General features: G+C 37.2%; 1 protein-coding gene and 1 long non-coding RNA gene across 3 annotated transcripts; one reads left to right on the forward strand and one right to left on the reverse strand.

The window, feature by feature from the left end:
• The first annotated feature begins 16,410 nt into the window (after window positions 1–16,410).
• On the forward strand, window positions 16,411–38,483 carry LOC131698951 (uncharacterized). Of its 2 annotated transcripts, none has more exons than XR_009307957.1 (3): window positions 16,411–16,473; window positions 37,503–37,650; window positions 38,290–38,483. It is a non-coding gene; the product is annotated as an uncharacterized LOC131698951 (long non-coding RNA). The 2 variants fall into 2 exon arrangements; XR_009307958.1 differs by lacking the exon at window positions 16,411–16,473 and adding an exon at window positions 30,051–30,143.
• A 1,526-nt stretch (window positions 38,484–40,009) lies between these two features.
• Window positions 40,010–106,381, reverse strand: LOC117973650 (metalloprotease TIKI1-like). Its single transcript, XM_034926636.2, has 7 exons — window positions 105,289–106,381; window positions 102,767–103,327; window positions 76,994–77,140; window positions 76,612–76,786; window positions 46,861–46,951; window positions 43,310–43,564; window positions 40,010–40,931 (listed from the first exon to the last, which is right to left on the reverse strand). Exons 1-7 carry the CDS (start codon window positions 105,391–105,393, stop codon window positions 40,739–40,741), a joined length of 1,527 nt encoding a protein of 508 aa, XP_034782527.1. The 5' UTR covers window positions 105,394–106,381; the 3' UTR covers window positions 40,010–40,738.
• Window positions 106,382–144,179: the final 37,798 nt, after the last annotated feature.

The following is a 144,179-nucleotide window of genomic DNA, read 5'->3' on the forward strand; positions in this document are numbered from 1 at the left end:
ACACAGGGGTAATGTTATAGAATGAGCTCTTAAATATATTTGAGATTTATAACATTACCTTTTGAAAGTTTTATTGATAGTGTTTAGAACTTAATTTGCCCAGGGTTTCAATGTGTTGTGGCAATGAAATTAGGCTATTGCTGAAAATAAAAACTGCTGTACACAGACTAAATGAGCATCAACACATACATAACGTAGAACAACATATCATCCTACACACTTGCTGTTACGTACATTGTTAAATTAACAAACAGATAATATTCAACTCTAGTAAACTGATATTTTAAAGTGTGTAAATGGAAGCTTATGTTTTAAGTATATGGCTCATTCTACAGAAACGGGACAAATTGAGTCCCCACCTCAAAGTAAAGTGTATTTAAATATTTAAAAAAGGTAATAATTCGGCAGATGCAGTAAACATATATTTTGTTAGCTGTTTTTATTAAAATGTAAGAAATATGCATAATTATTTGTATGCAATATTAAACTTTAAGAGTGATTTTCTATGAAAGTTCAGTGTCCCCACTTCCAGCTCTTATACTTTCTTATCAAAAGTATCTCATGGAATCCTTTTAAAACATGATAATATGTTTTTTGTGCCTGAAAATCATGGATTAGGTTTATTATGCGTCATTACCATTGCATGTTATTCTGCTATGATTAAATGTTTTACTAAACAAATTATTATAGTTTAGAATTAAACTATAGGCAAGGTCAGAGTGTGTAGGCTTCAGATTTTTATAAATTCATAAAATGCTTAAAATTGTCATTACTGTAACAACTTATTTTGTACCAGTAATGACGGAACTGTTATGGTAATGACACTTTTTAGAAATGCTTTATACTAAATTATTGTTAAATATAAATTAATTCATCAGTATTTCACAAAAGTATTTTCTACGAATGCAGAACGACTAGGTGAGGGGCATTAATACCCTTTAACACTAGAACTACCGGAGTGGTCTTTTTGACCGATCACGATTTTTAAATGCTTTCTCTCCACTGATTTGGCAGCTAGGCGTCTGCTTTTTTGACAGAGAAGACCCTGCATATTCAAACCCAGGGTCACTTTGCTTGGGATTCCAGATGCGGTGGTAAGGCGTTATCGTCTCACCCTGCAGGTCATCCTAGACCTAACAGCTGAATTTCACCTTTTCATCACCTGGTTGACTGTCCTCCTGGTAACACCAACAGCACTGACTGGACGATCCCCAGGCTTCAGCACTACCTCCGTAGTAACAACATCCCCTCATATCCGCAGCATGTAAGGAGAATTTGTTCAATATCTTCCTCTCCTCTCTACAGCATTCTTCCCGTCGCAGGCATTATGACGAAAGCACAGATCGTCGCCTTCTAGCTTGCTCCGCACCCACTGGCCCATCTCTGCAAAGCTCAGCACCTATATCCGGGAAACGCAGAAGGCGGGACCTTCATGACACCTGCCAATCAAAGGCTCATTCAGCAGTTCCCGAGCATCCAGAACCAGAGACTTTCACAGTCAGGAGTGGCCGCTCCCGCGATCCATCTCGGGGTTTCAGCACCCCTGATAATCAACCGTCCCACTCCACATAACTTCACCACCCCCAGCTTTCCCCACGCTCCCCCTGCCCAGAACAAAAAATATTATCAAATCATTATTTTCAAATCTCGGCACCCCCCTAGCACCAGAAAAGACGCTGGGTCCTCTCACTTCCATCGAGTTTCTGGGCATCACCCTGGATTCTCAATCTTTTTTAGCTTCGCTCCCCTGGGGAAAAAAAACAATGTATCGTATCTATTATTTATACTTTTCTGTCCGGTCCCCCTCCTACCAAACATAATCTTCTGTCCCTCCTAGGCCATTTAAACTACTCCTGCTCCATGGCCCAAAGATTCAGCACCATTCCTATACCCGATCAGTCCTCGTCATTGTACGAGATGTATCCGGTCGCTGTAGCCACGTTCCTTTGGGGGTCCACCTGGGCCCAAAATTCCATTCTTATCCACTCAGATAATTCAGCTACAGTCCAAATCATAACAAAGGTTGTTCATCCACCCACATATAAGGCCCAAGAAACTGCTCTTCTCAGTATCACTCCTCACTCACTGCAAACGTATTGGTCATCCTGGAATTGCTTTAAAAATGTTCACATTGCATTCAACATTCCCTTCCCTTCATTTTTAATGCCTGTAGTATCATCCTTTATTTTGTCCCTTAATACCAAGTTTTCATTAAAACAAATATTACAGATCTTAAAAATGCTTTTACTAAAATGTGCTCTTAAGTGTTAGTAGCCTGTCCGGAGGAAGGGCAATCGGATCAGCCATGGATTCCCAGAGGTTTAGTTCCCAACTGGAGTCTTGTTTTCCTCTCCTGCGCGCTGACGATTATTTGTTAAAGGTTGGCTAAACCTTCAAGGGGGCTACATCCAGTACTACTCACAGCATTGAGACCTGCATGTTCTTTTTGGGGGTCTCCGCCTTGTCCAGTCGGCCACGCAGCAAGCTCTCAAACCAAGTTAGGTATGATGCCAAATGAATGCGCATATATAACTGTGGCAGAGCAGGGCTCTGCCCTTGGAAATACTGGCAGGGAAGGAGTTAAATTCTCCTCCCTGCCCAGGTTGATTGCGTCAGGTGGGAGCAATCAATCAATCAATTATCCAATTAAACACTCAGCCACCTGGCATAAAAGGAGGCCTCAGCCTCCCATGGGGGGAGAGTTCTAGAAAGAAAGAAAGAAAGAAAGAAAGAAAGAAAGAAAGAAAGAAAGAAAGAAAGAAAGAAAGAAAGAAAGAAAGAAAGAAAGAAAGAGAGAGAAAGAAAGAAAGAAAGAAAGAAAGAAAGAAAGAAAGAAAGAAAGAAAGAGAAAGAAAGAAAGAAAGAAAGAAAGAAAGAAAGAAAGAAAGAAAGAAAGAAAGAAAGGTTTTTTGTGTGTGCTGTTTTTTGTTCATTTTTGAAACCAGTGAAGGCAACGCCCAGCCTGGAAGACTTATTTTTGTAAGTTTTGTTTTGTGTTTATTGTCTGTGTTTTGAAACCTTTTTTTTTTGGCCCTCGTGCCGGTTTATTTTGTATTTTTGGTATATTAAAAGCTTTATTTTTTAACTTTCCACAGTGTCTCTGAGTCTCAATCTCTGTCATCCTGTCACAATAACATACTACTGTGTAATTTTGCATACTCCGCATTATTCCCAATAAATATTTGTACTAAAACATGTTGTGATTGGTGTTTGTCCCGAACGACTGAAAAAGTATTTTGGAACCTGGGTATTGTCATTATAAATGGTTTATTTCTTTACATATTTATTTTAAATCACTGTTTAAATCCTTGTGTCATTACCGTAACAAGCTGTCATTACAGTAACAATAGTTATTTTAGTGAATAAAACTGCAGCAGCATTGGCAGGAGTGGAAGTGATATTAATGAGGGGGTGAGGGATATTTAAAAACAGTAAGAGAGTTTGGTATGCTTTTAATCATTGGTAACATACCTTTTCATTAAAAATATCAGTACAATACCTGATGTAAGTGCCAAAACTAAGTTTAACTTTAATTGTATTAGTCAATAAATATGAAAATAAAAGTTTAACTTTTGAAAATTGAAAGAAATATTTTCCCTTATGTGTAATGTTATAATGCCTAGTCAATGTGATGTGTATTTCTCTTATACAACAGTTTTTAGTTGTGTTACGGTAATGACAGATTTATGTGCTAAAAGAAATTTGAACAAAACTATAAAAAAAAATACATGAAAATTTCAGCTCGGCTGAGTTATGTTATATGCAGATAAGCTGTTTTCTTATTTAATTATGGTTGTTTCACTAAAAATATCCCCTCAATTTCTCAATTTTGTGGAAGCCCAATTGCCTGCTTTCAGTGAATGACCCATATAAGTACTGTCAGGGGTTTAGCTGGCTTTCCTTTAACTGGATTGGAATTCAACCTCTGCTATGCTGCAGATTGTCATTTTCTCATCAAAGTCCCACCCCCTGACATTGAAGGTCGTCATAACAAAACGAGAGGACTTTCTTGTTACTTCTGCTGTTTTAACTATAAAATACTGAATTGAAGAATCCCATTAATCAAGAGGTTGATAAATGCAGAACTGAAATTTATTTAAATTTTATCTGAACCATGCAGTGTGTATATATATATATATATATATATATATATATATATATATAACTAGCTTTTTTAAGGAAAAAAGAAGAAATGTATTATATATCCTTCCACTGAGAAAAAATAGTCCCTAAGGACAGTTTCATTGTGACATATATATTTTAACTTTTTTTTTTTTATTTGCCATAAAAACATTAAATTGAACATTGCCATTTATAGTAACATTTCGAGATTAAATAGCATTTGGAATTGAAAGCAGACTGATTTTCCACACCTGAGTGAGGATTCACAGAACAGCCAGCCACTGCACTGGTACTTGGGGTCGACTTCGAGGGAGGGGCTTCTGAGTGTGAGGCTGTGGATGGAGACGTCTTTGTAAATCCTACTACAGGTTTTGCGGTCTTCAAGAGAAGCTGACTAATAATTTTGGAAGCTGTTTTCACACCGATGGCCGGAAACCGAAATAATTTCCCTGGACTACAAACCGGCATTAGATAATATGTGGACAGCAATGCTTTGAGTAACGTACTGAAAGGCCACCTTGCTCTGAGATGCGATGCATCATGTTTCTGAGGTAATTAACACCAATATGTACACTTAATTTATCCAAGCCATTTTATAAATATATATAATTCATAAAAGTTGCATGTTCGACAAAGGTGTGATATTCTGAAATTCCTTTATAATTTGTACATTGCAGACTAATGGCAACTTTCCAATCTAGTGAAATGCCTGCTAGTTACAGTGTGCTTACATTATACGTAAATTCTTTATGGAAACACATAGTATAATTATGAATTGAACATCTTTAATTGTTAAATATGCCCTCAATTGCATTAGATTGTGTCAAAATCAGTGTATCGCTCCTTGTTGAAACGGATATTAAAATATGCAGTATACAAGAAAACAGATGAAGCAAAAGAAAAAGAAACATTTACTTACTAGCACTCCAGACAAATGTCTGACCAAGGTTTTATGCAAAGTCTGAGAGAAGTGAGGGAATTTCATGACCATGCCCATTATAGAACTATAACTCCTACATCCTAATTAATATTGCTATTAGTAAACTTAAAGGCTATTCTGTTAGTCCCAAATAAATATGTATTGTAATTGCAACCAGAAGTTTGTCCATTAACTTAACAGTACCCAATTATAATGGGCATCTTACTGGGTTGCTAGAATACAATGAATGAGAGAGAGATGGTTTGAATGAGTTTGACAGCCCATGTAAGTAGGTGTGATTAGGAAATTGTAAGCACCCATCCCTAAATGTTGCTAAACAGTAACATTAAATAAACATTTAGAATATATCGAGCATATGGTATTTGGGTTGTAAATATGTTTTTATTCTCAATTTGTTTATGTTTACTTTGTGCTTGTCTGGAGAATCCTAAATGTTAGGTCTAAACACACTTATTCAAACCATGTGACCTTTCAGCTCCATATACTCTTTGTTTATATTAATGTAGAGTAGGTGAAAGAGCTGAAAGAACATGTTGTCACATGATTTGCACAGAACAAGGAAGCCTGCTCAGTCTCGGTACTGAAACAACAATAGCAGAGCAACAAAACCATGTACCACTGAATAATTTCATTCAGAAATGAAAAAAAAAAAACAATTAAAAGGACATCTGAAATTACTTACTCGTTAAACAAAATTCTCAATTCTATACATAAAAAATGGAAAACACAATTGTATGTTTCTAATAGAAAAAAAAACACAAAGACCCTCCACATTGGTGATCACCACTCATTAATGACAGCTTTGCCCCAGGCGTCATTACTCACCCTAAATGACTTGCAATGACTGTTAATCACCTCTCTGTCGGCACTTTATGTTTAAATGGGAACACTAAAGATATTCCTCAGGAGACCTTGGTCTGAATCCAGCCCTTTCATTTCACTCTGGTGGTTATTTGGGTTTGTATTGAAATTAGTTCTCATAGTCAGAAACTGGCAACAGACTGGTACCAAAACTAGCAAAGTAAACCTACAAACAATTGCACTCCAATGTGACTGGCACTACTTCAATTCATAATGAACATGATGTATTTTCTTGTTATAATAAAGTTATTCATTGACTGGTTTCCAAATCAGATTGGTAGATATGTACAGCTATAGCCAAATGTTTTGCATCACCCTATAGAATTAACACATTGAATGAAACCTGCTGAATAATGTTACGTTAACATATTGAATTACATACCGCTTTGTAGTTTTCCATATACTTAACGAAAAACTGACAAAAAATAAAAAATGTGACATTTTGAAATCTAACATGAAATAGTCTACTGCTATTATGACTTCCAGTAGACTTTTGCTAACTAAAGAAACATTTCAATACATCTTTTTTCGGTTTCAGACATTCAAAAAGGACATTCTTGTCATATAATTAAAAAAGAGAACAACATTAGTTACTGTAAGTTCTCAGTATATTATAAAATAATATGCAATGTTTGGTATCACAATAACAGAATTATAATGTGTGTCTTTGTTGAAGGTTTTAAACAACCCTACAGACAAGTGGATCCCTGGACTTCGTATCTCTTTAAACGATATACGCAGCACTCATGGTTGGAAATGTCATTCTAACCAAAATTAGACTTTAACTGAAGTGTTTTTCTTCATAGTTTTACACCGCCATTTGTTTTTGCTTAGTTGTGGCCCAATAGTAATGCTCTTAGCAGCAGCCATTGCACTGTGCCAAACCCTTCACTAGAGAGCCACAACTGGCACAGAACCACCAACTTGGACCTCATTACTGCTGCTAGAGTTATACATCATACATGGTAGATTTTGTAAAACAATTATTCTGTAATCGCCCCCCAACACTCCCCCCAAGTATTGTGAATTCAAACAGACCATGTAGTGTCGTGAAAGGAAGGCGGTCAGTGGATTTGCTGTTGACTTCTAGAACCTTCATTAACAAAGCTACAAAGATGGAGGCAGTAGGGGGAGGTACAGTCTGGTTCTCAGAGGTTTCAGGTTACTGTTATCTTGACTCATTTAAAAGTGCCTGTCCACCTCATTAACCTCTGGAACCTGAACTAAACAAGTGAGTGGTGAGAACTTTTGTGCCATCTTCATTAATTCATGGAAAACGTAAAATTGTATTGTACAACGTGTAATGGGGGGCACAGTGGAAATATGCCCTTGATCAAGAGGCCTTCAACTCTGGAGTTGGCTGGTTCAATGTCAACCATGTACCTGTTTCTAACGTAAATTACACAGTGTGATGTTGGTGCTCCAATAATCCATATTAAAACCCATTTTAACCTTGTGTGGCCATATGGCCACATGTAGCACTCTCTCATATGAGGGCTATTAGGTCTGCCAATATTGCCAACAATTGTCCAATTTTGTATTCAGCACTTAGTATTGACATTGTTTGAGTCCAGTTGCCTGACCACATAGGCATTCTCAGTTGCTGCTTGGTCACCAAACATGGCAGTACAATTTTGGTAAGTCTGAAAATATTTTGTCAAGATAATCTTTTCATGTAACGTTTTTTTATTTGCTTATTAACTTGTTTAGAAATATAACTTCACAAATTTACAGTTGTTCTTTTCCTGATGACGTAAACATGTGTGTCACCATATGGTCACACTAGGTTTAGGTGGGATCAGAACAGTACATGTGCTTTTTTAGTGCAGGCTTTTTTCACCTATGGCTCTCTCTGGGAAGTTGACGGTGCAGGAGCCCCTTGATATACTTCAGGCTGAAGAGGAGGAAGGATACACAATGTCTAAGTTGTTTTATTTCTGGATTACTAACTTTATTATCTGTGCACAAGAAGTCAATGCTACACGTCTAGAACTGTCCATACAAGTCTGACTATTTTGTACACTGGTTAAAATTCAGGTTGGGAAGCAAAGCACCAAGTTTGTGCCCAGTCTCTGCCACTGCATTAAGTTGCCTTGCCCTGTCGATCATAGCTTGCACGGTATGTACACTACTGACCACTACAGTATTACTGTACCTTTTATTATTCATCCCTGGTAACAGATGAATCAGAAATAATTGAAGTTTGTTTAACAAAATGATCAACTTCAGTGCTCCCCCTTTGTAAGGAGGCCTTTTATATCACAGAACTAGTTATAAGATGATGTGGTCGTGGCTCCCATTTTGCCCTGTAATGCCATTCCACTAGTACTTTCTTTCTTGTTATAAGGCGGAACACAAATAGCATGGCCTCGTAACTATGGCCCCTGACTATAGCATTATAAAGAGGGAGCACACTTTGCCTACAATGAGAATGTTTTCTTTTAGAAGTGCCTGTGTCATTGCAACTGGAAATAATAAAAGTGCTGAGAATGTGGGGCAAGAGGTTTACAATAGTTCTATGTGCAGATCTGAATGCGCAATGTGGACTGTAAAAAACGGAGCAGGGGTGAGTATAGAGAGAGATACATATGGACTGTGAGAAAAGCCGTAATGGGAATGAGTAATTCTGCCTGCACCCAGCAGTCAGCCTGGAAGTCAGATACACTGCATTTAAAGGGGAACTCTTTTAGATTATTAACTGTTTACAACATGTTTACTAACATGTTAACAAATGTTAAATTTGTGTTAATAGTTAGTAAATATATAATACCCTGTTGATAAAATAATAATAGAAAGCTATAATAAGATAAAACCTGATCTCACTTGCTCAACATTACTACAGTAACATCTTTAAAATAGCTTTTCAAAAAACGTAACCCCATTACAATGTTTTGATATCCCAAAGTAGGTATCTAATGTTTGCTGAAAGTTATTTTTTTATTATTTTTTTATTACAAATAATTAACTGTAAAATGAACAACATGTGTTAATACATCAGTAAGCTAGTTGTTAACAGTCATCAAAGGACCCCCTAAAATAATGCTTGAGTATAAGTGTGCTCCAGAGCGCAGCATTAAGCCTACAGAAAAGTGTCCTGGAGAGGCGATGTGTGTCTGAGGCCTCTTCTATTCGAATTAAACAAAAATAAATAAAGCAGGCCATGTGAAACCAAGCCATGTATAACTCTGAAGAAGGACATCCATCAAATTTCTTGACTGCATTTTGGGTCAGTATGGTTTGAGGGTTTTTTTCTTTATATAAACATTTCAAGCATAAGGTTTTAGTTAGTTACTTCTTTGTGTTGTATCTTGCACCTGTATATTATTAAATCCTTGCCACAAATTATACTGTAAAATGAGAGGTAAAGCAAAGTTGGCTTCAAGAAGTGTGGATTCAGAGTCACCATGTAGCTGCTTGGGGCCCCATAACAGCATGTGTCACATAGGTATAATTTGAAAGTTGACAGTTGTTCAATACACAACTGTATAGACTGTGATCCCTATACTCTAAAGCTCAGGGTTCAGACTACTTAAGTCTGGCCAAAATTAGACCTGGCTAATCATTTAAAACATGCACAAGCTGTCTTTGTAAATGTTGACTTAAACTTCGCAGATATTTGCATGTTTTCAGCCTCAAAGTAATGTCTGTAAGGGTGAGTAAAGTTTAAAGCACAGTAAAGCCCCTTTCACACTGGCACTCCTACTCGGGTCCGGACCCGGGTTCTGGCTACCGGGTCATAATCACGCGTAGTGTAAAACCACGTACCTGGGTCGTACCCGTTTTAACCCAGGTCTCAGCGACCCACCTCAGGATGTGGGTCAAAATGCTTTGACCCGGGTTGAGCAAGACAAAATGCATGACGGCGGACAAAATAACAAACAGCCATGCCTGCGTGAAGGTTTCTGTTTTACCATATTTGTGCTGTTGAGACACACCATGAGCCAGACTGCAGCAGGGATGAAGAAATGTTTGCTGTAATCAACATTTGGGACGACAGTTCAATCCAGAGAAGCTTGGATGAAAGCATCTGTAACAAGCTGCTTCCGGGGCATTGATACAGGGATTGTTTACTCGCGTCTGTCACCCAGGTCAACCCTGCTTTATGAAATCCTGTAGCCAACCCGCATGATACCAGGACCTGACCCGTGTAGATTCTGACTCGGGTAAAGCATGCCAGTGTGAAAGGGCCTTAATATTAGATGTTTGTCTGCCTACAGAGTCATCTACAAGAGTATATTCTCAAGTGCCTTGCCTTTGTACATTTGATGGGGTTAGAAACAAAATATTAGATATTTTAGATGGGAGGGAAGCTTGCACCTGTGGGATACAATATATTGTAGAAAACAAAGAAGCTATTTAAGTTTAATTATAACTATCTGATTTGTTATCAATTGAAAAGGAGTATAATTCAGAGTATCTCAATGCATGCTTTATAACTTCCACTTTACAATTTGGAGACATGTATGGGGGGTTATCAGAAAGTTTAGGCTTACTGTGTTTTTTTAATATGGTGAGTTCTATTGTACCAGGGTAATACATTTGTAATGCTTTTAATTTTGTACAGCATGCTGCTGTTTTGACAAGAGTTGTGAACAAGATACTGCATTTCATTTAATTTTCAGTTTAAATAAAATAAATACAAGACACACAGACAAAAAAACATTAATGTCACTAATAGTCGGATGGCTGGTTGACCCAAAATTGGCAAACATTGACAAATTGTCTTGCATATTAAATCATCCACTTTAAAGTAGAAGTCACGTTTACATTTCTGAACACATTTATTTAACGCATTTAATAACAAAATGATTGCCTTTTTAGTTGGTAGTGTGAAAGGCTACTGCCAATTACAAAGACTTCCTCTTGGGGGAAAGCTCTTCCCTTTTAGTTGAAAATAGTCAATGTACGGCTATATTAGTCAGTTCAATTTGTGTTCCTATTGCAGTAAAGTTACAAACAAATTGGAAACTACTTCCTGCTGTGTTTCTTTCCACATCTACCCAGGTCTATTGTTACTCAAACACCAGCAACTTAACATTGCACATGATGTGCTCACTTGTGCAGTCTATTAAATATTAAACTATATTCAATCTATGGTGATACAGGTAAGTAGTTGAATATGAGGGACTAATCATGGATTCAGTTTTAATTATGTTGCTAATACTATATACTAAAATGCCAAATAACAAATACTGTGTGCCAGGATTTATTGCTATCATACGGCACAAATCATCAGATATCTGCAGTTGTGTTTGTTTTGTTATCTGGTACATTATAAGACAATAATTAGATTAATAAATGCTGCTTTTAGTGTTGAACTTAGAACTGATCTCAGAAAGTTTGGGATCAAAATGCACAGGAAGACCAATAGTATCAGTGAATTTTTTATTTTATTTTTTTTACCTCAGAAAAGCAATTCAGGGGGGCTCCGTTTTCAAGTGTAAATTTAGAAGATTCCTGTATGTTACAGTGAAGACAACAAAAATCATTAAATCTATAATGTTCTAATATTGTTGAAGTTAGAAAGTATGGTTTACCACGTTTACTTGACCAATGTAATTAACAAAAAATAACACAGTACATAAAACTTAGTGTTTACTCTTGAATGGGTAATTTACCAATTACATTTGAAAATATGTTTCTTAAATGTGAATTTTCTGTGCTGACAGAGTATAGTTTGTGAAAGTGCACTGGAACATTCTACACCCTGTGATGGAGTCCATTAAAGTTAATGATTCAGTGATGAGTATAGCTTTGGACAAGTTAAAAAGCATTCTGGTTTTCCATCTTGTAAAATATGCACAAAATCCACCATAAAGTGACATTCTGTGTATTGTTTGCCTCTTAGAAAAGTGTTTTTATAGATGTGTTGATGAAGTGTCCCTTTGAGAATATACAGTTCCGTACATAACACCATGTTCAATAAACTCAAGATTTTATTTAAAATTCTGTAGGCCTTTTCAGAATCATGCAAGACAATAGCAAGCTGAACTCACAAAATTATTTTCAAAGAAGGAACTTAAACCACCTTATGACCAAAAATGCAATGCCTGACTTGCTTTGCTTTGGTTACTGGAAATGTTTGTACTTACTTCATAGGCAGGCCCACAACAGTCGTATACATCGTGTGCAGTGACCCACAATGATGTTCAATTTTACTCACCAGTAAAAATACTTCCTTGGTAAAAGTTTGCTGTGTTCTCCTAAAGTTAGGGATTTGCTCTACTTTATCAGTAATGCTTGTTTGTTTACATTTCCCAAAGGTAGTTTAAAAAAGTTGTCTCCAAGCTTATTAAAAATTCTCTGTAAAACCTATTTCAGGTCAATTTTAATGACTAAATAGGGTCAGTTCGTTTCTAAAAACAATACAGTGGAATGGGGTAATATACAACCCCCTTACACTATTTACCAGGGAATAACATCAGTGAACTAATATGGAGGTAAATTCTGGCAGAATGTAGATGTGTATCTGTTAAGATCATTAAAATATTGTTACAGGACTGAGACATAAAAATAATAGGATCTCTTTAAAAGAGACCAATTGTCACACTTCGGGACTGAACAGCAATTTTGCAATCTCATTTCAGTGATTTTAAGGTAAGGATTAAATTGTGATTTAAGGGTAGGATTAAGTTTATGTGTAGGTGGTCCTGGAAGCACAGATATTCCTGAAGCATTTGGCAGCATGTGAATTGTATGGTAAAGCACAGACAAGCATTGCAAAGTATTATGGTAGACAACCCATACCAACTGTTATATATATGTGTGTGTGTGTGTGTGTGTGTGTGTGTGTGTGTGTGTGTGTGTGTGATTTCCATACCCCATACAGTTTAAATTCCAGCAGTCAACATATGTGAATCCCCTAACAAATCAAATGGCACATCTGCCATACATTTACTTGTAAGAATGTTGCAGTCTCACTTTATAAAGCTGCCATTAACAGTTTGACAGCAAAAAAAAGGGCACTAGATTCCATCTTTGATGACTGTTTGAAGAAGGGATAATTATAATTATTCACTGCTTAGGTGGCTGTCAAAGATCATAACCAGGGGACTCTACCTGGTTTCATCCAAGCAATTAGCACAGGTTGATGGGTTAATAACTATGTACAAGGTACTTACAAGTTACATTTGAAAGTTATTCATTCTTAATATTGTAGTTTCTTTGATTACATGATGTTAAATAAAAAATATATGTTTATATATTTTTTTAGTTTTGTTTTATGTCTCAATCTTATAATTCTAGGTGATGCAAAACTTTTGACCATAGCTGAAGAAAGTTGCATGCAATTCATGAATGGTTAAGTTATAGTATATATTGATATTTGTTGGAATTGGATTGTATTACATATTTGAATAATCAAGATTATATCTACTTATTAAAGATCACACAGTGCATGTTGAACAGGAGCAGCGATCGACCCAGCCAGCTGCCCCCATCTGGGATGAGGAGGGTTTAACCTCTTTGGAACTGAGCATGCATTCTAAAAGGCCTACCATAATTAAAAATATTTCAAATAAATCAAATTCCCAAGGTAGTCAAACAATTTGTCCACATCTGTTTTGGAGCAGTGGTTCTAATTGTACCTAGTTTTGCAGCTGGTTGGTAAAGGTCACAAGTAAATATCTATACCTGATATTTAAAAAAAAAAAAAAAAAAAAACGTTTTGAAGTGACTAGGCCGCAGTGAAGCCACCAAGTAGATTATTTTTGATAACCAACGTACTGTCAAAACTCTTTGAATCTACAGATATATGAGAAAGACCACAAAGATGGCTTTGGTGTCTCTTTGCTGTTTTTCTTCTATTAACGTCTGTTATTCTTAGGGGGAAGGGAGCTTTCTGATTGGTTTCTAGTGATGCTGTTTAAATCCCCCTGCTAAATTATTTCTGTAAAGATCATTTCCTAAGGTTAATTACATTTCATCGTCCTACTTAAGGAGTAATTTCCCAGGCGTAACAAAGCAAACGTGCTCTGCATTTTGTAGGGAGAATGTGGCACAATTTCCTTATGAGTCAGGGCTTCGTAGGGGATGTGGGTCACAGCACTTCCTCAGGCTCCTGGCTTGACTGAGCTCCAACCTGCCACAACCCTGAAATAATATTTTTGGAAATTAGTAGAAAACCACAAATACAAAGTTCTTCTGTTTTTCTGTACTTTTCACATTGCAATCTAAGATCATTTTTGTTTTGTGCTAATGCACTGTGGAAATTCCCTGGCAGATTCAGATGAGCTTTAAACTAAGAGAGTGTAGGTGGTGCACGGAAAAACAATCTGTTGTTCCACTGTAATGATTTCTGTTTCTACCATCACAGCACCAGTTGTTGTAGTTAGCATGCACAAGAAATGCCACAAGCAAACATACAAAACTATTCCATGATATACTAGGGAGTTATTATGCCTTGTTTCCATTTGTTCTATTTGTTTCCATCAGCAGCAGAACAAGATTAAACCAGTTTCAACAAGGGGTGTGCTGATTCTAATATGTCCCAAGTATTTCCCAAGAAGTATGTGTTGGCACATATTAAATAATTTAAAACACACCTATTTATTAATGTGTTGATTTGAAAAGCTGTCATTCTCTCACTTTTACAGTTGAGTACCAATTAATGGTAATTAAATTCTGCACAGAGTGTTTAAAAGCCGGTTGCAAGTGAATTTTCCTCTCATCTGGGGTGCTGACATTTTTACTGCCGTACTGAGGCCTTAAACTGACTAGTAATTTCAACGGATTCATCACATAAACATGACCTTTTGTAAACCTAACTCTGGGATAAGAATTTCTTTGTCAAGTTTAATCAGATCTTGCCCAGGACTACAATCCAATCCAAAATTCACCAGAGAGAAGATGCATTGCTTAGGTAAGGCAAATAATCGCTCCTAAAATATAAACAAGTTTTAGTTTGCTCACGACAGGTTCTAGGCCTATATTAAACAACACTGCCAGATTGTTATTGATTCACACAAGGGAAGCCGAGGGACATTTTAATAATTAACATTGTATTCCATTTAATTAATACCTAATAGCTTAACATTTTTTAAAGGTAATTACTTGGAAAATACGAATTTTAGAGCACCCTTGTTTCTACAGTGACTCAGTTCCAGTTATGATTGTGGGCTGGTTAAACCTTGAACAGTATAGGCAGCATATGACTGTTAGATGTCCTAAGAACAAACTAAAAAACAGCAAGACAGTTGTTTTTTTTTCATCTCCCGTTTGTTTAATCATTTAATCCCCCTGGTACTGTATATACAAGCCATTATGACTAGCTTTTTGGATCACTTTTTTATGAATTTGCAGGTGGATTTCAGTCAGCTTGGGAGCTGGCAAGTTCTTATGGCTAAGATAAATATGATGAAAAAAGGTTGTAATAAAAATAGGGCTTTCATTTAATCATGAGATTAACATGCTTATTTTTTTCAACACGATTTTTTTAATGCAAAATAATGACACTTTTATTCCGAGGTGCAGAATCACAGAAGTATGTCTAGTGCCACTTGTCTGCTAAACATGCCTTTATTTCTCATAATGAACCTTCTAGTTCTAGCAGCAGTGCCAGCGTCAAGTGGTGTACAGAACCATTTCAAAATAATATACTTAAAAATATATATATTGGTGCTGTCACTGCAGACACTAACTACCCACTGTATATCAACATGGCAAATTCCACAAATCAGATGCCCTGTTTACAGTGGTGTAACTTTGGTTTCAAATGTGGTGGTGGGGGGGGGGGGGGGGTTGGGACAGTTTCTGTAGCTGGGAATGCATGAAGATTATTCTATCTGAAATAATAAACAAGCATAACAAACAAGCATAACAAAACGTTGCATCCCTTGTATGTCTAATTAAAAGATCCAAAGACATTCCTGCAGTAATCATTCAAAGCAATACATTGTTGGCACAATGTTGTCATGAGTGATGAGTGCTATATTATTCAGTCGCTTCTCAGTCATGGAATTACGAAGCCATGACTTCAGTCTTTGAAGAGCACTGAAGCTTCGCTCAGATCGGAGCCTGGATCCAGGATCAGAACCCTTTCGTACAACCAGCCCCTGAGGCAGTGCTAAGCGCTAGAGCGAGTGTGGCATCATGCAGATTTAATGAGAGGGATAAGATGTGGCCTTGAAATATATTTCTAGAAACATTGAGGTTTAAACACAATTGAAATACCTTAGATAAATACAGTTTTGCTATTAAAATGATGCTAGTACTGTACTGGAATAGGAAAAGGGTGTTTTTAAAAAGTATTTTCAGCTTCCATCCTCTTAACACTTTAGGGACCTGGATCGTGTTAACATGATCATACTGAAGTGGGCTTATAAATCCGTGCTTGTGTAAACACGATAACGTTTTGATGACTTGCAGGGCCACCGTACTTTGCAGTACAGGCTAAACACATATCATTGGATAGAGGGAGTGATGTTCACTTTCTGTTTTTTTTTCATGTAACATCACTGAAAGGGGCATTTAGTGTCTAAAGGGTGGAGAAAGCTTTGGCAGTGCGGAGAGAAAAGACATCACAGCCTGCTTCAGAGAAACTTGTCAGAAAGGTAAGAAAGACATGGAAAAACTCTGTAAATCCGATGTATTTGACATAGTTATATTAGAACATTTATTACTCATGTGTTTTATATATAAATGTATACTGTATATACCGTATTACTTCAATTTGGCGCCATGGCATTCATTTTAAATTGATCAAAATGACTGCAGCCCTTAAACGAGGGCGGCCTTTATTAATAATACTATGCTTTACAAACGCTGCAATATATTATTAAATGATTTAAGGCATTTTAGAAATGGCGCCATGAGAGGCTCCGATCTGCAGCACTATACTCTTGTGTGTTTTTGGGGCTTGAATATAGTACATTTACTGACAGTTAACAAGAGCCTATTAGGTGGGAGTTGGGGAGTACTGTACCAGCGAATCAGGAGTGTGTATTGGTTGCTATGGGGCGGGACAAGAAGAGGAGAGAGAACGGTAAATGAGTGTGATGCAGTTGTTTTTCTTAACGAAAAATATTACCTCTGAATATCGGTTTGATTTCTGTTAAAACTAAAATAAAACCTACTCGGTTCCTTTTTTCACTGTAATTTACCTGCTTGTTTGTAATTTCTCTAAGAGAAACTGAAACTAAATCTTCTCATAGATAGTAAGCAAGTTTTTTTATTTATTTATTTTTTATAATTGTACAGGACTGAGTAAAATTCCAATTGAAAAAAAAAAAAAAAAAACTAAACCCCCTAGCTGACGACGAGGTAAACAGACAGCCCTTGTTTTATCCCCTGCTGTGTTGGCACTGAACTCTGCTGGAAAAAAAGGGACGTGAAGGACTGCTGTGCTGTAAGTAGTTCATCTTGGGTTGTCTGTCGGGACTGTACTATAAAATAACATTTGCTTACTAAGGTGGGTGTACATTAGTTTGTGTTACATGCTGGATTGAGGTTGCGGTCTCTTCGGGGGGGTCGTGTACATAGGCAGAGTTGCGCGTTTATTTCTTTATTTTTTGAGCAGGGGTAGAAAAAATACCTTTACATTTCTTTCTTGAGAGCGGGGTTTATTCGAGGGCGGCGTCTATTAAAAAGCTGATATCTGAGTGAGGCATTAATTCAAAGTAATACGTTATATATATGTTATATATATATATATATATATATATATATATGTGTGTGTTTTTACAACATTTATAAATATCAACAAACAAGTGTATCGGGTACATTTTTTTCTTATTACTGATAATAATGGAATGAATAACAAATATTTTATTTATAAATATTTATTTTGAGAAAATAATCGAGAGTAGTGTCCATTATTGCTTATAAAGACCCTGAGAATAAACGTGTATTATATCATTGCAATCACTCAGGTGAAATAATGTCTTGTAATTTGCCCAAAAATCAATATTTTTCAACAAAACTTTCAGGAAGTATTGTAAGGCCCCTCGGGTCATAGAATGACACATTTTTATACATGTATCTCTAAGCAGAATACATAATAACAAATACTTAAAACAAAAAATAGAAATAAAAAAACAAGAAATATTGTGTTGAAGAAAAAGCGAAAAGTTTGTATGATTTCTGATGCTTTATAATGTTTCCCAGAGTGTTCTAAAAAAAAAGGACACCATTTCCAAGATGCTACTGTAAAAAATAGACTTGTAGTGAATTTTTATAGCAAGAGCGTCAAATACAGCCAAAAAGTGCCTGGTCCTGGGGGAGCATCCCACTGAAAAATGCTTGGTCCTGAAAGGGTTATAATATGCAGATGTAGCTTGAACCTCAAACTGCAGTGTATCGATGATAATGTAAATAACACCAAGCTCCAGACAATGAATTTAAAACTTTCAACGTGTTCCTGTTTACAGATAAGAACTCAACTTTGTTATGAGCAAACCGATATTGTTCGCTATGATAATTGTTTATCTATTAGTTCACGGGGCCAGGGCTGTGAGAGGAATGGAGTGTTTTTTGCAACTTAGGATTGGAGGCTCGGCCTCTAGACAAGGGAGAGAGAAAAGGACAGGCCGGACACCAATCGAGAGTGCCTCCCCTATGGAGTCGAGCCTAGCCCTAATTGCCTCCGGGCCCCTGAAAAGACAGAGTCCTCTGACTTCTCGGAGAGTCGTTATAGGCTCGGCCTCGCAGCTGGGTCCCAGTTAGCGACCGGGTTTGACCCTCAGAGGACGGAACAGCTCATACGAAGCCTTGACGTAAGGAAGAAAAGAGAATCTGAAAGAACACAAATAATTGTTAGTTATGGGACTCGAGCACTAAGAGTAAGAGAACCATGTCCCAGGAGGGTAAAGAAGGAAGTAAGACAGAGTCTTCTTTCTTGAGGCAAGATATAGCGCATGAATAGCGTGGCTGGTGGTCCCCTCTGACCACACGAAGAACCTGCAGAGTTACTGGAACTCCAGGTTGGGAAAGTGGAACTCCAGGTTGGGGAAGTGAGACTCACTATCCCCCCAGATGGACCGACACAGAGGCATGTGGCATATTGTTGTCGTGTAGGGTTTTTAAGAGTTTGGCGATTGGACAATCTTTATAAAATAGCTGCTTCAGTGGCTGAGCCTGCTGGAGGGGGCGTTTTCATCTCCGTAGTGCCGGGGGCAGTAGGTCTGGTTGCTGGGTAGAGGTCTGCATTAGAAGTAGACGGTACTGAGCTTCCATCGGAAAAATGATGATAGAAAAATGAATGGAATATTTGGGGGAGATCCGGCAGAGAGGGAGAATGGGTCGCAGCATATGCAAAAAAGAAAAACGCAAGAGAAAGAGCTGAACTGTGACTGGGTTTAAATAGGGAGTCAATGATGATAGACAGGTGAAATTAGTCAATAATGATAGGCAGGTGAAATTAGGAAGGGGCGAAGCCCTGGCTCACGCCCCCTGAACTCCACTAAAGTTAACATTTAAAAAATGTTTAGTAAAATGTGACCAAGAGTGAGTTTTTGGAACATTGATAAATAGAGATGCGAGAGTCTGTGCGATGTATTTAAACATGCAAAATAATTTTGAATCAGTAATATATCATGATTAATTTGTATAATTATGTAAAAAGTTATTGGTAATCTATTTAGTTTTTATTGATGTCTATATTTATTTGCACAAGGCACAAAGGTTGTTTTGCTGGTTTTGAGTTTACTGTTTCAATTTAAAATGAAAAGTTAAACTCTAAGTAGACAGAAACCTCTGTGTGATAAGATTAGTAAATAACGCCATCTATGGTAAATTACAAACTTAAACCATTTTCCTGTGTTTTGGATACAGCAATGTAATGCATCCTCCTATCTTTATCCATTCGTTTGCCATTTTTTCCCAACATACTGTGTACAAATATGTCAGCCGCGGTCTTAAACTAAGCGCCACGCATGTTCACTTCTCATTGGTCAGTTTCCCTAGTTAAGGTGTGTGCATCTCCAGAATCGGATCAACATTATGGATCACTGGAGACTGATCCAGATCCTCATAGTAAAACGCCATCTCATGATCCGGCTCCAGTGATCCTGGATCCAATCCCATTTTTCTTCCCATTGACTTCTAACTGACTAGTGAGTATATCAATAAATTACCGTGAAATAAAAGTTTTAGCACTCCTGTGAGGGAGATATGTGCCCCGCATCCCCCATGTAAATCACGCCTATGCTTGTGTAAAGCTATAAATTACATAGACCTTTGGCTGTGGGTGGAAGGTAGTGCAACTGGCTCTGGTAATAATCATCTAGGCTTACTTAAACCAATGGTTGCCAATACGGTATTATTTTAAGAAAAGAATTCTTAACTTTTAACACTAAATCATAAATTATGTGGTAAAACTAAAAGAAACGAACAACAACACTGTTGAAGGTGTTTGTAAAACATTAGCTTTTTTTATTTTTAGCTAAGAATACTACCCCATGTAAGCCTGGGAACTAGGACCCGAGTTATGGGGACCAGGGTGACCAATCACTCCTAAAATTAGTCACATAGTTCTGTGTGGGCTACCCCTGCCACCTCAATTTTCACCAACTAGTTTTTTTTCTTGCTTTCAAAAGATGTCATCTATAGTTGCTCCAAGATCAACGCATTTGGGAAAAGTCAAGCAGCAGATAAAGGTGTTTATGACAATTTTCTTTGAGAGGCAAAGACTAGAAAGCTACCTTAGAGGATTATAATGGGTTTTTACATAGAAAATCATTTTTTGATCAAATCCACATTCTGAGGATATTTAACTGGGCTCAGTAGAAAGTTCCTGGAATTTTGTGCATAGAAACCTTATTATACCTCACAGATTTTCACACACTACAACACTTCCACATAATCTCAAATGCTAGCCACAGATGTTTACTTCTGGTATACTCATTGTTCAAAGGAGTCAACTGACCACTTTTTCAGTAGGTGCTGCATCATCTTTTTAAGAGCGTCCTGGGGCATCATAAAAGCAGAACAGCTGTTTATACAGATGAAAAAAAAATGAACCAATAAATTTGATTTGAAACCCAGAGACTGGATGACTGCTTTTAAACTCAGGTAAACTTTTTAAATTTAAAACAGATCTGCCAGCAAAGGTCGGTTTTTCCAGTTGTAGTTTTGCACGAGATGATTCATAAATCTCAAAGTAGAAACAGAAGCAAAGGAAATATTTTATTTTTTCTTATCTGATTGGAATTGTATATCTAAAACTTTTAAAGATGAATTCCCTTAATAAATGGCTTAAAATTATATATATATATATATATATATATATATATATATATATATATATATATATATATATATATATATATACTGGTGCCACACTTTTACATTCTAGTTAATGTTTCTTTTTTCCCTCAAGGTTTTTAGGTAGATTTCAAAGCCTTTTAAATTAAATTACTATTTTTTTCACAATGAGAATAACATCGGGTTAAGTTACAAACACAGCAGTTGATTTATTTAATGCAGTTTAAGTAAGTCTGCTTATTTCTCATTTAGTATCTTGAATTGTAATTTGAATTTTGGAATAAAAAGCTCCTCAATGTCTTCAATTGACATGACAACTGCGACACTAAAGTTTTAATATTTTCCACCCATACCAGAGGCTGACACATGTCCTTTGCAGCATCTGGTGTGTATGACTCCTTAGAATGGTATAGCATTTTTTTTATTTTAATACAAACCTTTTAGTAAGGGTAGCTGGGAAATTCTTAACTTGGGATAATGTGGTTTGGAAATTGAGCATTAGTGATTACTAGCCTTGTCAATCTAATTAAAACATTAGTCTACTTTGAAAGAGAGCAAATTCAAATCAAACAAACAAACATACCGTATTAAGTTTGAGCAGCAGCAAGTTTTTTTTATGAATATGTCATTGTCTTTTTCAAAATAAACAACATTTACAGTGACTGAAGTGGTGTTTCAAAAAAAAAAACTTGTGAATGTCACTGTTGGCAAGAAGCAGTTTAATAGCATTCATCAGTCAGTGACTGTTCACTGTACTCCATCCATGAGTGATATGATAACTTGTTTACAGTCTCAGAGGTAGATAGACAACTAAAGCTGAAGCCAATAAGTTAATGGCTCCAATACACACTATCACATGGAGAAAATTACATTTATGGATGTAATCCAAAGTCTAGCTGTTCAGATTTTGGAACCAAACCTGGCACACCTCTTTACAGTGTAACAATGTAAAAACAGTTGCACACATAATCCTTTTAAAATTCCATTTGTAAAATCATCTGTATTATTAAGCTATATAAAGCTGTATTAAACCAATATGAATGCAGGAATGACACAAATTAAACATTCATTACATGCTTAGCAATATTTAATAAACTAATACAAATCAATAAAGATACAATGAGTGGTAAGTTTTCATAATATCTCATCTACAATTAAATGTCCTGTCCACATTAGAGCTTTTAAACTATGTTGAGGTTTCAAAATCCTTAACATGTTCACATAAAACATGGTTTGTAATTGTGCTCAAAAACCCAAACAGGGTATAGTTTCGAACATGGTTACAGGGAAAAGCCGGTTAGAAAATCTGGCTTACCTGAAATATGGATGTAAAGGGTGTTCAAGCTTGGTTGAATCCTCCATAACGCTATTATGATTACTGGTGTTTGCCCATAGTAGTGCCTTGGGATGTATCTGAGATAATATAGATGGGTCAGGAAGTAAGCAACTTTCTGACTTGTCTTGGAAATTACTACTAGTAATCCAGTTAATCTGGTTTACAACTCAGTTTTCAAATTAAAACGTGCTAATGTGGACAAGTTTTTAAATTCAGTTTGGGCCTGCCTTTGTATTATTTTGTAATCCAAATAAACCACAAAACAAATGATGATTTAATTGCCAAGGGTTTAACTTATTGGACTGTATATTTAATGGACGAATATGCACAGGGTAGAAAAATTACATTTATTCAGTAGAAAAAGTATCTATTGTGTTTTATTGTTGATTGAAAGTTGAAAACCATACTGCGGTGTTATCTCCCACAGGGGATTCATATGCCCAGTGACAGGGATATAGTGGATGCTCCCATTTGTCATACTTTAGAGTTTAATATAGAAAGAGAACTGACTCAATTGTGATAAAACTTGGCTACAACATTGTTTACCACATGTTTTTTGGGTATCAAAATCTATGGATATATGGAACAACCTGCCTGTTATTCAGTATGTCACAATTACACTATACAGTTGATGTAGTTCACGGTGATTTTCTTTTTCATGATACTGATCTCAATTTTTGTCTAAGACCCACAAATCTTGCATGCAGTTTGATGGGGGTGAACTTTAAAATTTGCATAAGAATATTTGACAACTCTGGCCAAGTCCTTCCTGGCCAAGTCAAATTCCTGTGACTGACACCCTTATAGTGTTATCTAATACTGCTTGACAATACTCGCAACAAATACGTGTTTATATGCGTTACTCGGCACACCCCTACTAAATACTGTCAGGACTATTGTTACTGTTTTATAAAAATAGGAAAACATTTCTGTACCACAAGAGCAGGATTCATATATTATTCTGGGCATCTAAACCTTCTTAAAATATGCATAAACTTCAAGCCAAACCACAGTATGAGCACTGGCGATCATGCTTACCTACTGGAAATCCTGATTCAGACTGTTCAGTTGGGATCTGTGAGTAAATGTTCGTACAATTTGTGTTTAATAAATTAAATAAAAGTTTGGAGATTTGTGAAAGTTTGGGATATTAGATGCAATCTTGAATAATGGGGCCAGATTTTCACTGACGACTCCAAAAACAAACTGGTAAGTGCTGCAACTATTAAGGGACCAATCCAATATTTTAAAATAATAAATCATAGACAAATAAAAAAAAACATAACTATAAGTACATGAAGTTACAATGTAATACTATTTATTTCACGGGGCGCATATGAGCGCTGAGTGTTAGACAGGACAGACATAACTCTCACTACTCGGAGGACCTAGAGGAGCTTCCTCGCTCGGTCTGGGAAACAGATACCCAAGAGAGTGCAGAGGTTTCCATGTGATTGGAACCAAAAACATATAGGACGGGAAGAGCCCCTACTGCTCGGAGGAGCATGTTCTAGTGGCCTGGGTAGACTTGGCTTCCCAAGGGGCGGAAAGGTCTCGGACCTGGAAACAGAAAGAGTTAGACAGGTCTGGCACCAGGTAGCGTCCTGGAGGCTGAGGTCATGCCAGATGTCTGGTCGTGAGCCCCGAAGGGACCTGTGAATAAGAAGACAGTTAGAGGCCAGAGCTGCGAGAGTTGAGCTTGGCTGGTAGAGACAGGATTAGGATAGCCTATGTAGAGACAAAGCACATGAGCTGCGAAGGTACAGGCATGGCTGGGGGTCCCTCTGGCTTCCCGTAAGAGCCTCTGCCATATTAGCATATGGGCGGCGTGGACAGAACCCGAGGCAGGGGGAGTGATCTTCACTGCCCCCCCAAAGATAGGACCCCCGGCTTCTGCAAACCTCACTGTGAAGAAAGACTGCTTGCTGCACACATAGAATAAAAGTTAGAATGACAACATAAAAGGTTAGTAACACGACTATGGATTGGAGGCCGTCTGCACTGTGGAGAGAAAAAAAACATTCTTTAAGTTTTAAAATGGGGAAAACCTCTGGTGGACCTGGCAGAGAGGGCACCCCCACTCTGGGCATGTTAACAATTAATTGCTGGGCTACTGCAATGTCTGAGAGAGATGTTCTGATGTAAGTCTTTACAGCTGCTGAAGACCAGTGCCCCATGTTCTTGATAAGGTGCTGGTTTACTCCTGCGCTTGCTGCTGAGTTAGCTGCTCCTATCCAGAAGGAGTGTGGTGTATAGAATTGAGGGGGCAAGCCTGCCCTTGAGGTGAGTACAGATAGATGAGAGGAGAACCAGTGGCTCGTGATAATTGTCCTGGATATATCTGTGAACAGCGGGTCTGATGGGAGAGCATAGTTCCTTGTGGCTAGATATTTAGATAGGGATAAAAACAGGCATAACAGAGTGTCAATTTTCAAAAATTGAATAAGCTGCCCTTGCTGAAGTTGATCAGTCTTGGATATTCTGAGCTATAGAAAGACGTGGCTGTCAGGGACCAATGACAAGTCAGAGTGACGAATGCCTAAGGATGGGAACTGTTCACTTATGGAACTGTGAACGGCGCATCGCATGAAGCCAAAAAATGCTGTTAAGTGTAGTGTTTCCATCGTGAGGTCGTCAGCTGGGTTGAAGCAGCCGCTTCGCAATGTATTGATCAGTTTGGAGAGAATTTCCAATGTTATCGTCTGTCTAGTTGGAGAGGATGCAGGCAGGCTCTTTACCATCCTTCTGAGCATTAGGTGTACTGCTGGAATTGAAAGCAAGGGAGGAGATGAAATGGACTTGAGGCGGTACTGGTACTGGATGCCGGAGATGTATGACCGGATTGATGGTGGAGCCAGTTTGAGAATGTCTCTGAGATAGACTATATGCTAGCAGGATTTCTTGACTGAATGCATTAAGCGGGATCCGATTCTGAGCACAGAAGTTGGAGAAGGCTGCCCATGCTATCGCGTAGGTATCTCTGGTGGATGAAGCCAGAGCTGCACCCATGTATTGGTGCGCCGACTGAAGCAGGTTGAATAAAGTTGAATTTATCGGAATGTCAGACAGATGAACGGGGGGTCCTGGAGTGGTGAGGGATCTGCTTCTGGAACCAGGCTGCGGAATTTCCGAATCTGAAAACGGGACAAAGCATCGGCAGTGTTATTGAGGATGCCCGGTATGTGGCGAGCTTGAATAATAAAGTTATTTGCTACTGATATCCAAACTTGGCGTCTGAGTAGTTGCATGATCATAGGGGAAGAGGAGCGGCCTTTATTGATTATGTGCACCGTGGATGTGTTGTCACTGAAAAACAATATTGATTTCCGGGGCCATAGATGACCCCATAGAGAGGCAGCCATGACTATGGGGTATAGTTCCAGCAAGGGTGATGATGATTGAATCTCCTGTGGCCATGAGCTGAAGAACCATTGGGACCCGAAGAGACTGCCGAATCTTGTGTGTGAAGCGTCTGTAACCAGGCTGAGGTCGGAGCTGCTATGAGGTTGTCGTAAAATAGTGATAGACCGTTCCAGTTTTCAAGCAGTGTTATCCACATCTCTATGTCCTTCCTGGCTTCTGTAGGGATATGGATGGAGGCGTTGAGATTTTCCGTGGTTGTAGAGAGGGTTAGAACATGTGATATGAAGGTCCTGCCTTGGGGGGTGATGAATGTCTGAGGAGAGAGAGGAGTTCTCTCTTTTTGATTGTTTTTGCTTTTTGGAAAGTTTTGATGAGCTGGCGCAGATGCTCCAATTTGTCAGGGGGGAGGCGAGCCATGAACTTGATTGTGTCGAGGGCAGTTGGTGGGTCCAATGGTTTTTTCCTCTGAGAGTGGAACATCCAGGGTGGAGAACAGCATTTTCAGCTGTGAGATAGCTTGATACTGGAGATATGAGGAGGAAATCATCCAGGAGGTGCAAGCGAAATGGTAAGTGGTATTCGTTTAACAGGATCCAGCAGAGTGCTTCTGAAAGTGAATCGAATATTTCGGGGCTGCTGCGGCAGCAGAAGGTTAATTGCGTTGAAAAGTAATATGCGCCTTGCCAGGAAATTCCGAATAGGTGTCTTAGAGAGGGATGGATGGGCATCACTTTAAATGTGTCTGTGATGTTGGCTTTTGCCAGTAATGTTCCATGCCCTGCTATTTTTATGTATTTAATGCTGTCTGATAGAGTGATGTATTGTAGCGAAAACTGTTAGTGTAGCTATGCCAATTGGGTTGATTCTATATTCCGAGAATGGTGGGGAGGGGGAGAGCCATAAAGCCGTTTTTGATTTCTTTTTGAATGAAGGTGGAGATGGCTTGTGGTTCCGAAGTGGCGGATCTGAGGTTTTTGCAAATGAAGGAGGAAGCTGGGAGGCTGGAGATACCTGTGAGGAAGCCGTGTTGTATCCCGTTTATTAGGTGCTGTGTGAACTGCAGGTGCGGTCGGGGTGCGAGTGGAGAGCTTCAGTGAGAGCGTCTGTGTTGATGGGTGTTGGAACTGTCAGAGCAGATTGTCATTTTTTTCTTTGCAGAGGGCAGATTATCCTGGAATAAACTAATGCACATAATGGAGGCTTCTGTCTTTCTGCTGCACTGCTCTCTGTTAATGCTGTTTATTTTTTTACATTGAAAAGCAAGACATGAGAAACAAATCTATAACGGGTTTGGGGCTTATAAATATGGCTGAGAACTTGTTGCATATTTTGCAAAATGAGCTTTGTAAAAATCATATTTTATTATTATTATTATTATTATTATTATTATTATTATTATTATTATTATTATTATTATTATTATTATTTATTTCTTAGCAGACGCCCTTATCCAGGGCGACTTACAGTTGTATACAAACAATACATATCAAGAATTACAGTACAATTAAGAGCAAGATACAAAATATAATGACTTCAGTCCTAATTTTAGATCTGTCCTGCATCCTGACAGTAATATATAGCAATACCCAGCAGGGTGACCCTATTATGTGATAAATGGACCCCTGTCAGTGACAGGTAATTAACTTTAGATTAGTTATTTTGTGCTCCATTACTTGTGTTTCTATACTTATTGTCCATCACTGGGAGCCAACATAGGTTAACAAGTCACATAAATATTTACTTCTCAAATAGAAGAGTATCATTTTTCTATAATGCTGGTTAATAAATGCATTATATGTATATTACATATCTTATTGCTTGTGTAAGTTTTCTTTAGTTGAAATAAATCCATCTGGCACTAATCACGACTGGGCAATGTGACAATGATAATACCTTAACAAAACAAGAAGCACCTCTAAAAACAAGAGAATCCATTTATTTTAAGGCCCTTAATAGAACAATGAATATGAGTTTCTGTGAAGAAAAAAAAAATCATGATCAGGGGTATGGTGAACAAGGGATCCAGACGTAGAGTTTACAGAGACATGCTGTGACCTGCAGTTTGTGATAGGGTTGGTTCTGTGGTCCTGGTGTCAATTCTGTAAACATAACTGCACAAAATAGTGTTCTGCATTGCATCTAAATCATTTTCACATATAATTTAATTCAAATGCTACCAGTGTAAATGTGACTAATGTAAAGATATGCCTTTAATATTAGTTATTATGAGTAACGGAGACCAGAGAATGTTGCAGCTTCTTTACTGAACCCACTTTATGAAGTGAACACTCCAATAACAGCACTGCTTAGGGAGGAGATACACTAAAATAACTTCTATAATTAAAGTTATAACATTTAAAGCTCTTGTTTCATTACATTACAATGCCTCTATCTTATTTGTACTGCTTTACTGTTAAATAATTGAACATTCAATTGATTTGATCTACTTGATGATGCCAATGCTTAATGTTTAAACTTATAAACAAATAAATCTATATAGGGATTGCATTTCCCTGTGGTTGGGTGAAATTAGTCACTGTGACTTTATGGGAAAGAAGTCACGTGACAGTATTATTATCAATGCTGAGTATGTGAATGTTTGTTTTTAACACGCTCTCCAGAAAAATGCACCCAATGCATGTTGGTGTTTTTAGGCTTCTAAAAGTTGTTAAATAAACACTTTTTGTTATTATTATTATTTATTTCTTAGCAGACACCCTTATTCAGGGCGACTTACAATTGTTACACGATATCACATTATTTTTTACACATTATTTTACATACAATTTCCCATTTGTACAGTTGGGTTTTTACTGGAGAAATCTAGGTAAAGTACCTTGCTCAAGGGTACAGCAGCAGTGTCCCCCACCTGGGATTGAACCCACGACCCTCTGGTCAAGAGTCCAGAGCCCTAACCACTACTCCAGGAGAGGAGGAGAGTTTAAAACAGATTGCCCAATTGGCAAATGCAAAACAAGTTGTGGGCACACAAAACAAAATTATTACACAAAACAAAATTATGTCAACTCCACAATCACTAGCTCTTTTACCAACAGAGCTTATGTGGGATAATCCTGACCAGAAATGGCACACTGATGCAGCCAAAAAGCACTAAGCCGTTTTGGCAGAACACTCAAGCCGCCTTGGAATGATCTGAGTTATTTTCAAAAAACCTAAAAAAAAACACTGTATTTAGGGCTGTCACCAAGGGGGCTATTTTGATGACTGCATCCAAGAAACAGAGCAAAAGATGACAAAAAAAATGGCTTGGTATGTTTTGTGCATTACAGACCAGATCTGCTGTCCTTTTATAGACTACTGGAAGTAAAACTTTTGTGCAAAGTGATAGCACAATATATCACTTGATGGGACAGTAAAACTATAGCTGCCTGAATGTTTCAATGTTTCTGCTCTTCCAGCCCTTTTTTAATATCTAAAACATTCACTTGTACTTCTGGGAACCATCCGGTAACATTGGCAGAGTTTCCATGACGTTTAGAAATTCCAGATTCTCTCTCTGTTGTGGGTAGAATGTGATGTAGCACACGCACATGCCACGCACATTCCTCACACTGCAGGAAGTGCATGGCCAAACCGTGGTACGGCTTTAAAAGGCGGGTAAATCTTCTCACGCTAAAAAAGCAGCGCAAATTGACCAAAAACTACTTTTCAAATTACTGCCATTTGACTCACAAAATGCTTTATAGTTTAGTTGTTTTATAAGCAAGGTTATGAAAAAAATACTGAAGCTACTGCAAATTTAAAAAAATGCAGCCCTTTGCAATAAATAAATAACAAAGCCCTTTGCAAAGCACAAAAATAAATATTTTTTCATCCTTTACAGTTTTGTTATCTTCATGTTTGGTTGATTGCTTAAGTCTAGACTTTAGCAACATGATACAATTAATTGTACACTCGCCTTAAGTAGCAGCTATCATGGGTACATACTAAATTTGTATCCCAAAATGTACTGAATTAACATAACTGGGAATTGGTTCCTGTGGTCTTCTTTATTATTGCTGTGGGCTAACGACTGCACCAGGCTTGAGCCACCACCTAGAGTTGACGTAACATTTCTTAAACCCTATTCAGTGAGCAAGAATTGTTTTAGAATAACGAAAACATGTAATTAAATTTTTTTTTTTTTTTTTTTCAAAAATACAAATACAGGGCTTAACATCAGCTTGCTGCAAGACAACGCAGTAGCAGAAAGTCCCAGGTGGATCAGCATCTAGTGAGAAATGTGTTGCACTCGTATAGACTAACGGTATACTTGATCCCCAATAACAACACTTGCACGGTCCCTACAGAATTCAGATTCAGGTATTTATTATTATTATTATTATTATTATTATTATTATTATTATTATTATTATTATTATTATTATTATTATTATTTGGGGAATGTGGGTGAGCAGGGTAGCCTATTGTAAATTTACTACCAGTATTTAAAAAAAGATACTGTACTAAACATTTTTAATGAACCATTTTTATATCATTAACCTAAAGTGGTAATAGGTGAGACTTATTTTTTTTTTTCCATGGAAACCCTGCCACTGTGGATATCAAACCTGCCAATATTTCTTTATGAAAAAAAAAATGATTTTGAAGTACAGCCTGTTTAGGTTCTTTAACATTTTTATACAACTATAAGACATTTATTGTAATTTCCAAGCAAATTGTTTTTATTAATAATAATAATAATAATAATAATAATAATAATAATAATAATAATAATAATAAATAAAGAAATAAAGAAATAAATAACCCACAGCATGAGAGGTCAGAGCTTTTTGGCTGTCCAGGGGACTGTCAGACACCATATCCCCTTGCGGACAATAGTTTTCCACTATATGTGTGTCTGGCAGAAAAAGGGTTAATGTGGTAAGGCTGAATAATTGAATAATTCATCGGCAATTTGGGCCAGCCACCTGAGTATATAAATCATGTCAGATACACACTCAAATGCTTGGTGCTCAGCAGAATTCTGACAGAGATTGGTGTACGGATGGAGTCTCCCTGCAAAGTATTATTGGGAAGGCTGTTAGGGATCATCATTACACGCACTTCGGTGAAGCATACTTTTCATTGTTTTCTGTAATTTAATGTTCCAGACCAAGCTCAACCTGTTACAGTCCCCTTATTGTGGGATTAGTGGTATTAGCTCTGACATTGAAATTGAAAGTACTGGAATATTACTACTATTGTGAGTCACTCAAATTAAGATTCGTTCCCCTGCCTAGAGCAGAAAATATTTTTCTCCACTCTCTAATTCACTTTAACAAAAAGGATTGTCTTCTTTTTATTCCTCTGTGTTGTTCCCAAATGCAGCCCAATCAGAGCCTCTGAATTGAAGCTCTAATATTCAACATTCACTATGCTAAAAAATGTTGCTTCAGGGGCTTCCAAGTGGCGCATCCAGTAAAGGCGCTCCGCATGGAGTGCAGGATGAGCCCTATAGTCTAGACGTCGCCGGTTCGGGTCCAGGCTATTCCTTTGCCAGCTGAGGACGGGAGCTCCATCTAATAAATCATTTTGAAAAGTCACTTTTCGGAATGGATATGAAAGAAAATTTCAGTAAATTTAAAGTTTGACGACATGTTTTGGTTTAATGAATAATGAGGAAAAGGTTAACTTAGCATTATAGTGGTGAGCCAAGAACACTAGTGGCTGTAGATAGACATATTCATAATTTCTGCAATAAGCAAATACATTTAAAAAGTGGAGAAAGCCAAACAACACAGAAGGGAAATATCCCTATTCCAGTGTAAACAGTAATTTATTTGGTTAATTTGTCAAATTCTGTGTGAAGTTCCTGAAATGTATCTTTGAAAGGGCTAAGCATAAAATAGGTTTATCCACATTTTGATCCACCGTAGTATTTTACGCACAATGGTAAAAATTTACAGAAAATGAGCAGACAAAAATGACATCTATTATGGAACCACACAGCCTCACACTTTGGCACACCAATCACAGTGCTGCGTCTTATGCTGGCAGGAGGAAATATGAAAATATAATTAAATTAAACAAAGAAACAGGGTTCAGTAGGCAGGACTGGCTTACCATGGGAGGAGTCGATTTGGGAGTATTTAAAAAGATGCCGTGTAGAAGTGTCTCATTAAGAAAATCAACCCCAGTCTCCCCAAGAAATACCACGTGTATATCAAATTCAGGGTTCCAAAATGACATTCCAACATTTGAAGCCATGCTAAAATTGCTAAGGCACATGTGAGATCAAATCGTGAGTTTTGGCCGCTTGTAAATTGTGAACTAAGAAATGCCTAAGTGTAGCTGAGGAGTTGGGGGAGGACAACAAAGAGTCTTTCCATTGATCCAGAGGGGCCAGGGGCTTGTTTAGAACACAGTGGGGACTTCATACCCTTCCTGTGGCCTGCTCAATTGCAAGACTCATTCTAATTGTGGTATTGTGGAATTAGTTAGATTGACACCTCTGGCAATCTGGAAACTCTACACTTGGTCTGGGAGTGTACAGCATCTTGACTCCATGCCCAGCCATGTCCAAGCTATCATAGCTCCAGGAGGTTGTCCGACTCATGATGACCACATACAGGGGTGCTGATTTCTTTGGCAGCAATGTGTATATATAAAAATACAAGGCACGGTAACACTCAAGCAATTGTCTAGAGATTAATTCACTTGTCATTGCATTTTTTTTTGCACATTTTTTATTTAGATTGAGGTCTTATAATAATCTTGCTACTTGAGAGATTGTATAAGGAAAAACATGCCAAAACAGGAATACCTAACGGAATTATATAAAGAAAACAATTTCAAAACATAAATACCTGAAGGAATAGAATTGTGGTTAATTTTAGTTTCTATGTAGAGGTACAACAACTACCCAGTTGTCAGTCAAATTAAATTGCTGTAGTACCGGTATATAATACACGTTCTGTATTTAGTACAACAATACTCATTAGTGTGTTAATCAGGTAATGGAACTGCACTTTCTTCATTCTATTAGAGGACATTTTTCCTTTAAACACATAACATGTTAAGCACATGTAATAAACACTATTAAAAATTTAAACACAGAATACATTTTTAACATAAAGCATTGGTCATTCGTTCAGTACAGGGCTGCAACATACCAAGTCTAGTGTGCCAATAGTGTAAGGATTATTGCCCACATTGTCAAACCAGTAACACAGCAATAACGATCCGTGATGTGGTATGGAACAGAAAAGCCAGAGCACTTGTTATGTTTTTTTATTTTTTTTATTTTATCACTCTTCCTGCAGTGATTTAGAGGACAGATCTCAAATCCCAGTGCACTAGACTGGCCATTTTAAAAAGAGCTTTGAAACAGACATTAAAGTTATATGTGTAAAAAGTTGTCAGGATATTAACAATGAAAAGAAAAATTACAGGTACATTATTTAAACAGTTGTAGCAACAAATGGGGAGATATGTTAGGTATTTGGACTGGAGACACAGACGTCCTGGCACGATTCATCAATAAACTCACTGTAAAATGGCTGTGCCTGGTGACGTGTCTTTTGTAACTATAATATTATACGTCCCACCCATTCTAGCCCTAAACCAATTATATGGAGGCATGGCCAGTAGTCATGGTTGTGACCTACGCAAAAAAAAAAAAAAAAAAAAAAAAAAAAAAGATTGATGACTGGACAGCCGAGATATGACATGAAAGGTCATGGATACTATATATCTATTTTAGAGCGCTCTGGCAGCTAAGGGATTAAAAAAATTCAAAATATGCGCTGGTAGACGTGTTTCCTGTGCATCACTTTGTTGACATGTATCATCAAAATTTGCATGTACAGATACATTTTTTTTTCCTAGTACCTAGCCTTATTCAATGACAAGGCTCAGAAATAATTATTTGTTTCCCCTGCATCTCATTTTTGCCGTGAGACATCTCGGAGGAGAGAGTGCGTCATCGGTGCTAAAGCGCTGAAATTAGAATGGCTCGGCACCAAAGGGTTAAGAAGAAAATATAGGGACAGTGGCCATCTTGTTTAACAAAACAGCACCATTTTGTGAATTCTATTGTCGCCGGGATGATATCTACCAAGTTGGAAGTAAGTTGGTTAAATGGTTTTCGAGCAGAAGCAGTTTGTTTTTTGGTGCACATTTCATCAAATTTGGTGGCAGTATTTTGATATTAAATTTTATCACAAAACTTGAAGCAGGTTTGGATGTTGATGATATATGCCAAGTGTCAGATCAATCACTTCACTAGTTCCCAAGAAGAAGAAGATTTCGAAAAGTTTCTAAAAAAATGCATCAGACGGCCATTTTGGTTCCGGTCAACACTATTTTTTAAAATTGGGACAGGGATGATGCTTGTGTAATTTGGAGTTAGTCAAGTAAACCATTTGTCAACTGAGACAGTTTTAAATTTAAGATGTAAATGTACATCTGGTGGCCATATTGTTTTACAAAACATCACCATTTTGACATATTTGTATTCCATTGTCACTGGGATGATGCCTACCAAGTTTGGAGTTTTGCTTTCAAATAAACGCAGTTTGCTGTAAGGGGCGCATTTTGGTAAAATTTGTGGCAGCCATTTTGATATTAAAATTTATCGCAGCAACTTCTGCTTCACAAAACTTGAAGCAGGTTTGGATGTTGATGATATATGCTAAATGTCAGATCATTCACTACACCAGTTCCAAAAGGAAGAAGATTTCGAAAGGTTTCTAAAAAATGCGTCAGACGGCCATTTTAGTTCCGGTCAATGCCATTTTTTTAAGTGTCAGTTGTATTGAAACAGCGACAGGGATGATGCTTGTGAAGTTTGGAGTTAATCAAGTAAACCGTTTGTCAACTGAGGCAGTTTTAAATTTAAGACATAAATGTACGTCTGGCGGTTTTACAAAACATCACCATTTTGACATGTGTATTCCATTGTCACCGGGACGATGCCTACCAAGTTTGGAGTTTGTTGGTCAAACAGCTTTCAAATAAACGCAGTTTACTGTTAGGGGCGTGTTTCTGTAAAATTTGTGGCAGCAACTTCTGTTTCGCAAACTTGAAGCGGGTTTGGTTGCTGATGACATATGCAAAGTTTCAGATCAGATGAACTTCGACCTAAAAATACTCTGAAGTGTCTTGCATCCCGACTAGAGCTAGTAACTCTAGTATCTAATACACCTTGCCCAAACTGTCTTTATCAAAGGTAGAAACTCCTCTGATAATACCAGACGGTTATTTAATATGATTCATGTATCAAAAGAATCATTAACACCTTCTATTGTCGTCTCCTCGGATGCAGAGAAAGCATTCGATAGAGTGAACTGGCCCTTCTTATTCGAAGTCCTACATCAATTTGGTATTGGCAATAAGTTTATTAATTGGATTTCAATTCTATATTATTATTATTATTATTATTATTTGTTTATTTAGAAGACGCCTTTATCCAAGGCGACTTACAGAGACTAGGGTGTGTGAACTATGCATCAGCTGCAGAGTCACTTACAATTACGTCTCACCCGAAAGACGGAGCACAAGGAGGTTAAGTGAGTTGCTCAGCGTCACACAATGAGTCAGTGGCTGAGGTGGGATTTGAACTGGGGATCTCCTGATTACAAGCCACAAGCCACCACACAGCCTCCTATAGACCACACAGCCTCCTATATTCCTCCCCAGCAGCATCTATCATCACAAACAGCCTGCTATCCATGTTTTACTCTACTTAGAGGCACTTGACAGGGGTGTCCATTATCCCCTCTTCTTTTCTCTCTCTTTATCGAACCATTAGCAGCTGTTATTCGTCAGGATACAAGTATTGAGGGTATCCAGACATGGGCCACAAATCATAAAATTAGCCTTACCCTACCAACACTTCTCAAACTTATAAATCACTTCGGTAAAATATCTGGTTATAACATCAACTGGACCAAGTCTGAAGTTCTGCCTCTCAATAAGTTTATCTGGGGCTCTCTCGTCCAAAATCAACCCTTCAGATGGTCCGTAAAAGGTTTTAACTAGCTTGGAATACAGATATCACCAAATTTGAAAAAAAACTGCTTGACCTCAATCATGTGCAAGTTCTAAAAAACATTGCTGAAGATCTTGCAAGATGGAACGGGTTCCCTCTGTCTCTAGTGGGACGAATGGTAGCGGTTAGAATGAACATCCTGCCAAGACTCAGCTATTTATTCTCCATGACCCCAGTCCTTCCCAAGAATAGCTGGTTTACTAAACTTGATAAATTAGTTAATTAGTTAAGTTCTATTGGAAAAATAAAGTACCTCAAATTAAATTAAGAACTCTCCAAAGGAATAAAATATATGGTGGCCTGTCAGCACCCGATTTTTTGCAATATTTTAATGCATTCCAGCTTCGATATCTTTGGCAATGGTTTAATTGTAACAATGACAACAATCCAGCATGGATCAAGATTGAACAACATTGCACACCAATCCTTTTAGAAGATCTGGGACAGATAGGATACAGTTTTAAAAAACGACCCTGTTTTCAGAATTATTGCATATCTACCACCTTAGAAACATGGTAAAAAACTACCATATAAACTTTCCCTATCTCTCCTTTCCCCTATTTGGCGTAACCCGGACTTGGTAATTACAGATAAACCATTCTTATTTCATGCATGGAAAGAGAGGGGCATTACCCATCTTAAGCAGCTCTATGAAAACGATAGCCTCCTTTCATTCAGTCAGCTGAGAGAGAGGTTTTCCCTTCCAGAGAGCTGCTTTCTTCAATACTCTCAAATAAGACATGCATTACAATTTAAATTTAATACTCACCCGGTTAGCTTACTACCTTCCCCTCTCACTGCTGGTATACTACAATTAACAGAAAAAAATGATATAGTTTCCAAGATTTATAAACTGTTAAGTGCAATAGATGGTGATATCTGTATTCCAACAGAGCTCTCAATATAAATGGCAGTGAAGATTTCTGGAAAGGAATTTTCATCCAGACCTTCTCACTCTCATACAACCCCAAAATTCAACTCATTCAATACAAGGTACTTCAGAGGACTCATTACACTGGCAAGAGATTGTTCCTGATGGGACTCTCTAATACTGAGGCATGTCTACATTGTGAAGAAGGGGTTCCAGACAATTATCTACATGCACTTTGGTCATGTCCACCCATTCAACAATTTTTTCTGAAGACTATATCAGACATTATGGGCTTGAGTGTTCCTTATTCTCGGGCTGTGTGTTTAATTGGAGACCTCTCTGTCACTGAGCTTCCCACCCATAAGTCAAAGTTTCTGCTTCTTTCCCTTACGATAGCAAAGAAGGTTATATTACAAAACTGGAAAAATAGGACCAACTTGTCATTTACACACTGGCTTAATTTAATCTGCCTCATCATACTCATTTTCAACCACTGTCTGTTGTAATGATCAGTACCCAATATAACAGCTCAGCTATGATCTGTTAAGACACCTTCAACAACCTTCTCTTATTTAATTATTTTCTCTTCTACCTCTTCTCTTTTTATCGTTTCCTTTCTTTTCTATAACGAATGTGAGTTATTTTGTATTTTATTCTACTTTTTTTTATGTGCTTGTTTGATTTTGTATTGCGTTGTTGTTGTTTTTTTAAATAAAGGGAAAAAAGAAACCTTTATTGTGTATACATCCGCAGTGTAATATAGTCTCAAATTTAATTTAATTTAATTTATTGCTTGTTTATTAAAAATAAATTGCAGATGTCCGCTTATTGTGAATTTCTGCATCGAAAGTGGCATCTCACTAGAAACTAGAGGACTGAACACACGCTGTTGATGGGCGGAGTTTCAAATGACACCAAGGAAGTAAGGGGAAAAGCTGCCATGGATGCTGAATCTGTATCTTCAGGTGAGTTTGTGTACTCATTATATGCAAGGCACACATATTCAAATCCATTTTCATCCTTTCGGATCTCAAAAGATGTTTCTATTAGTTGTCGGACACCCTCGCGTCCAAATTGTACCAGATTAAGTTGAAGATCAAACCAGACTTTACGCACCAATCCGGGACAGTGCCTCAGTTTCCCGCAGATGCTTCAAATCCAGGCCGGTAATTCGGGGGGTGGTGTCTGGCCTTGTCTTTACCTGCTTTTCTAAATGTTTTCATGACTGACAGGAATACATTTTTGTTGGTTTTAAACTCGCTGTCAGCAGAGATGTTAAAACTTCTACTGTTAAAACTTCTGTTTAGTCCAGCTCACTTTACAGAACTGGAGACCGATACTGGTCCCCAGTTGAACTTCTTGACTGGCATAAAATTCCCTTATGTTGTTGAGAATTTTTTTTTTCTTATTTCCTTAAAATGAATGTCCATATTTTTTTTCTTTAAACCAGTCTTTAAGTACATTAACAGCCCATGCTGTAGTCTATTTTAGTGATTTTTTAATCTTTGTTTTCTTCTGTTTCATTTAGCTGTTCCTCATCTACTGTTATGTGTCTATGCTTGACAGTTGCTGGTGCACTTATTTTATTTGCTTTGTTTTTTCAGGTGGACTGCTGTCTTCACTTAGAAAGTTGGTGTTGTACCCGTATCTGGAGTTCCATCCTCACATATATTAAAGGAAATAGGTGGAATGTCACTCATTTTTGGCACTGGTTTTGTAACTAATAACAAGTGGTGCGTAGCGATTTATTCAGTGTGATGCAGCTCATTAGTATGCAAGCCATGGTATACGCTATATATACACACGGTCATGTGATGCTGTTTAACCAATCAGAGGTTGTTATTTTTCCAAGCTGTGTTATAAAACGCTATATTTGTGTTGTGTTAACCTAAACTTCGTTGTGTAGTTATGTTGTTGATGTTGTAATTGATGTCTTTCCCCCAACTTCAATGAGCTCCATTGGACAAATACATTAAATACCTCTTGATAACTTTCCTTAAGGTAAGTGTGCAATGTCTATTTCGAAAGTGGTTCTTGGGACACAGTCATGGCAAATCAAAATGGGTTTACCACCAGGGGGTGCCAGTGAGCTCAGTTTCAGTTTGATTTTAATAAATGGTTAATTAAATTGTAGTAGTCTAGGGGCATGATTATAATAAACAGTCGAGGGTTAGTTTGATAGTAAAGAAGTGAAACTAATGCACTAATAGTTTAAAAATAATTTACATTTTGGTTAAAGAAAGCAGCAAGTGTTTTGTTCTCGATATGTTTTGCACAAAATGTATTTTTCATATACAATAATTCAAGTACAACTCACAAAAACTGTTTTTTAAAAATGTCCAAATGCAGCTATTTTTAAAACACACACACTATGACTACAATATGTTATTTTTTAAATTAGTTTGGTCTTTGCTTCTGAGGATAATAATGGGTATATTTGGTCAATTTTGATCACTGAGGCTGTACTATTATTATTATTATTATTATTATTATTATTATTATTATCATTATTATTATTATTATTATTATTATTATTATTATTATTATTATTATTATTATTATTATTATTTATTTCTTAGCAGACACCCTTACCTGGGGCCAGTCATGGAAACAGTGCATTTCTGTGTGTCTATCACACAGGCTGCTATACGAGGCTGTTTGGAGTCAATTCCCATAAAAGTTACAGACGTGCATTTTTAAATATTGCCTGTGAAAACAGCTACTTTTATATTTGAAAACAGAGTATGGACTTAGTAATACGAATTCCAAATAATTAGTTGGATTTAAAAAAAAAAAAACATTTAAACTACTGCTCCACAAAATGTGCTTTCTGATAAAACCTTACCACTTACTGGGTCATGCTGTTATCATTTGAATTTATTTTCAAATATACTGTAGGAGCTATACTTCAAAGGAGTCATATTGTGGAGCACGATGAGCCATATATGACTCAAGAGCCATCTGTTGAACAACCCTGCCCTATCTGAATTAGGGCAGTTACAATATAGCAATATGCACATAATGCCTGTGATGTGGGTAACGTGAAACTTATCACATGACCTATTTCCATGCAGTGGTTCAGTAAGATTTTTTTTCGCAGTTGATATTTGGGGTGGATATTTGTGGTTTCACTTATTACAGTGTGGTTGACTATTATACTTCTGTCATGCTGGAGCCTGCGAGTTTTGAGTTCTTTCGCATGTTGCTGTAGTTCATCTCAAATATAAAAATATACATGAGTCACTTATTATTGAGATTGCAGATACGCTACATAAAGCACATCTCCCTCTGTGAGGGCGATGAAGAATTTTACACATAACAATGAGCTGTCAAAAACATTTAATGTTACCTATTACTATATACTTTAATAAATTAGCTGAATAACCTCTAAATCAAAACATTTCAGCAAAAAAAAAAAACCTCTGTGAGACAATTCATGTTAAGATACTTTGAACACCCACAAGGTATTACAAATTATAAAATATCTTCCATAACTATTAAAGACTCAATAGTTCTACATTTAGAAATACTAAAAGAAACTTAATAAATTACTGAGTCAAAATTGAAGACTTTGAGAAAGACTTTGAAACGCTTGTCATCGACTTCCCTAAATTTCTTTTAGTATTTAGAATATTATAAAATATGCAGTTATCAGTTCTATGATACTCAAATTTAGTGGTGTTTAGTGCCTGTAATATCCAGAAAAATATAATGCTTTTTTACAAAAACAAAAAACAAATTTATCAATTTTTTTTTATAATTCTAAATTACACCTATGTTACAGAAGCAATATACAACTCCCATAGCATTATGGGATATATAAATTCTTCTTCTCGAAGAGAAGAATAAAATAATGGCTAAAGGAATCATTTTCCTTAATTAGTCTAAGCTGCTGATAGCAATTTAATTTCATCAGGTAAAGTATTTGTTTTCCTTGCCATTTGCACAGTTCAGTCATGTTCCGATGGTCTTGTGTCAAAAGTCTTTCCATCCATTTTTTAAGAGGCAGCTTTGTACAAGGTGGGCCTGAGCATTCAGAGCACAGCTTACAGTTTAGTACAGATGCAACGTCAATATCTGAGCCACCAAAGTCAATATAAAAAGAAGCAGAGACGTTGAAGGTAGTGAGGCCGAGTCTGCATACGTCCTGATGTGGTCGGATCTTCCATGCCCATGGACAAGGGGCTCCACTGTTATATATCCATTTATGATGCGTACCAGTGGAGGAGGTGGTGTAACTGTGGTGCTGAAAGACAAGAAAGCAAAGACTGATAAATATCTATCTGAGTTCATACAAGTGCTTAACAACAGAACTGGGTTGTGGCCAGGTCTACACAAGTAATTTGCCAAGGAGGAAAACTTGGGCATCGCAAAAATGATTTGTGAAACTGGGGACTGTTCATGTGTTTTGAAAAAATGCTGAAACCGTTGAGAAAGTTTCAAATTCAATAAATAATAAAAAAAAAAAAATCAGTTAACTATAAGTTAAAGAGGTAGTCACAAAGGTTTAATTTATCAAGTTTTATAGCCTCAGAATTCTTCTTCTTCTAAACCACTACTGTTGTCTGAAAAAACAGGGGAATATATATTTTTGGATTAAAATAAGAAATCTAGAAGTCAGTCTGTGCCTCCAGCATACCTTTAAGGGATCCAGGACCAATTAAATTATATTTACTGAGACAAGCAGCAGTGTAGCAGGAGATAGGTGCTGGAGAGCAGCCAGCAGTCAGTGGTGCAGAGAACAGGGAAAGAGTTGGGAGGCGAATACAGGAGTATAGTCTTTAGTCAGTGAGTCAAACCTGCTGAGAATTCACATTAAATAGTTTGAACTTTGTTTTTCATGTCTATACTTTGAAACCAGCACAGTTATGATTGGGACAGAGCCATTTATAACAAGCTGACTAGTTTGGGTGTGACTGGCCGATGACAATGGTGTACAAAGGCCCGTTTCAGATAAGGTGATATTAATGTCAAATGGAAATGGCACTAAGTGTGGTTCAAGGAATTTGATGTGGAGGTCAGCTTTTTAAGGACAACTAGGAAGGCAGTCAGGTAGGCTGACCCAAATTTGAAATTTAACTTGCGCATTTAAGCAGCATGAAATTGAAATACTCATTTCAGAATCCATGGCTTTATTTATGAGTCACTTTTAGCACTGGCATATGTTTTTCATTAATGATATTTATTCATACCTGATTGGTCTTGGTTTTGTTATTTGGATAGATTTCTAAGGTTAAATTCAAAGTAGTAATTCTTTTTAGGCTTTGATGATATCATTTTCCAAAACAGCAGCCATGTTCCTTTTTTTTTTTTTAACCTGCATCAGGAGGCCCTGCTGTACTGGAGCCAAATCAAGCAGATAGCCTGTAATGGACCCCAAAGAAAACAGCATGCAGCACCAAATTAAAAAAAGGTGAAAGGTACTATATATTTGCTGGAAAGGAAAATGTGTCTTGGCTGTACATTTATATTCTTCTCTTCTAGAATTGTTGTACCTTTTGTATGTGCATGCGTTTGTATTCATTTGTAGTACGCACTTGAACAGGAAGATATAGAAATGCTCCCACTTTCCATCAAGCCCATGGTTAATTGTATAGTTATCATTTTATGTGGTCTCATAAAAAAGGGGAAAATCTGTACTCACTTCCAAATAGGGCCAGGTGCATTTGTGTGTAAAAATAAACAAATAAAACCAGAACATTAGATTTACATGTTTTCAATGGCTTCTGAAGGCCGTCATAAGTAAGACATTCTTTACTCTCACCATTATATACAGTACAATAAAAAAGGTATAGCTAGATTTGCTTTCTGTTATCAGTAGCGTTCTCATTCTAGAGACAGCCTAGTTTTGTTTATTTTCTGTACAGGCCTGAAGGTCTTATAGGACATTTTTAGAAAAGAGCACAAGCTGAAACGTAGGTGTCCATGAATTCTAACATGAATCACTCACTGCAGGTCACATCTGTGTAAAAAGGAAATACACATTACACTGTGCAGCTATGCAAGCTACTTAATGGAAAACGAAAACCAGCCTTTTCTCTGTTTAAATGTTTTCTTCAAGCCGTATAAATGGTTTATTTTTTTGTGGACCATTTACTCCCCTTTAGAGGTGACACAGATGACAACTCAGCTGCTGACTGGCACAGTCGTAAAAATTCTTATTCACTTGCATAGGGACGGCTGAGATTTATGGCTAGAAAAGCGCACCAAGCTTTCCTAGTAAACTCAAACAGAACAGTTTTTTGCAAAACCTCCCTCCAGGAGGCCTACAAAACATTCTGGAACTGGCTTGTTAGACTTGACATCTGTTTTACCTTTTACCTTTACCTCTCAGATTGGACAGCTCAAGCTTTGCTAACACAAACAGTGGGTGTTTGTTTTGAGTCTGTATGTGTAGAGGAAGGCAGGTAAAAGAGTAAACATCAGATTAGTTTTGACTGAAAAAGAAACAACAGTGCAATGCATGTGTTTGGTGGCACAGCACTCACATTACCAGCATGTGCTTCATTGTGTTAGTGTACCCAATGACCAGACCTACATACCTTATTCTATTTTAAACCATGCTAAAAGGCAGAAATTTAAGCCTTCATTTTCATATCACATAAGCAGCTATCTGATGATTACCTTTCTTCGATCCGGACCCACAAGTCATTGAACTGGCGAAGCCTCTTCTTATTTTGCTTCCTGCGTTTCTTCTTGTACTTGCGGTCCACCTTCTCGAGCAGGTCTAGGCTGTCCGGGAGCAGCATGTGGGGCAGCAGCTCTTCCTCCTGGTCCTGCTCGTGACGGAAGGGCTCCAAGTGAGGCTCCTGCTCCAGCTCCTGGGCGGTGGAGTAGGGGGTAAAGAGCGGAGAGGAGGGCGACTTCTGACTCTTCCCACTGAGTAAAACAAACAGATAAGGCTGTGAGGTCCTATGTGGTAAAGACTCTTGATTTCATACCTCACTGATGAATATATACTACCTGTATGTATTATGTATTAGGAAATCTTTTTATACAAAAGTCTTCCGTGGCTGAGTGAACAGCTACATATTTAAGTCTTCTATTCCATGTGTGCTTTGTTTCTGCATTTGCCCAAATTGACTTTTTCATTAAAAAGTATATCAATTGAAATAGGAACTACTATGAAACAACTGGTTCAACAGCCATCAAACACACATGTGTAAACCTATATGCATCTTCTATGAATGTTTCCGAACAGGGCAATAGGCTTGCTTTGGTTTTTACCCAGGATCAACCAATATATTTTTCTGTATCTTAAGCATTGCCTGGTTAATGGTTATCTCTCTGAATTACTGATAAAATAGTAGCAAGCAATAAAGCAATACCACAAACATGTTCTCCTGAATAAGTATGGTAGGTTCTTCTAATGCAATACACTTAGCTTTTATCTTTCTGCAAATTGCACTTTAAAGTTGTCTTTAAATCAATAACATTCCAAGAATGTAAAATTACAGCTGTAAAAATGTAGGCAGTTTTGTTCAGCCAAAATCCCAAATCTTGATATATGTTTTTACCGGGAAACAGCACAGCCTTAAGCCCCACAGTGTCTCTTTCAATCAGGGGTTGCATTTAATTAGCTTTTTGCAAAGCCTGGTCATAAAATACACACACGCACACACACACACACACACACACACCTGCGTGTAGTTTCCTTAGCGGCAGTAAGATTTAAATGATATCCGGAGACGAGACTGTATCAACTTCTTTCAGACCCAATGCTATTGACATACGTTCCTATCAATCTCTATCTACCCACACTGGAATCAAGGGTCATATTGGATACAAGAAGATGTGACCGAACTTCATACTAGGACTAGGCTGCGGGTAGATGCAGATTGTTATCGACCGGGGGCAGACAAGAGAGTGATTGACAAAAGCTTCATAGCAGACAGACAGAAAGCAAAGGGTGATGTTGGAGGTTTGTTTTTCTTTCTTTTTTTTTTTTTACCTGCACGATATCTGATTTATAAGCACAAAGGAATCTAACAAACTAACTTTTGGTTTTGCTGGAGAAACATTTCTTTTCATCTAAAAATCCAACGCAGGTTTCCATTACCAATATTTTAAAACCGTGGATCTCGGGACAAATCAGAACAAGCACTAGCATATAAGCATGCAACAGTTTTTGTTTCGGCTGATGGGCAGAGCCTTCTGTGTCGTCCAGTAGCACAGATGAAAATATCCCAACAGTTTCTGCATATGAGACTAACAAAATGGTTAAGAAGAGTCAAACAAAAAATGAGAGCAAGTAAGCTCCACTATGATAAGTTGAAAGACACCCTTTCCAGCAGTGAAAAGAGACATCTCTCTTTTTTAAAACAAATTGTAAACACACTTGCTGTAGGCTTTTGCATTGACGCTGTCCACATGACTGACGTTGATAAAACTTTGATAAGGGCGGGTAAGCAGTAAAGGCGGATATGTGACATTTTATAACGTGAAAATAATAAAAAAAATTCAGCTCGATTAAATTGTGAAAGAATGAATCTCTGATCAATTCATTAGTTGATTAATCAGCCCGATTGTCTGTTAATGCAGCCCTAATATATATATATATATATATATATATATATTTATATATATATAATGTGGAGAATAAAAATTAAAAGTGTTTAAAATATACTGTATTTGTTTTAACTTGAAACCAGCAAAAACTACTTTTGAACCTGCACACAAAGTTAAAATCCAGTAGCCCTGCCAGCTTCAAACCAATGCTGAAAAGCATTGTTGAAATTTCAAATACAGAAAGCACTTTAGAAAAATTGTAGTTTCATTGAAATAAATGTAAACAGCCTGTTGCTAAAAATGGTCTGCAATAAACTCACAATTGTGTATTTATGAAAACCATGTTAATGCCAGAAAAACATTTAGATTCATCATACTGGCTGTTTTAAAAAGCATGCCCTGTTCTCGCTCTTCAATGTTTAAAGAAATGCTATACAACACTGTCTCTAAAACACTGACCTCACTTTACAAATAACATAGTTTGCATCCTGGTACATTGTCTGTTTACTTTTTCCTTGGTTTTAAAAAATAACCAGCCAGATCAAAAAAGAACCATTACGTGATTCGTGGATCACCATCTATTTCAAGAAAATAAAATGCAATCACTGTTTGAGTGCCACGGCTGTTACTGGGGCAACAAATATAAAGAGGATGTGTTTATAATAAATCAAAAATAAGTACCGTGGTTGACGTACTAATTTGATTGATTCTTATTTCAGCTTTTTTTTAATGAAAAAAATGACAGGTTTCAACTGTGCTAAAAAAGAAAAAATAAGTGTTGGGAACTGTTACATTATTTGCAGGCAACCCATTTTTCACAACAGTTTGAGCATAACTTAACATCTGTTTTGGGTCTGTGGTAAAATTACACCAACTATGGTTGCGCTTATTTGAAAAAAGATTTCCATTTGAAATACAGTCGGAAAATGAAGAAAAAAATACCATGCAGCCCTCAGAATGAAGCTGGTCATTGTCTGAAAAGCATGTGTAAAGCCTTATGCCAGTTTAAGTGATAAAATATGGTCTGCCAATTTTACAGAGCAAAATATAATAAATAACTAATCTGTGGTACAAGAAGTCGAAAAGGCAGTCTGTAACAACTGTCACCATACAAAGTTACAGCAATTTAAGTAAAAAAAATGACTATGATGGTCACTGAGAGACGCTTATCCAGTTTCCTAGAAATCAAAAGGCTTCAACAGAAGTAACTCTCCAGTCAAGCAAAATGTGTTGTTAAGGAAGTAAAGCCAGACTTATTGTAGAAAATTATTACATTGATACAATTGGTTTCTATGTCCATTAAGGCTCTGAACTCTGCAGTCCTGCCCAATGAAGACATTGAGAAAGTCATCTTTGAAAAAAGTCTACATTAATACATTTACTCTGACTGCTAATCCAGCATGGGGAACAAGTAGTCCCAAGTTATGTTAAGCATGACCTCCACTTGTAAATACAATGTTTGCACTTACTAAAACAAACAAACCAATTTCCTGTTTAAAACAGCAGAGACTAGGATAACTGAGCAGGCTTGGCTGACCATTCCAGACCATTGGCAAGGAGAATCATTGGCCAATGATGTCATTAGCAAAACAGATTTGAAACCACTGTGGCTCCAGTGTATTTTCTCAAACAGAAAGAAAGCAGAGTAAGAGACGTGTTTATATTACCTGTTAATGGGTTGCCCTGCGGGGGTATGCTCTACTTCATATCCCTCTCTCTGTAACACATCAATCACTGTGTTGTTGCCCAGGAAGTGACCTGCAATATAAACAGTTCGACTTTCAATCCCCATATGTATCGAGGCATACATACCAGCGTGAATCAGCACAGACTTCTGCTAGCTTCTCTACAGCAGCTGTGCTTCTACTTATCAGCAAAATACAATGATATTGTTGATTACTTGTTATTTGGCTTTTATGACATCTTAGTCCTTATCTTTAAATGACAAAACAACAACAACAATAAAAAAAAAACAAGGTTGCTTTTGATAGTATTGTTGTGTTTACCGGTAATGAAGACCTTCATACTTGGGGAACTCAGTTTGAACGAATTTGCAGTTTCTTATTCTACAGTAACCATAAAGAAAGGGAAGCTTTATAAAATATTTGTATTGCAATATTTTACTAGTTTTCACAATTGTGCACCGCCCCCCTGGGAGCTCCCGTCCACGGTCGGCAGTGGAATAGCCTGGACTTGAACCGGCGACTTCCAGGCTAGAGAGCGCATCCTGCTCTCCACGCGGAGTGCCTTTACCGGATGCACCACTCGGGAGTCCTTGTTACTGTTTTTAAAAGTAGCGCTGTAATTGAGATGCTGGAACCAGACCAAAATGTATATACAGTATATATATATATATATATATATATATATATATATATATATATATATATATATATATATATATAGCAAAGCCCTATTTGCTGAATCCTCAGCAGATCTCAGTGAATATTAAGGTATCCAAGTGAAATTAAAAGACCCTAAATACATTTTAAAAAGTTATTTCCCTATTTCAACTATTTATAACGAAGGCCACATTTAGAAACTTTACATAATGAATGCTGGTTTTGAAAACAAAGTCTAGTATGGAGGAATACTTGGGAACAATTCTTCTGACCACTGGTATCAATAAATCAATATGGTCCTACAAGGTCAGTAGAGTTAAGCCCAGACTTAATAAATCTCCAATCCATCTTCTTGAGTAATGAAGGGCAAGCTGTCCCTGAGAAGCACATCAGCAGCCCAGTCAATGGGTGACCCATAAATACCATTAAGTGAGAGGCTTCACCCTGAGTCCCAGATCAAACAACCCTGCAGGAGGAGAAAACTGATCCAAAAGAGCATAACAGGGAGTAGGCCTCTGTCACCTGTTTCCCTTTTGGGCCTACATACACCCCAGTGACCCTGGAAGAAAAGCCTGCACTCTCAGGCCATACAAGACTCGGCTTTGCCGCACAATTCTCTATTATCCCCACACAGCTAGGTGAAATGATGCATTGAGGGGTCAGTTTACCATGCCAGGGGTTTCTATTCTTCTCCACTCATTCACAAAGGAAATGGGAGGCCATTGTGTGCAGCAGCTCAGCCATGTACCATATTGGTGTGTAAATAAGAACAAGGCCTTTAATCTATCCTTAATGGAATGAGAACATAAGAAAGTTTACAAACGAGAGGAGGCCATTCGGCCCATCTTGCTCGTTTGGTTGTTAGTAGCTTATTGGTCCCAGAATCTCATCAAGCAGCTTCTTGAAGGATCCCAGGGTGTCAGCTTCACTTAGACTTGATAATGTACTGCTAGAGCAGCTTTCTAACTCTGGCCTACCAATTAAGTTTTCTGAGCATCTGCTGGACTTTTATGGCAATATTTTCTTTAGTGGAACCAGACTGGGATTGTGAATGGCCTTTTATGTGTACAATTTAACGCTTTTAATTCCTCTACTTATTTTTGAACCATATGGCCCCTACATTATTTAAATTTTAAACATATATTAAGACTGGCCCTTTCATTATATTACTAACTGTACAAGTCAGGTATAACTAGCAGGTGCATTATCACACGGTGGTATTAGCAAATATATCATACATATTGTGACCTATTCTTTTTAACAAAAGGGAAGCAGGGAAGAAAATTAGAAGTTAGAATAGGTGGAGAATAAAAATGAAACTTACAGCTGCTAAAACTTGTTTGGGTGGTCTATTCACAAACTAATGGTCAGTTTTTGAAAGTTGTACCTACTGAAACTTTCACAGCAATCTTTGGCCAGAAAACAGCTAGTCTGACCAATTTCACCCTAAAGAGAATGAGCCTGAAGAAAACAGTGGATTGACAAAGCAGCAAAGCTAGTGATTTATGGGAGCAGTCTTAATGAGAGGATTTAGGAAGGACGGACAGAAGGCACAATAAGAAGAGGATGAATGAAAGCGCTGGGAAGAGGACATCAAAGGAAGGTCCAAAACTGGTCTTATCAAACCTAGCCACTGAGGGCAGGACTGGGCGAGGTGGTGAAGCCAAATTAAAGAATAGGACGCTGCAGTTGCCAATCCCCCTCTTTGGGGGGCGGCACCTATCTGACAATGCAACTGCTGAACTGTAAACAGGCTTTAAGAAAAACCCTTCCACTGACAGAAAAGAAAGACACCGTATAGTAATATAAATTTAAAATAAACACTCCTGGGTGCTTTTTGTACAGTTAATGAAAAATAAAGACACACTGTTAATATTATGACAGAAAGTGAGAAACAAACAATTCACACTATGCCGATAAAGGCAGGAATACAAAGAATTTGTCTACAAAGTAGTTTCTTGATTTTTTTAATAAATATTTTCTGACTGAGTGGTTAAAGTCATTGATTCACTTTTTTATCTAAGACCTCTTCTGGCCCAATATTTTTTAGATAACTGAAGCTTTGAAATAGTACAAAGCACAGTTGTAATCCAAGCTGTTACTCTGCATGAGGCTTGGGCAGCTGACAAATACTTTTGCAGTGGGGGACCCTGTATTTCAGCATCCTACGTTCCTTGCTATGCCTGTGCCACTTTATTTTACAACCAATACAGTTTAAATTGCAATTATTCTTGTTTTATTCACACTTAGACTCTTGAGGAAACTCACAACATAACACATTGTGCACAGCCAAAACATACCAACTTGAAGTTTAATCCAAATGGCACATTAAGTTCTAAACAAAGTTTGCAGCAAAATGTTTGAAGCCTCCCCCGGCACAATGGTCAGAGGAAGATACCAATGTGTAGAGCAATTGCTCAGACATAGAAACCACTAAATATATCGTTAGCTTGCTGTATTTAAGAGATTTCTGTAATTAAGAAAAACCAGGCAAACTCCCTTCATCTTCTGTTCAGTTCAACTCGGGTTACAATAAACAATGGTAGAAAAGCTATTTTCATTAAAAGTAAACAGCATTCAGGGATCCTTGTAGAGAATAGAAACTCATTTTTCTGGCCTGCACTTATGAAGGAGTTTTTACAGTAGGAGTGTTTACAGTAAGAAACATACTGCATAAAACAATGACAATGATTTAAATTCTTAGTTGATGACAATGTATTAACAAATGTATGTGTGTGTGGGGGGGGATTTTTCACTTTGCAAAAGCTTAATGTAGGCTTGGGCCTTTTAAATGCTATCCATAGTGGGTATTACAACACAGCAACATGGCCACTATAACAGAACGTTCAACAGTGATTTTCAGGGTATGCTTGGCAAGAAAAACACAACTCCTTCAGGAAAAACCCACTATTGTAGAAACAAAGAGATAAATGGAAATATGGAAGGCATTCCCCAAAGGGGTCTGTGGTTGGGATGCGGTTCATGGAGAATCCAAAGTTGGAGAGATGCTTAGATGGAACCAAGCTGTTCTCCAGATGAATGTAGGTCAAAAAATATATCACATTAATGAAAGGAGGACAAAAGAGAATAAGAATGACTATGACAGGAGTTCCCAAACGCTCAAGACTCAAACCCTCCCCTCCAACACACTAGGCCTCCCGACGGAGGACCCCCACCAAATGAAGCCATAGAAATGTAGTTTCTTTTTACAGTCACACCCTTTTAATGTATAATGTTAGCGCAGGTATTGGAAATGACGATTAGAAATCTATAATATACTGTAGCTGAAGTCAAGGTAGTAGCTGTTAAATTTGAAAGAAAGTCTCCCGAAACACATAATCATTTGGGAGAGAATATTTCTGTGTGTGTTGCGGGTGGCCCCCACGAAGGGACATCCTGGACAAAGATAATATTAAGTGTATTACATGCTGTGATACTGCTGAATATAAAACCTAAGCAGAAGAGCAACTGGGAAGTAACTGAAGACTTATACTGGGGTAATTAGGAAAATTGCAGACTTAGAAGGGTTATATTGAAGTTGTGCTATTGTAGTATTATTTTATTTATATTCTCAAAATGAAGAAAAAAAAACAGTGAATGTATGCATTTACTATCATTAGAACCATGTAATTACACAATAATACATTACCAAACATGTTGAGTCTCAATCTTGGACCAAGATTTTTTGAATGTGAAACAAAATATAAATCAAGGCCAGCATGATTGAGAATTTACACAAACACCTTATTCAATGTCTAGAACTTGTCAAGCACCATTGATATTAATAGGCCCTGGCGGGTTTTGGGTTAAAGTCACAATCTAACATACATGCCAAGCTTCTCCCGGCAGTGGATTAATACCAGTTGATTATATTTCAGTCGGTTCTAATTTAAGTACAGGAGACTCCACAGATCATCTTTGTGACCGCAGACTTAATCACTGAGTTATACAGCCATACTCTGAATAAACTGCCTTGAATTTCACATCTCCCTATTATCCAATTACCTGGTTATCTTTTAACATTACTTAAATAACTTAAATTCTTAAAAGACCTTGAATTGTACCACTTATGTTTTTCTCCAAAAAGCAAGGAGCCAATTAAAGACTGGAGTAAACGCTTTCAAAATATACCCCAGGGTATTTGCTCTGTTGTGAAAAGCATGTACAGGTTGACTTTTAAAAATGCAAAATCCAAATCCATTTGGAATGCAGACTAGTGACGTTTTCCATTTGGAGTAATACATGTTGCTCTTGTGCCTATCCAGAATATAAACATATTAAAGTGAAGTTGCTGCTGACTTCCTGAAATGCTAGCTTTTTTTTTCCTTTCTTCTACATGGCTTCTTTTGAAGTCAGTTTACAGCAAGATCAATCTTCCAATTTTGGGAAATGGTTTCAAATACTTCAATCAACAGCTTGTAAAGGATCAGTTGCAAGGATCCCTAGGATAGTCATAATTAATTACAGCATTCTTTATTCAGGTCTCAAGTACAGGGATGCCTTGAAGAAGCACTGTGGTGATTTCACTTCTTTTTCAATCCATAATATGTGTGAAAAGAAATACAAAATAAAAAGATTACAGAAAGTGTTAAAGGATGGGTGGGTGTTTACAAAGAGTCAACTTTACAGTATGATACAAAAGAATGAATTAGTATGAGCAAGCCAAGCAATTTTCACTCAGTTGCTTTATTGACCTGGAATGAGAATGGTGTCAATTAAAATGAAATCAACCGGTTTTAGCCAGGAGCTTGCCTGCTGAATATACAGTAGGTGACTACTTACTACTGATTAATTCAGAGGTTGAGCTGCCTGTTTTCACAAGTCAAGTCTTTCACTTGTCTGAACTAGTGCCAAACTCCACATCCCCACTCACTGAGTTAACTGCAGTCGGCATGTAGGGTGACACCCAGTTCCATCCTGACATGATCTGGGGGGGGGGGGGGGGGAGGGGGGGGGGGGGCAAGCAACGCTGCCTGGCAGCCTTGCTGAGCTTTAAACATGATTAACTGCAAATCTGAGCAATTACCCACATGACTCATGCTAGTCACCTGCGCTCCCAATATCCCTGCAGCTGAATAGGCAGGAGCCAGATAGCAGCAATGTGAGCTCATCTGACTGCTGCATTTTCTTGCTACCAGCAGGAATGTTCGTTGAGGTTCCTTTGATAGGTATTTACTGCACCTCTTTAAAGTACCTCTACCGTTACCGGAATCCTATAACGAAGAAAACAGAGAACTGAGACAGGGCTGCCCAAAGGCGTCTTTATCTCTCAAAAGCAGACCTGAAGATGTGATTTTATATCATGTGTGGTTTCAGGTTGTTTTTTCATCTACTCTCTACTACAATCATCATTACAATTAAATCTAGTTCTGTTTGGATATGCATAAGTTAACTTATTGTATGTGCATACATTCTTAATATCAAAGCAGTACTCAAGTGCTCAGTACCACTGTCTCCTTTTGCACAGTGCAAATACAGTGAAGGTGTTCCATGCAGGTACAGTACCACTGACCTTTCTAACAACACTGCTTTCCAGTCAATGAAGGGTATATCTGCATGTTTTCCACATACTGTAAATAGTTTTTTCTGATTGATCTAGATGTGCTATCAAAGCAAATATCTGTACCATCTGTTGTCATAGCACAGCTGTGTAAACACACACAGAATGAATGATTCCCATCTCTTTATAATATTCCCTTCGTCATAAGCAATCTTACTGTCACAAATGGAAATGCTTACTCAGAATGTACTGTAATTCCTGTTTGGAAGTGAATTATGAAAAGACCAATCATACACCCAGAGAATGAATTGCACAATCCTATAGATGTTGCACCAAATCCACCAATTTTAGAAACGTGTAAACAATGACACTAGGTTGAAGACTTTGTTGAAAATTTTGCCCAATATATCCGGGAACCTGTTGATAACACAACCCTGAATTATGACATCTGACCTAAACTAGATACGTTACTTACTAAAACAGGGAGTTACAAATAGTGAATTAAAACAAGGCCATACAAAGCATTAGGAGTTCACGCAGCTGTGTCTGAATGTATACTTTTTGACAGCCCATAATCCTTCAAGCTTGCTGCAATTAAACATGGCTTCAGGACAGTGCACTGCAATAGTTAGGTAAGTCACCTTTCAAGCAAACGTTGTGCCCCATATTCCAATACCTTTGTGTATTGGCAGCCTCATCACAGGCCGGGTATTACATGCAGAAAACTGATTTTATCAGCTATAGCTGGGGCTCACATAATGATACGGCAATTAAAGATCTCGCAAAACACGCCCAGTGCACTGTGCTTATGACAAAGTAAACAGTGCTGAGTCGCCTGCTGGCTTGGGGTCCTGGGGATAATGTCAGGTCAAAATGTCAACAACTGCCCTGAGCCAAGGGCCCTTGCCAACTGTGTAAATACACAACTTCTATCAGTTCAGCCACCCAACAGCAGCAACAGCTTGTTAGCACAGAAGCCAGTGCTGCTTGCCTTGGTGAAAAGGTAGTGTTGATGGGGCAGATGCAGCCTACTGGTGTTTAACTCATTTTATCAAGCTGGTAATGACTAAAAATACTAAAAAATCTGGTTTCCTAACCAGTTCCCATTTGACACATTTTGTAAAGTGTTACCACTAGGGTACCCTACATAATAATAATAATAATAATAATAATAATAATAATAATAATAATAATAGCTTGAGATACATTTTCCACACAGTTAAAAAATGTAGTTCTTCAGATATAGGTGTATCCAAAAAACAGTAAGATGGTTTATGTTAAGGGATACCAAGTAATGACCGCCTTCAGTTTTTGTCTAGGGACACAATTTAACTTAGCAAAAAAAAATCACATTTTTGTACCATCGCTTTAATGTAAACTTAAAAAGTTCAACTGCAATTAATGAAACTGTATGAGAAGTCAGCTGTAAAAATAAATAAATAAATAAATAAATAAGACAAATCAAACAGCCCTGTCCATATACACTAGGGTGACAAGGTACATTGTGGTATTGATTCAAATAGCACAGGAAGAACTTGTAATGCTAAAAGAAATAAAATAAAAAAGAACAGGGGCACTTCACAATAAAGCATGCAGTTTGAGTTTTAAAGAACTAGACAGTGGCATCCATAAATCTCATCCTAATCACATCATTAAAAGCGGTTTAGAGGCAAAGCCTAATGGGCTCAATTAAAAATAATGAATGTTTTGTTTACTTTTCATGCCTATTATATTTATGCTGTCGTTTCCTCTTCACAAGGTAAAGGTGCGTAATAGCTTTTATTCTTTTCTATTTAGCAGTGTCAGAATATGAGTACTTTACAATACTTCTTTCAAGAAAACAGTTGACATTCAACAACAGCCACTGCTCTGTAATCCGTGGCTGTGTGTTTCTTGACTTTTCAAGTACCTCACAAGTTAGGGATGCACAAGTTAAAGATACACATGATAACCAGATTCATGTACACTTAAAGAAAGTCTAGATCAGTGGATGGCATGTGTGTGCAATTGGCAGGCTGCCTCTGTCTAGCTGGCATGCTTGAAATATAGATTTCTGTTATAAGACTGGTATACAGCATGAAAATAAACCAGGCGCCTTTACACTGCTTAACACAAATTCAACTGTATTTAAGTTATGCACCAACTCACAGTCAACTTACTGGTGGCGGCCACCCACTGTCAGACCTCACATTAACCATTTCTCCCTTATCTGTTGCTAAAGTTTACTTTATCATACCAAACTAGCGTGAACAGGCCACTGAGTTATGTTTCCCAAAGTACCAAGCTATTTAAAAAATGTTGGCAATAATGTAGTGTTTCACACCATTTGTAATACAGGTAAGCAATCGTTGTTAAAAACCCTCCTATGATTACACTGCTTCAGGTGTGCAGAGCGTCTGCAATGCTTCTCCACAGATGATTAGTATCAGATAATGCATTCTGTAACAAAAGCCAAGGAAAGATGTGCACCTTTTGTAATGCAGACTATAAATAGATCCAATATCAGCAAGTCCTAATTTTTTCAAATGATTGGTGCAGAGAGCCACACTTTGAAGCAAAAGAGAATTGCACTTGCTTTCATGTTAACCAGGGATCTTTGCTATCCTGTCTGTAAGCCCTTTGTGGGGGGTGGACTTGTCACATAAGAAGTTTGCTTGGAATTAATAAGGTTGCATGCAACTGTACCTCTGGAAACTGGGTTCAAATCCAACTTAGGATGAAGTAACCGCAAGCCATTGTATTTAAAGTATTTAAAACATACAGTCAGGAAATCATTTCGATATGTCAGATAGAATTGCCAGGGGTGTCTTAATGCACAGAAGTCATTCCAGGAGAAGCACTCTCACAGTGAGCTTGTTAACAATAACGTTTACTTTATTTTGACTCTCTCAAACATTAAAAGTGAACTAGCCCCTGGAGATGACAATATGTGACTAGAAGGAGTGTCTGTGTTGCTGTTATTTTCAATTTATAGTACCTGGGTTCAGTCCCTTTTGCACGGTTTTATGGAGATTAGCACAAAATTATACTAAGGAAATCAGTAATATTACCTCTATGATGTACATTTCTTTTATGGGTTATTGTGGGTTGTCTTAGTGAATTATCATTTTGTAATGAACCTCTTAACACATTTTTAACTCAACCTTCTCCCTACCAAAATGACACCAGGCAGAAACTGAAATATAAACCACCCAGTGACTAGCTGCTATGTGGACTCTGCAGCATGTCACGCAGCATTACTTATGACGTGCATTCCCACAGCATTATGCGGCTGTCATTTTTGATTCACTAAAAATGTATGACCAACAAAAGAGCTGAAACCATATTACTAGGAGAAAATCTGCCATGTTAACACAGGGGAAGGTTGCGTGGTGCTGAGAATCCCCTTGACCCTTCCATGAACCCCAAGCTTGGAGGTGATGGCAAGTGTAAGGCCCCACTGTCGCGGATCTTCTTTTATTAGGAGCCTGGTGCTACGGGTCAGCTCAAAGGCTAGACAGTGAGACAGTGTGACTACACTCCTGTCTGAAGCCTGCACTGGGAACTCATCAGGAACAGCCAGAGTTTAATTCCTCTTGCGGTCTCCTGTCCCTCACATTCTTTCCGTGGGGAGAGGGGTGCTACAGGCTTCCCACTCAATCCAACCTGTTGCAGTCACTCCTCAGCTGGACTAACCTCTTCAACTCTTGGACAGTCAGACCCATGGAGACATTTAACAGCGACTACAAAGCAACTAGAATCGCAATACCATTTGATAGTTCCATCACCCCAGGTTCTAGTTTAGCATAATGTTAGAATACAGATGTATACACACATCACGTGAGACTACAAAGCCAGACATCTATACAAGCAGACAGCATACAGATTGACAGACACATATGCATTAAATGTGTGAAATAGTGCATCAGTTGGGTGGTTCAATATATTTATATAATCAAATGAGATACACATTTGCAATGCATTAATAAATGGAGAGGACAATGGACTTACTTAATAGAACCTAACGCCTTATAAATGGTCCTTCTGTAGGTACTTTATAAAGTCTGTGAGCAGTGAAAAGTTCTGCTCCAGTATCAAAGATAACACTCTCTTGTATTAAATTTAAAAGACTTGGCGAGTCTAAAAAGACAACCGGAGGGCCAATAATGGAATGTTATTGTGTATAAATCTTTCGCTTGAATTGGGTACTGCTGTGTGCCATACAGCTTTTCTCAACTTGTAGGAGTTTGCCAGAGTAAATTCCTGTATACATTTAGGGGGGGTGATTAAAGTTTGTGGGTGGCTGCAGCTCATGGCACCACATCAAAGGTGCGACTATTGGGCCAAAACCTGTCATTATATATAACATAAACAATCCATGGATTTATTGTGTGGTCTCAACACCATTGTTTCCCAGGAGGGGTATTTACTGTGTGAGTGTGCGTGCACATATGCATGCGTGTTTGATACATTAAAACAGCCGAGGAAGCACAATGGAGACCGTCTGTCCGGGACATTCCAGTTCAAAGCAAATATCAAATTCTGTTGCCGAAAGAACCTGGAATTCAAAGATTATTCAATCTGTAGTATTTTGCATTTAATCGTATCCTGATGTATCTATCACTGACACTGTTATCTGCTCCAATACTGATTCGTATTTTGTCATATACTTGTACTTACTAGAACTGAAGTCATTGTATTTTATCTTGCTCTTAATTGTATTAATACTTGTACTGTGATTCTTGAAATGTATTTTTTGTTTACGACTGTAAGTCGCCCTGGATAAGGGCGTCTGCTAAGAAATTAATAATAATAATAATAATAAATTATTCATAAAAATCCAGATCTGGGACTGTTTATTTATTTATTTATTTATTTATTTATTTTGGCTGTATACCTGTTGCATATTTTCCTGAATTCATGTTTTGTTATTTGCTCTCTTATTATTTTGTTGTTTTTGGTTTTCTAAATCTCTATTTTTTTCTTTTTTTTTTACAACCCACTTAATAAACTGGCATTGATGTTGAACGGCCAAAGAGATATGTCAAAATGCTAGACCCCGAAGTCAGCTGAATTTAGGTTTGTGACTGATTTGAAGAAATTGTGACTGGCTAACCGGACTTGCTGAGAAAATACAGCTTCAACTTAGCTGAAGAAGAACTGACTTCTTCAGTTTAGATGTGACAAGGCAATAAAAATAAACAGCACAACATATATGAATGTATTATACATTATTTTAATTATTTTAATTGTGTCTACATGCTTACTATTTTTTTGTCTATCTATCAACAGTAGACTTGTTTATTTATAAGTACAATTAAATCTATATCATGGCATAAACCTATTTAATGGCACTAACAGTATGAGGTGTCACATGACAAATGCACAGGAATACTTAAGGCATTTTTATTTTCACTCGAGAAGAAGCAGTATTATGTTCCATATGTGGTGTACCTTATCTACCAAATACCTCATTTAAGTATCTTTTGATATTATTTTGGTTTCTGCACTGCTGTTGGCTCATTAATCATTAAAAGATGAAAGTGCAGAAATGGAGAATGTGCCAGTTTTAATACTTGGTTCAATCATGTGCATCTCAGTTAAGTTCATGCAAAAGCTTCTACTCTTGATTTCAATTCAATTCAATAGATTTTGATGTGGGGGATGGGCGAGGGGGGGCAGACAGTAGAGGTATTTTGCAAGCTTGAGTTTAAGGTGCATATCAAAGATTGTGAGGGAATTTGAAAAATGCTGCAACAAAAGGAGTTGGATTTAACAAGAGACATTGCAAGACCCTTATGCCTTCAAGCTAAAGGCTGCCTTTCAGTGCTGAACATTATACTGTTCCACTCGATCTGCAAGGCCAGACTGTCAGCCTCCAAAACTTAGAAAAGAATGGCCAAAGTCATGTTGAACACTGCTTTGCAATACAGCGTGATTCACAAACAATGTCCCATAGGTACACTGAAAACCCCAGGAACATTAACAATTTCTATGATAGTACATTACAGCCATCATTCCATTGTGGAACAACTAGAATCAAAGAATTAGCAGGTGGTGCATAATTCCTTCTTAATTCTATGTTCTGTATTTTTTTATATGGTATAGTGTTTTTCACATCAAATTTTATTCATATAGATTATATGCTGCCTTCATGAATTCATGAAGAGCAACACCTGCATATAGGTTCCACTAGTTTAGTTTTATAATCCGTGAAACCTGTCATTCTTTCATATCATTTAAAACTATGAAGGTCTTCCTTTCTGAAAACGAATTTCAGGAATTATATACTTCCAAGTCTGTTCCTTTATCTTAATTTTATCATTTTCTAAGGGTTTTTTGAAAGACTAACAGCGGTGGAGAGACATATTTCTGTTAGTCAAAGCATAAAAAAATGGGACGCTTCCTAGCATTTTCAACTTTCTTAGGAACAGAAATACATTAAAAAGACTGAAATGCATGGTTAAATACTTGATTTTCAAAATCTTAGCCTCATTTGACAGATGTAAAGAGAGGTTGTTTTTTTTTTAACCTGCCACTGTTTAGATCAATTGAAAAAACACCATAGAGTCCATGAATCCCCCATTGTACAAATTCATGAATCCTACAAATCTTTTTTATGTTCCTAAATATGTAAAGTACACAAGGTCTCTTGATTTCCATGCTTATGTCTTTCGTGAATGTTTCTGTAAACAATTTTTTTTAAGAGATAATTAAAGGGAGGCAAGCGTAAACAGAATTTTTGGTGTCTTATATTGTAAACACACACTCGTCCTTCACTGGCCAATTTAAGGTTGCACTCTGTTTAAGTACAAATTACACTAGATTCATAATAAAAAGCAGATATAGTTTGTTTAACTGTTAGGTACTTTTATGTTTTTTAGATCAGCTACACTAAAATTAAGTTTCAAATAAGTATTAAGCATGCAGCCTGCATAGGGATATAAAATTCAAATATGCAGTTAATTTATTGGCCAACATTTTGAGCCAAACTTGGCTTTTCTTATAAGAACAATGTTTGGCTTGAAAGGCTGGCTATGAAGTGCATTTGAGAATTTTATATCTTAGTTGCGTGCTTAATATAGTTAGGAGAAAATAACTTATGGCTTAAGCTTGCAACACAAATATGAGTCATTAAAAAAAAATTAACGGATGAAAAGAAGTATACTGTTCACTGAAGTTAAGTGACATGCAAGATGAATAACATTAGTCTCCATTAATAATTCCCAGTATTTACTCATATCCAGCACTCCAGATACAGTTTTGGGTCATTGAGTAATTTACTCTCCAATTTAAACACTGTACCAATACTGCAATAACGCACATAAAGAGACAATAATATTGTATTCCTTATTGATCCCCTTGCTACAGCAATAGAAAGCATCTCGACTCTCTCCAAACACAGAATATTGTATGCATTATATAGATTTACCTTCCCCAAATTTGGTAAATTAGTAGGTTCGGTTGAGTGGGACTAAGATGGCGTAGAGAAATCCTGAAGATCAAGAATCCAGTCGCTTATTTACCAGTCACAAACACACACTACAAGAGATTCAACTGGATTTTTTAAAAATTAAAAACCCAGACTTATTGGTTATGTGTTTTTGGCATTTCCCAAGTAGGCTACAGTTAGCTGTCCTGGCATTCTCTAGCTACCGCAGAACATGTGAGCTCAAGCTGTGCAACAAAATTGCTATGCATCACATTTAAATATCATGTGTAATTCATACCCCAGTACGCGCTTATCTGGAGCGCTGCTGATATCCATATAGCCTTCTCAGCACTGTTCCACCCATTTCGAAAATGATGATCTAAAAACAGGAACGAGGGATAGTAGCTATAACTAAAGTCAATTTTTTAACAGCAGCAGATCTCATACTGCCACCATGAAACGATAAACCCATCCACCCTCATCATTGTATTAAATCACACCAATGGGATTAATAAACACTTAAAGGATGGCAGTATCTAGATATGCTGCTTTTTAGACAATATGTGAAACCATTCCAGTCCATTCCTTTTGCGCCCAGTATTGCAGAACATGTATCAATAAGTAATGAGCTGAGGCAGCAACAGCAGGTGGATTGTAAAGAAGTATTTGTCAATATGTTACATTAAGACAAAGCACTACTTCAGACATCAGCACTGAAGTACAAAGACTGCTTTCTACTAAGACCAACAAAGGTACAAAGGTATGTTTCTGGACAAAAAAAAAAGTGTGGTATAGATGATGTAACCCACTCTCTTTGGCTGTGAAGACTGCAAGGATATCTGACAGGTGAGCAAACTGATAACATCTTCCTCACAACCAGACTTCTGCTAAAAGCCTTTCAGCTTTGGTGAGTATGCGTTAATGGGGTATCAGGTAGATACCGTCTGTCATAATTTCAAGCACACCATGGTTCATTGTGTGTGGACCTTTGACAAGAGGATTTAAAAGGGGTGTCACTGGGGGGAGCCTAATCCCTAGTTTTATTCACAGTGTTTTATCTGAAGGACGTATTTAAACAGTGTGAGTGAAGACTATCTGAAAATAAACAGCCGTCTGGAGCCTGAACACTTCTATTTGCTTTTCTCTTCTGTGATTTAACATGGCGTTTAGGGGTATTCCCAGACAGAGGGACTCATGCTCATACGAACATGTGACCTGCTGTCCCTTGGTTGGGAAAGAATGTCAAGCTGCTGTTCAAGAATAAAACAAAATAAATAAGGGTGAATAAGAATAATAAGACAAAATGAAAAAATATGTTTACATGGGTGGATACCAAAAAAGGACAGGGAACATTCAGGGATATGTTGCTCAAACAGAGGAAAACAGTAAATGTTATTCAGTTATGTCAACGCAAATTGTCAAAAGGAAACTTGTCTTTGCTTCTGTTACTTCCCTGTTCTCTTGAACAAGGTCCAAATGTGGACAACAAAAAACAACTGATGATAAATCCCACTCTGACACACTGGTAGCCCATATTCTTTTACTTTTTAAAAGGTATTTGATTCTATATTGAATTATTTAACATTACAGTTTAACTTACATATTTTCTAATAACAATAAATCACTGATTAATGATGTCATGCTTTTGAATATCTGGAATTACTCCACTGCAGTTGACTTGATGAGAGAAAATGTATTTAAAAATAAATATTCCTTGCTTCTTGCTTCACAAATATGCCCCAGGAAAGGCATATTGTTTACGACTGTAAGTCGCCCTGGATAAGGGCGTCTGCTAAGAAATAAATAATAATAATAATAATAATAATATTTAAGTCTGTTTATGTTTAGAACTATGAAGTAAATGCATACTTAGCTGTTAGACCTAAGCTTAAGCTAAATATAGTGAGTGTAAGAGTTCTGTATATAGTAAAATTATAGAATTGTATAAAAAGTGAACACCATCTTCTATCTATAACACTGAAGAGTTAAGGTGGGGATCCTTTGTTATTTATATAACTGAGTCATTTGTTCCCTTCATACAATATGCTCAGAGTAAGTTACATGTATTTATGTATTTAATTACTTAAATATAGTACAGCATACACCTGCAATTACAGTAACTTAATTATTGATAATAGTAAAAATGAAGGCATTTAAGATGCAGTAAGATTCTTCTTACTGTGTTTGGGATTTATTAATATTAATACGTTTTCTCACCTTTTTTTTTTTAGCACCGTTGCCTATATGCTTTGCACAGCAGTGATCAGACAAAGCTACATGTAGCTGATCCAGTTCACACTTTCCCTTCACTTATCCATTGGTATTTCTTAACCACCACTTGTACATAAATACAGAAATCTGCTTGATTTTTCAAAGGAGGGCTGTTTCAGTACTACCGTAGCATTTTCTATCAGCTAGCTTTGTATTTGGTAACATGGCAGTATTTCTAGTATAGTTCCTTTTAGAAGAGGTCAGTTTTAATCTCTTAAAATTCACAGCTTTAGGCAGGCAGGTTCACAGACTTTGAAGCTGATGGTAATTGGTGGGGTTACCCTTAGTAGAACGGTGCTGTAGGGCAGCAGTGTGGAGTAGTGGTTAGGGGCTCTGGACTCTTGACCGGAGGGTTGTGGGTTCAATCCCCAGTGGAGGACACTGCTGTTGTACCCTTGAGCAAGGTACTTTACCTAGATTGCTCCAGTAAAAACCCAACTGTATTAATGGGTAATTGTATGTAAAAATAATGTGATATCTGTATAATGTAAAATAATGTATAATGTGATATCTTGTAACAATTGTAAGTCGCCCTGGATAAGGGCGTCTGCTAAGAAATAAATAATAATAATAATAATAATAATAATAATAATCCTCAATGGCGGCCCTTCCTTTTGGCCCATCGAGCGTCAGCTGGTCTTCATTATAAAAGCTGAAATTGCTGATACGTAAGATTGTAATGTCGCCGCTGTCTACAGGGTATTTGTGTCCCCTAAGCGTTTTTGGCCAGCTTTCATTCTGATGAGATTTCATTTTGGCATGCGACACAAATCTCTGCCCATGTAGCTTAGTGTTAGTGCGATATGAAAACAGCGGTATGGAGTAATATTATTTTCTTTAGTGTATCATTGTAAGTAGTTATTTCTGACATGTATTAGTTGATTGGTGCATGTGTAGTGTTGCAAAGTTCTGTGACTGTATGTAAAGTACGATTCGATAGTCAGATTTTCATGACCATTTAAACAACCCCCCACCAGTACTCACATCTTGAGCGCCCTGTGGCCCCCCCAAGGTTTGGACACTGCCTTATCTGGCCTGTCAGAGAATGCAATTGAGTATCCCTGCAAATTAACATATTGGGTAGAATGTTGTTCAAAAGTTGTTTGTTCACCATACACTTTTACTAACCTTTTTATTGACAGTATTATTTTATTATTACTGAATAGCGCTTTACTTACATTGTATTAGGAACCCTTAATACTTGAGATTTAGATTAAATGTACAAGTGAATAACTTGTTTTATTCTCTTTTGTGTTATCTTATTTAATTCATCTACATGAATTTAAACTCTGGGTCATAATGGAAATGCTTCTGTCTTTAACCAGTTGTGGGTAGTAAATAGGGGTGTGACCTGTTATAGTGCGGACTTGGTTATAACACAGCAAGGTCGTGGCTTCCATTTCCCCCACAATGCAATCTGATTCGCAAACTTTGGGTGAACGTTCCAGATACTTTAAGTGATCCCAGTAATGTTATCGTCAATTATGCTAGGATAAATTGTAATAGAGACAAAAAGAAAAAGAAAAGAAAAGAAAACCTACAACATTGTGATTTGTTTTTATTGTTGCTTTTACATTACCATATTTAAACACATTTTTTGAAACAGGAACGTATAGTACTTATAAAACTCCCGTGCTTGCACTGTATTTAAAAAAAATAATAATAATTAAGTAAAAAAAAACTGTCCGTTAATGTTACAAAACCAGTATGAAACAAGACAAGTGTGTATAAACGTCCTTGGATTCTGTGTTATTTATTTACAGTTAACAACATTTATTATAAAAAATGTACAATTTAAATAAGACTGGTGTAAACTTTAAACTGGTGGAATAGCAGCTTCTATTATACTGTATAAAGTGTAACGACCCAGGATTTATACTGTTGTAGGACTGGTCTACGGACCCTGTTGTTTGTTTGTGTGTGTGTGTGTATATTAGCAGGGAAGCTGTAAGCTTGCCTCAGCTGGGATTGGTGGGTGCCATGAAAGCATATAGGGGGTGCCACATCAGCGCGTGTACAGCCAAGTGAGACATCAAGCTGCTGTGAGAGTACAAGACTGTTGTTTTTGGTGAGGCCCAGGGAATTATCTTCCCAATAAACCGTGGATTTGAGTACCTGCAAATTGTGTGTGTCTCCTTCATTAATTTTCCACCGTACGCTACAATATTAATTTGGCTTGTGGGCGTTGGAAATCATTTTGGGAACAAAAATGCCAACCTTCGTTACAAGGCGAAACACAAATAGCGCTGTCTTCTAATTATGGACCCTGACAACTGCATTATAACAGGGTAGCATTGTATCTATTAATGTGTTGACTTCAAAACAAGAAAAGCTGCCGTTCCCTCACCTTTAAACATGACCTTTCATTAAACCTAACAATTGCTACCACTGTAGAAACTGACATATGTATTTCTTTGTTGAGTTTAATCAGAGATAATACCTTTCCCAGGACTACAATCCCCACAATTCACTGCAAAGCTGACACATTTCTAAGGAAAGTGAAAAGAAAAGTTTTCATATTAATAGAATAAAGAAAAGGTAAGACAAATAATTGCTTATAAAATCTAAATGAGTTTTAGTTAGTTTGATCACGACAGGTTCTATATTAAATAACACAGATTGTTATTGATTGATACATTAATTGTGTAAATAAGGGAAACCGGGGGACCGCTTTGTTGTGTGTTGAATAATTAACATGTTTTATTACATTTAATTAATACCTAACAACTTCAAATTTGAGTATTGGCACACCCCTAGTTGTACATTGGGTAAATTAACAGGAAACTGACCCCCTAGCTTCACAAACTGCATATGTCTGACAATTACTAAATAATCCTATCTGAAATCCATCTAATAAACACCCTAACGACCAAGCACATGGTAAGAAACCCACGACACATACCACTACTCCCGTCATTAAATGAAAGCTGATTTTGCACGAACAGGAGTTACAAAGTGGATGTGGTCAACTCCTGGCCAAAACAAGTCATGTGCATGTCAGAATCAGTAAAGACCAAAACATTTGCTTTTCCCATCTGTATGCTGTTTAAGTTGTGTATGAGAAATCACCGCAAATGAGCTGTAAAACATTCTTTATTTTTTTACGAGGTTCAGGGCCATTTATTTATTTTTTATCATTTTCTCAATTGACATTGTGGCAGTTTTGTGCAATGCAATTAGAGGGTGTTTGGATAAATATAAAATAGGATTCTGAGGGAAGCTAGAACTGAACAAGCACTGAGGTCTTTGGAAGTGAAATACTGCTGAGAAGGATGACACGTTTATGGGCTTGGCCTCTGATTTGATACAGTGAGGTCTTTGGAAATGAAATACTGCTGAGAAGGATGACACGTTTATGGGCTTGGCCTCTGATTTGAGACAGCTCTCTTTCTGGTCCCTACCTATAATAATAATAATAATAATAGTAATAATAATAATGTACACCCAGAGGCACATGTGATGCTTCGAGGAGGACAGAGGCAAGGACAGAGAGCTCTATCGTGGGACATTTTACAAAATGTTGTCAGAAAACAGTATTTATCTATGGATAAGAGTGGAGAGAATAACATGTCACAATATCAAAACTAAAAAAAGCCAAGTGTTGGCATAAAGAGACCCATCGGCACCTACCTCACCGCCAAACGAGGACAATAATAACCCTGACAGAAAAAAAATAGCAACGAACAGTGTTGGAGAACTTAATAATACGGAAATTAAAAATACTCTCCAGAATATGACTACACGAATGGGAGAAGCTGAATATCGAATATCATCTGCAGACTCGATAAGGAAACAGGACTGTAAACCGAACCCAACAGGTAGGGCAATTAAAAGAGAAACTTAAAGAATCTGAGAACAGTTTGATGGAAAAATATACAAATTGTTGGTCTTGCTGAGGGAAGTGAAGGTACTAATTGTACAGAATTTATTCAATGACTTCTGACAGACATCTTCGGTAAAATTTTCATTCGAAGTGGAACAAGCGCACATAACTGGAACAGGGAAACCGCAAAGCTTCAACATACATGCCAACAGTCCCTATATGGTCGGGACAGTCCCGATTCATAGGAAGAAAGTCCCAATATTTACCCATAGAAAAAAATTAATTTATTCTGCACAGTAGAGTTAAAACCACACGCTGTGCTCTTCATGCAGCTGAGACATCTGCTGATCAATAACTCATACAAAGGTAAGAATGCTTCATTATGTCTATTTTTACTTGATGGTCGTGTAGTGTTGAGTTGGGAAGGATACGTCTATTATATGATAATATGTTTTTTGCATATGACTCCTCCCATGTGCATGATGCGTATGACCTGTTGTTATTAATTGAATGTTTCATAATTTATGTTTGTATAAATGGATCTTAAAAGATAGATTATTTTCCTATTAGCTTCATATGAGCTATTCTGTTCATATTATTGTACTATTAATATTATACTATTATGTTCATACTAGCTCTGGAACGTCTGGCTAACAAAATGAGATAACCTGAAAATGTCCAAGGAATTGGTCAGGGAGCAACATCTCATAGTCCTACTCTGTGCTGATGATCTGATGCTCACACTTAAAAACCCTTTCAACATCCCTTCCAAGTAATGGTAAATTCTCGGGTTAACTGGTTAAGTCAACTGGGTTAAAGCAGAAGCATCTTAAGTGAGTGCTTCAGTGTATGGTAAATATAGCTTTATTTGGCCTAAGGATGGTATTACATATCTGGGTATCACTATAAACAATTACTTTAAGAAAATGGTTTCTTTAAATTTGCAGCCCATTTTTGCAAAAATCAAAATCAAGCTAGAAAATTGTACTAAATTAAACAGTTTTCCTATGGGAGATAGGAGTTATTAAGATGGCAATTTTCCCTACAATAGCATATCCTCTTTCTATGATCCCCTTAAAAATCACCCTCAATACCCCTCAAATTAATAGAATGTTCTCTCAATTAAGTTGGGGAAATAAAAAAGTAAGAATAAGCGTGCTATTTCAGAGCAATGATAATGGGGAATTGAAAGTACCTAACGTTTATTGCTACTGCCTGGCATTCCAATCAAGACTTTTTTATTGGTTGGTTTACAAATCCTTCAATGTCAGATTCTCCTGTAAGACAATTACAAAAGGCTATGGTTACTCCTTAAGAAATGATAAATATAGTAATGCATGGTCCACCTAGTTGTCTCTGTAAAGATGGTCTCCTAACTCATTTTCATCAAATCTTCAATGAAATTGCTACTATAACTAATCGTAGAAAACAATTATATGGCTCTTCATAATTTGGGGAAACCCGAAACTACAATTTAAACGGAAATCCTTTGTCAATGAACATTGGAATCGGAGAGATAACTCACCTATTTGGAAAAAATACTGGATGGTGATATCAGATTGTATACTCAAATTAGAAACTCACTTATCAATTATTACAATCCCAGATTACAATTCCCAGTAATGTCACCGCTAGAAATATGGCTAAAGGTTAAAAACAAATCAACAGGAATATGTTTTAATGATGTATCCATTTATTAGAGATAGGGTCATTACAAGCAAAGAAATTATTGATAAATGGGAGGTGACTTTAAAAAATAAAGTATCAGAAGATTCTTGGTTAACTATTTTTAGAAATATTAAAGTAGCTACCCTGAATGCTAGATACAGAACAATCCAGTTTAAGATAATTCAACATATGATTTGAACATTTGAACATGAGTCATTTGAACATATGACCTGGAATTGTAAAAAAACTATTTTGGACAGATGTGTTCTTCCGTATTTCTAATACAGTTGGGTTTTCATACACAAAACCTTGGAATTAGCTATTCTGGGAAACAAAAATATTGCTACAAAAAAAAAAATGATTTAAACATTGTCACTTATGGCAAAAAGCGCTACAATGTTTTTATGGAAATGACTGGATCCACCACATTCTGCTTTATGGAATAACTTTGTACTAGAGGTAATATCTTTAGAATGAATATATCCATGGAGTTTAAAAAAGACAATTATATCCACCTGTGGCAAAAAGCAATTGATCTTAATACTCTAGAAATACAGTAGAACCAAGGGATTGCTTAAAAGCAGTATCCAGAGTTATTCTTTAAATATACATGTAAATGTAAATGTACTGATTAGAAACCTAGTTTTATATTTACTAATGTATATGACGAATATTTAATATATTATTCTATTATTATTGTGTATTATTTATAGTTAACATGTATTGTTTTGATTATTTGTGGAGTATGTGTTCTCTAGGTATACGTTTACAATACTGTTAATAATATTTTGTGTTTTTTGAAAAATTAATAAAATTATATGATGAAAAAAAAGTACACCCAACTGTGCATGATCCCAGCTGTGCATGATACAGATGTAAACATTTACTAAGTGGAGGTGAACCTTCTTAATTAGTTTGCTTGGTGTCCTGACAGATATATGTATCTATTTCTAATTTGAACTACCTATATATTAAGTTATATATAATTTATTCATGGTAATATTGTATTTCTTTATTAGCTGAATTCAACCCCCCCCCCCCCACCCAGCTGCTTTTAAAATGACTAAAACCTACATGGATTTTTTAATCTGTTCAGTTGAGTTGTCAAGTGTAGCACTCTCATTTTATATACAGCAGGCTATGACGGAGACATGTGCAAGTGAAATTACTTGGCCCTGAGTCTTACAATATGTCAGTGGCTAAGCTGGGATTCAAAACCATGCTTTCCTGGCACCTATTCCTCATCTGTAACCACTACTCCACACTACCTCCAGAATGGAAATACATTTTTTCAAATTGTAGATTTTATACAGAAATTGTATGACTGGTTTTGGCTCCCTCTGAAGCCTCTGAATGTAGAAAACAGGACTTGATTTTCTGGCTGCAGACAATCGTCCTAAACTCAAGTACTAGAATAGGGATTCTCAAACTTTTTTTGTTGACGGACCCTTTTTCAAATGCAATATTAAATCACAGACCCCCAACTGAGAAACTGATTGACAAAAGTATATAAATGTACTTTATATACACACATCACTGTTAGTGATGCTTTAAGAAAAATATTATACAGTACTTACAGTCAGTGAGATGGGTGTGCCTGTTTCTTACTGCAGAGTCTGTCTACCCTTGGTGTGATGTTGTCTTCATCGCTGCCATAGCAGAGAATGATGCCTCACATATATATATATATATATATATATATATATGTTGCTGAGAAAGGTAGCAACACTTTCATGGCTTCTGTTACTAAAACTGGGTACTCCGCAGCATTCAGTTTGTCAAATTGAATTTTCAAAAGAACAGAAGGAAAAGGGTCCAGAAGACATGTGGTAGCCTTCACAGACGCAAACACACTGGCAAGCATAAGAGATGTAAACAGGAAAAAAGTTTGAGAAATTTGATGTTATTGTTCTCAGAGAAGGTAACTGGGGACAGAGATCATCACTAGGGGGCTGTGTGGTTCAGTGATTAAAGAAAAGGTCCCCGGTTCAAATCCCGGTTCAGCCACTGACTCATTGTGTGACCCTGAGCAAGTCACTTAACCTCCTTGTGCTCCGTCTTTCGGGTGAGACGTAATTGTAAGTGACTCTGCAGCTGATGCATAGTTCACACACCCGAGTCTCTGTAAGTCACCTTGGATAAAGGCGTCTGCTAAATAGGGGGACACTGCTGTTGTACCCTTGAGCAAGGTACTTTACCTAAATTGCTCCAGTAAAAACCCAACTGTATAAATGGGTAATTGTATGTAAAAATAATGTGATATCTGTATAATGTGAAATAATGTGATATCTTGTAACAATTGTAAGTCGCCCTGGATAAGGGCGTCTGCTAAGAAATAAATAATAATAATAATAATAAATAAACAAATAATAATAGGGGCAGAAACAGCAGCAGCATCATGGATAGTTAATATTTTTGATACAAAGAAATCCATACGCTCCTGGCAAAGGGGATCGGAAAAGGAACACAGAGTAGAATTTACAGAGGGTGACAACAATTTACCAATGGTGGAAAAAAGGACTCTGGAGTTGCCTTCATTTTCCTTGATGATACTGGAAAAATATATCATTTTCTCAGCGCCAGATCTGCTCATGGATCACTAAGTGGGATTTCTTCCAAGCTTTTTCCAATTTATGAGTTTGAGATTTCATAGCCCTTAACTCATCTGTGAACCAAAGGGAATTTTTTGGAACTGCAGCTTTACAGGTCTTAATCAGAGCCAGGTCATCAATTATTTCAGAAAGAGAGTCATTATAAGCATTTACACACCAGTCTAGATCAGAACTAGCAGAGAATTTTTGAGACTAGATTACATTTTGAAAAGCTGTTGAAACAACTGCCGGATCCAATCGCCTCCAAGAGAGGTAGGAGATAGGTCAGGCAGCTGACTCAACAGTAGAAGCTGAAATCTTAAAAAGTAACACTAAATTATCAGAAAGACCCAAATCAGAGACAGAAAAATCAGAAATAGTCAGACCGTGGGCAAAAAAACAAAAAAATGTCCCTTAGTATGAGTGGGTAAAGAAAAACACTGTGTGAAATCAAAAGATGATAATAAAGAGTTAAATTCAGCCACCATGGAAGACGTTGGTAGGGAAGGTAAATTAAAGTCACCCATAATGAGTACACGTTCAGCTGAGAGACATAAAAAAGAAAGTAAAGCAGAGAACTCATTTAGGAAGTCAAGATTTTGTTAGGAGGTCGATAAACTGTGTGCAGTGTGCAGAATGAAACATTGTGATATACTCAAAAGAATTAAAAGTATCTGTCTGGGTCAACTGAGAAAAATTTGGGACCAAATTTAAAATAACTGCTACACCTCCCCACGGCATTGAACACGATGAAAAAATATATTACCTGAAGGAGATGCTTCTACCAATGGGGATAAATCACTTTCAGGGGGCCAGGTATGACTATGGAGTCATATTGTCATTCTAAATATTACGTGGTTGTTCATGCACCATGGAATACTAGGTTGTGTAAACAGAAAGAGTAGTTTTGTCCGTTTTACTTAGACAAATCGACTCTTTTTTAAAAAACTTTTTTAATTAATATTTTGCGGACCCCCTGAGCATTCTCTACGGACCCGCTGTACTAGACCACACAGTTTCATTGTTGTGCTGTCTCACGAGAGAGACCGAGGCAAATACAAGAAAACTTCTAGTTAATACTGTTGCAGGGACACCCATCAACAGTGTATGTGCTATTCTTTCATCTACAGGGGCATTCCTGTTTGTAAACTCAATGGTTTTGCATACACACATCTTTTTCACAATTGGACAAACTGTTGAGATTTAAAATGTTAACTGGAGGCTAGGTAAAGAGTATAAGATTTTAGTATTACAGAACAAAAAGTGTGCAGACAAAGTGCAGGAATAAAAAACTGCAGGAATTACATTTATGAGGTAAAAAAGGGCAGTTTTCAACTGTTTCCAACATCAGTACGGCCTCACCACTTTTACATTACAAGTTTCCTTAGATGCCGACCTTGGTTAAATTTGAATAATGCTACCATTTTTTTTTTTTTTTTGGCTGGTCAGTGATCTTCACACATCTAATCAAAAGCTGTCCCAGTTGACTTGCAGTTGAAGGAAGGGGTTGGCATACAAGGTAAGTTTACAGTATACTCCATTTCAAAGGGGGTTAAGGTTGAGTGCTTTACCTTGATTTCAGCCCGGGAAGCTACAAAGGAATAGGAGACATGGGCTGATAACTCTGTCTTTTTGCTGATGTTACAAAGTCAGGAACATTGCTGCCATAAAGGAGTCCATTATGGATTTGCACAGCCTCTTACTTCACCCCCCTACCCCTCTGGGAATAATTAGCACACATTTCACTTCCACGGCAAGGGCAGAGGCCTTGCCGCACAGTCTAACCTCACTGGCATCTTGGGGCTGGACTCAAGGGTGAATGGGGTATCAGTTTCACTCACCTTGCTGCTCCCAGCCCCTTGTAAAACCCTACAGGGACGTGTAATGGAATTTATTCTAGTTAGATTACCAGTGCCTGGGGTTCAATAGACCTATTAGTCTGTCTCTGTTTTCAGTCTAGACTTCCTGTAATCGCAGAGCTCGCTGGACTGTGAAGTTTAGAGTCTACACCCTGCTCTTTAAGCCTTTTAGATCAGATCTAGTCTTTCCTTTTGACTTTCGCTGGGCTGTAAAACAAAAACTATACAAGGCTGTATGCAAATAAAATTGTTCATCCTAAGAGCTTCCCAGCACTGAACTTCAAAGAAATTATAAAAATGTGAGCAATATGTTGAGATTTCCTGTTTTTTTCCTTCACAGTGAATCTGCCTTCCCAGAAACTGAGTCAGTGAATATTTGTCAGACTGAAGATGCTTGATCTCGAGAAGTCCAATTAATTTCTAGTTAAGTGTGACTTGATAAGAATGTAAAGTAACTTGTGTGGTTATCTGTAAAACAAGAAAGATAATTTTCCGCTACAGGCTCCCCATCTTTTACACTTATTCAGTTTTGAGACCATCAGTGAGAATGGAAAGACTTTTCCCTTGAAGACAGGTAACGATAATCATTAGTAAAAAGAGCAGATAGGGGCTGGTAAAAGGGATTGCTGTTAGTTTTTGGCCTTATCCATTTTTCATTGTAATGTACTTTTATCTCATTAATAGTATAGTACAACTTCAAGTAACCAGAATAATGGACGGTGTAAGCAGTCTGGTTAGCTAATTTTCTGGATACAGATGCACCTTGAAAGTAATAAGGAGGGTGGTTTTGTGTAGTACTGTTGACATCTACCCACTGGAAGCTGGGTTAGGGCCATATCACATACTCAAACTGGTCAGACCGACCACCACCAAATCTTGTCATTTAAGTTTGGGGTCTGAGATTAAAAGTAAATAGGTTAAATATGAATCAGCTCAATACAATTTATTTAACACTATCCAACCCTTTGAGTGACACACTGTCAAAAACAATATGAAAATAGGTAGTTCAAAATAAAATGCTGGGCACATCATAGAACACTTTTTTTGGCTCCACTTTGGAACCATATGGAAAAATCTAAAAATTCTCAAGCAGATAGTTTGCCTGGCTGGTCAAGATTTGGGAGAAACCCTACTATAAAAATAAATAAATGCCAAATATTATATTTCTCTTACTTGATGGGAGCTGCCAACAATACAACTTACTGTAGCTTTACGTACAGTTCAATGAAATTCTGCAAAAGAGATGATTCTTAAAAGTTCAGCAATACAGAACTTCATGCTTTTATTGGTTTCATGTGTATGCATAGCAATCTTAGTGAGGGTTGTTTACGTGGCTTTTTCTAGACGCTGTTAGAACTTGACCAGGCTAATAGTGCTTTACAATATCATCCATTATTTATTTATTTGACCAGCCTAATAAATAAAAAGTCCACCAAGTCATCCACTCGATGGCTCACAATTTCTGAAACACTCGCAGGATCCATAACACAGATTAGTGGTTTGACATGAGATACCCAGAGTAATGGATAACCAAGACATCTTTAAGCCGTTTCAATGTGTACTTATCTCTCCCTTTGCAGGCCACACCGATTCGCCCCATGCTGTCCCTGTCAGGCACACCCATGCCTGCTTGGATTTAAGATCCTCATTACAATGCCTATCTTTTTAATACCTCTAGCTTACAGTTCAGTTAAGCCTCAAAAAGTATGTTTGCATGGACGGAAAACACTTGTATTGCACCTGGGGCTACAGTGGTGACAGACATTTACAGGAGTTATACTTTCTACTTGGGCAATATGAGATCAGTACACAATGGTCTGAATGGACTAGAAACTACTGTTTGCTTGCCAGCCTCTGACTAATAGCTGTACAATGCAATTAGCCTGGAGAACAAAGGTTCAATGATTGTGTATAATCCAGATTTAGCCTCAGCAGGTTATTTCAAATGTTGACTGTAACTTTTTGGTGACGTTATGATGCATTAGTGTACCCTGCTATATTCACTTAGTATAGTGGTTCAGATCCATTAATAATAGTAAATTAGTCCAATGTCCTAATTCTAGTGTGCCACTAACCATACTATAAATCTGTGGAGTGTAGTTATATGCCAAGTTTGCTCATTTTTGTTTGTTTCTGTCATAATTATTAAACTTTTCCACCAGTGCAAAGCTTGCGCCACTTTTTCATAAGTGAAATAAATAACTTGTGAGACATATTACAAATAATTGACACAGGCTAGTTCCTCATGCATATAAGAAGTACACACATTAACAAGCATCTTCCAGTTATAATGCATGAATCTACAGTACAGACTGTTAAACTGCTGTCAGCTGTATAGTCAAGTAGACAAAAGTGTAGGGTGATGATGAAGGCAAGTACTGGTATGCTCTTTAAACTAACTTGCTCTACCAGCTTCTTATTACATTTCCATTGTTTTATTTTCTTGTAATCTGAAGGGCCTGTTTGCAATTCAGTCCATCAGCACTCTTTTGCCTAACTGTCAGGCTCATTATCAGACCCATCGAAACCCGGTGCCAGCTTCCTGTTTGATTTCTACCTGAGAATCTGAATCTTAAACAAAGTCTTTTATCATTTTCCCGTGACAGCGCTGGATAACATGTTATCAAACTTAGGGTAATAATTAATGATCCCTGTATTCCCAGGGGTCAATAATCTAGTTTATTTGAAGAAATATCCTTATTCTAGCCACAGCAAAACTACTGTAATATTTTTGTTTTTTTGCAGTATGTTTTGACTGGTACTTCCTTGCCTTTATTATTGGAAAGAACCAGCAGATTGGACCCATTATATTCTTCCTTTCGTGTGATTGTCTTCCACTAAGTTTAATGTTTTTCACTAATCTACATAAGCTTCACAGCACAGCAGAATTCCAATTAGTACACAGCCAAACAGACCTTCTCTTAGTCCACCTTATCCACCCACAGTTAATTAAATGTACGCTCTTGCTGACAGTAAGCTTATCTTAACATAGTTTTCATTAAAAGGGAGTTACACAAAGCACTGTCCAAACCTACATACACACAGATGCGTTGATAAAGACACTGGGGAGGCCTGAATCGTGACGTTCTACCTGAAAGGTGATCCGCAAGATCCGATGCTATTAATAAACGTTATGAAGACCCACCTCAATAAAGACCACCTGTCTTTAGCTACCGCCTTTCAAATGCCTGAATTACTTTCAAGGATTGTAGTCCTTTGGGTAGGAACTGTTTTTCAGATAAAATGTTCATACGATTTGGCTGCCATTAACTGGAAAAGTGATGTCATCTCGTAAAGGACTAGATTTGAACACCTCTAGGAAGTAGACTCCATATTGCATGCTATGTTTTATAAGCAGCTGTAACACAGATTATTGAGGATACAGTATTTATAAAGGGGAGGAAAGTGGGTCTTTGTCTTGTCTGGTGTGAGCGCTAGAGGCTTCGGCTAGAACCAACAGCGGAAGACCTTGAGTCGATTATCCAACAAAAAAGGTTATGGAATTTCTAAGCTAAAAATACCACAATTAGGTCTGTTCAGATTTCTACAGCTTCATACTTCAATGTTTAAAAGTTTACCCAAATCACAGTTCTGATCTCAAAAGTTTTGCTCATCTCAAGAAAACTTACAAAATCCACTATATTGAGTCTTCTAAAATGACTAATGCATTGCTTTAGCATACGGTGTGTTAGCTGCGTTTTATAGTATTCCTTATTACTCTTTCCCAGGGATGCAAGGTTATCAAGCTGCATCAGCAGTCTGGAGCTTCCAGAATAATTGCTTAACTTGGACTCCAATGTAAGTGCAGAGATAATGTTCCAAGTTACTAAAAAACTGAATAAATAAGCAACTTTAATGAAAGATTTAAGTTTGTTTTACTCTCATAAGGCTTTGTTTTAATATTTTACACTAAAATTAATAGTGTATATCAACATATTTGTTTGGTGTCTTACCAGCTCCAAATGCAAAGAAGAAGCTCTTGTCTGGGTGCTCTTCAAGCAGTGTTTTTACCCTCTTCCCCATCCTCTCATTGCGTTTGTAGATTAACTCTTGTCTGAAGTAGGTATCAATCTCCTGGGCAGTGTTTTGCTCATTGGGGGGCATAGTGACATTGTTAAAGTTGGGGACCTGGAAAAACAGAATCAGATCAGCTATGTATTTAATGACTGGACCAGGAATTGTAAATGGGTATCTAGAATTGTTGTTCATGGCTGCCTGTGTCTTTTTTCTTACTGGGATTAGATCAAATGTATTTCTGTATTTCTTTTACATTGTAAACTTGGCTGGTGGTTGTACAAGTTTAAAATATAACTACGGCGAAACAAGACAACTTACTTGGGACGAGTCATGGTTGAATATGATGGAATTGAGGTCTCCACAGTTGTAGTGCTTGATGAGGTCATCTGTGGTATATGGCACCTGAAGGCTACCAGCTCGCAGACTCTCCTGCTGAAGCAGTGTCTGGTTCAGGGCAAATATCACCTGGCAAAGATATAAGGACCATTTAAATGAATTGTTCAGTTACCATGCAGAGTCCCAATTGGAAGGCTCTCTGCACATTACTGCCAATGAGTGGACATGAGACATTCAATGCTCACTCTTGGAGAAGTGGTGGGTACTTGACTAGATAGGAGGCTCTCGAGATCACAATGACCACCCAGAAGCAAACCGCTGGAATAAAAAGTGCATTAAAGAAACAACAATTTTAGCAGAAATTAGACCCCTGTCAAGTTATTTTATTTTAAAATTATTAAAAAGGTGTATGGGCAAACAGGACGTCACTTTAAAACAACACATAGAATAGCCCTAAAACTAATTACATAGATAGCAAGATACATACATAAGACATGTCTTATTTCCAGAATATTCTTTTTTTTCCTCCTACTGATTCTTAACTCACAAATACACATTTCACAAAGTAAACTTTCACTTCAATTACATTCACACCAGGGTCACAAATATTATCAGATATTCAGTCCCAGGCTGGACCACCTGCCAGAACTTTAGGCAGAAGCTCGTTATTTTACCCAAACATTTCAGCAGGTGCTGCTGCACAGTTAATTATATCTCCTCATTTAAAAGGCACTAAATGTAATGATGTAAGCAACAAAGACTTAGAACTTAATTTTATAAGTTTCAGAATACTTTTACTGTAATAATTGGATAGCTGCTGTGTGGCTCTACATGTAATCTTCTTGTAAATGGCTGCTAATGAGCCAATTTACATAGTATTTTAATGGACCATTTCATATTTTCCAATTTGCTTTTTTACTAGTTTCTATTGTATGTGTTGTATAATCTCAAATTTAAAACATAATTATTTTTAGCCCAAAACTCACAATGGTGTTTCAATTGAAAGAGACAAAAATTAACTACTACAGTAAAGGAGACTGGGATTATATCCCATTTTCCCACATCCACATATTAATTGCATCTGGATGTCTTATCTGTCCACACACTTCTGTATTACAAAGCAGTAGAAATATTTCAGTAGATGCTACAGTCCTTTCCGATCACGCTCTGATAGCAAAACATGAACCAACATCTTGTCAAGTTTTGACAGTCTTTCCCTCCCGGTCCTTACGGCAACCCTGTGGTAACCATGATAAAGCACAGCAAAGTGTAGTTAAGCATGGTAAAGAACATGCAAGCATAGTAAATCATAATAGATATGTCACAGGCGAGTTTCTAAGTAATTGTGCCTTGTTCCACACCAGGAGTTAACTCGTGATTTAGTTTTACCCACACTGGATAAGCAGCTGCGTAAAAATACAGTTGTATTTATATTTCGACGGTTTCATTCAAATCTTGAATAATCAAGCTCTAATACTAAGCTCCACTTACAAAAAATCCATAAAGATAGACTAAGATCTTATCTAACCTCTTAATTTAAGTGCATTTCAGTGTGAGAGGTAGGTTATGCACTTAACAAATAGGAGACTTGCAATAGAAAACAGCTGAATCTGAAGAATACTATGTGCTACAGAACTCAACACAAAATGTATCAGAGAAGTGTATTAGATATGGTGCCCTGTAACTAGCTTGAATATATAAGACATTGAACTTTATCCAATGCATGTCCAATTCACACTATAGTACCAACACGTTAAAGCATGGGTCCATTAAAAAAGGAAAAGGAAGCCAAACACCAGCAATCGATTTTCCTTGTTGAACAAGTACGAGAAGCGGTATTTTTATTTGAAAGTTGTGGTTAGTATTTTAATTGTAAAACTATAGTGAATAAATCAAACTATCCCCTTTCGTGTTGTTGTGTTGAACCAGTGGGCAGAACCGAGCCAGAAAATAAGTCTTCAGGTTAAACCACACCGAAGACTGTCAATGCATCAGTCCCTTTGGGGTTTCCAAGTTAGGCAAAGAGTGTGCACAGTTTTGTTTTCAAAGTAAACAACTGCATGTAAACCTGAATGGGCTTCTTCTGATCAAGGCCAGTGATGTATTTTATTATTCCTTTTTTCTCCTGGGCTTGTATTGTCCCATCATGAAAGCATCCTGTGTTTATTCTTTCGCCGAAGCTGTGCCTGCCTTTCTTTACACCCCCCCCCCCCCACCTCCCTCCCCTTCTCATTACATTTTTTTTTAAATCAAAGCCTCCGCAAAAGTGTATTTTCAGAACAAAAGTAACAAGTTTATCAGAAGGTTTTATTTTTTTTCTCTCGCTTCCGCACTGGAGAAAATCGATTAACCCCTCCAGTATATACATATATATATTGCTGCAGGGCCCTTTCTCATCCTTGAGATTTCTTCAGCTGTCAGGTGACACTTTTACTTTCGCTGTCATTGTTGGAGCAGCCTCATAGGATAAGGGGCAGAGCCCAGCAGATGCCTTTTTGTTTGGGACAAAAGACCCCCTGCCGTCCTCTCCACTCTCAGCACTTTCATCCACCTCTGATCAAAGCGCCACTCTGCATATGAAAGGGGGCCGGCATTATGTGACTCAAATTAGCCTATCGCCACCCCGCCAGCCTCCAAACCCAACAACAAAAACTCTCACATCTGTTCAATCCAAGCCTCATCTTCTGGGTTTTTCTCAGCCCATTGCTTAGAGGGCCTTTCAGCCCTTTAAATTATGGGGGGTTTATGGATCACTCGTACAGAAAATAAGAAAGAGAGAGAGAGAGAGAGAGAGAGAGAGAGAGAGAGAGAGAAAGAGAGAAAGAGAGAGAGTGTGAGCTGAACGAAATACATTTCTGCCTCTGCTCCCCCCCTCTTGTTTTCATCCTGCGGGTCACTGGATGTGTTTTCCCAGTCCCTGCTCTCCTTTTCACTCTTGGTAAACTGTCTCCTCTGTTTGCCTGCACACGCACCCCGAATCAAAGTTGGCTCAAATTAAAGCCTCATCGCCTATGAAAGTCAATCATTTCCCTTTATAATGGTAATACAACTGAGAAGGGGGGGGGGGGGGGGATTCGGCAAGGAGAAAAGCTGGACTTTCTCTCAGAGATGAGCCCACGCCTTCAGAAGTTTATGTCCACAACTCCACTGAAGTTAATGAAGTGGAAGATCATAAGCTCAATGATTACACATTTGGATTCTGCACTCTCTTTTTTGAAGGGGGGAAGGGGGAGGGTAGGGAGGGTGATGTTTTTGTATTTCAACCTCACATAGCTTGCTTAGAAAATAACAGCCCTTATATGAACAAGATTCTAACAGTATCAACTCTGGTCATAATTGCTATGATATAACTCGGCTTTATGCTAAATATTACTCTTTAAAGTGATATCCCCCAAGCAGTGTATAGTTTAAGTTGTTTCTTTGTTTCTGTCACAGTTTGGTCAACTACACTTTTTAGCAGTCAGATGTGAAATAATGACAAATGGGGGACAACTGTTTTTCTTCTACAAAACTGTTATGCTGTACCATGATTTTCATGGTGTTCATGAAACTCCTGGTACAGCAGAACAGTTTTGTAGCAAGCCGGCTGTTTTATCATACAAAATCTAGGCTTCATGTCTGAAATACCTAGCTTCTAAACATAGTAACTACGGTGTGTGTGTCACAACCATCCTGTCAGGATGTGTGCAGGCTGCTGTCAGTACATACATTATGACAGTTGAGCAGCATCACCTGTGTTGACAGTCTCGGAAACTCCCAGCTTGAACTTTGCCCTGATGATATCTTTGGACTGAGACAAGGAAAAAATATCTCTCTACTTGATGTGTTTTGCCTGTCAGTGTATCATCTAATTGAAAATGTGCACAATTTTTTTTTTACAGTTATATTTACCACAGTGTAAATTTAAATCATAAGTCCATGATATTAATTCATACTTAAGTAGTTTCACAACAGTGTTATATTAAAAGGTACGCCTAGTGTAATATTAGTTGCTGGAGAAATTCAGTAGGTAAATGTAAACATGTACATTAATCTCAAGAGTGGCCTCATTTAAATATAGTCTGGACTCAGTTACCCATTGTCCTCTCTTCCAAGTTTAAGTGATACTTAAATGAAAGTGACTGCTATATGAATTACTGCTGGCTTCTATAAAACTGCCTAATTCCTACCTGATTGGGTCTTTGTAGTATAGCTCTCTGAGGTATTATTGCTCACATCAAACAGCAACTTGTCCCCAAAACTCCCACTTGCCTGTAGAAAATCCTCAAACTTGGCAGCTTGGTAAATGGATGCCAATAGTACAGCTACTCTTTCAGCTCTAGTGTGACAGCTAATGCTTCTCCATACTCATACAGCAAAGGTTTTGTAAAGACAGTAATAGACAGTTTGACTGCTAAATGCCTGCCAGCAATTTAGAGGCAGTTGACCTTCCAAAATGCAAAAGTATGGCTTTTAAGTAGGCATGGTGATTGACAGATTCTGACTGATTCAACATCCCAAGGGATACCAACACCATGCAGGTTTGGTTTTATCATTTCTATGAAAATGCATACTCTGTAAAAAAAAACATTTTTTGGTATTGCTTCTTTTCACAACTGGTACCTTCACATTATATCATAAACACTTTAAGGAACCCTAAAATAATATATTACCCATGGTTTGCATTTTTTATAAAAAATAAAATAAATAAAAATATTCCTCATAGTTTTTTTGTCCCTGTGTAAAACGTAAAATCTAAGGAACAAAGTAGGCCTACTCTTTTTAACCAGACTTTTATCAGTTTGTTAAAAACCTCTCTAAATTATATATCTTATGTACCTTAAATGTAAAAGGAAACACCATATTACTGTAAACAAAACTCTTTGTAAACCATGTGTTCTGCTCATAGTACCAAATAAATGGCACCCTCTTGCTAACAGCTATAATGTAGCTGGTGTGTATTTATATACCTCTTTACTGGACCAAAGCAGATTAATGACCAGTTAATGACCGCCACTAACTGGTCATTAACTTGCTTTAAAAGGGCTTATAGTATTGCTTAAATATGTGTAGTTTCTTTTTTATGGATGTTGCCACAAAACCAGAGTATGGACTTAAAAGGCCACAAGGAGAGAACTGCATATGCCCCAGAATGACAGCACACCCTGCCATGACATCTCTATCCTAACTTGTGATACGTATGTGTAGTCAAATACAGAAAGGCAGCTGCCTTAATTATTTCAGGAGTTTGATGTTCATGTGTGTATGTAATACAGGTTTTGGTTCACACTTTGGCTCAGGTAGTCTTCCGAGGGTTTAGCACTCTGCACTTGTTCTGAGGAGATAGAAGGGCAGTCTGATGGTATATCTGCCAGGACTGAGAACAGGAAGTCTTGGAGATTAAGTTACTTTACTCATATACTCTGGAGGTCCAGAGGTGCGGCGCCAGGGCCATTGTTAGGCAAAAGGCTTTTTATTGTCATTAGGTTTGGAAGACAGCTATTTTTACCACACCATGGGGTATATTATGCCAGCTGGCATAATTTACAAATTAAAAACCTGTCTATTTTATTGAACATGATTCAATTTTAAAAGCAGCACTGTTCCACGCTAAGCTTTTTCATAAAAGTCCATAAAGGTTAGTGGGCCCTATTTTGAAGCACGGCAGATTTTCTGAGAGGAATAAAACAATTGTTAGCAAAACTAGCAATACATTTTCAAGAAGGAGCTGTAAAATATATTGTTTTGAGTACAGTTAAATCAAGTTTATTCCTCTCTAACAAAAATCCCCTTTGCATTCCACTAGTTTTGAAATAAGACCCAACTCTCAGTGTCTTGAACTACATTTTTAGCAACATTGTTTGTTTTTTTTTGCTTAAAAAATTATTTCTATCTAACTGAAATAAAACATTTAAGTAAGGCCTCAAGACAAAACACAACAGAACTTTTATGTTTTTAAGTTCTCTTTTAATTACCAACATGTGGCAGATATTTGAACTACTGTACTGAATTAGGGCTTTAGGCAAAAGACTTTAAGTGGTCAGGGTCTCTGTGGAATCTTACCTTGTAAATAGACATAGCTTTCAGTTAACCATTTTAAAAATGAGCTATCATTGTGCATGGTTTCCACAGCTATCATACTCAATCTAGTGTTTATACAGATTGCAATTTAGTAAATGCATTGCTTTCAAATGATAGAAATCTGTATTTGTTTTTATCCTTTTAACTCATAACATATTTGTACTGTGCATTTTTAATCCTGGCTGAGTCCTTATACAGGACTTCATCCTTTAATTTCAATTGTTTCCAAAGACAGCCAGACGGGGATGTCAGCAAAGAAATGCCTGAGAGACAATAGAAAAACTGACCAATTATATTTGCCAAGGCAATTCTCCAGGCAGGAAATATAGATGGTTACATGGAACCTGTTCGCTGCTTGGGCTAAAGCGTTTAAGACTGAGTTGTGTTTTTATTAATATAATTACCCGGCACTTGGTGGTGAAAGATACCTTCCTCCTGTCTCTGGAAGAGGTGCGGGGGGTTGTGCTCTGTGGAGACCTGCCCTATTCCTGTCTGTAGCTAACTGACTGACTTCCTTGCCTCAAACCACTCATGGGTCTGGTCTCCATAGACCCCCTAACTCATTTCCCTCTAGCACTCATCACAATCTTTGTGAAGCTTAACGTTTTCCTTAATGCAATTTTACAGGAATTGTGATGTGTTCATTTCAATTAATATAAAGCCTTTTGCTGAAAACCACAGTGGGAGTGATTTGATACATTTTTTGTAAAGGGATTTACAAAAGGATTTGCAAAACAAAACAAAGCAATACCACCTACACTATAACATATTTTGTTTGTGAAGATTAGGACTCTGGATTTATGGACATTTGAACCCTTTTCCCCTGGAGACTACAAAAGCCTGATTGAAGATGCAACTATGGAGAACTAACAACAGTTAACAGTTGTATAGGAGAACTAAGCCATCACTGTGGGTTGCAGCATGTGGCCATGAAGGTTGTCATTAATTGAGTCATTGAGGGATAAAGATGTAGGGTACAAAGTTAAACTACCAGACTCTTACAACAGACAAGGTTTCTTGTTTAAGTTTATACATTGTTTAAGACTGGCTAGCTCTGGTGTTTGAACTCCCAGAATTATATTCCACAATATATTAAAACTGATGTGAATCAGTCAGATAGTGATTTAGGATTATTACACAGCAGTGACCTCAGATAAAGTGGCTAAAAAATGAGACACCAGCCATTTTACCAATTCCAAGCAAACACTATGGAAAAAAGTAATGATAAAAGTATTTGCTATTTTATATGGATGCTTTTTAAAGCATGTGCAGGTCCTCCTTCTATTTACAGGTAACCCTAAGTTACAGAGGTTTGTATATTATACACATTTCACAGGCAGTATCATGCAATGAAACTACATGCCAAAGTGTCCTGTTCAAACAGTAATTAGCCAAGACAACCACACACTAAGAGGGACATTTGTTCTGTTATGTTACTAAAGTAAAATGAGCTTCTTTCACAGGATCTTGAAGCTAAATAAACATTCTAGTAGCCTGGGCGTCTGTTAAGATGTGCTGTGGTTAAATACACACTTGTTTAAATAAGAAGGAATGTGTTTGTTCTCTGGCGAGGGCAAATGCTAAATAAAGGTGGTTATGGACTCAGAAGGTTTATGTCTTGTTCCTGCTCCGGTTTCCACTTACCAGCTAACCTCAGCTGCTTCCTATCAGCCTTGGAGGAGCTGCCTAACATTATATCAAGTTCACATCTCTTCCTACTCTCTGTACAAACACTCTTGAGGGCTGAGTTTACTTTGGCCTCCAGCCCCCATGAAATATTTAGTATGTTGGGACAAATCAGCATCAAAAAAGGGCAGGAGCATTTAAACTGACAGCTTCTTTAAGCTTGAAGAGTTGTGCAATTCTCCTAGCGAGAAGCATCCAACAAATGTGAAAAAAAAATTAACAAAGAATGGTTTACAAGTTGGGAAAAAAAAACAAAATCAATTCCAAGCCTGGAATGACTTCTTGTTTTTTTAAACGAAATTCAACCATTGCGTCTGAAGTTATTACGGCATTTCACAAGAAGTGTTAACTTTTCAGGTAAAACTTATGAGGAATGCACTGTCTGAAACCTGTGTCTATACTTGTTTCATTTTTACTTACCTATTATACTTGATGTTGCTTGTACAGAATAATTGTATATGACATTTCTTATTCAAATTCTCCTCACCACTCATTTTGTCATATTTGACAAAACATCCTGGAGGTATTTAAACTGGGTAAATGCAGTTAAAACCTCAACCCTTAGCTACAATACTATTCAATTACACTAAAAGGTTCATTCACCTTAGTATGGCTGCAAGTCACTGTATTGCTTTTTCAACTATTCAATAGCACAATTGCTCCTGTTAATTTAGCAAAGTATTTTTACGAGCATATGAAATCTGTTAAATAACTGAATACTGCAATATCTCGCGATTTCCCATTTTCCATCTATTTTGACAGCTGACATGTTTCAAATTCCTGCGTATCTGCTTAAATGTTTGTATGAGGAACTACATAGTTACACGCTTCCTAACGCTGTGCACTGTCATCTTTGTAAAACTAAAAAAGGAAATCTATAATTTGTCGTAACAAAATCATTCATCAAGTTCTGTAAAATGCTATGCCTTGTGTTCAAGACCTCAGGCACCAGCTAAAACACCAGAGCAAATCCTTAATTACTATTATACACAATAATCATTTAGTGTGTTATTTTCCCAAGGTATCTGAAATACCTGCAGTACAGACAGGGTCTATTAAAATGTCAACAGAGAGCAGGAACGTTATTGATGATGGTGATTTACTATCCAGTCCTAGAAACCGATTAATTTGCAAAAGACCTACCTATTTTAAAGTAGCGTGGTGAGATCAAAAGGGTTTATAGACTCAAGAGCTGCTGGTACTCAGCTGCTCGGGACAAAGCTGTAAATGTAAGTAAATTTTGAAAATGGCACACTTGTGTCCCTACACTAAAACTTAAGATAAGCACTCAAGTAGCCACACCCACGTCATATTCCAAGGGTCCTCAAACTATATGACACTAAAGAGATGTGTAGCTCAACTGCAATAACAGCTTCATCTGTACCTGTGGGATAAGGGATTCATAATCATAAAAAAAACAAAAAAAAACGTTGGCTTAGTACTAACAAATCAATTAAACAAATAAGAAAGGTACAACATACTTTATACTTCCTGCAAAAAAAGATGTATTTCCATACATTACTGGCTTAATCATATTCAACACTCATATTCAAAATCTTGTGGCTTTTTTTTGTGCCTTAATTACCTTATCAAAGGAACCAAATATGGTACTTCTCATTTATCTTCCCCAACGTTCTCAGACTTCCAAGACTGATGGTAATACTCGGGTTTCTATTTTCTATTTTCCTTCAATATACAGGTTAAAAGGTTTTAACCCGTAAAACATCTGGTAAAGTGTGTGTGTGTGTGGAAGGGGGGGGGGGGGGGGGGGGGCACAAAAATGTTTCCCATTGTAACCACATGTGTGTGCAGGTTAAATAAATGTCTCCCTGCCACATATCATAGGTAGCAATAATATTTAACATTTGTTTAATCTGAGCCCACAGTTTGCGTAACATCTTTCCTATCTAATTCTGTATGATCATTTCAGAGGAAATATTGGATGCCGACACTTACACCTTTGGAATGCAGGTTGGTTTCAGGTCTTGCTCATATACACAAATGCTGGTGTACTAGTTAACTAAGCAACATTATTTTTTAATAAACAAGGAGCCAGATGTTTCTTTTAAGCTTATGTTTTTACAGCAACAATGCAGGCCAAGTTATCAACAGACATGTTTGCCTCTTGGCCTCAGAACATAGCGAGAGAAGGGCAACTGACACACCCGGTAGACTTTCCTCCAAGCTTAAAACCACATAGTCATTCATTGCTGAGTTATCTGGAAGCAGTTATCTGAAAAGTGTATTACTTTTAACACTGCAGCCACATATACATAAGCCTTAGATATCCAACTGAATTGTGTTTATTAATATACTTAATGCTCGCTTTGTGATTATTTTTCTGTGGTTCTGGTATGATTTTTGCTATCACTAAAGAACCAAATTTGATAGTACTGGGGAGGTAACATGATACATTCTGGTCTCAAGCATTTGGATTTTGCTCAATAAAATTTAGTTGAGAAAAATCTGTACGATGTCATTATAATCAGCAACTGTTTCAGATTTTAACTTTCTTGCAAATGACACCAGCATGGCACACATCCTCTCACCTAATGGAGCACAGGAAAATACTTTAAAAAAAAAAAAAGATTTTGTATGACATTCAACACAGAAACCCGACATTGCCTACAGTATTCATCACTAAATGATTGTTCATTCTTTTATTTAGTGTTATATTTATTTACTGGTGTTACTCTTAAGGAACTTAAAACTGACTTTGTCCATGCGGTTAATTATTTTCATTAACGTTTCATTGATTTTTGCAAGAGAATAATACTGTTAAGGGGTGATTTCAAACAATCCATATAATTAATTTTCAAACACATTTCCACACTGTAAGACAATAACTCTTCAAAAAACAAAAACTTGAACAACCTATTATATGTAAACCTCATGTCCAATAGCACCTGTAGCTGCTAATAGTCACCTAATAACTAAATGTCCAAATGCATTATCCAGTGCCAGCCAATATACAGTAACTGCAGCTACTGGTGAACCCCACACTTTTATGAATGTGTCTATTTAATATACAATCTGCATGATCTATTTTTTAAAAGCACACTAAGATATAATGCCTTGTTGTCCATGTATGAACTGTATTGATAACCACAAAAGATGAAATGCATTTGCTTTGAACTTCATGTAGAACAGTGAGCTTCTTGTCAGGTAGACAGTGTTTCCGTGGGGTCAGCTCCCACACCCAACCCTTTTCCAAAGGCAAACACTAACTGACCCAGAAAACAGGGGCTGTTTCACAAAATTGTGTGGAATTCATTGCAAGAAAAAAAGTAAACAATACAGGGACATTTATTGGCCTGTTTTACAAAAGACAAGGGAACATTGTAGAAGTACTTCAAAAATGTACTTTGAAAGTCAAAAAATACACTTAAAAAACCCACATACACTCTAAGAGATATTGGGCTAAATTCTCAAAGCTATTTACTCCAATTCGTCATTAAAGTGTATTTTTTTTCAGAAAGGAGAAACGCACCCAATAAAGTTACTAGACCAGAAATAAACAACTAAGACTTTTAATTCAGGGGCTTGAATAAAGTATTAAGATGTTTCTCATGTGTTTTAGACTGGTGGGGTTTTTTTTCCATTCAGAAAAAATATTGCGCTAATGACGATTTGGAGTAAAATAGCTTTGAGAATGTAGCTCATTGGTTTTCATAACCTTCGTCAGACAATCGCTAGCATTATTTAGATAATTGTCAAGTCCTCTGAATTGATGTGGAGCTTTTTTTTTTGGGCAGACAGAAGTGTAAGGTTCTGTGACAAAATTGTTCTGATCTCCTTTAAAATCACAATGCAAGTCCAACTTTATGTCAACTAAGAAGCAAAAAGCCAAAATGCCTCAATCATCATCTGGGTCATCTGATTGCATATCCTGACCAGCAGCAGACAAGATAAGCAGTATTCACACTTCAAAAGCTAGAGATGGATGTCTTTGCATGAATTTGTAAAAATTTAAAACAGAAAATAATAACAAACAGGTGTACCTAAACATGCCACCCCTGTTTTTTTTTGTATTATTATTTTAATTTGTGTCTGGTTTATCTCCATTCTCTGGGGGCAGGGCAGAAGTTGATTGGCTGACATTCAAGGCAACAGACCATCACATCCACATGCATCTGGAGACTCAAAAGTCTGCCAGCCAGGTACTATGAAAAACGCTGCTTTTATCTTTACAACAACAACAACAACAACAAAAAAAACATTTATAGTACCACCTTAGCTCCCCCAAATTGAATGGTGTTTATCTGAAAAAGCACAGTTTTTATATGTTTTCCGTCCCTATTTTGAGAGTTCAAAGACTTGCTTTTTTTTTCTAAAAGGAATTAACAATTTGGACAGTATAATACTAGTAAAGAAACTGGAAGGAGTCATTAACTTATTGTTCTAAGTAGCTCCCTCCTAGTTTTAATAAAAGGGATTAATTCCTTTCAGAAAACTTGTAAGGTCAATTATGTTTAATTGCAGACAGGTATGTACACTTCTAAGGGTTATACATAGTAACTTTAAAAGAAAGGTTTTAATACTGTTTATAATTGTACAGATTAAAAATGATGTGTGGATATGTAAAACAGGGCACAAGAATAGCAGGCATCAGGCCGTGCAAGGTTCACTGCAGCGCTGATTCTCTCATTGGATTGACACAGTCCTGAAAGGTACACTGCCATTATGGAGGTTCAAGGGAAAGTAATCTGCTCAAAGCAACATTAATGAACCTGATAACAGTTCTATTTTTATTTAGCGCACAGGCTGTTACTCATTAGATAAAGTGACAGCCGTGGCTACAGTCTCAATGACTGCACTTCCCCATGTCAGCGGCATGGGTGACATTAAACACATGGAAAACAGCCCTTGTAAAAGCAACACAAAATATGTGGCTTAATTTATTTTTTAAATTTATGGATGCCAAGTTGATTTGAACCACTAGGAGCTAATTTCTTGGATTAGTGTTGAATAATGGGGCACAATTTATGGTGAGAATTATTCAAATCTTTTGACTAGCAGCTCTAAATTATATATAACTTATTTAAAAGCCTGCATTTCTGACTCTAATGTCTGTATATAACTATGGAGGGCAAGGTTTAGCAATTCAATCCAACAAGCAGTGGACATTAATTTGACTACAACATGAGCCTTTTGCAATACAAAAACATGAAGAATCAGTATTTGAAATTTATTTCTGTAACACAATTTGACTTTCTGTTAAGAGAATATTGTGAATTGCTTCCAGTGTATTGCTGATTTTTTTAAAAAAATCACGAGAACTTAAGTATTAGAACATAATTACTAATCTTGATGTATTTAAGAATGAAGGTCTGACACTGCAGCTAGATAATTGACAGAGGCCACAATTCCAAGCTGAAAAAAAAAAATGTGTACACAGACATTTTTTAAATGTGATTATATACTGGATCGTAAAGCTGGTTTCATTGTAGGTCTCAGTTTCTTTTTACTTTAGTGGCCATATACTGGTGGGATAATGGCTGTTCTACTCAGAAACTAATTGGCTGAGCCAATCTATAATTCATTAAAAAAAATATATATATATATTAAGAATGGACCACTTTTAAACAGCTGTACCATGAGCTTTTCTCATATGCACGTATTTTTATTAACAAATATGTGAACTAAAAAGGTCCTTTAATACAAAAAATAGATTTGTGTTTAACCAAGAAGGTCTTTCTGTTGGTAGGAATGACCTGAAAGTTATGTGAAGGCGAGGTGTGGTTTAAAATCAAAGGAAGAATCTGTAGCCTGAGTGTCAGTGCTTGATGGTGATATGGTACTGCTGAGGAGGTCCCACATCAACAAGGGAATTACAGCTTGAGACAGACAGTGCATGTCTGGGGGGGCTCCTGCTTTTCTCCCCATTCATCATTGCACCATTATACTTTCACACTGGAGTCATTTATCACGAATAGGTGACAAAGTTAAATATCTATCCTGTCAAACAGTCTTCAGGCTAGTCATTTTACAGGGGATAAGCATTCAAATTGTGTTTTATTTTGTATATATGTTATGATACGATCAAAAGGTAGAACAAAAAAGCTTTTAATTATGAACAAAAAGGGATTTAAAGGGAATGGCATCTCTGATGGAACAGTATTTATGTAACCTTGAAAATATGATATCACTAGGGTTGCCATCTGGCTCAATAATCTCGGACACTTTAAGATAGGCCAGGTGTTTTAACTCACCTCTAAACCACAAATGAATCGATTTCAATCAACAGTCAAAGTGGGTGTGAATTGTGTGAGCGGCTTCAATAACTGTATTTAATTGTTTAACTGTGGTGGTGATTCTATCTGGACAGTATCATAACAACATGGAGTAAATTCGTATTACTTGAAATATCTATCAAAATAGTGCAATTCCGGGGCTCCCAAGTGATGCATCTAGTAAAAAGGCGCTCCCCGTGGAGTGCAGGATGCGCCCTATAGCCTGGACGTCGCGGGTTCGAGTCCAGGTTATTCCTTTGCCAACTGAGGACGGGACCTCGCAGGGGGCAGCGCACAATTGGCCAATCGCCACCCGGGGTAGGGAGGGCTAGGTCAGCCAGAGTGGTCTCGGCTCACTGCGTACCAGCGACCCCTGCAGCCTGGCCGGGCGCCTGCAGGCTTGCCTGTAAGCTGCCTAGGGCTGTGTTGTCCTCCGAAGCTGTAGCTCTGGGTGGCTGCATGGTGAGTCTGCAGTGTGTAAAAAAAAACGAGCGGCTAACAGCACACGCTTTGGAGGACAGTGTGCATTCGTCTTCACCCCTCCTGAGTCAGCGCAGGGGTGGTAGCGGTGAGCTGAGCCTAAAAATAATTGGACACTACTGAATTAAAAATAAATAAATAGTGTCATTCCACCATTATAGAGTGCTTTGCACTCACCCATACTCTTTATTGTTTAACCTTGTGGTTAAGTTTATATTTAATTAATATGTGTTCCTGCTTCACACAGTCTTGCAATCAGACAAAAAAGCAAATCAGCAAGCTGTATAGATCTGATTGATGGAAACGATCCTCACAGGAAGTAATTCCCATCTCCAGGCAGGTGTGTGCTTTTGGTATTTAGTGATAGTTCACGCAATTCACACTCACTTTACATGTTGAATAAAATCAATTCATTTGTAGTTTAGAGAGGCGAGTTGAAAAACCTGGCCTGTCTTATAGTCCATAGTCCCGAGATTACGGAGCCAGGTGGCAACCTTAAATGGTCAAAGGTCAAAGTGAGTGCCATCTGATTGAGGTGTTACATAACATTGAAAATATAAACCTGGAATCTCAAATGGTTTATATAAGCAGTTGGAGTAGAGGCAGTAACAGAACACAAACTCCCCTCACAAGTATGCTTAATAACTATAATAATTTATCTGTTCCTTAATGTAACTTAGTTATATCTTCCTAACTATATATCCTCTCTGAACAATATGTGTTTGTCTTCACCCAAGAAGATTCAAATTGTTTTACCACTAGACCGTACAAGACACAATCCCCTCCAGTATGTGTCCATTGATAGGAAAGAAACAGACAGCATTTTGCACTTTTCTGTTAATCGTGTATTAGCACATGAAGACAAGATGTGTATCTGCCAATAAAGACAGACAATGACCTTGTAATTGCTGATAATTGTTACAAACGCATGTTTAATTGTGGGGGGAGTAATGGTCAGTGTAAAGAAATCTCACAGCAAGAGTTGCATTTCCCAAGCTGCACAATCTTACAAAAATGGGCAAATGAAGGGCTCTCATGAGAGTTGCTACCAGGTTGCTTGGGCAAGGATTCCACAAACAAATGCCTTGTTCACAAAACATAAAAAATATAACTGCTCTTCTTTGAAATTATTCTTATCCATTTATCGTACTTTATGTGCTCTTAATGGACTTTACTCATATAAGCAAATACTTTTACTAAAGTCAACTGCTCTTAGTCTAATTCGCCCTTAAAAGTAATTAATTACTGTATTCTTTACTTTGCTCTTATTTGAATTTGATCTTATTTTCTACTGATTTTATTGTACTTTATAACTGCTCTTAACTGTAATGTGATATTCTGTAATGTGATTTTCTGTACTGTGATTTTCTTGTATTGTGATATTTCGTAATAACTGTAAGTTGCCCTGGATAAGGGTGTCTGCTAAGAAATTAATTAATTAATTAATTAATTATAATAATTATAATAATAATAATAATAATAATAATAATAATAATAATAATAATAATAATAATAATGGGTTCTTGCAGGAAACATTATGGGACAGTTTTGGGACAGCAGACATACTTATTTTTGCAATTTTTGTTGGCTGGTCTGCTGAGTGAACTTGCTGATTAACTTTACAAGCTTGTTAGTATATGAGTAAATCCTTTTGTGCAATGTTGATGTACAACCGATATTCATTATTCTATGAACTAAGCTAAGCAGTTTCAGTCCTTAAGTTCTACTTTTGTTTTTATGACCCGGCTTTCAAAAAAAGATGAAACTCAATTATTCCTTCTATCTAGCATGACGTTTAAAACCAGGAAATCAGTTAACCTCTCAATTAGTTAATTGTTTATTCCACAACTTCAGAAACTCAATCTTAATATATTCAGTTAATATAAAGTAACTAAATGTACTGAAATGTTTGTTTTTTTTGTTTTCTTTTAATCATTACACTCACGGGTAAAGACAGTGGTAATCCTTTAGTTTAGGTATTCGTTATAAGTGATTACAAACTATAGCAAAAAAAAAAAAAAAAAAATGGCAAAAGTGTATAAAAACTGTATTGCAAAAGTGAAACCACCCCATACAATTGGTGAGACAGACATAAAAAGTAAGACAGAAAGACAAGCATAGAAAGACAAACAGACCTGAAAAGACAGGCAGACAGACTATATCCATTATAACTGATTATAAACAACAGCAACAGCAAAAGACAATGACAAAAGTGTATGATAATGCAGTGCTACCCATTATAACACGGTTGTCGGGGTCTATAATTGGAGACTGTGTTATTTGTGTTTCACTTTATAACTAATATTGGCATTTTTGTTCCCAAAATGATTTACAAGGCCAAATTAGTATTGTAGCGTACTGTGGAAAATGAAGGAAGGAGACGCACACAATTTGCAGGTATTCGAATCCACAGTTTATTGGGACGATTATTCCCGGCCCGTCAGCTTGGGCCACACCAAAAACAACAAACAGTCTTGCACATTCACACAGCAGCTTGTCTGACTCAGCTGTCAGCTCTGTCTGCGTTGATGTGGGCTTTCATGTCTCCGCCTACCCAGACGTCAATCAATCCCGGCTGAGGCAAGCTTACCACTTCCCTGCTTACACACACACACGCACGCACGCACACACGCACACACACACACACACACACAGGGTCCGTAGACCAGTCCTGTAACAGTATAAATCCTGGGTCGTTACAATATATACAGTATAATAGAAACTGCTATTCCATCGGTTTAAAGTTTACACCAGTCTTATTTAAATTGCATATTTTTTATAATAAATGTTGTCCTTGGATTCTGTGTTATTTAATATAAATAACACCGAATCCAAGGACGTTTCTACACACTTGTATTGTTTCATACTTGTTTTGTAACATTAACAGATAGTTTGTTTTTACTTTTAGAAAGAAAAATACAGTGCAAGCACAGGAGCTTTATAAGTACTATATGTCCCAGTTTCAACTTAAATGGGTTTAAAAACTGTAATGTAAAACAACAATAAAACCCATTTGTGAGTCAAATTGCATTATGGGGAAAATGGGAGCCATGGCCTTACCGGGTTATAACCGATTCCGCACTATAACGGGCCGCGTTATAACGGAGTAGTACTGTAGTCTTGTTATTTCTTTTTTTTTTTTTAATTTAGTCGTCGCCAATTATTTTTACCCCGGTTTTCACCCCAATTTAGCATGCCCAATTATTATCTGTATCCCCGGCTCACCGCTCGCAACCACCCCGCCGACTCAGGAAACGGAGGCTGAAACACGCGTCCTCCGAAACGTGCTCCTTCCAAGCCGTCATTTTTCGCACTGCAGATCCACAGCAATGCTACCAGACCTATAGTGCCGGAGGACAACACAGATCTGGCGGCTCCGCTGCAGAGCCACAGGCGCCCTATCGGCCAAAGGGGTCGCTGATGCGCGGTGAGCCGTGGATTCCCCTGCCGACCTAAGCCCTCCCTACCCGGGCAGCGCTCAGCCAATTGTGCGCCGCCCCCTAGGAACTCTTGGTCACGGTCAGCTGTGACATAGCCTGGATTCGAACCAGCGATCTCCAGGCTATAGGGCACATCCTGCGAGGAGCGCCTTTACTGGATGCGCCACTCGGGAGCCCCTTGTAGTCTTGTTATTTCTAATTACATTCTATAGTTGTTAATAGCATCATGAATAACATGTTTATAGATTGCATATAATCACTTTGTGGTAAGTGAATTTTCAGTGAATGTACACATTTTTACAATTTTCAAAAGTACAGTGTAAATATGCTTTGTTGTTGTATGGGCAGCAGTGTGGAGTAGTGGTTAGGGCTTTGGACTCTTGATCGGAGGGTCGTGGGTTCAATCCCTGGTAGGGGACACTGCTGCCGTACCCTTGAGCAAGGTACTTTACCTAGATTGCTCCAGTAAAAACCCAACTGTATAAATGGGTAATTGTATGTAAAAAATAATTGATATCTTGTAACAATTGTAAGTTGCCCTGGATAAGGGCATCTGCTAAGAAATAAATAATAATTGCAACTTAAATGCATGCTCTTTTGTGCTCGGTTATGTAGTTTAAGTAAATGTGAGTAAAATAATTAGCTTTTTGAATCCCAAAGCTTTATTAGCTGTGATTAACTAAATGTACGTTACAGTACCAAGCTTTGAAAATTACCTCCTTAGTCATTTCTACATTTGTTGTTTGTCAGAGCACATTGCTAACAAATAGCAACCAATGAAACTCAGAGAATGTAAAGAGTCCATTAACATGGCCTCCAGAGACATCACGCCAGTCACACAGACAGAGTCTGAAAGACAATATCTGTGGTATGTGTATTTATGTAGGGTCAGGGAGTTTGGTCAACACTCCTATACATCTAGAAACATCAGGATGAATCCTCTCCTACTATAAGCAGTACTGGCGTGCAGCATTTCAAACGTATCTGATATGCAGTGGCACCAATACATTATTTAGAGGTACTGCAAATGTCAATATCCATAGTTCAATATATCATGATTCAATTGAGTAAAATGTTCCCACTAAAGATAAGTAACTATCTTTAATTCCTATTAAAAATGAAGCATTTGGCCAATACATAAATAAATAAATAAATAAATAAATAAATAAATAAATAAATAAATGTTAATTAAACAAATCAAACTAACTCAATAGTTAATTATTTGGCAATTGAATACTTTAAAAGGAATGTTTCATGGGTTTACTAGTAATGGCCAGTTTGTTGGAGTTGTTTTAAAACTGCCCCTATACTATATGTATGTAGGATTACTACAGTATATTTAAATAAGTGCAATATATTAGGACTGCTATCAACTAAAATATAAACACAGTCAACCAAATTGCATTATAATAACTAAATATTAAGGCAACAGGATCTGTAACCCTTAGAAATGTGTCTGTGTCTTATTTCATCCCCACAGGCTATGCTCTAGATGGCATCAGTAAAGAAAGAGGATCTTGAATTACTAGCCCTGATGAAACATTCTACCTGCTGTATCATATTACTATTTGGGAAGGTACCTATATTTTCCCCATTGGGCATTAATAAATAAGCCACAGGTTTCCAACAAAACTTAAAATAATGCAATCCACATGAAGCACTACAGAGTGCTAATTATAGTAATTTGGATAAAATGCTGCTCCCCAGCCCAAGTTTCTCAAGTTGATGCATTATCTTTGATATAGGGTCAGTTGGTCGAAGCTCCAGATTTTTATATCAGGCAGTGAAAGTACCCAGAGTTTCTTATTGCAGCATATTAATGAAAAGGGCTTTACTCACATGGATCATGTTATGTCAAGGCCAGAGCATGGTGTAATGGATGTGTGCATGCAGACTGAGATTTATTGCTTTGCGGTTCAATTGCGCTAAGTGTCTGAAGACTTGTAAAGCATTTATTTAACCATTTGACGGCAGTTTACCACAGCCAACCAACTCAAGTCAAACTGAAGAAATACACTTGCATAAAATACAAATACAAATGCAGCTCTTCACTTGTCCATGATAGGGTTGAAGCTAACGTGCTTTCATCTGTGTGAAATATAATTAACATAGTTTAAAGAGCTAGTGTGCTTGTTCTGTGCAAAAGCATCATAAAGTACCACCAATTACAATATGCACATTAACCCAGGATCCCACCACAAACCTGCCAATTTCTCATTTTTGTACAACAATAACTACCAGATTCTGCGAAGTCAACGCCCCAGTTTGAACGATCGCCCACCCCAACTTTTAGCTGAAAGTAAAATGTTCACCATTAATTTCCAGTTTTTAATAACCATGCACAAATAATGCCTGAGGGGAAATATCGCGGCTCACATGAATAGAAAAAAAACTGCCTAGAAGTAGTTGCTCTGTGCATTAATGATTCAGACAATAGCTTGCATCATCAATGAGGAAGGTTCAGATGACGAAGAGTTTGGCGGTTCTGGATCAGATGATACAGACTCTGCAGTCAGACTGATTACACTTTCCTATTGTTACGCTACAATCCATATTTTGGATTTTTTTTTTTAAAAATGGTATCAAACATTTTAATGCTATAGTGCTACTTTGGATGCTATGTTAATGTATTATTTCGTGTTGTGTTGTCACACTGGACACTCCAATTTTTTACTTACAGAGATTATGCAAAGCATTTCTTTTAGTAGACCGAAAATGTCACATGTCTATATATATTTTAAATGCAGCAACTTGTATTCTTGCGTTTGTCACCTACAAATGTGGTTTTTCATGATATGCCTTCACATTGCACACTGTACTGTAGCTTTAAAGTTTGATGTTTGTTTTGTGAAAATGTCTGAAATGACAATGGACATACTGCAGCAACTTTGAATTGTATTTCACCAGTCAGTAAATAAATATAAATAAATATAAATATGCTAAAGAATCACTTCTTGATTCTTTAGCGTAACTGTGTGCTCTACCTTTGAATTTTAAGTACACCTAATTGTAAACGTAATCTATCTACCTAATGTTAAAAATGGCTGTAATTTCACCCCTGCCTGAGTCAACGCTCCCCCCTTGACTTTATTAAACTTGAGACATTCTGCACTCTTTGTTTGTTTGGGGTATAATTATCATTCAAGTGCATACAACAGTGTATACAATAACATCCACCCCCCCCCCAAATCACATAAATGTAGGCTGCGGTAAGTGTGAATTATATTAGGTGCTTTTGCTACCAAACATGGATTTTATCAAGATATATCATATGTTAGAACTATGTTATGTGTGTTTCATGAAAACTATATTTACATGGCTGCCAACATGTAGTGCTAGGCAATTCGTTGTTTTGTGTTTTGTCTATCCAAATGCCTATTACCGTTTGTGAACTGTACATCTGTTTACCATCATTCTTCTTGACAGCTTTCCAATATGCATTTTTTAAATTACATTTCTTAGTTTTTATACTGTCTTAAAGCTTCAGTTCCCACAATCATGTTCACGTTAAATACAAACTTTTTTTTTTTTTTACTACATTCTTACAAGTCTTTCTGTGCAAGACCCTGCTCATACAAAAGTAGGGTAAGTTTATTTACATTCCCTGATAGTTGTTGGAAATTAGAAACACATGCTGTCTCCTTATTGAAACCCGTGTGCCACACTCTGAGTTAATGAGGTTTACTCCTGGTACTATCTGCTACAACAGGAGGGTTTCCGAGTCTGTATAAACAGAACAGAAATATTAAAACGAATGGGTGAGAAAAATTAACATAACTCTATATACATGACCAACTAACGGCTTTTCCAGATATTGGAATGATCACATCATCACACAGCCTATAATTTATGTATTTATTAAACTACATCCCAAAACAAAAATATTGGGAAGGAAAGCTATTTTAATGTGGTCGGCTATCTAAATTTGGCAGAAAAAGCTGGATCTTGCCACTCAGGCTGAGAAACATCCGTGCAGTCACTCCTAGTAGGGAAGGAAAATTCAGTCCGTGACTACTGCTGTACTCTCAGAAACACAGCAAACGCTTGTTCAGTTTACCAATGCAGTGCCACCTTACCTAATTTGTACCCATAATAATCCTTTTAACACAGTGCTGAGTGTGGGCTATTACACAGACTACATTACTGTCTGTAGTTAACAGTTTTATAATTAGATATATTTTTTGCATATACGTAGTAATAATAATAATAATAATAATAATAATAATAATAATAATAATAATAATAATAATAATAATAATAATATCTAACACAGATTAACTCAATACATTTAACATCTTAAGACAGTCGTTAAAGATATTTTCCAAGCAATAACTGATCTCCTTGATCTTCCTTGACTGACACATTGTTACTACTGTAGGTGCTCTTGGCACTGCATTCAATATACAATTTGTTGTGCTTTTCAATAAAAAGCCAAACATTGCCTCATTTTTCAAGAATGAAACATTTGAACCAATGAAATGAGTTTTAGTAATAGACTTAAATTTTCCCAGATTGTTTAAATATAACGAGTGGTGCCGATTTCTCACCTGTATATGCAACTGTTTGCTTGTTTTTTGTAATTGTGATTCATATTTCAAGGGTTCCCAGGTATTCCAGGTCGGCTAAGCAGTGCCCTACAAGCCAAAGCTGCTGTAAACTTTGCTTTGTGGATTTGGCCCTGTGATGAAAGTAGATATTATATTTCTAGATTCTGTTTATTGTTGTATTAACACAGAGCGATTGAAATATGATTGTTGGAAGAATGGCTTCATTTCTGTTTGTTTATTTGGGAGGTACATGTCCTTGCATTATGATCAGTGGCGGTCAATACTTCAAGTGATGCGGTTCATTTTACAATAAGGGTTCCTCCATCCACCACCAATAATTTGAACAAGAGTACAATAAACTTCAGCAATTATCATGATCATGGCTTTATGCAATAGAATAACAATCCTTTTTTTTCTTTTTTTTATTATTATTAATATTATTTGTTTATTTACCAGACACCTTTATCCAAGGCGACTTACAGAGACTAGGGTGTGTGAACTATGCATCAGCTGCAGAGTCACTTACAACTACAGCTCACCCGAAAGACAGAGCACAAGGAGGTTAAGTGACTTGCTCAGGGTCACACAATGAGCCAGTGGCTGAGGGTGGATTTGAACCGGGGACCTCCTGGTTACAAGCCCTTTTCTTTAACCACTGGACCACACAGCCTCCCATTTTTAAATGAGAGGTAATCAAGGAAGCTTCAGAACTTCTTGCTGCTCAGTGAATATACATCTAGTGCTGACTCACATGCTTTGGTTTTGACCATTACTGAGATTTTTTGAATTCGGGTCAGTTGTTGTGAATTTTTTTTTTTGCATATAAAAGATTCATATCAGGGGATGCAATTTACAGAACCAGACAAAGCTCATGCTACTGTTTGCCATACAATGTCTGTATTGCACAGTGCACACTTTCACAACTGTACAATGGAAGCTGATTCAAAACCAAATCAGATTTGCTCAAAGACCCAGCAAAAACAGATCTGCGTATCAGACACCACAGACTTAGATGAAACCTTTTAGGACATATTTTCCTAATACAAAAAAATCTAAACAGGAAGGTGTCATGCATACCTGAAATGTGCATTGCTGAAACAACTTTACAGATGGGTGTTTAAACATAAACTGTTTATACATGATAAACCATATTTTTGTAGTAATCCCCTCAACTAAATTGGAAATATATATGTAATCTGACAGGAGACAAAATGGGAAATATAAATTAAAATACCTTTAAGACACAGGGGGTAGGGGTACAAATGAATACATTTGCACCTCGCTAATAGCTATACAAGCAGGGTGCAGTGTTGTAATCCAGTGTCGGCAGAACTGACGGAATCACAGTGAGAGAAAGAGGGTGGGAGAGCTGTCTATTCAACTAAAACAAAAGACGCAATCAATTCATGGTAAACACACACACTGCAAGAAAGAAAAGCCACTCATGACCAAGAGTGACCACATAGCACAGTGATTACTTAAACATCCCAGGCATCAAACCAAAATAATCGAAAAACATGGCTACCATGTTGTTTTTATCTGTGGTTACTTTTAACTTAGTGTAAACACTTGTTACAAGAAGATTTATCTTTCGTCAGAATGTGTCACTGGACAAGCCCCAGATGTCTCTCTGAATAAGAACAGGAATCCCAGGCATAAAAATCATAATATAGCAGGAACTTAATAAAAAGTATGAAAAATGTACTAGTTTGTTACAATTAACCCTTATATTACCCCTTTTCACAATCACATAGAGGACAGAAATTACTAATCTTAACCACTATGGGTACTATTCACTTTTTTTTTAAAAGTCTGTTTTAATTCATTTAATTCAGTTTGATATTGTATTATATGATTTCTAGACTGTTGACTTATTTAGCAATATTTAGGACATGTTTCATGAATGCCAAACTAATTTGTAAAAACACCTTTATGAAAGAAAACATTAGTTTCATAGTCATGAGATAAACAAATGCCTTTAGAAATCCCTACCAACAGCCCTTAGTTTCTTATTGCTTACAGACATTTGACCATGTAATTCTTAAGAAAGTTTAAATCTTTGAAGTCTAAACACCTATAATACTGGAAATCAAGGGTTACTGTTTACTTTTCTGAAACACCTAAAGGAGACAGTTTGAAAGAATTGAAATAGCTATTGCTGATAATGATAATGCATAATTGTGGTGCTTTTACACGTCAAAGATTTAAAAAAAAGTTAACGATCACTGGTAATTGAATTTAGTTTATATTTACTGAGTTGGAAATGCACAGCTTATGTTTATGAAACGTTGCCTGTTTTCAACTCTTACATGTCATTTCTGTATAATCCCTTTAGTTCCAACAAGGTGTTAGTGCAAATTCCTAAAACTCAACAGGTTCTTAGTGAAAACATCAGCTCTGAAAGACATAATTGCCAGACTTTTAAGTTGATAATCTCCTAGTTTTCATGTAAAACATGAAGGGGGATTTTAGTAAACTTTTTTTGAAAATCTAATAATTTACATTTATTCCAAGAATTAACAGGAGAGTCACAAAACCATTTGTTCAGCTGACTCACTCCACACCTACTCTTGTTTAGTATCTTTTATTATGAAAAGATACATTCCTACTACTGGTGGTCCCAAAGATGCCATCTCAAAAATGTTTTTGTAAACAAGCCTTGAAGTTTTAAAAAAATGATCTTAGGTCATAGACTCTTTTTTATTATTATAGTTACCAAAACATTCTGCATTCCATTCTGCAATGAGAGGTGGTTTATCTAGATGTATCTTATAACTTCAAAAGACTATGCTATGCAAACTAACTCAGTGCACATTTCTTAGATCTGTTATTTAGTTACAATAAGGTACACTAGACAAATATAGCTGAGCAACGGAATTATGTGCATGCTGTGGGTGACAACCTTTCAAACAATAACTGGTCAAGTATGCCATACTAGTAAACTACACATGTAAATTAACACAAACATCCACATAACTTAGCTAAAGGGGAGTGGGCCTTAATGTCAAATAATTGACTTAAACTAGCCATAAGAGCCCATTAAATCCAATTGTTTTCTATGAGCTACTGTATGTCTGCTCCCTGAAATAAGCAATTGATTTGGCCTCAGGCCTTTTCTTGGTGCAGAGCTTTAAACTAAACATTCAAGTTAATGATCTTAGTTGCTGTAAGCCTGAGTTTGGGATATCTTACACACCACAGCTTTAGACCTCTAATTAAATGTAGTAAATGGAGGGGTGTGTGTTTTTTTTTTTACAATCTGTCATTATGTCCACCCAAACAACCTTTGCAGCAAAAGGTTGTACTTACCTGTGAGAAGTTGAGTCCATTCAATGGATGGCACTGCTCCTCCACTTTCTCGACAGCGCCAGTCTTCTTTCTCATGCGCTCAGCCTCCTGGGCCAAGTAAAGGTCCAGAACAGGCACTCCCCTGGTCTTAATATCCGCCTCTGTCAGAGAGTTCACCATTAGCATGACCCAAACCGGTCTCTTTCTTTCCCAGTTCCCAGCAATGGCATTGAACAAATAATCTGCATACAGCCCCTTACCCCGTTGGTCAGGGGTCATCCAGGAAGGCATCATGAGCTTGACATACTCCAGGTGGCGCTTGAGTCTTCTGTAAATGTCTCTGGGCAATACGTCCTGTAGGTTCTCGCCATGTGGCAGCATCTGGCAGCTGGTCAGGGCTGAGATGGTGTAGGGATCTGTCAAGTCCAGCTCAAAGTACACAATGGTGCTCTCCTGAAAGGCTTTCTTGGAGTTATCAGGGATAAAGTCCCAAACGCGGGTGTAGGGGACATGGATAGTGCCAAAGAAGTAGGATGGAGGGTCTCTCTTGATGGTCCACAAGAATGAGTTTAATTCAGTTTGCTAGCAGAGGAGAAAAAAGAAAACTATTACTTTAATTTAAAAAAGGGGTGAAGATCTCAGTGAGATCATGTTGCATTTATTTCTATAGGAGTAACATTGTGCATTTCCTAAAAACTAAGTTTTTGTGCAATAATACTGTGAAGGTGTTTTTTTTGTTTGTTTTTTTAATCCATAAAAATGCAGAAACATTTTATATGCACCTCCCTGGGGCTCAGCTAAACTGTTCCCAATTTAGATGAAAGAATACACCAGTATTCTTTACTGCCTTATTTGTAAAGATAAGACACATAATAACATAGTGGGAATCTCTGCTCTTCTGATTAGGAGTAAATTAAGAAGACCTGAGAGCATCTTTACATCAATTTAAGATATAATAAAACACTTTCTACAGCTTTATTCAAAATAAATTATTTTAACTGCTGCATATAAATGTTTCAAAACTTTTTTTTTGGTATGTAATTCATTGCGTGCATAGTTAAATATAAATGGGCAGGTGACTTGACATTCTGGACTCTAGAGAGTCACAATTTAGTGAAATGCCACAATTGAATCGATCAACGCTCAAGAGGCGAATTTGTGCGGGGTGTGTAAGAAGTGATGTGTGTGATTGGCACTGGGGTGAGAGCAGAAGAAAGGTAAACAGAGAAGAACAAAAAGCAAAGACAAAAAACAAACGGCAGCCTCTCCGCACTCCGGTCTGTTTACTAATCTTAACAGGATCTCATTAGCTAACATTCAAAAAACCATCAACTTTCTGCATGCCAGAAAACCTGGCGGCTCAGGAACTAGTGAAGGCAAACAGACCCCGCGGTTGATAAGACAGTTTCCAAGAAAAACGTTCGTTCTAAGTAATTGTTGTTTAAAGTATTGCAAGTGTGTCCTGATGTGGAAGACAACGTGTTTTGTTTAAGTTATAGTTGATAGGGCACTGTACGTCTGTTACAGTATGTTCTGGACAATAAACCGGCATTCATAAATTTATACCAACAAGTTTTACAAATTATACATTTATATACACAGTGCAAAATCAAACTCTGTTCAGGAGGTCAACTGATAACAGTTCAATATAAAACAGCTGACGTGATTAAATTAATGAACTATTTACCTGCGCGGAACAATTAAATTACATTATATTTGTGGAAACCAAAAATCAACTCGGTGAACGCATGGCCCTGTGAAGTACCAATTTAGCACAAAACAATAGTTAAAGGGTTTTTTTTCCAACAAGCATATACAGCAACAAAACAAAAACAAATAACAGCAAACCATACATCCCTAGATATCTACGCAATCTGCAGCATTTATGACAAATTAAAGTAAAACTGTTAACTAGTACTGTAGTAACAATTTGGGGACACATTTGAGTCATCATAATTAAACATGTGAGTTGTTTGTTATTGTAACATTAACAACTTTTATTTATTTTTAACCAAAAAAAATGTTGCGTTTGACGATATAACTGGCTTACCGTATGCAATGCTACTGAATTCCTAGATTCACGCTGGAGGACAACAGTTCAAATGTACAGCTTTCAAGAAGGGATAATAAAATAATAAAAGCACAAGAAGCCGCAGGAGCATTTAAAAACAAATTAGCCTGTATATGTCAAACCTCTGAATTTCAGTGAAGCTGTTATTAAGAGCAGACACGTTGAAATGTTCACTCAACCAAAACACCAAACACAGGGCATCTGAATGTAAACTAGCCGGAAAAACTTTAAAAGGAATGGTGCAGATGATAACATTTGGGGACAATCTACGGGCGGGCTTATATATATATATATATATATATATATATATATATATATATATATATATATATATATACACACAAGAAAGTAGATTAGAACAATTGACTTCAACAGATATGCATTTAAATTACTAATAAAAAAACAAGATATTTGTAGACCGTTTAAAGTAGTAAAAGGGTAAAAAAAAATAATAATAATAATCTGTACTTACTTTCTTGTTAAGTTCACAGTTTGTAGCGCCTCTTAGGCTTTTCCGATTTGCCCTGACCAGCAAAATTAGGAATGCTTGGATAAATGCACCCCAAGTGAACAGCATCGTAGCTCCGGGGAAAATATCAATAGCCTAGTTTTCAGAAGCTGACTGACAGTCCTCCAGGAGAAAAAAAAAAAGCAATGTATTTGTATGCCTTATTTAAGGTTTGAGGCATAATAATCTAACCTTTCTAGGACTTGTGTTCGCCATGCTGACGGAGTTAGCAGATGATAATGCAGAACTGTCTGTCTGTGGTTTTGTTAAGTTTTGACTGGTAATGGGGGGGAGGGGGGGGCTCTCGCTCACATGCTCTGTTCAGCGAAAATGTTTTCTCCCTTCCCCAGCGCGTGCATTTGTTTTCTCCTTTCCCCAGCGTGTTTTGAATGTCACAGACCTGCTTCTAACCCAGTTATAAATTGAACAAAATGAGAGCATATGGTGTAATCCTAATACTAAACTTTGCTCATAATTGTGATTCACTACTTTCACTCTTCACTTCGTGTTCAATGTCGTCCGATCGCTCTGTATCCCCGTGAAACCGCTGTTGTGATCCAAGGATCTGTTAAACCACGGTTGTAAAAGCTTGGAGTGAATCGGTATAAAAATCATACATGATCTTCAATCTGTCGGTTTTTAATTAACTCTTTCGACTTCTTTCTTAAACAATCGTCTCCACTCTCATTGGACTGATTTCACAAGGACTGGATGCAAAACGTGTTTGTAGTTCCTGAATATACCCCTGGATGGAGGTACAAGCCGTTTGTAATGTGAATGAAACTTGCCTAACCCTAAACTCTATGTCACTGTGTGTGCGTGTGTGTGACTTTCTGTCTGCTTAATCTGTAGTGCTTTTCATAGATAGTTTTCTGTGATCCGTATAGCTGGTTCTAGTTCTCCCTGATACCGATTTCAAAGCGTATACAGCAGGAAAAAAATAAAGTCTTGAGCCCACGCCACTCAGATGTTTGTTTGTAATTCCTGGATCTGTTCCTGGCGGACTGGGGGTTCCAAACGCTGCTTATGCTTCTCGCTCAGACCAAGGCAACCGTCTACATAACCCTAAACCTTCCTGCAATCGCCTTCTTTCCACTTATCTGATTAAAGCTTCTCTACCCCCTTGGGTTTTAGGGGAGGAGCACTAGTAGTAGCTCAAAGGAGCATAAACACAAAATACAAACTGGTACCACTAAATTTCCAAAAAGGAAAACTTAAGATGAGCCGTGATGAATGTGTTGCTCTACCTACCAATCTTTATTGGTAATTGGTAAGAAAGTAAAAGTACAATTAAATCATTTGCATTTGAAGAACACCCTATCGAAAACAGTTGTAAAAAATGATAACGAATGGCGTGACTGAACGATTTAATCTCAATCACAAAATATCTTAGTGTTGCTGTGTTTGATCAACTCAAAAGATACTGTAGGGTCTTACTAACGAATTGATTAAAAGAGATACATTCTAGTACAAGAAGAAAAGATACAAATGCGCAAGCTTATATTTTTACTTAAAAGTTAAGGGAAATAAATCCAGTTTAGTTATTAACAAATGTAATAATAAAAAAAAACGTTTATTGTTTATTTAATTTAATCAACAGTGGCATATTTCAAACATGCCATAAGGCAAACAAATATACAACTTTTGTTTACAACAAAACCAAAGTAAACCTAATTTTATTTATTTATAATGAAATAAATAAATAAATAAATAAATAAATAGCCTAAATAAAATAGCTCTAACGGTAAATGTCTGAGGCTGAAAATGTTATAGAATGGGAAGGATAAGTATTGAACTGATTTGACTGAATACATATGTTCACATGAACATTGTCTCAGTTATATATTTAGCTCATTCTCAGTCCCATGTTGTTTATTGCGTTGCGCATATAATTTGAAAGCTTGTGTTGGCTAATTAATGAAGCTGTAATAGACTCGCTGTAAGAGGTGTTGTATTTCCTGGTTTCCTGTTGTCAACATTACGCCCTGCTAATGTGCTGTGAACCACGTTCGATTTGCATAGTAATGGGGAAAACTGGGGAAACCCTGTGATGCAACAAGGGTTGAGCAGTCCGAATTCACTTACACCAGGGGGCATATCACAAACTACAAATACTGGAGATTTCTGCTGAATTTCTGTGAATAGAAAGAGCAACCTAACTGATTAAATTGAGACTGTGAAGGAGTATGAAAAAGAACAATAAAACATTCTTTAAGGCCCCCAAGGGGCACACCTGGGAAAGGCACAACAACATGGTGTGCAGGGTCAGTCAAACCATCAGGGGAGCATCGCATTGGCTCTGGCACACCTGCTGGATATGGAGGCAAAATCGCCAGGGACTGTTTCTCATGAATGCACTACAACGGACCTTACTGGTCAGGCTTGAGCTCAAACAGATGCCTGCAAATCTGGCCTATGTCCTCGAGGGGCTTGTATCTCCCTGATATCTGCTGTAGAGTTCCTTAAAACCCATAAACAAAAGTATACTCAGGGATGTATATAAAAGCCTGTTTTATACTGTAATTGTGGGTAGGTCAGAACCATTACACCTTGAAGTCACAGGAAGACTAATTCTTCAACATAGTGTGTTTTTGACTTATGAAAATACACAAGGGGCCCTATTTTAAAGCAAGAGCAAAGGCATTTTTTAGGTGAATAGTTTTAATGGAATACCCCTTGTAATAATCTACTTAGAGCAATAGCTGATTCTCACTGCAACTACGTTGTTTCTTGCTACTTACTGTTACAATTGTTGTGTTCCTTTCACTAGCTTCAAAATAGGGCCCAATATGTTAATACAAATAGAGCCAAATTAATTGTACCATGCAAAGTTCACAATCTTGAAACTCAAAAATGAATGCTTTTCATAATGACAAGTTCCGGGTACCAGGGGGAGTGTGAGAGGTGGAGAATGCGTCTCACATCATTAGTTATTGGTTTGATGCAGAAGTGTCCAGTAGGTTTATTGGGAATTATACTCAACGCATTCCAAGAACCGTTGGCTTTAAATTTTGATCTCTGTGTGTTTGAGAAATGATTCCTGTAGAACTGCAGACCACCATGGGTGACAGATCAAAGAAGAGCAAGCAGTCTGACCTCTATGTGCCAATAACTCATGTTTATAGGTGCAAATATATGGACAGTGTATGACAGCTATAGATATAAGGATCCCCAAGTAATCTCTCTCTCTCTCTCTCTCTCTCTCTCTCTCTCTCTCTCTCTCTCTCTCTCTCTCTCTCTCTCTCTCTCTCTCTCTCTCTCTCTCTCTCATGAACCATGGTAGCATGGTAGGTAGACTGATGTTGTTTGAAAGTGTATAAATAAATACACACACACACACACACACACACACACACACACTACAGTTAGTTGGTCTGACTATTAAATGATACACCACATCAGAAACATCCCAAAATTGTTTGTCCAAATCTATAGACACCATTACGGACAAAAGTGGTGACCTTTAATTAAAAAAAACTGTTTGCGTATTAACCACATAAAGAAATATATATATATATATATATATATATATATATATATATATATATATATATATATATATATATATGCAAATTTTCTTTTCAGTGGGTCCTCCTTATGCAACAGAAAGCTCTCTTGCCCAAATTAATAGTACTAAAATGTATTTTCCAGCTTTTTAATTAAATGCACTAGTATGAAAATGTAATTAAAGCTCAAGAGGGCACCTGAAAGAAGGTGGCATACGGTACAGTACAGAACCCTACACTAGAATGTTCCCACAAGCATGCAAACAAAAGCAGCCATACACCACTGTGCAATTCATTCAAACCCCCAAGCATTTGGAACTTACAGTGGTTCTAATACATCCTGTTGAAATCAAATAAATTAATTGTCCAAAATATCCCCCAGTAAATGTGGTAAAAGCTTTAAAGATGTTATCAGCAAGATGAAATTGAGAGAGGTCCATTCATGCAGTGCACATGCAGTAAGAACATTCATTTTTTTCCCTCATTTGACAGACAAAATGTGTGTATACAACGATAATAAATGAAGTCTTTAAAAAGCCAAGACTAACAAATAACAGTGCCAGTAATTATGTTTGGAATTTATATTGACAAAACATGCGCTTCAAAATCATGAGTTTAGAATTGTCTGACACGATAACTGTGAAATGACTGTAAAATGTTTTACACAATACATATGATTTAGGAGTCCATACTTTAAGAAAACAATTTAGTGTTTCCTCATTTGTTTAAAATGTTTTACACAGGTGTCATTGTCCATCAAATTAACAGTACGAAAGTCACTCTTGAAATCAGGACTTAAAGGATGTGTTGCAGTAAGAATACCTTTCTTAAGAAAGACTAAAAGACTAAAATATGCACAAGAACACAGAAATTGGACTATGGAACAATGGTCAAAAGTGCTTTGGACTGTTGATGGATGGACAATGACACCTGTGCCTTCTGCCAGTTCTGTTATAACTTCAACGCTTGTCTTATTTCTATTCCTTAAGGATATTATCTTCAAGTATTGCTCATCTTTGTTAGGCAGCTTTCTGGAAAACAATCTTATCAATTACAGATGATGTTTGTCAATTACAGATGATGTTTATCTGTACTTGTGATTATACTTCAGATACCACACCTTGAAAATCGAGTGATGAGAGCTATTTCACTGAATGTTTTTCCTTCTTTATGCAAGTCAAGGTTGTTATAATAGTAGAAAACACTAGTGGAGGCTTTGAGTAAATTGTTGATGCTCATAATGCATCAGAGTAGAAAAATGTAAAGACTTTTACACAGCAGTGTACATACATTCATAAAGGCCTCCAGTATAGAGAAATGGTCTTTTGAGAATTCTAAAACACATTTCTATTATGGGTCCCTAAGCTGTACTGTATAAATTAGATTTAACTAAAAAAAAAACCTAAGGAAACAGTCAAAGTCAGCATGAACAAAGAAAACAGTGTATGGAGTATTTGAGCTAAAATGCTCCATATTGTCTATTTTGAAGCAAGTGCTCACTAAATCTTCAGTGAGGAATAGAACGATTCTAACAGTTATGTAAAGCAGCATCCTGCTAAAGGCTACTGTGACCACTCTTAGATGGGTAAGCCAGCTTATGTTACTTCTGCCTAGCATTACTATAGAAGATGAATATAAGATTAAACCCAGTTTACGGCATCTTCTACCCATCATCAAGAAAAGGCAATTATTTCAGGGATTTTATTCACCAATAATAAGACAGATAAACAAATCAAAATATAAAAAACATTTAAGTATTTCATTAAATCCTTAAAAATTAAAAGAAAAATCTGCATTACAATCAAATGAGACTGTGTAAACATCACAACTACTGTAAACACGTTGCAGTGACACCTAGTGGCAAGTGAGGAATTATTAAGCATCAGGGAACTCTTCTCAATGTAAAAAGGCATAGCTAATAAATAGTAAGTTAAATTGTCATGTTATAACTGCAGCAAATATTTGTTTCTCAAAGAAGTGCTTGTTTAGGTGTTTTTATTAATTACCAAAATAATCTGCAGCCTTTTGAACACGTGAAAAATCTCTATACTTTGGTTTCAGGAAGCAGGGTTAAAAAGCAGGGGGTGGGTCGTATTGGATGTTTGTGTTGATGTGTACAATTAAGGGTGTGGGTGGGGGTGTTGGTATCCCTCCTATTTACAGTTCACCTATAGATTTGTACATCCCACTTCAAGTCTCCAAATTAACTCTCCCAGTTGACTCTGAGTCCAAGTGTATTTTGCATTCAAACAGTGTCAAAGAGTGGCTGATTAAATTAAAGTAACTCAAACTATTTTAATTCTCAGAAATGCTTGATTGACTTTTTTTTACATGTTCTATGCACACACACACACACACACACACACACACACACACACACAGTCAGCACTCGCATATACCACACTCAGATACAAGTCAGTCACATTTTACCGTCCTTGTATTAAGAAATAAATCAATTTCCATTATATATATATATATATATATATATATATATATATATATATATATATATATATCTATATATATATATATATATATATATATATATATATATATATATATATATATATATATATATAACAAATTAATGACTCTGTCACCAGTTTTCTAATACAAATTCCATCTCTTCAATGTTACAATGTACTTGTTTATCCGTCACAGCACACATTTTTGTTTTGTTTTGGTTTGGTTTGTTTCTCGCATGCCAAATCAGTCTGTCTTTATTGTGCAGTTACACAGCACTTCCTCCAATGACAAAAATGCAGCAAAAACACAGTGAACGAGACAAGCTACGGTAATGTAAAACAGTTGATCATTAAAAAGTTTTAGATACTGTGATGCATTTAAAAAGAAAGAAAAATCTGTGATCTTTAGTTGTTTTTGTGCATTTTCGTTTGCAACTGAACTGTGACATTATGGTCTTATCGAGCACTATATTCTGCAGTTTTGAATACTGACTTTGGATACTGTTTTAATTCTGGAAACTGTTTTTTTTTTTTTAATGTTTTGCTAAATTGCATTGCCTGTTAGGTTTTATGCAGTTCTGTGCATGGGTAACATTTTGATTTCATTTTGCTGTTGTATCGTTAATGGGGAATTTTACATACTGCTACATACGTACCAGATTTAAAAGTATGTACTGTATTACAGTCCACATGCCATCTGTTTTGGCAAGTGATATTTTTAGAATCACATCGTAAAATACTTCTTCTGTTGAAAATATAGTATTGTACCAACAAAACCAACTACAGTACATCTTAATGGAAGCCTACTTATTTTAAAACAAAGTCCTTTCAGCTGTGTATTTTTGACATTTAATCTTTTTGTGTACACTGAAAAAATGGACAAGGGTTGGAACGGGCCAAAATGAAATAATGAGATGTGTCACACTCGTTTAACCGTCACTGAAGTCACAATTTTATAGGGTTGGATATGTGAGTGCTGACTAGCCAGTATGAAAGAATTAGAATATTCCCAACGTGCTACTATCCCCTAGGGTTTAAAAATGACCAGAAGGGATGAGGCAATACAGTAACAAGCCCAACGTTATTAATCATGTAAAAACCCTAGTTTATACCAAAAATAACAAAATAGAACACCCAATATTATGAAACCTACACTATTATTTGGCTGGTGAATAAAATACAGAATCAGGAAAAAAGGCATTTGTCTTTCTTTGACTTTTGAGAATCACCACTTTGTTTATGTCACTGTTAGTTTCTCTATATTAAAAACAACATTAAAACATTAAGAAAGTGTTATAATTCCCAAAGCTATTTACTCCAAATTGTCATGAGAGCAATTAATGTCTGAAAGAAGAAAAAAAAACATAACATGCTATTCAATAAGAAACAACTTTAGACTACTGATAAACCCATAAAATAAATGTTTGACTTTATGTCTGTGCTCCATGAATCCTGGTCCTTCTGGAATTACACATTTCCAGGAACACATGCTCATTTCACAAAATAAATACCAATTATATAGATTTTTTAAGGTAATGCTTATTCTTCTGCTGACCTCCACTCTCCATCCTGCCGTCACTGCCAATGAGATAGACAGAAAGATGTTGTGTTGAGGGTTTACTCTAAGAATAGCCCTTTTATACGCCCACCCTCCTCAAACCCACCAAATGTAATCTAGAAATCTTTAACTCTTTAATCTGTTTTTTTTTTGTGTGAAAATAATCTTGTTGTCTATGTTGTAAACCTCTGCAATGATAATTGTCTAAATTGTGGATTTTTGTCTACTGTACCTTGTATAATAAAGTAAATGTAGCGCTGTGTGGAAATTAAAAGTCTGGTGACAACCATTCAACACTGAGGACTGGCAGCTTTCTGAAAGAACACTGGAAGTACAGTGCTCCCTCTTTATTTCGCTATGTGACTTACACATCAAAAACATGAAATGTTGAAAATTGTGATATAGTGAAAAGTCCTTATGCAGATAACTACAGTACATGTACAATGTACTGTCAGCATGGACTGACCGCATATTAACTGAATTTGTGAATTATGGAATCGTGAAATGAAACAAGGGTTACTTTCTTGATAAATTAATTTGGAGTGTATTATAAATAAGTGTAGAATATGTCATTAATTCATGTTTACTTCATACTGTATGAATTCAATTGTAATTATGTTGTAACACTGTAGAAAACTATTATACTCAGTGTAAAGTACTTGGGTTTCATGCATCAAGAATAAGGAGAGCAGCTACTTTAGACACAGTGTTTAAAGAGGTACTGTAGGACATTATGGAAGGTTTTAGGAGTGTCTGGCAGTTTGTATGGGCTGAAAGCTGTCCCAAGTAATAGTTCTATGTAGGTAAGATTAAGAAGGTTTAGTTTAAGTTGGTATGTGGATTTTAAGTGCCAGGACATGTATAAATGAGATTGCAGTGAATTGTTAGAGTACCTGAGAGTTATTTAACGCATTGTGAGGAGATGAAAGGCAGAAACCAGTTTGTAAAATAGGGGGAAATGACAAGCTTCAAAAGGTTTGGAAAAAAGAACATTAATAATGTATAAGATCAGGATTTCTGAACAGCTTGAGTAAAGCCTAGTCTGGGATTAAATATACAGGGTGATTATAAAGTAAGTTTACCACATCAACGCACCATATCATTGATGTGGTAAACTTACTTTCTAATCACCCTGTATATATTAAGAGGTTTAGAAAGCCAGCGTAATCATTTTTGTGTTTGTTTAAGGCAGGCAGGTGTTGTTAAAGGGAGTCTTATGTGGGAATGAAACACTACACAATATGTTACAGAGCTGGAGATACTGTTTAAGCTGCAGGCTAAATAAACCTCAGAGCACTTTGAGCACAAAGTGAGGATGACAAAGAGTATAAAATAAACTGTCACTGGTATCAACTAGTTTACAAATTTATAAAAGGTCAGCAGCCTCTTTGTTTGTCACATCATCTAAACTTGGTAAACATAACGATACAAGTAAATAAGTAGCTTCAAATGACATTTTCTTATTTTTACTGTCCACCATTGTATAATGTTTGATAACAAATCTTTGTTAAGGTGCTTTGATTATAATGCTTACCAAAGACATAACTAATGTAGCCTAGATGATACAAAGTGTTTTTCTATTAATAAACACCAGCATAGCGCACTTCAGTGTATTGCAAGAAAAAAAAAGGAAACTTGATCCAAAGTGGCAAATAGCTGGATGGCAACTCCTGCACAGAACGAACATTAATACAGATTTATCATTAAAAATATATATTCTTTTTTAATTAGTATTTGAGTAGTTGCAATAATAACCACTGAATAATGGCAAACACCATAATAAGCTAAGTGCACAGTAAATTATATATATATATATATATATATATATATATATATATATATATATATATATATATACAGACGTGCTCAAATTTGTTGGTACCCTTACAGCTCATTGAAATAATGCTTCATTCCTCCTGAAAAGTGATGAAATTAAAAGCTGTTTTATCATGTATACTTGCATGCCTTTGGTATGTCATAGAATAAAGCAAAGAAGCTGTGAAAAGAGATGAATTATTGCTTATTCTACAAAGATATTCTAAAATGGCCTGGACACATTTGTTGGTACCCCTTAGAAAAGGTAATAAATAATTTATGATTATAGTGATATTTCAAACTAATTAGTTTCTTTAATTAATATCACACATGTCTTGTAATCAGTCATTCAGCCTATTTAAATGGAGAAAAGTAGTCACTGTGCTGTTTGGTGTCATTGTGTGCACCACACTGAACATGGACCAGAGAAAGCAAAGGAGAGAGTTGTCTGAGGAGATCAGAAAGAAAATAATAGACGAGCATGGTAAAGGTAAAGGCTACAAGACCATCTCCAAGCAGCTTGATGTTCCTGTGACAATAGTTGCAAATATTATTAAGAAGTTTAAGGTCCATGGAACTGTAGCCAACCTCCCTGGGCGCGGCCGCAAGAGGAAAATCAACCCCAGAGTGAACAGAAGGATAGTGCGAATGGTAAAAAAAGAACCAAGGATAACTGCCAAAGAGATACAAGCTGAACTCCAAGGTGAAGGTACGTCAGTTTCTGATCGCACCATCCGTCGCTTTTTGAGCGAAAGTGGGCTCCATGGAAGAAGACCCAGGAGGACTCCACTTTTGAAAGAAAAACATAAAAAAGCCAGACTGGAATTTGCTAAAATGCATATTGACAAGCCACAATCCTTCTGGGAGAATGTCCTTTGGACAGATGAGTCAAAACTGGAGCTTTCTGGCAAGTCACATCAGCTCTATGTTCACAGACGAAAAAATGAAGCTTTCAAAGAAAAGAACACCATACCTACAGTGAAACATGGAGGAGGCTCGGTTATGTTTTGGGGCTGCTTTGCTGCGCCTGGCACAGGGTGCCTTGAATCTGTGCAGGGCACAATGAAATCTCAAGACTATCAAGGCATTCTGGAGCGAAACGTACTGCCCAGTGTCAGAAAGCTCTGTCTCAGTCGCAGGTCATGGGTCCTCCAACAGGATAATGACCCAAAACACACAGCTAAAAGCACCCAAGAATGGATAAGAACAAAACATTGGACTATTCTCAAGTGGCCTTCTATGAGTCCTGATCTGAATCCTATCGAACATCTATGGAAAGAGCTGAAACTTGCAGTCTGGAGAAGGCACCCATCAAACCTAAGACAGCTGGAGCAGTTTGCTCAGGAAGAGTGGGCCAAACTACCTGTTAACAGGTGCAGAAGTCTCATTGAGAGCTACAGAAAACGTTTGATTGCAGTGATTGCCTCTAAAGGTTGTGCAACAAAATATTAGGTTAGCGGTCCCATCATTTTTGTCCATGCCATTTTCATTTGTTTAATTATTTACAATATTATGTTGAATAAAAAATCAAAAGCAAAGTCTGATTTCTATTAAATATGGAATAAACAATGGTGGATGCCAATTACTTTTGTCAGTTTCAAGTTATTTCAGAGAAAATTGTGCATTCTTTGTTTTTTGTGGAGGGGTACCAACAAATTTGAGCACGTCTGTATATATATATATATATATATATATATATATATATATATATATATATGTTATCTTGTACATTTTGCGCCAAAGAACTGTGAAATAGTTGTCCATGATTAAGTACTAAAACAATAATCTTTACCTTTCCCTGTTCAGTTCATGTAATATATCATTCTCAGAGGTTATAGTTCTCAGAGGAAGCAAACAAAGCAAAACACTCTTAAACCCTGCATCCCCCAAAGGCTGCATTTAGTTTTATTTCCAGGCATGTGATTAGGTCATGCATCTCCATTCTCTGCTATTTATTTCAGCATGATTTGATAGGATCTCGAGTGTAATATCTTTCAGATTGCCTTTGTAGCATCTTGTGAAAAAAAAAGGTGTGATCCAAATGACCACCAAAAAAAAAAGTAACAAAATGGTAATTCTTCCAACAGGAATGCATTTTATCTTTCATGATTGAATAAGAAACCCCAGCATGGCAGCTCCATCACAGAAGTTATAACCAGCAGAATAAAAAAAAAAACAGGTGGTTCAAAATAACACAGGTTAAGTTGAAGCATACATCTGCTAACACTTTAAGAAAATTACCTTTTGTGTTTTCCTTGTTCCTCTCAAGGTTGTCAGCTTTCTTTGCTGGAAAGGCTTGTAGCTTGGAGATTTGGATGTGCTATCTCTTTGAGGTAGATGAAGTGGTGGAACACCATTGTGGCAAAATCTCTCAGTAAATATGGAGTTTATTTCTAAACATCTAAACACCATGACAAGATGGCAGTGGTCTGTCATTTCAAAGATTGGCTTACGCTGCCATTTGAATCCCTTTGAGGACAAATATTTTACTTTGGTATTGGATGTACAAAGGGTGTACAAAATCAAACGGTCAGTCTTATCTTCTGCCCCAAGTAAGGTAGTCCAAGATCTGTGCTAATCAGGTTCTTTGTAACCAGATGGTTATATGTTATTTTGGCAACTGTTAAATATGAACTTATCTTTATCATTTCAAGTACAATATGTGTCACAGGTGTGGAATGACATCAAGAGTAGCTCCTTCAATCCAGTATGTCCTGCTGTGGAGGATGATGTTTCTTATGACAGCAAAGTGTGTCACTTATATCTTTAAACAGCTGACGCTTTTTATTTTTTGTACATTCGTTTTTTGTCAAATAAGCTTTAAGTAATATTCAGTTCATACAAAAATTAATTTGAGCACATTAACATATTGTATATTTAGAATAATACCATTTAAAAAAATGAAAAGGTTAGAAAGGCAGCTGGGGTTGACCACAGACATCACAACTGGTAAGGGATAAAGCTAACTTTGCTAAATATATGTTCAGAAATAAAATTAGTAAAACTAAAGAAGTAAAATTATGTTTTGTGAGATCTCATAGAACAGATTTCAAATAAGATTTTACTGTGAGGGATATTGCACTAAAGGTTGTACTAAATACTGTAGTAAAGTGTAGCATATACTGCAGTGAAGAGTCCATTACACAACCCGTAATACAATGAATTAGTTATTTAGTTTCCTACTAAATAAAGTGCAGATGTTATCAGCCTAAAGTTTTTAATTTTTTTTATTTAAATATAGTCTGCGAGTCAATGTCTGACAAGTATTTTCCAAAACTAATTACTCTGAAATTATTTACTTGGGATTTCTTGAACAATGCCAGATATCAAAATAGCTGTCACTTTAAAACATCTCAGTCAAGTCCAAGTCCCATTTGAAGGATACTAATTGCAATCCTTATTATAAGTGTTGCAAGACTCTTATGTACAGGAATTACTGGAGTATATGTGCCATTTTATAAAGTTTAGAACTAGAAACATTTTAGCATATGAGATTGTGTGAACAAAAACAATGTCTAACCCTTTTGGTTGCTGATATCTATTTTGACACAGCAACTAAAACAGATCTTAGCTGTATAGAATTATTTGCATCTGTTAGAATGCAGTATCACTGTAATGCCTATTGATGGGAATTGACTGTTCTGTTCTATGTTGAAACCAAATTGTTTCTATGTGTGCAACCCTGATAGTTTCCCTGTGGCTATCATCCCCAAAATGGATAGGTGTCAAAAGCACCAGGTATGCAAAAGGCCATAACATGGAAGGTTTGCTTTGTTTGACAAAAAAATGACTGATAAAAATGGGGTAGACATAATGAAAGCTTCCCAATGCAAGCCAAGTGTTTATGTCACATTCATTGTGGTGCTGACCACAGCGTTTTCAAACGGATCCAAATGTAGCCAGGTTAATAGTTTAAGATCTGATTTAGATCACTAACAGTGTAATATATAAAAGGGACCCTACCTAGGTATCACATACATTATGACTACCTGGTAACCAACTCATCACACAGTACTTCTATGGTATTACATCCAACTTTTATCAGTGTCCGTGTAAGCTTCCAAAATGTCTAAATGTAACATGTGTATTCGTAATGAAGATAAAGCCCCATTTTTAAACACAGTCCTTCCTGCATATATGTTTGAAAAATGAGAGAATAATGAACCAAGGCTTTCTACAAAATGATTCAGCAATTTCCACACATTCCCATGGAACATGCTTAAGCAATTCAGCAGAGAATGATTTAAAAGAAACCTAGACTGACAATTAACAGTAGATGTTTTAAAAAAAAACCATGAATTAAAAAAGTTGGGGCATTTCAAGTTTTGGAACCACCTGAAAAAAATAGTACATAGCCTGAGTTGTGTTATACCTCACCAAAGGAGAAGACAAATACACATCTTAGACTGTGGGTGTGGTGAAACATACACCAAGGCCGAATTTTCTCATCTTTGATTTAATACTCATTTATGGGAAGACAGTCAGTCTTCCACTTGGTTGTCTTTCATTTTGAACTATAAGAATGGTGAAAAGCTAGCGGGAATAACAGTCAGATCAAATCCTTGACTACATGTTGCGTTTAGCATATAACTGCAAGGCTTGGCCAGGGCTTTGGATTTCAGTATATGCTAGATTGACCCTCCCTCAGGAAATATCCTATCACACCAGATTATTAGAAGACTATTGTGGTTCAATCTTCAGTGCTCTCTGGTGCGCCACTTTGTGAAAATGGAAGATATTTTAGTCTTTTGATGATTAATTGTGACAAGGCATTTACTATGGATTACATAAAATGCTAAATTGGTACCAGTATGTCTGCTTAATCCTTTTGGGACTGCGGCTGTGACCCCAAAGATTTAGTAACCTGTTTCTGGATTCCAAGGTCTGGGATGTAAAATAAACTTTTTGTTTAATATGGTTACACACTAGAGGACCAAAATATGAACAGTCAGATTGTTATGAAACTTGGTATATTTTGTTTCAATAAAGTCAAAAACAAAATGTCTCCAAGGTCACAACAAAAAGGTTGTAGGCATCTTTTGTTTTTAGTTATTTTGCAGAATTATACCTGGGCTTCTGTTTTTCAGGTTTTATTAATTGTATTTTTCGGTGCTTATTTTTAGCTATTTTCGAGTTTTATGTAAATCGTTTTTTTCGGGGCTTTCGTTTTTGATATACTGTATGAAATTAGTGTTTTCGGTTACTTTTCAAAATGCTTGAGCGTTTTTTTTTTCTTTCAAAATATGTAGAGTAGTAACTTGACAGTACTTGCACACTTAAGTTGTACCTTCTTTCCTTTGCTGTCTTCCACAATGAAATCCCTATGGTCACAAGCTCATTCTTCTGAGGTTTTTGTGCATAGACATTTTTGTACATTTTGTCACAATTCTGTTTGAAATCCTCTGTGTCTTAACTGTAATACAGCTTGAAATCCCGCTAACAAGACTCCATTCCTGATTGTAATCTCGTTTTAAATCTCCAATAGAAATGTAAGAATGTGCTGTCATTCAGTAGTTGGGGCAGGTTTAAAGTATTGAGAACGAATCAATGATAGATGCAAGTCAGGAAGGCGGGACATTGCCCAGCAGCACTGGGAAATGTATTTATTATTATTTTTGTAGTAGGTTTTATTTTTTAATGGGAATAGGGTAAAGTCAACACGAATTGATTAACCATTTCCACAGTTTTTCCAGTGTTTTCTGGTGTTTATTGGCTATCCACCGATTTCATTTTTTATTTTGTATCGGGAGTGTTTTATCGGGTTTTATCGGTTAAAACCAAAAATCATCTTTGTTTACATGTATAGGGTCTGTAATCTGGAATAGAATCTGTTTATCCCTTAATTCAATATATAGGAAATGAATTAATAAAACAAATTATAGTATAGTGCTGTATCAATTAAGTGCATGGATGCGCAATACAAATCTTGGCTGATAATGTCTTTAATCCTTTAGGGGTGTTCAGAAACTGTTAGCATATGAGATTTAATTATTGTTTCTTCTACCTTCTAGTGCCTCTTATCACTTCTCTTCACAATTGCACCTGATTAGGTTATGATTGGAGATGAAGCAACTATGCTGATCAAAGTAATCTGTACAACCTTAGCTTTAATAGTGTATTGCACTGACAGCGCTGACTGCGAAACTATACTGTACAGTGCCTTACAAACAACATTCAAAGAAGGCATAAAGATTGTACCCCTTCAGGGTATTACACTGTTATTTTAATGCTAGCCCAATGGTATGGTTCAAACTTCAAAAGCTTGGTTTTGTCAAGAAATACAGTTAAAGGTAAATCTGAAGTTATTCACATGCCCTTACAGTTCACTGTATTCATCTGAAAAACGATTTATGACAAAAACATAAACTTACTAACAAAAAAAAAAATATGAGTCTACTATTTCTGCCATAACATTGTGAACTTCTAGAGAGCTTGCCTCCTGTGGTGAACACCAGTTCAAGATGTGTGAGAAACATGAGTCTTGTTGGTTTCTCCTAGACCAGGATTCATGATTATTTTTATTTGGCTCTGCAGGTGGAAGAGCTTTATGTTTGCATAACTTCCAATGGAGACTTACTGTTTGGTAAGACTGTATCATTGTGTGCCTGCCATTTAGGAATTTAACAAGGCTAGAATGGAAGATCCAAGACTACAGCTATTTAATCTGCTCGAGATTGTGACAACCAGTAAAAAGGTTACCAAAACTTTGAAGTTACTTTTACGAGTTGAGGTGCACATTTATATTCATTGGAAGACATATAAAATGATAGCGGAACTTACTGGTCAACAAAATCAAGGGAAATTTGCCTTTGGTAACATTCTGGTAACATTGAAAGCTGCGGTATTCATCAGTTATAGCAATTCCTTGGTGACTGTTCTCTATTATCTTCCATAGTTACATTTGCTGTACACTCCTATAAATCAGACGTTGTTAACTTTTTGTAAATGGCAAACAAACATCTTTCCTGAAGATTATGGTCTCATTATAGCTACATACAAGAAGTAAGAGATCGACCAGGTAGAGGACATGCAAGATTCAGTATATGTGATAGATTTGCCCTGCTTAGTCAGGCCAGGAGATTCATTACAGCTACACAACTGGACATATTTTTCCATGCAAACAATAAGCCCAAAGTAATCTCATGTCCCCAATCCATTAGGACCATATACTTTAGGACCTGCTAGGCAGAGAATAAACATTTGAAATCAGTTGCATAACTAACAAAACTAAATTAGGAAAATGGCACATTAATCACTATGTCATTTTAAATACCATATTTGTGAATTTTAAAACAGGTTGTGTTATACTGTACATGCATGGAAGAAAAATAAGAATTTTAAATATGTTTTTTCAAAAACAAACTCCACATAGTCTCTGAACCACAACAATGATGTTTACAATGTCTGCAACAGCTCCCAAGTTATAGATGAATTGTGTTTACGTTATTTCATTTCTAAACCTCTTTAAGAATCAACAATAATGTTGCCTTGGGCTAGAATACAAAATCTGACAAAACCAGACGTATATCACAAAGTGATAAAATGTGTCTGCTGTATGAGATTTTTGTGGTTGATATCTCACTCTGCACTTTTGCAGGATAAGCATCTAAAAACAGCTGAATGTGTGAAATGATTCAATGATCAGAATGATGTGGTGCAGTGAACCTTGTGGGTGAACATCAGGATCTGATCATGTGGAATCTCAGTCACCCAAGACCGAACACAAGATTAAAGCTATGTGAACAACAAGTGAAACCTTTAGCCGCAGCATCCAGCTGTGTTGTCCCAGTCTAAAGTGTCTTAGCAAGGTTTCAAAACCAATTTCCTCTTATTTATACTAGCAATATTTTACGGGCCCCCCTTTAAGCCTGTTTAGATCTTGTTGTTCTGTTGTTGTATTTTTATATTTCAATTTTGAATATCTACATATCTATTTTCGAAAAGTTGCTACTGCTTCCTGGTACCGAGTCCTTTCATGTGTTGTAGTTCAAACTCACTCCTATTGGTCGAGCTGCAAGCAGACCACATGACCACACAGGTAGCAGGATGCAGCAGTTTATCGGTAACCTTACACTTGAAATATTTGCATACCTGAATGAATGTAAAAAATAAAAGTAAAAAGCAGTGGACTGGAGGATTAATAATGTTAATAAAGCTAATACATGGTAAAACTAGATTTTAAACATTGCTCAACATTCCTTTGAAAAATTAAATATACATTAAGATATATTATTACAATGGGAAAAGTATTCCCAATTAAATCATATACCGGTACTATATAAATACTGTAATATCTTTCAAAATAATCTGCGTACACATTAAATATAGTCGGACGTATTTAGAAGCAACACTACGATTTCTGAGGTAAACCAAAAATATGTATTATTTTGGTAAAAAAAACTAGAAAGAAACTTCTAAGCACTGTAGTTGGACTATTTTTTCCTGTATCTACATTGTTTATTTCTAGGTTCTACCTGTCTAATTCCTTCCAGAATATATCTTTGCCTTTGTACTTGTTCGATGGGTTTAAATGAGGATTTCCATTGTCTCACCTATGTTATTTTTTTTGTATACATTTTTAATATGTATTTATAAATGTATTTGTACTGTATGATGTTTGTTTTTGGAAAACACAATGCCAAAATTAATCTGAACAATATTAAGCTCCAGCAGGGTTTTAATAGGTTGAAAGTTTATTAGTAACAATGCCAAGTTAACTCATCGCTAGGGTCAAAGCTGCGGATCAGGCTCCAAAGGCTTTTTTTTTTTTAGATTGTACATAAACAACCTTCTTATGTACTATTATTCCAAAAATGTCTGACCCTCAGACGGAAGTATAATATGGTGGCAAAGAAGTTGTCTACTCATTCATTACCCAGTGAGCTAAGCATTAACACTTCAATTGGTGCTTATATTAGAACAAAATAAACATATCAATTCTAAACATTAAATCAAACAGTATTCCAACTGTGCCATCTGTGGCTGCCCTTCGAGAAAGAGAACAAAATAATTTCCTGCTTGCCATTCAATTACCAAAAAAGATAATATTAGCGATTAGTCCTAATGACTAATTTCCTCAAGTAAGGAAAAAAAAAAACACAGCTGTGTATCATTATCAGTTTAAAAACACACAAATCACATAAGCACAGATACATGTGCTGCTTATCAAAAGACATCCAGATGATAAAAGAAATACATATACATTATCTTTGCAATAATGTGAATTAACGGTTCCATAAAAAGCTACTTTTCGAGGCAACATAACCTGAACTGTATGTTTAACCTGCAGTCCTGTAAGGACAGAATATCTGATATACGACAGTGGAGGTTACTGTTTCTGGTCAAGCCCCACTCACAACTTCCCACACAACACAAATCTTCTCTCCTGTGTATGTGGATGAGTGTGGGTGGGTCATGTGAGTAGTCCAGACCCAATGAGAAACTATTGTCATCTATGGTTGCTAAGGAATAAAAAATATATGTATATGGTGCTATAATTTAATGTTGCTGGCGCTATGTGAGGTACCCTGGCGCTAGAATCTAGCGCCATATCACCAAATTTACTCCCCTGGGAAAGGAGACGTAGTACGGGGAGTAGTTCAGTTGGTAAATGTACGTGACGGGTTGCCCAGTTCAGTTCAATCAGAATCCTTAACCCTTGGGTTGCCACAGTAAATAGAACGCTGTCTCTCCTTGTGTGCCATGGTTAAAATGGCAGTATTCAAATCTTTGTTAAAGCATTTTACAACCAAATTGTTTCATTTAAAAAAAAATATAGATTTATCCAAAATAGTAACTTTTGGAGAACTTGACTACATCAAAGGTATTTTAGCTTGATTGCTTACAAATATCCCTACCCCGTTACACTGTCCCTTAAACAGCTCTTGCCAATTAATAATAATATAAAGAACTAATAACACAGTACAGTAATACTACATGCAGCATGTGTGTAAATGTAAAAAGTTTTTCATGTATTCATGTATTGAGTTTTCTTTAGACTCGTGTGATGGACATTTATATATGTGATAGTAAATAATGGTCTTTTATAAAAGTGCTTTGATTGCTGGTCCCTTTTCATCATGGCTATTAATCGGTTGCAGTAGGAGCACTCACTGCCTGCAAGCCGAGAATATCCCACAACACAGGGCATTCAGCCATGACAAACTCAGGAGAGTGGGGAAGCTTTGATCAGAGCCCAGATGAGGGGTTTCGACTTGTCAGAAAACAAAATGACTATGGTGTGGAACATTAAGCAGCCAAGAAAGCTGAATTTGAAAAATACCAGTTAAGTAATGGAAACACTATTTATCAAGTGTGTATTTGCTACCTAATAATTTATCTCACACATTATCTCACTCAGCACTACTGGTATATGTCAAGTATGTATCTCTCACAAAGCAAACCTAAAACCTTTTCTCAAACACATAATAACAAATCTTTCATCTTGTTCTCGTTTATTCACAAAGAATATTGTCTCTAATATTGTAATTCAGCTGTATTTTTCATAAATGTTAACTTTAGTGGAGTTCAGGGGGCGTGAACCAGGGCTTCGCCCCTTCCTAATTTCACCTGCCTATCATCATCGACTACCTAGTTAAACCCAGTCACAGCTCAGCTCTTTCTCTTGCATTTAGCTTTTTTGCATACACTGTGACCCGTTCTCCCTCCCTGCCGGATCTCCTCAAAATATTGCATTCACTTCTCTATCTCATCATTTCTCCGATGGAAGCTCAGTACCGTCTACTTCTAATGCAGACCTCTACCCAGCTACCAGACCCACTGCCCCGACATTATAGAGATGAAAACGCCCCACCAGCAGGCTCAGCCTCCAGAGCAGTTATTTTACAAGGATTAGCCACTCGCCAAACTCTTAAAAACCCTGCATGACAACAATATCAACATCCCGGCTAGAAACGAGTGTATGGCGTTGTTCAATAATAATTGTACCTTTATCTGCTACACCCACGTTGCCTCCTTCTCGCAAGCACGCTTCCGTAAACTCACTCGCCCAGAGTCCCAGAACAAGCTGCAGCAGCCCCTCCTCTCCAGTCATGGTCGTCCCCTCCTCTCCAGCACAGCGCAGCCGAACAGATCCCATCCTTCAGCTTCATAACAACATTTTCAAGGACATGAACTCCCTCATTCACCCCATCGCCATCTCAATTGCTTCAGTTAATACACGGCTCAACGATATGGACAAACGGGTTGCTTCCAACACTGCAGCAATCTCCATTACTTCAAGCCCAGTATTCTCCAGCTTCCGACGCTATTAAATCCATCAAAGCAGCAGGCCACGGCGCCTGGTTCGCAAAAGGGGATATTTTAGATGCTTTTAAATCATGCCTATTCATCCCTCCCTCCACTACCTGTTCAGGATCTGCTGGAAGACAACTTTCTCCTTATATCCCCACCTTCGGACCCCCCGGCTCAAGCAATCTTCAACCTGCGATCCCTGTTTTCTTCAGTAGGTGTCCCACTCTCAAGATAAACCATCGGCCAGACTAGAATTTCTCGGAATCACCAGGGACACTGTCAAATCCGAAGCCAGCCTCCCACTCGACAGTCCTGGAATTAACAACTTCCAAGTATCAAAATCAGTCTCTAAAGGCAACCCGTTATCTCCCCTCGGCCTCTTCAATTTCGCAGTTCGCATTATTCCCAAGGCATTCATATCGCACCTTTGCGCTATCGCCTCAACTGCAAAAACCTGGATTCTCATGTAAAAATATCTTTTAGAAGCAAGAAATCCTTCTCCAGAGCTTCCAACGCTCCAGCTTTCCTCCAATACTTGGATCATAGCAGCCATTTCTGCAGTCAAGGCTAACGCTAATTCCCATCTAACATTTCCGCTCATCCTCTCAAATACTACAAGCATTAATACATGGTGAGAGATGTGGTACGAGACTGGAAATCTGTCTTGATTATGAGTTAAGGAGTTCCACTATTAGGAGAATGACTGGAGTTGTGAAACCCAAATCTCTGAATGTGAGTTCACCTTTTCCATTCCAAGCAGACATGATAGTAGCAAACCACTGATCGATCCTCTACTAACTAACACATAGTATGGTCGGCATCTCATCTCTCTACACTGCCATTCTATATTATTGCAGCTCACCAGTCTATAGCTAGTATGCCCTGAGTAGGGGCGCCCTCTCCGCCAGGACTACCAGAGTTTTTCACCTAATAGAAGCTTTTTTTCCTCTCTGCCGAGCAGATGGCCAACACATAGCTTGTCCCACTAACCATCTATTTTAGTTATTTTGTTTGTCATTGTTTGTCTCTTCTTGCTTTTATGTTATACATTGGCACGCGCTCTTTGTTTGTCTTCACAGGTGCGGTTTCAGTGGGGAGCCGGTGGTCCATCTCTTGGGGGGGATAGTGCCTCTCACTTCCCCGACCTGGAGTTCTAGTAACTCTGCAGGTTCTTTGTGTGGTCAGAGGGGACCACCGGCCACACTATTCTTTCGCAGCTCATGCACTATATCTTGCTTCAAGAAAGAAGGCACTGTCTTACTTCCTTCTTTACCCTCCTGGGACGTTGCCCTCTTACTTTTAGTTCTCGAGTCCCATAACTAACAATTATGTGTGTTCTTTCAGAGTCTCTTTTCTTCCTTACATCAAGGCTTCGTTTGGTCCTCTGATGGTTGAACCCGGTTGGTAGGTTTAAAAATATTTTTATCTTTATTAAAATCTGTTAATAACCCAATTTCTGTCACTTTGACAGTCTGTTTAGATAGACAGCTGATAAGGCTTTAGATACTCTGATAACACGTGAGAGTACTACTGTCTGAATTGACATTGAATCCTTGAGGGAAAGTAGTTGTTGTCAGTAAAGCTGCCTGCTACTATGAGAAATGGGGCTCACCTCACTATGCTACAGCATCTATTTCTGGCCTGGTGCCCAGTAAGCTCAAGTGGACACCAGCGAGGTGGACCTTTATCCTCCAGGGTACGATAGATCGCAGGCATCTGCTGTTGATCTCCTGGGAGTGAAGAAGCGATTGGTGGGATGGTGCTGTACTGAAAACCTAATGGGACATTCTGAAAACTGGGGTCAAATTATAAAGAAACAAAAACCTTTACTATCGGGGATACTTGAAAACCAGCATTGAAAACCACTGGTCAAGATTTTACAAGCGTCCATTGACTCCATCTACTTCCTGATTTCTAGTCATATGTGTCTTCAATCTTCTTCTTACCACCTTAATACTATATCTACAGTATATTTATACCTTAACCAGTATACCTTTTGATTTTCCATTTTTTGTTCATCCATAATATTTTGTAGCAGACCAACAGTATAATATACCTTTTGTACATAAACCTAAAGCACAAAATGCTGAACAAATGTTATGTTTTTGTGGTACTTAGGAGAGAGAGCTTAGCCACAATGCTTGATATTAGCTGAGTGCCAGTTACCACAAACCTAAACAGTTTATTTTGAATTGTCTTTCAATGTGTTCTAACAAAAACAGAAAAGGGGCTTCATTTCAGCGGTTAGCTAGTTGTGAGTGCTAGATTCTTTTTTTCTTATATTTTGGCTGTTTGATGTTTCCTTTTGGATCCATAAAACTTGGGGACTTTAAAAAGCCACTGTTTTAAGAGTTAGTAGTCAGCTAAGTTCTTTAACAAGGGGCTTTTAAAGATTCATTTTAAATGTACAACATACCCATTTTAGTTGTTGCCATATTCTGACTGCTGTGCTGCAGGTACTCTGCATGTTGTGCCCTTGAGCAAAATGATGTTGCAGTGCAATATAAACCCGGAAAGCTCTATAGAAAAGTCAGCTGCAATATTTTTCTTTTATTCATAAAACCTGTGTGGAAACTTGAAATGTGACCAACCTGACTAGTTCATCTAATTTAGTTCCCTTCCCATGAACTGTGTCAAACCCAACATCTAAATCCCAGCTCAGCCACTGACTCATCGTGTGACCCTGAGCAAGTCACTTAACCTCCTTGTGCTCTGTCTTTCGGGTGAGACGTTGTTGTAAGTGACTCTGCAACTGATGCATAGTTCACACACCCTAGTCTTGTATCTTGTAAAGCGCTTTGTGATGATGGTCCACTATGAAAGACGCTGTATAAAAAAAGTTTTAAGTTTTTTTTTTTTCTTGAATTCGGTCAGTGGTCGTTGTCAGTTTTTGGATACAGATTGTAAATGTACTGGTGTACTCTCTGCCACTCTATGGTGTCATTTTTACAGTAGGATTCTGGGAAGGAGAAGAAACCTGCTCTTAATCATTGCACTGAGAAAGGACTGTGTGTGTGTATATATATATATATATATATATATATGTATATTTACACAAACTAACAATGCAAGGGGAATACAAATATAGATAAAGCACATAATCTTTAAACTGGAGGAGGCACTCCTAGTGGAGATGAACTGGATGTCAGATATTGGACGAGAGGGGTTTGGGTCCCTTCTTGGTTTTGTTTGCATTACTTTTACACTCCTGCTACAAGTATGAAATATGAACTCATTCTGTAACTTATTATTCACAGAATACACTTGTCAGAGTTCAACTAAATAATTGCTTAGAAGTTGGAATAAAGATTTAATTCTCTGGTTGTAATGACATGATTTTCCGGTTTCAACCCACTGATATCTATTGTCCAAATTCCAAGCCCATATTGAATTACCTTTAAATCGTTTACTTGAGCCGAGGACTCATCTGATTATAGATTAAGTGATCTGCTCTGGTTTATCTTACTGATGTAAATTGAGCATCTAAATGTAAATGATAGAAATAAATAGTAATTATTCTAATAGCCATTATTACTGCAGTCGTTTTTCAACAGCTGGCTTATAATTTGTATTTGGAAAGTATTTAATTTGAAGCTGATTTGGGGATATTTAATTAAAATGATTAATCTTTGATCCCTGTGGATTCTGTCATATTGATTACAAAATGTTCCAAAAGGGGAGAATATAAACACATTTGAATGCCCATTTTTCCATTCATTTATTTTTTTGAATTGTTTATTTAACTGTAATAAGATGCACTTTTCCACATAATTTAAAGTTTACAAAATCATACTGTATCTGCACCCAGTTAGACCAGGGAGGATCAACTCATGTAGTTAATTTTCCATGCTAATATCCTTAACCACGTTCAACTAATTTGTTTTGCTTGCAGTAATTATTACATTCTTCTGGTTATGCACACTAAAGCTCCACTTAGGGCACAGTATTACTACATTCTTTTAAATAGTAATTATACAAATTAAAGAATAATCATTTTAAAATTCTTTATTATTCAAATAAAGTCAGTATTTTGAGGGTAGTTCAGTAATATATCAGTACACTAATGACTTTTTTTGCACATCACCGTCACTTCAAAAGACTTGTGTTAATTCAACAAAATGGTCTAGATTCTCAAAGCTATTTCCTCAAAATCATCATTGGTGCAAATTTTCAGAAAAGAAAAAATGCTGATTACAATTCTAAAACAAATAAGAAAAGTGTTAAAGACTTACAAGTACCTAAATTAAATGTTGTTTTTTGAATGTATTATTGTGTCATTTAAGTTTTTCCTGATGGGAATCTCACATGCACAAAGGAACATATTTTTACACCAAAGGAACATATTTTAACAAAACAGCAATACACCAGTACTTAATGTATTGATCAGTTGAATAGACCACAAAAAATAAAATTGGTGTAGTCATTCTCTTCTATTATAAAGCATCACTAATTTAAATTTGCTGATAGTCATCATTGGCCTCATACACACACACATCCTAAATGCTATTATGAGCTTATAAATAAGTATTTAAAGTTTCATGACATTTTTTTCTCCTTTTAGAAAAAATAACTAATGTGGGCTTTGCTCGTTTGACTTAACGTGATGTACTGTATATGTTTTTTGAAATGATGGTGACAAACAGGTACAGTAGTCTCCGTGTATAGGAACACCTCCTAAGAGAGCACTTCGGCTTAGGAAACACCCTTGTAGTGAAACTGAATTTTCTGCCTAATGGAACAGGAACCTAGCTTAAAAGAACACCTTTTTGGCACTGTGAACGGGAGAGAAGGAATCTGAGCTGCAAATCTACCTCCCAACCAAGAAGGGCGCTAAGTAAGGTTGGTGGTACTCCCCATACCAAAACTGAACTTTTTGTAAATATACTTCTTGTTTGGACATTCACTCACTTCCACACCACTCACATCCTGACAGCCACCAATAGCGATTTAGTTACTAACCGATTCAAAACGAATACAGTACCGTTTTGTAACCTGATGACTCATCATCAAACTCAAATGGTTTATTCAATCTTTGCAAAACTGATTTGTCATCGCAAGAGTAATCTAGAGCTTCTGCTGCATTTTTTTTTATGTGTGCCAGAGACTAAGATGGGGCTCAAACCTAATGTCCTTATCACTGTAGTCCAACCTCTTAACCTCAACATAAACCAATATTAAAATTTTATATTAGAATCACGCCTCAGTCATCAATATGTAATTTGGCACGCTCCCCTAATAGATCAATCAATTAATCAATATTTATTTTATATAGCACCTTTCATAGTGGACCACCATCACAAAGCACTTTACAAGATAGTGAGAAACAATGCATTAAATACAGTGAAATACAGGGCATAGTACAGTAAATACAAACAGTAAAAATCATTGCAAATACATTAAATACAAGCATAATACATTAGATACAATAGTGTATGGTCCTGATATAGAACTTTATGAGTTACTGGTGTTGTTGCTGTGTTACAAAACATTGACATGCTTCCCTCATCCACATTCAAATGAACAATCATTTGTGCTTAAGAGCTTCATGGGAACAGACGCTGTAGTCAGGTCAAACATGTGTTTGCCACTACCATACTAAGTCAGCTATGCAGTATCAACATCACTTGGGCCTTGTTTATTGTAACACTGTATTTGGTAATTATTCTGGCATGTTGGATTTCAACTGAAAAAGTATGACCTTATGTTTCTAATAAATGTCTTTTGAAAAATTAAGTTTGATGCTTGTTTTTTTCTGACTTTAGATCAAACCTGATGGAACTACTAACCAAGGCTTATATAATCAGAATTATTGAGGTGGATTTTGCATATTATTTTTTTCCGTGATACTAAAGGGAGGCAAGAACAAGAAAAAGGTTTAATAATAATATACAAAGTATTTCAAAAGTCCCAGAACAGGGAGATACAGAGCCAGTTTTCCTTGATGTTTAGGGCTGGCCAGGGAGACCCATATGAATTGCCACAACACAATCTTGACACCTCCTGCAGCCTCACATCTGAGCATAGCACACCCAACTGAGGTTAAAAATGAGAAAGAGCTAACAAAATAAAAGCTAAGCACCTGTTTTGTTCTATTGTTGTTACAATAAAGTTGTCCAACAGATAAGGCCTCTAGATTAGTCTTTTGAACCGTTTTGATAGCTTTGATGTGCTTGAAAACAAGTACAAAAGAGTTTCAGTGAAATAAGTCCCGGCTGTAAAATATCTCAAAATATGTAGACCTCTTTCAGGGTTGCAGAGAGAAAGTCACTCATAATGCATTTTGTCTTAATGGAGCTTGTAGAGCATTTCTGTATGTAGCAGGAATGTATGGAGCTATGCTGTTTATAAGATTTTTTTTATTCAGGTCTTGCTATTACAATATAATATAAAAAATAATCATCTAATCATCAAAAAAATATATATCTAATATAGCAAGTAACTGTTGAGGGACCTGTGTGTCTGTATTATACAGTAAATACTGTTAAAGAAAGAAAGAAAGAAAGAAAGAAAGAAAGAAAGAAAGAAAGAAAGAAAGAAAGAGTCCTTGTGACCCCCAATTTTTTTTGTTCTTGTTGGTGTCCGTGACTGTGGGGTTTTCTTTTACAGTGTAACGTGGTTGTCATGTAATACGGAAAATACTGTAACAGGTTTCAATGTGTGCTTATTTAGGTAAAAATCCCTGACCATTCTTGGTAGTTAATGGCTACTTCTCAGTTAATTCCACAAGACAAAGTCATTAATGACCAGGAAAGGACCGATTTAGAAGGATTACTTCTATTATAAACAGAAAATAACACTATTTAAACAATCGCTAATTAATGGCAGCTTTTGTTATGACACTTTTTACTTCAGCGCAAGACAGAACAGCCTGTGAACGCATCATAGCAACAGCAGTAAGAGAAAAGACCCAGCCTTACCTGGGTCTTATTTAGGTACAGAGCTGGTTAAGATCAGTCCATCCAAGTTCCACATTAACCATTTCTGGATTTTTCAGATTTAGTTTTTTCATGTGCCGTGGCAAAGTTCCAGTTTGTGCTTTCAATGGCACTTTAATGTTTTGGTTTTTAAATCAAACCATCATACTGGTAGCGATTTAGATATAGTGACCTTTATGTAGAAAATTAATTAAAATGGGAATTGGCAGGTTTTTCTGCACCTGATTATATTCCTTCTGGAGCAAACAACAGCCATCTTGTTGGTTCTCTGATTGGCTTAGAGGAAGTTATTACTTACCAGAAAGGGACTGGATTCAGATCTACTATAGAACCAACTGTAAGGGGTGTACAAAAAGAACCAAGTTGGAAAAAGGTTCAGCCATATAAATGTGATATAGTGTAATGGTGAAAGTACAATTGGGACTAACTGGTCCCAGTCTACTCATAAACTCAAATGTGGGAATTATTGGACTTCACTTGAGACACCCAAAACTAACTGGGATGTGAATCCAAACAAAAACATAATGCTCAACATTCTTTTCTATGAACAGTCACTTAAGAACTTGTCAGATATCTTATGGCAATTCACAAATGGTCTTCATCTTTTGCTTCATCTTTCTTCTGCTGGCGTAAGGATTGAAATTAGTCTTAACTGTATAGTCTCAACTTATGTCTCTCAATAAGGAACCCAACATTTATTTTACATCGCATGCTGATGTGGCTGACCCTTTTTTGCACTGGTACACGTGAAACAGTTTATTTTTTTGGTGTATATATAAGTGAGTTGACCTTGTCCATGACCAAGAGGTTTGCAAATGTATACAATTCATACCATTAATCCAGGAGGGGGCATAACAAGCTATTTATTACTGTCAATCTATCATTGGTCTTTCGACTTTTAACCTTTGTAGGGTAGCCAATTCCCCAAGCCTTTTTAATAACAGAATCAAGGTGTAGATTAAGTTTAAATTCATCACCCGCTGTGCAGTGTAGTTGGTTGAATGTTAAATTCTGGGAGAAAAGCACATGTTCTTACTTAATGATTGCAGACCATCAGACATTCAGCCCAAGACTATTCATCACCACCCAAGTTTATGGTAAATGCCTCGTACACAATAGCCTGTTGCTTAAAGACAGGAGTTGTCAACATATAACCATAAGCTGACAAGGTTTGGCAGTTGATGTTTATGAATGTAAAGGAAATGACTGTGGGAAACAAGATATTTTCAGTAAAGCTACAGTAGAACATAACTTGGACTTTTTTGGTCAAATGGCCCTCAAATCAATTGAGTGGATTATGGCTAATGCAAGAATACATGGTTTATCAAACTGAATCCAGTTGTGTAAAATCAGAGACTGAAATCAGTGATAACTGTCTTTACCCATTTTATACACTCACCTGATTCACACAAATATGATGCATTTGTAATCGAGATTAATCTGTAATTCTTCCATCGATGTGTGTCAGCCTGCTACACGCTTCAGTTTAGTTTAGTAGTACTAAATGTTTAGTCATTCACTTAAATTTTAAACTAAACTCAGATCAATTGACCAGATTTCTGAAATTGATTCAATAGGGGATTGTGACAGGGAAGACCCTGTCGCTGGTTCAGCTGCACTGCTGCTTTGGTAAACAGGAAGGTTTACCCAATTATTGGATAACATGCATCTGGGAGCGACTGCTGTAAGATCAGGAGTGAGGCAAGACTGCTTTGTTATTCTCCACAATTAAGGAGAGTTAGATTACAGGAGGGAAGATTGACAAACAAAATCTGAAATTGCTATATATATATATATATATATATATATATATATATATATATATATATATATATATATATAAAACACTGTAATAAAGAAATTCTTATCTAAACGCATACCAGAAAAAACATAGTTATATAAATGTTCTTTTATATGACAAGGTGTAGCAAGAAATCTGAAACCAATTTTTTTCTTTTCCCTCTAGGTCTTAAAAATATGAAAGCCCCCATCTACTGTGGGATTGAACATTTTTTATATATAACCAATCCCAGGTGTTTGTGATTTTCAGATAGGACTTTTAAATGTTGTGTGGAAAGACTGACAAGTGTTGTCAGCATTTCTTGTTTTACAGGGCATGTGCAATCTCATTGATCAAGCCTTCTTAGATGTCTCCATTAAAAGACTAAGGTAACACAGAGAGTGGTAACATCTCTTTGACTGTAGCATTTAATACACATACTGCAAAGCAACGTCTAGTGATCCAAAGACAACATTTTCATATGACAATCCCCATGTTACAGTACATTGACTCTCATGGATTTTGTCAAAAAAAAGAATGTAAACAACTCAAATTCTTCCAGTGTAATTTGAAAAGGAATTTTACTTTCCATAGCATGTTCCTGTTGCACATTTGGTTACTACACATACTTTTAGAGAAGCAGAGAAGTTACTTCTGAAGAAAATAGCCTAAATGTTAAGGAAATACAATGACTCTAAGGACTCATTCACTAAACAGCGGTAACATGTTTTGCACATTTCTTTACTGCATGCAGTATTCACTAACCGCAGACAACCTAGCACGTGGAAAAAGTACCGTGTTTGAGTCATTTAAATATAATGAACAATGTTAATTCATTTCAACAGAAGATCGCGTTCAAACCTATGAAAAGGGGACTTTGCATGCAGATGGTGGGATTAACTTCTAATGTGTCTCTAGATAATCTAAGAAAAGGTATTATTTATTTTATTTATTTCTTAGCAGACGCCCTTATCCAGGCAACTTACAATTGTTACAAGATAGCACATTATATTTTACATACAGTTACATTATTTTTTTTACACATTATGTTTACATACAGTTACCCATTTATACAGTTGGGTTTTTACTGGAGCAATCTAGGTAAAGTACCTTGCTCAAGGGTACAGCAGCAATGTCCCCTACCTGGGATTGAACCCATGACCCGCCAGTCAAGAGTCCAGAGCCCTAACCACTACTCCACACTGCTGTCCTAGGTACTACTGACAAGCATCTTGACAGCGCAGTACACAAAAACAAGAAAACCAAACGAAGTTCAGGCTAAACAATTACCGAACAAGCATGTCACAATCACAGGAGTGTTTAAACAGCGCACCGCAAGTGGAGAAGCACGTAGGGCAGGATAACAAACTTGTGCAGCCTCAGATAATCAACAAATCGTATGTAGCATTGACTTTGGCAATTTCAAGAGGTCATTATGCCTATCTCAAAATAATGGCTTCTTGCAACTATTTATTTTGTTTGTGTGGGAATTTAAAAGCAAATCCCTGTTAATTGTCATAATTTATCAGGAGTTAATTTGCACTTGGAAAAGGAGGGTTAAATTAACAAAAGACTATAACTCACCTTGAAACAGAAATTTAACAGACCGCGACTGTGACACCGACGATACAGAGACTACCTAGATCAAAGGGGCGCAACCAAACTTTTATCACAGGCTGCATATCCAGAAAACTAGTTTAACCTAATGTGTATAGCGGGCCGCACATTACTAAAGAATAATCTGAGTTTAACCCTGTGACAGAAATACAATGATTCTTGGTGGTAAATCTCCCTCCCGACCTGTGAGGGCACTAAGCAGCGAGAACAGAGTTCTTTGGAAGAGCTGGTCTGACAGTTCTTTCCGAGGGTCGGGAAGTCGGCCAGTCTGGATGAAGGCGAAACTCTGTTGCAAGAACGCATTGACACGGAAGGGAAACGACGTGGCAGCCGCAGATTGGAGAGGCCGTTGCACTCGTTTACCAAGGGGTCATGTGTGACGGTATAAAAGGGGGCAGAGAATCGCAATCTGTTCCTTCGCTTGTTTTTTGTTTTGAACCTAGAAGGACTGTGAGAGACCCTGTATAGTGAGACCAGTATCATGAGTGTTTTGTTTCTTTGTCTGTGTGTAATTTGTCTTGTTTGTAAATTACTAGACGGCTAACACGATTCCGGGGCTGTCGCCAAGGGCCAGCACTAAGCCAGAACAGCACTGCGCTACTGTCACAAAATAAACTGTATCACCCACCACGAGCACTACTGCACGCACCCAGGACTGGTGATCGTGTTGGCATTATTGTGGGGCGGATTTACCACAAGCCGTCAAAATGGAAAACTAACAACTCGGCTCACGGCACTGTCTTGAACATCACAAAAGTCCTTAAAGACGTAACTGCTATTTCCCAACTGAACATATGAAACCAAAATATAACATTGGGCAGGTGGAAAAGCACCACAGTGATAATGTTTGTATATTTTTACATGCCAAAGGTATCAGAACCACTTCACACTGGTAATCTATTTCAGCAACAGCATGTTTCCTTATCAGGAAGATATAAGTCTGTGTTAAGGAACTTTTCAGGAGCTGCTCTTCAGTTCAAGTTGCCTGCCATAGACATATGTTACGTAGGCTGTATCAGCAAAGGTGGACCAGACAAGACTGCAGAAATGAATACATTTACATTAATCTAAACAGGAACTCAGACTGCACCAAACTGCTGCAGGTGTATTTGTGTATGAGGTGAGACAATGGCTCAAAGTGTTCAAAAGCATAGAAAGGGCAACTTTACAGAAGAGATTATAATAATAGCTGACAAAAAAAGGGAAGAAACAAAAAATAAGATTTGGCACTTAACAATGTGAAAAGTATTAAAAACAGTCTATATATAAAATAATCATCATTATCATTATAGGCGCTTTCATATTTTTGTTAAATACATTAAAATTCTTCCAGACCAAGAAAAACTGTCCGGACAGGGCACTAAAATGGGAAATGTTTATAGAGAGGGTGAGTAATCATGTGATATAGTTTTCAAGATGTTTCACACTGTCTTCGCCTGGCTTTCACCCACTTCCCAGATAACGTGAATGCTCTTTCAGCTGTTCCATGGGATATAGAGGATATATATATATATATATATATATATACAGTGCCGTGAAAAAGTATTTGCCCCCTGTCTGATTTTCTGCATTTTTGGGACCCTGAGTGAACAAATAACACAAAAATTTGATACATATTTCACTTATTTACTAAAGAAAGTTATGCAACATCCAATGCCCCTGTGTGAAAAAGTAATCGCCCCCTTAGACTGAATAACTGGTTACGCCACCTTTAACAGCAATAACTGCAACCAAACGCTTCCTGTAGTTATAGATTAGTCTCTCACAGTGCCGTGGAGGAATTCTGGCACACTCCTCCATGCAGAACTGCTTCAACTCAATGACATTTGTGGGTTTTCGAGCATGAACTGCTCGTTTCAGGTCCTGCCACAACATCTCAATGGGGTTTAGGTCTGGACTTTGACTAGGCCATTCCAAAACTTTAAATTTCTTGTTCTTCAACCATTCTGATATAGACTTGCTTGTGTGTTTTGGATTATTGTCTTGCTGCATGACTCAGCTGTGCTTCAGCTTCAGCTCACAGATGGATGGCCTGACATTCTACCTGTAGAATGATGGCAAGGCGTCCAGGTCCAGATGCAGCAAAGCATCCCCAAACCATGACACTACCACGACCATGCTTGATCGTTGGTATGAGGTTCTTACTGTGGAATGCAGTGTTTGGTTTTCGCCAGACATAACGGGGCCCATGTCGGCCAAAAAGTTCCACTTTTGACTCATCTGTCCATAGAACATTTTTCCAGAACTCTTGAGGATCATCCAGGTGCAAACTTGAGACGAGCATTCATGTTCTTCTTAGTGTGCAATGGTTTCCACCTTGCTACTCTGCCATGAATCCCATTTTTGCCCAGTGTCTTTCTGATGGTGGAGTCATGAACACTGACCTTAGCTGAGGCGAGAGAGGCCTGCAGATCCCTGGATGTTGTTCTAGAGTTCTTTGTAACTTCCTGGACAATTTTACACCTTGCTCTTGGAGATATTTTGGCAGGACGGACACTCCTGGGAAGATTCACTACTGTCCCAAACTTTCTCCATTTGGACAATATGGCTCTGACTGTGCATCGGTGGAGCCCCAGGGCCTTAGAAATGGCTTTGTAACCCTTTCCAGACTGATAGGCATCAACAACTTTTTTCCGGAGGTCTTCAGGAATTTATTTTGTTCGTGGCATGATGTGCCTCTAGAACCTGTGTGCTGACAACTTCACTCTGATGGTAAGGGCCAAAGTTAGTCAGATTTATATTGGGCAGGGCTGGCCCAAATCAGGCCTGGTTGTTAACCAACGTACTCAAACAGTTGACCTTAATTATCCATTTAATTGGGTTGAGTTAACTAAGGGGGGCAATAACTTTTACACACCTGAAGATTGCATGTTTGATTACCTTGCACACCAAACAAATGAAAGAAGCATCAAACTTTGGTGTCATTTTTTCTTTCAGACTCCCTCTATATACTACTACAACCCACAAAAAAATCTGATCAAATACAATGTGAAAAATGTGCAAAAATGCAGAAAATCAGACATTTGAAATTTGAGCAACAACATCTGTTTTTACTGTACCAGTATCTGAAACTGAGAGCTTACCTAGAATCCTCTGTTGGCACAGTTGGAGCTGCAGACACCTTTATTTATTTTACGCACCGCTCTGAACAACTAGAACCTGTTTATTTAAACAAAGCTTAGTGAACTCTAAGCTTACTCTTGATGGTAGTAAATAGTATTTAAATAGTATTTTAGCTTGGTTGTGAATTAGTAAATTCGAACTCATGAAACAAATTTGTCCATGTTGTGATTTACGGGAAACATATTGTTTGATTTTTGCAAACTCTTCCTCCAGATTTAAGGAAAAAAATCTACTGAAGTGCTACTTTGGATACACTAGATTGTAATAATAACTAATACTATCATGGTAAAAGGAAAAGCATAGCAAAAGGAAAAGCACCTTAACACAAGCTGGCAATAAAAATAAAAATACAATAAGAACCTCATAGTGATTGCAAATATCATTGTAAGGGAACAGAAAAATAAATAAATACATACATTTAATTTGAAGCTACTATTATATAAAGTTAACAAGATAATTATGCCACCTGACAGCATCCATCTGTAATATTCAGTACAGACAGGGCAGTAGCCATAATCTAGATTATAAACACAACCTCCTGCTGCTGAGCATAGGTATTTCTATTCATACGTACAGAGATATAGGAAAATAGAATAAGGGCCGTTAAAGATAAGATGTGTTGTATCAACATTTGAGCTGCATTTCTGAGACCACCCAACTGTTGCAGTGTCATTTTCAAATAGTTTACTACAGCTGGGTGATTTTCTTTTTTCAGTTCTTTTAGAAGTGAACATTTAGAGCATGACAGCTTCACATCTCTTAATTCCAAAGAAATAGCCCTATGGGATGCAACAGATCATTTGCTAGGGCATGCGGACAGCTGCACCAAATTACAAACTGTTACTCGCAGTTACTTAGCACTTGACAGATCACCTACAGTGCTGTTCAGCAGAATGTTAAGAAATGTGTTACAATGCAAGACTGCTTTCCATAAATTGGAAACAGATTTGTGCCTAAATACCCTCTTTTCATAACGTCCTCTGTTTTCATGGTAGTACTTTTAGCCAGTCACTAGCAATTCTCAAATCAAATTAAAATCAAATTTGATTTATAAAGAGCCTTTCATACAAAAAGCACCAAAGCATTAAGATAATTGTTCAGGATGCTGTGCCTGAGTAAAACTGCCAGAAGGATGAAAAAAACTGCTAGATGATATAAGGCTGGAGGACTGCATTTACATAACCAATAAAAAAACATTCTAAGATCTAAACCGACTCAGAGATGTTTAAAAAAGTAGCAAGTGTATGGGGGTATTGTGACAGAGAGCGAATGAATCCTAGTCAACAATCCGACCTGTGAGGGCGCTGTATAACAGGAACAGTGTGCCTCGTACTGGATGGTCTGGCAGTTCATTCCAGGGTCAGTCGTAAGCCAGCCATTCAGGAAGGGGGCGGAGTCACAATGCCCAAAGTCATCGCCCTAATGCGGTACGCGATGTGTCAGTCATAGATTGGAAGAGACGTGATTGAAGTAGCTATCGCAGGGGGAGTGACTAAGGGTATAACGGGGGTGTGGCGATGGTGTGGAGGCTGTGTGGTCCAGTGGTTAAAGAAAAGGGCTTGTGCCCAGGAGGTCCCCGGTTCAAATCCCACCTCAGCCACTGACTCATTGTGTGACCCTGAGCAAGTCACTTAACCTCCTTGTGCTCCGTCTTTCGGGTGAGACGTAGTTGTAAGTGACCCTGCAGCTGATGCATAGTTCACACACCCTAGTTTCTGTAAGTCGCCTTGGATAAAGGCGTCTGCTAAATAAACAAATAATAATCTGTTCCTTCCTTATGGTTCCTGAAAGGTGCCTGTGCTTGTCATTATAGATGGCTAACCTCCGAGAGCTGTAGCTAAGCTGTAGCTAAATTCACTCACTCTGGACTTGTGACCCTGTTGTGTTTGTGTGTGTCTTGTTTAGAGCCAGGTATTATTATTTGTCAGCAAATAAAGAGCTGCTTTTTCACTGTGAACTTGTGTCTGTCATTCCTGAGCACTGCATCACCACAGCACCTGTGCACTACAAACCACTTTACCACAGGTATATAACAGGCAATTAGCACTAAAGTAAGAGGACAGTAAAAAAAAAAAAAAAAAGACTAAGAACATTACATTTGAAACAAATTACTCTTTTAATACAGCCACTGTATTCATACCACCATGTTAATGTTCAGACCTGATTGCATGCCTAATAATTATAATTTACAATGTTCATTGGACAATTGAGGTCAGCTATCCTTTCAATATGGTTTACAGCAACAAAGACTTATGGAAAATGCTGGTTAAATTGGCACAGTTTACTTACTATCAACACATTATCCATTTTTGTTTCAACACATCTGCAATCCCTGTTTGTTGCATCATAAACCATATGTGGCAAGTGCCCCCGCCCTGTGCGTTTTTTGTGTTTCATGTTGTCTGTTAGATGAGGATATATTGGTGCATGGGATATAATGTGGGGTTATGTAGCATGAGTGATTTAAAATGTATATTTGTATTTAGACATGAGGATGGCTGTGGTGGGTTATGGAAGGAAGCGACGGAGACAGGCAGCCAGTGAGGTACAACCTGCACACCAGCAAGGCAGGGCTGGGCAGGGTTTTATTAATATTCTGTATTGCACAAACAAAAATAAGAAACCCCCTTGAATACTAGCAATAGTAATCAAGGGTTGAAATAAAAACAGTAAATAGAACAGTCCCGCACTACACAGAGACGCAAAAGTTAAAACAAAACATTCACTTGGTTCATCCACGCGGTGGCAACCGGTGTCCTCCAGCTGCTGCCCGAGCTCCCTCCTGAGGCTTCACAAACCCAAAGGCACAGAAGGAGCTGTGCTGCAAATCCGCCCAGGTATCCAAAGGGGTAGGGAAAGCAAGGGAAAACAAACGCACAGCTCTTCAAGGATCTGCAAACACAGGACTTCAGTGGTTGAAAAGAAATAAATGAAAAACAAACAAACCAGCACGTCTCTTGCAGGTGTTAATCCAGCACAGTCACCAAACAAATGGCAGAACCCCACAGCCTAAATAGTGCCGAGCCCCACCCCAACAATCATCAAACGCAGCACAGCTGATTGCAATAATGGGGCTCAACCATGAAGTCCTGCCCCAAGTTAAGATGGCCGCCCCCACTGCGGCTTCTGCCCCAACCATTACTCGGCCTTTCTCCTCTGTCTCGGCCCTCTGTGCACAGCGCTGCCAGTAGTCGGGAGGGTGAATTACAAGAGGGACTCCTTTCACTCCTGTCACAATGGCACAGTCACTTCACGTGCAAAGTGTGTATTTGTATGTTGGCACGGGGGTTGCACAAATTAGTTCACATGCTGGGATTCAAGTGAATGATTAATTAGTCACTGTGACGGAAATATAATGAGTTCTGCTTGTAAATCTCCCTCTCGACCTGTGAGGGCATTAAGTAGTGAAAGGGAAAGGCTTTGGACAGGTTGGTCTGACAGTTTATTCCCTGGGTCGGGAGGTCAGTCAGTCTGGAAAAAGACGAGACTCCGGTGCGGGAACGTATTGATCTGGAAGGTAAACAAGGTAGCAGCTGTAGGCAATAGAGTCAGCTGCAATCGTTTACCAAGGGGTCATGCATAATTGCATAAAAGGGGCCGGAGAATTGTAAATCTTTTCCTTCGCTTGGGTTTCAGAGATACGAGGAGACTGGAAGGACCGGGAGATATCCCCAAAATAAAATAAAGAGTGTTTTGTTGGTATTTTCTGTTTAGTAACGGCTAAACACAAATCCGGAGCTGTCGCCAGGGGTCAGCACAAAGTCGGATCTCCACAGCACTTGTTTTTCACCAATAGCACGTAATATATTGTACTTCAACACAAGCACTGAGAGAACTCACTTTGGACCTGTGATCGTGTGTGTCTAATTGTGTGTGTTTTGTACCATGTTTATTGTTTGCAGGACTGCATCCTTTTTTCACTACTGTGCAATACACATTGCTGTATATTGCCAGCTCATTATTGTTTTCTGGCTGGTCATCAGACAATTGGATTTCTAATCATTAAGATTTCCATTACACGAGAGTAGATGTTAAAACTTCATGCTGGGGGCTCCCGAGTGGCGCATCCAGTAAAGGCGCTCCTCGCAGGATGTGCCCTATAGCCTGGAGATCGCTGGTTCGAATCCAGGCTATGTCACAGCTGACCGTGACCGAGAGTTCCTAGGGGGCGGCGCACAATTGGCTGAGCGCTGCCCGGGTAGGGAGGGCTTAGGTCGGCAGGGGAATCCACGGCTCACCGCGCATCAGCGACCCCTGTGGCCGATAGGGCGCCTGTGGCTCTGCAGCGGAGCCGCCAGATCTGTGTTGTCCTCCGGCACTATAGGTCTGGTAGCATTGCTGTGGATCTGCAGTGCGAAAAATGACGGCTTGGAAGGAGCACGTTTCGGAGGACGCGTGTTCCAGCCTCCGTTTCCTGAGTCGGCGGGGGGGTTGCGAGCGGTGAGCCGGGGATACAGATAATAATTGGGCATGCTAAATTGGGGGTGAAAACCGGGGTAAAAATAATTGGCGACGACTAAATTTATAAAAAAAAAACAAAACTTCATGCTGATTTGAACTCGGCTCTTGCCAAGATAAGCACCAACTAAGACGTAGCTTTACAGTAAACTAATGTGATCCATAGGTGTCTCCATCCATTTGCGCCTTCTTCCATATCATGATGTAGATATCCTTCTGTCTGGTGTTGATGGCTGAAGTGTAATGCTGGCTTCAGGGATCATCTTATTTTGCCTCCCTAGCGCATCAGCACACACAACGGCTGCGATGCTGGCTCCGGGGATCAACCACAGTGCGGTCTCCCCA

Source organism: Acipenser ruthenus, chromosome 2, assembly GCF_902713425.1.
Source record: "Acipenser ruthenus chromosome 2, fAciRut3.2 maternal haplotype, whole genome shotgun sequence".
Lineage (NCBI taxonomy): Eukaryota > Metazoa > Chordata > Actinopteri > Acipenseriformes > Acipenseridae > Acipenser > Acipenser ruthenus.

Excerpts from the sequence above, each read along its gene's own strand:
- LOC117973650 (XM_034926636.2), bottom strand. The coding sequence starts at position 105,393 with ATGCTGTTCACTTGGGGTGCATTTATCCAAGCATTCCTAATTTTGCTG. Across the intron at positions 46,952-76,611 it reads CTTCTTTGCATTTGGAGCTG|GTCACTTCCTGGGCAACAAC; the intron begins GTAAGACACCAA and ends TTTATATTGCAG. Across the intron at positions 43,565-46,860 it reads GCAGGGCAACCCATTAACAG|TGGGAAGAGTCAGAAGTCGC; the intron begins GTAATATAAACA and ends TGTTTTACTCAG.